This window comes from Natator depressus, chromosome 7 (assembly GCF_965152275.1).
Source record: "Natator depressus isolate rNatDep1 chromosome 7, rNatDep2.hap1, whole genome shotgun sequence".
Classification (NCBI taxonomy): Eukaryota; Metazoa; Chordata; order Testudines; family Cheloniidae; genus Natator; species Natator depressus.
This window is the reverse complement of record NC_134240.1, coordinates 76,580,854-76,725,032: the sequence shown is the minus strand read 5'-3', so window position 1 is coordinate 76,725,032 and position 144,179 is coordinate 76,580,854. Positions and strand designations below refer to the sequence as shown.

General features: G+C 41.0%; 1 protein-coding gene across 2 annotated transcripts; it reads right to left on the bottom strand.

Annotated features, from left to right (window-relative positions):
* Positions 1 to 34,773: 34,773 nt before the first annotated feature.
* Positions 34,774 to 99,327, bottom strand: CABCOCO1 (ciliary associated calcium binding coiled-coil 1). Of its 2 annotated transcripts, none has more exons than XM_074959955.1 (8): positions 99,246 to 99,327; positions 92,374 to 92,479; positions 87,889 to 88,058; positions 85,299 to 85,443; positions 77,863 to 77,935; positions 38,977 to 39,099; positions 38,393 to 38,533; positions 34,774 to 35,596 (listed from the first exon to the last, which is right to left on the bottom strand). In XM_074959955.1, exons 2-8 carry the CDS (start codon positions 92,442 to 92,444, stop codon positions 35,528 to 35,530), a joined length of 792 nt encoding a protein of 263 aa, XP_074816056.1. In that variant the 5' UTR covers positions 92,445 to 92,479; positions 99,246 to 99,327; the 3' UTR covers positions 34,774 to 35,527. The 2 variants fall into 2 exon arrangements, with proteins under 2 accessions (XP_074816056.1, XP_074816055.1); XM_074959954.1 differs by having other exon boundaries at positions 92,374 to 92,483; positions 99,246 to 99,323.
* Between the last annotated feature and the right edge of the window lie 44,852 nt (positions 99,328 to 144,179).

Here is a 144,179-nt window from a genome sequence, read left to right as displayed (position 1 = left end):
AGGGAAAGGAACTTTGTTTTATTTTACACCAGTCCCATTGATTCAGTGACGTTTCCTTTAATTAAATATTAGCAATTTTCACTGTCATTAATGGCATTGAATGAGATCTCTAATTGTGGTAAGGTGCTTGCCTGGGTTTTTTGTACTCCTTCTTCTAAAAGCAGCAACTGTAATCCTTCCCCCCAAATGAAATATGCAACTGCATGCTGGGGGGATGCTGAAGCAGGAACAAAACAGAGCTACAGGCAGGGCGGTCTGTTCAGCAGGAGGGCATCTTTATAAATACAACCCACAACAAGGTAGCATCAGCAGGAGAAGCATTACTGCATTCTGGGGATCATCCCACGGTTGAGCAGGGAGCCACTGTCCCCAAACACTCCTCTTATATCCCTTGCCCTGAATGCCTCCCTGTAAAGGGGTAGGGGCTAGGCAAGATGGACTTCACTCTTTGTGTACTGCTGAGCAGGCAGTTCCTCTGCACTCTGTCACCATGTGTCTTGCCTTTTCTGGTCTCCTGCAGGGCGCAGAAGGGAGCTGCTTGCCTGGCATGGTTGGGCTCAAAGAATATTTGAATTTTTCCCATTCTGAGGGGCTATGAATTTGCAGAACTTCCAGACTCAGCAGCCCCAACTTGCCACCAACGTTTCCTTGCTTATAAACAAGAAGTAGGTTTGATATAGGGTACTGGCAGGAAAATGACATGCCAGCTGTTGAAGGCAGATGCTTTTATACTCATACTTGCCTACAGGAAATCAGTTCTTGGATGAAGAGCAGCTGGTTCAAGAATAACTCAGCAAGATCAAAGCAATACTGGTCAGAATGAAGAACTGGGCCTGAGGTTGTGGCCATTTTCTTTTGAAAGTGTACAGCACAGTGGTGTGAAACCTGGGGGTCCCGTTTGACTCCTCAACTCAGCTTGGATGACCAGGTAGCTTCTGTTTCCCAAAATAACTTGTTCATGTCCAGCTTTCTCGGAAACATTGTCCCTTCCTCATGGATGAGGACCTGGTCACAGTGAGCCATGCCTTTATCACCTCCAGGCCGGTGGAATAAGGCCCAGAGGGTCCTGGTGCAAGAATAGGTTTCCGATTCCGAAATCAGAAATGTTGCTTGCCCTCAACATCCCTCGTTCACCCTCTACCCTTCTTCCCCCCCTCCCAAAACACTCCCCACTCACCCATAGCCCACCTGCAGCTTGCCCCGCAGCTCCTGGCCCATTGGCCCCAGGACCTTCCTGGCCACTCATTGGCACCTTCACCCCTTGGCTCAGTGCTCCACTCCTGTCCTGGGTTATGGTGGCTCCTTCCAATCCCAGTTGCCTAGTGGCTCTTCTTGGTCCCATCATCCCATACACTCAAGTGGAATGGGCCAAATTTGAATGGTGAGTAGAGTTGTGACCTGGTGCATGGAGTCACAGCGCCACTCGGCTTTGGCCTGCCCAGCCACCCTCCTTCATAATGGAGGGGTGATGGGGCCCCTAGTGGCACTGTGACCCCATGCACCAAGTTGCAATGTCACTCACTCAGATTTGGCCTGGCCACCCCCCAGTCATGATGAAAGGGTGACAGGGCCAAATTTGAGTGAGTAGCATAGCAAGCCCATGCACCAGGTGAAGTGCCAGAGTACCACTCTGTTTGGTTGGACCCCAATAACTTTATGGGCCCTGGCATGACTTCAGTGCTTGGACCATGGTAGCTTGTCACTGCTCCAGGCTGGGTAACTTATTGTATCTGAAGCTGAGTGTGAAAATGATGCACGGGCTCCAGCATTACAGAATACACCTGCCTCCCTTCTCCATGGCTTAGGCGGCCATGAACACAGGAAGCCCATGCTAAAGTCCCATCACTGATTACCAAGGCCCGTGTAAGGCCTTGATCATATTTCTCAAATCAATTAATGGATCACACCCCAGCTACATCAAAGACTGAATTATGATCTATGAACCACCAGGACAGCTGTGCGTCTCAGGGACAATGCGCATCACTAAGCCCAGGACAAAGCATGTAACAGAGAACTCTTTGTCCCCAGCTATCAAGTAACTATGGAACAATCTTCCAGAAGAGAGCAGGCAAATCCTGAATCTGGCCCTCATTAGGAAACTATGCCAAAACTTCTTCTTTGAGAAGGGCTTTCCACCATAAGTGATGCTTACAATAAGACCATCCCTTCTATTCCCAACCCCCTCACTCCCCAAAAATGGCCCTCCACCCCAAGCAGAGTTTTCACCCCACACAGGGAGAAGGGTCAGAGACTTCAGGAAGTCCACTCGGGACTTCGCTTTTGCTGCTGATTTTATGTGGCAGATGCTAAGTCATTACTGTGATGGGTGATCCTATAAAACCCCAAGATATGCAACTGTTCAGTGTCTGTGTGTATGCCTAGGGCCAAATTTTCAACTCATTCCTAACCAGGCCCCTATTTTTGTGGTGCAAAGAAATGCAAATGTGATTTTTTTTTAAATCGATAATCATTTGTGCCCTCAGAATAGGTCACTGGGTTACTCAACTCAGGAACTTTGCTTTCTAACTGACTTAAATTGCATGCAGAATTGCAGGTGCAAAATTAGACCCAGTCATCCAAAACTTGTTTGATGATGATCAATGTATATTTTTATTGACACATAACGTTCCTTTGTTGACTGCATGCTGTGTTTTGTGGAGAAATTAAAGAGAACAGTAGCAAATCCACACACAAGGTTTTTATTTAGTTTGTATATCCAGGAATTTCTAATGCACCATCACCAAAGACTCTAAGAGCCAAACACATCGTTTTAAAAGCTCAGGTTGTCTCTGAAAGGTTCTCACTTTTGACTCCTCCTTTACTACACTGCTTAAAGAGAATTGCTCTCGATCATTTATCTCTGGAAGGAATGTCAAGTTTAACCTTAATTTATGGCCTTATGGAAAGATAGCAGTAATAATGAATGAGCAATAAATGACACAGTTGTATCTTTCCGGATACAGATCTAAGTGAGATCTTCAGATAGCGCAAAATCGCTCTAGTGTCATTAACTTATTCATATAAAAAAAAGTCTTGTTATTGTGTCTGACTTTACAACAACACACAGTAAGGTACAGTATCCAAATAAATGGGTGGAGATTTTCACACTGACCAGATGGTATGTGCACAGTTTACTAAGTTGGGGGTGGAGGTGTGGGCAGAGAAAACTCAGTCACAGAGAGGCTGCTTATAGTTAGGTATAATGCAAAATACTTGCAAGGACCTGGCACAAAATCTGTGCACTAACTGAAGCTTTCTGAAGCATTTGCAAGATGTGAAAGTTTGTCCAAAGGTGAACAGGCAGTGCCAATGACATATCAGATGCATATGTTTCTGAGAATGCCAACTGTCAACCTGGCATCCGGTTTAGGGTTGGAAGTTGTACTGAGCACACACATACACAAAAGACAGCCCTCAGAGTTTTGTTGTTTCAGCATCTGTTGCTAATTTTATTAATTGCTATATATACTGTTTAGTTCTGTTTCAGGTTTTTAATTAAATACTGGTATGCTTTTGCAGAATCAACCTTTGGAACTCTGGGAAAAGGTTGAAACACAGCGAAGGACAATCCCCCGGCTAACAGTGGCTGCTACAACCTTATGGGGTCACCATGGCAGATTTTCTCCAGATTTAGAGGTGTGTCTCATTAAGATGGGGTAGCTAGTAGTTGTGTTGAAACAAAGAACTAAGTACTCTCTAGATAAGGGAATTATCTAGCTAATAAAATCTGATGTGTGAATTGTGTAAAAACTTTTGTTTTCATTTATGTCACAGAGGTGTGAATGTTCTTCTCGGCTTGGCTGCAGGACTCCATGGCTATAGGACCAATGGAATTTCTTGAGAATTAACTTCTACTAGTAGGCTAGACATTGATTGAAGGTTCAGGCGATTAAAATCCAAAAGATCAAAATACATTTAGCTGATCAGAAGAAAACAACTGTTGATGTTGCTATGTTTATTATCATTTTGAATGATAATAAACATCAAGTAATACATTTGATAACTCTCTCCCTAGTATGTAGTATTCCAGCAAGCCTGAAATTCTTATACAAAAAGACTATCTGTTCAGAGCACTGAATTCTTTCTTTCAAATATCTGTAGCTCTTTAAATGCTTCATGCTATAATGGGCTCAGTCTCTCTGACTTCTTAAAGAAGGTTACCACCTGGCAAAATCTTAATAGTCTATGCATTCCAGAATCATGCAGTGGACTTGTGAAAACCTCATAATTAGAATAAAATATTTAAGGTGGGAAGAGTGGGTGAATATTATCAGGAAAAAATAGAATAGCAATATATGTGGGTGAGGCAGGGTAGACAGAAAGACTGGCAGGGTGGGGGTACGGAAGGAGAATCTGTTCCTTCTCAGGAGGCTTCCAATATCTAAGCAACATGTTTACACCAACAGTAAATCTTCCCTGCAGAAGAATTTTATGCTGCCATGCCCAGTGCCAGCAATGAGACATAATGATGGCCTTCACAGCACAGTGTTGGCCAAAGCAAGCTCAGTATGGAGGGACAAGGGCTAAAGGGCTGATCACACTCTAGTGGTGGCCCTTGATGACTTCTGTGCTGTTGATTCATCATTGGAATCACTGTGCCTGCCCAGATGTTGAGGTTAGTCTATCCCTCTTCAGCTAAACATGCAGCAGCAGTCAAAAAAGCTAACAACATTAGGAAAGGGATAGAAAATAAGACAGAAAAATATCCTAATGTCACTATATAAATCCATGGTGCACCCCACCTTGAATATTGTGTCCAGTTCTGGTCACCCCATCTCAAAAAGGATATAGTGGAACTGGAAAAGGTTCACAACAGGGCAACAAAGATGAGCAAGGGTATGAAATAGCTTCCATACGAGGACATATGGAAGATTAGGGCTGCTTAGAAAAGAGAGAAATAAGAGGGGATAGGACAGAGGTCTATAAATCATGAATGGTGTGGAAAAAGTGCATCGAGAAGTGTTATTTACCCTTTTCCATGACACAAAAACCAAGGGTCACCCTCTGTTTAATACAAAGAAGTACTTTTTCACACAGTGCACAATTAATATGTGGAACTCATTGCCAGGGGATGTTACGAAGACCAAAACTATAACTGAGTTGAAAAAGAACAAGATCAGTTCATGGAGGGTAAGTCCATCAATGGCTATTAGCAAAGATGAGCAGGGATACAACCCCATATTCAGGGTGACCCTTCTGACTCCCAGAAGCCAGGAGAGGAAGATGGGGTGGATCACTCCACTTGCCCTTCTTTGTACACTCCGCTGAAGCTCTGGTCCTGTCCACTGTCTCAAACAGGATACTGGGCAAGATGGACCACTAGTCTGACCCAGAATGGCAGTTCTTACGTTCACTCTCAGAGCTACCTTAAAACTGGGATTTTTATCTATGGACCTGGATGACCCCTTCTACTCCTGCTGTTGTGTTCTTCCATGAGCTTGGCTCCAGCTGTTAGGAAGGAAGCCTTTGTTCAGTACAAATGACTACCTTATGATGACATCATCCAACTGTGTGGAAAAAATGCAAAGCTACGAGTAGTCAGGCATGTGACAAAGTATAAATAGGAAGGACAGAACAATATTATAAACTGTATTGGTACAGCAGAGCTAAAAATAGCACATTGCTGATTCATCTGTGATAGGTGCTGTTGAGATGGTATTAAAATACTACTATTTTAGCAATTAACCTTTAAAACTAAAAGTTCATTACTTTTCTCCATGAATCTGTTTAAATGTCTCGTGCTTTTCAGATGTCACTTGCCCTTCAAATACTTGTTCTTTATGCTTCAGTCATCTATCATTGAACACAATATATAGGGCCTGGGTCACCTTTTGTGTGCACTACTCTGAACTATAACTCCATTGAAATCAGTGGATTGGCTCAGTATGACAGAAAGCAGAGAAGAGGCTCCAATGGGACGTTCCAACCCTCCACTGGGCCTGAAGGGGTTAGTGAGGGCCTGAATGTTCAGTTGGCCCTCCCCTCAATCCTGGAGAGAGGAGATCAAAGATGAGAAGCTCAGCTCAGTGGGGCCTGACTGAGAGAGGGAGTAAACCTGTCGAGCTAGCCCTATGAAGGAAGGCCTGCCTTGAAGCAGCCTGGAATAAAGGATCAGCTGTGATCCTTTAGAGCCTAACTAGGGACTCTTAAGAGTCAGAGCCTCCTTGAGGCAAGTAGACCTGGTGCAGAACCTTTTTAGTTCCTCAACTAGTTTGGATCCCCTTTGTTTTGGGTCCTGCAGAAGAGTCAGACTAGGAAGAGACTGTGAGAAAAGCCTAGCTGCAGGCCACCGTAGGAAGCAGCCCATGGATACAGCAGAGGTTCTGAACAAACAAATCTCATCTGCTTCATACAAGGTCCCTGAGCTGGAACCCAAAGTAGGGCACAGGCCTGGGTTTCTCTGTCTGTCCCCCAGAGCCAAAGGCTAGTAGACCCAAAAGCCTGATATTGAGCTGAACCTCCAGTGTGATGCTGCCAGACCGGTAGCATATTGACCTTGTGTTTCCCCACAAGAGGCAGGATTAAATGTGACTTGTCTGGAGGGCTGAGTTGCAAGGTGAGAGGTTTTTCGCAGGAGTGGGTAAGTGAGATTCTGTGGCCTGCGTTGTGCAGGAGGTCGGACTAGATGATCATAATGGTCCCTTCTGACCTTAGTATCTATGAATCTATAAGAAGGCTGGACTGGCTGTCAGCAGGGGGTGCTAAAGGAGCAGAGGCCTCTGCACCATGCCCTGCAGCCAGAGGATCACAGGCCCTGAAAGTTTTGGTAAACCCAAACCCTTCTGAAATGCAGAGTTATTTTCTACCAAGTTATTTCTCTGTTGGGTCTACTTTTATAAATCCTTTTAAAATAAGCGACTGATCATTACTTCAATAATACAGAGAAAGTGGAGCAATACCCTTAAAATATATGAATCAATATGATCTCTACCTCATTTTATATTCTATAGCTAGACACAGTCACAATAAAGAAATGCATGTGCTCTTGTACATTACAAAGGGACATTTTTAAGCCTTTGAATGGATGAAGTGCAGATCCCTCATCTCCACCAAGCCTAGAAACATATTTTAAAAAGTGAAGCAGAAATGAAAAGAGAACAAAAGGAAAAGATAAATAGAGTGACACAGCAGAAATAATGGTCTGAATTTCCAAAGTGTCATAGATAATCAAGAATTCACTCTTTTTGTTTGTTTGTTTTGTTTTTTTTAAGGTTTAAGGATCATAAGATCAGTCCTTTTGGTAACATGCTTTCCCTGCAAAGAAAGATTCACAAGGAAAGCGAAGTGTGAATAGCAAGGAGTTGGTGTGAGAGATACAAGCTTAGAGGCAGTTAGCTGGGGAAACAAAAACCCTGTTTACTTCCAGAGTACATAGTACAGTAAAACTCCATTCTACATAGACAAATCACCATGCTGTACAGTGTTTATTAGCCATACCCCCCAAATAAATGTGCAGCTTCAAGAATTCCCCTCCTGGGGTGAGTTTTCATACTTTGACAACATTCAGGGAATTATCCCCCACCAAGGGCAACATTTTTAGACATGTTTTAAAGAAGGGATCTTAAATGTTTACAACTTCAATGTACTGTCTTTTTAACACCACGTTCTTGTGACAAAAAACACCATTCAAAATAAATACAAATTTGTGAATAGGAAAAATCTCAAATGGAAGACTCTTCTGTGTGCTGGGGTTCATAAACTCCCAGGGTACTCAAACACCTTGGCTTGGGACTACTGAACTGAACCTGAAAGTTCTAGTGACCAGTGTGCTTCAGCTCCTGAAAGGGCTGTGGACTTCTCAATGCCTACTATCATCTGCAATGTGACTTCACAACCATTGCCAAAGGATGCAGAAACTATCTGATTTTAAATAAATAATCCATAGCTTTTAAAATATTTTCCTGGCAGACCCCCATAAATGGTGGGGAAGGGGGACCCTCTTTTAATTTCTTTGGTTTTACATTTCTCCAGAACTCCAGCCTACCATGTTAGTTATCTATTGCTTAAGACCCTCCTGAGTATTATAGGACCAAGAAGATATTCTGTTCTCCAAGAACATTATCTTCCATAGCAAGTCCTTTGTCCTGAAACACACTCCACTGAGGAACTACTTTATTGAAACAAATGCATTGGAACCCATAGAGCTACGCCAGTTTACATCAGTTGAGGATCTGATCTGATCTGTGAAAATTAACTAGAGTTGTGGAATTTTCCTATGTAATTTTTAAAAAACACGGTCCATGTAACAATCTGAATGTTTATGGTTGCAATTTCTTACTTACAAGTCAGTACACATGTAATGATATCCTGAAAAAAAGAAAAGAAAAGTGACAGACCTGGTGTAAAGACAACGTTAAGAGTAAGGCGGTGCAAAAAGATAACAAACAACAACAAAAGATCTTCAAGGAATTATGTGTATCTGGTTTTTAGTCCGTCCCCCTCACCCAATATTCTTAAAAGAGAACCAGTCAATGGTTTAGTGAACACAAAATCAATCACATTTGAAAAAACAACAACAACATTATTTGATGTCTTATTTGATCTTGATTTATTTTAATAGCTTTCCTCCTATTTCTTTCCTTGCCCATTGTAGATCTTGGCTGAGAGCCATCTCACAGGGCCCAGCACTGACAACTACTCCTTGTAGTTTCCATTTGCGTCAACATTCTTCTCTCGGCCTAGTTTGTCTTTGAGGAATGCCCTTCTGGATGTCATTGTGTTTTTGCTGAGCCTCTCAACAAATGTGACTTTATGGGTATGGCTACACAGCAGCTGGAAGTGTGCTTCCCTGCAGGACTAGACAGACACATGCTAGTTCTTCTTGAACTAGTGCACCAGAAATAGCAGGGTGGCTGCAGTGGAGGCTTGGGCTTGCTGCCCAAGTACATACCCAGGGGGTTGGCCAGGATTGTACTCAGGCAACTCACCCATGTCATGGCAGCCACACTACTATTCTTAGCATGCTAGCTCAAGCCGAGCTAGCACGTGTCTGTCTCCCCATGCTGAGAAGCACCTCCCAACGTAGACATACCCTATATGGAGTAAGGGGGTAAATTTGACGCTGTAGTGGAAGTATAGAGTAAGTTCAGTGGTCAATGGATGGATTAGTGACGAATTGGGACCATCTATTCCTCTAAATCTACTCTGAATGTCCCATAATTACTTACTCATTTGTATTTTTATTACATTACACTTTTTCCATGTTTCACAAAAAACATGCACCCACCTTACATCTCCTTTCAAAAGATGTCATTCTTCCAAATTGGTTAACATAAAAATAACTCTACTCTGTAAGTCATTTGCATGCCAATGTTTCATATTTTATAATAAACATCTCCCACATGTAATGAAGCTGAAAATACTGCAAGTTTTACTAGTTCCTCTTGAGTCATATCAATATTTACCTTGGACACAGTTTTGTATCTTTTGTTTGTAATACCAAAATTCTCCAAGACAAGCTTATCGTTCCTGGCTTGGCTTCTCTCTGTCACAGTTTAACACTTTCATTAACATATTACAGATAGCAAGGCAAATAATTTGGTGAGTTTGTCTCTGCGGTTGGATAATCCTAATCCAAATGACTAACACCATCACACCTACATCAGGAGAAAAATCTGCTCTCTGTACACTGATGTAAATTAGTCAATTTAATTGGGCTCACTGCAGTTACTCTGGATTTGGGCAGGTGACCAAAGCCCACAGGTAAGTCAAGAACATGGAGACCTGGGAGAAAGTTTGGAATTTGGGGGGAGCATGGATAAAGGAGACACAAGATGGAACTGGGGCAGGGGCGGGGGGGGGGGAATCAAATCAGTATCTTAGATGTCTGTATATAATGCAAGTAGTATGGGGAATAAGCAGGAAGAACTCAAAATGCTAGTAAATAAACACAACTATGACATAGTTGGTATCACAGAAACGTGGTAATACACATGACTGGAATATAGGTATAGAAGAGTACAGCTTGCTCAAGAAGGATCGGCAGAGAAAAAAGGGATGACGTGTTGCCTTATACATTAAAAAGGTATACACTTGGACTGAGATGGAAATAGGAGACAGACTTGTTGAAAGTCTCTGGGTAAAGATAAAAGGGTAAAAAACAAGGGTGATGTCATGGTAGGGGGTCTACTACAGAGCACCTAACCAGGAAGAAGAAGTGGATGAGGCTTTTTTTAAACAGCTAACAAAATCATTCAAAGCACAGGACTTGGTGGTGATGGGGGACTTCAACTACCCAGACATCTGTTGGGAAAATAACACAGGCAGGGCACAGGTTACCCAATAAGTTCCTGGAATGTATTGGAGACAATTTTTTATTTCAGAAGGTGCAGACAGCTACCAGGGAAGAGGCTGTTCTAGATTTGATTTTGACAAATAGGGAGGAACTGGTTGAGAATTTGAAAGTGGAAGGCAGCTTGCGTGAAAGATCATGAAATGATAGAGTTCATGATTCTAAGTAATGGTAGGTAACAGCAAAATAAAGACAATGGATTTCAAGAAGGCAGACTTTAACAAACTCAGGGAGTTGGTAGGTAAGATCCCATGGGAATCAAGTCTAAGGGGAAAAACAATAGAAGACAGTTGGCACTTTTTCAAAGAGACATTATTCAGGGCACAAGAGGAAACTATCCTACTGCGTAGGAAAGATAGGAAGTATGGCAAGAGACCATCCCGGCTTAACCAGGAGATCTTCAATGATCTAAAAATAAAAAAAGAGTCCGACAAAAAGTGGAAACTAGGTCCAATTACAAAGGATGAATATAAACACACAACACAAGCATGTAGGGACAAAATTAGAAAGGCCAAGGCACAAAATTAGATCAAACTAGATAGAGACATAAAGGGTAACAAGAGAACATTCTACAAATACATTAGAAGCAAGAGGAAGATCAAGGAAAGGACAGGCCCATTACTCAATGAGGGGGGAAAAATAGTAACAGAAAATGTGGAAATGGTAGAGCTGCGTAATGACTTCTTTGTTTCGGTTTTCACCAAGAAGGTTGGTGGTGATTGGACGTCTAACGTAGTGAATGTCAGTGAAAATGGGGTAGGATCAGAAGAGGCTAAAATAGGAAAAGAACAAGTTAAAAATTACTTGGACAAATTAGATGTCTTCAAGTCACCAGGGCCTGATGAAGTGCATCCTAGAATACTCACGGAGCTGACTGAGGAGATATCTGAGTCATCAGTGATTATCTTTGAGAAGCCATGGAAGACGGGAGAGATTCTAGAAGACTGGAAAAGGGCAAATATAGTGCCAGTCTATAAAAAGGGAAATGAGGACAACCCAGGGAATTACAGACCAGTCAACTTAACTTCTGTACCTGGAAAAATAATGGAGCAAACAATTAAGCAATCAGTTTGAAAACATCAAGAAGATAATAAGGTGATAAGTAACAGCCAGCATGGATTTGTCAAAAACAAATCATGTCAAAGCAACCTAATAGCTTTCTTTGACAGGATAACAAGGCTTGTGGATAGGGGGCAAGCAGTAGACGTGGTATATCTTGATTTTAGTAAAGCTTTTGATACTGTCCTGCATGACCTTCTCAGAAATAAACTAGGGAAATGCAACCGAGATGGAGCTACTATAAGGTTGGTGGAAAACTGTTCCCAGAAAGTAATCAGTGGTTCAGAGTAATGCTGGAAGTGTATAATGAGTTGGGTCCCGCAGGAATCAGTTCTGGGTCCAGTTCTGTTGAATATCTCCATCAATGATTTAGATAATGGCACACAGATTATAATTACAAAGTTTGAGGACGATACCAAGCTGGGAGGGGTTGCAACTGCTTTGGAGGATAGGATTAAAATTCAAAATGATCTGGACAAACTGGAGAAATGGTCTGAAGTAAATAGGATGAAATTCAATAAGGACAAATACAAAGTACTCCATTTAGGAAGGAACAATCCGCTGCACTCATAAAAAATGGGAAATGACTGCTTAGGAAGGAGTACTGCGGAAAGGGATCTGGGGGTCAGAGTGCACCACAAGCTAAATATGAGTCAACAGTGTAACGGTGTTGCAAAAAAAGTGAACATCATTCTGGGATGTATTAGCAGGAGTGTTGTAAGCAAGATATGAGAAGTAATTCTTCCACTTTACTCCGCCCTGATTAGGCCTCAACTGGAGTATTGTCCCCAGTTCTGGGCGCAACATTTCAGGAAGGATGTGGGCAAATTGGAGAGAGTCCAGAGAAGAACAAAAAAAAAAATGATTAAAGATCTAGAAAACATGACCTATGAGGGAAGATTGGAAAAGGGTTAGTTTAGACTGGAAAAGAGAAGACTCAGAGGGTACATTATAACAGTTTTCAAGTATATAAAAGGCTGTTACAAGGAGGAGGAAGAAAAATGTTTTTCATAACCTCTGAAGATAGGACAAGAAGCAATGGGCTTAAATTGCAGCAAGGGAGGTTAAGGGTGAGCATTAGGAAAACCTTCCTAACTGTCAGGGTGGTTAAGCACTGGAATAAATTGCCTAGGGAGGTTGTGGAATCTCCATCATTGGAGATTTTTAAGAGCAGGTTAGACAAACACCTGTCAGGTATGGTCTAGATAATTAGTCCTGCCACGAGTGCAGGGGACTGGACTAGATGACTTCTTGAGGTCCCTTCCAGTTCTATGATTCTATAATTTACTAAAGGCAGAATCTGTCCTTTCATTTTTGGTACCGTTAAAACATCAGTGGTAGCCTTTTCCATTTATCTTCTTAACTTCTGAGAGTGATGATCCGGAATCAGGAGGCTTTGCCATTTCCTGTTTCCCTTATCTTGTCTTTGACATTTTCTCTTTTGTCCACCTGCTATGTTGCATCATGAAAAGCCTCAAACCTTTCCTGGGGAAGCTTACTGCATTTATATACTCCATCACCCCCTTTCATACCCTTCCTGGAATCTCTGCTTTTTCATTCTTGCTGCAAGCTGATCCTGAGCCTGCATCTCTGATGTAGCAAGTATGCAAACAAATCTTTGAAGGTTTTCAAGCCGGTAATCCTTGGTTCAAATGCAAGTAAGGAGAGAATACAATACAGCATCTTGCAAAATGGTACCCCGCACCTGATTGGGACCTCTGGACACTACTGCAGTATATATGTTATAACAACTACAGGAAGCTTATGGGGACCAACAGTGTGCTGTGCAGGGACTCAGAAAATGCTTTCATGATGAATGCTGGAGTGTGATTAAGGGTCTCTAATGCCCTACTAGACTTTTTCAGTGAAGCATGGTGACATCTACAAATGGATAGACAAACTGACATGTTATTTATCGCACTTCATGCTGGGGGAAGAGGCTCCTTGCTTTTCTCTTTGAGGTTTGCACAGACCCTGGAAAAATAGAGTAGGCATTGCCTGCCCTGCCTGCTCTGGATCAGCTGCCTCTGGACTCACTGAAGACTTGTTATTACAGGACTTAGACAATCCACTTGCATTTCAATAACACAAAGGTACTATGATTTATTAAAAGCTACCTGAGTTGTTTCACAGAGAGTGGTATTCTCCTGGAATCTCTGAGACTTTTCAGAGTAAAAAGAGAAATTTAAATGGCATCAAAACCACAGCAGAGATATTCTTTTTGGGAGCTGGCTTCATTTACAGAATAAGTCTCTGATCATGCAGTTCAGTGCATTCAGGCAGACACCTGCACAGTGCCATCCCCAACGAATTGCAGGGATCGACACCTAAGATGTAAGGTCTATCAATGCAAAGAAAAGATGCAGATAGACCTATAATGTAAAGATTAAATCCTAGAGCAACCTGTCTGGAATGGGGACAGAAGGGCCCAGGTTGCAGGAGGCACCAGGAAGCCAGTCTGTGCACAGCTAGCTGCAATGCTAGCTGCAGTTGCAAAGAGACAGTTTAATTTTAGAAATAAGGAGACTTTCATGTTATTTGCACCCAGCAAACAGTATTTGAAACAGATCCTGCTATGTGCTAAGCATCTCATCCAAGGTGCCCTGAGCATCTGTAACTCCAGCTGTAGTCAGTGGGAACTGAGAGTACTCAGCACTTCCCAGGATCAGGCCCTTTATTTATAAATCCTAGTGCAGTAGGGATAAGTGTTGTAAATCCATTTGAGAAAAGGATATTCTAAATAAAGATGAGAAAACAGAGTTAAAAGTTTGGAAAAAAGCGATGTAATTTTCTGGACACTTGTGACTTGTTCAGTTCATGTTCTTGCTCGAAGTGTTAGCACTAAAATATAGCGCCAGGTTTGATATACATGTATTTGTATTGAAATAAAACATTCTGAAATTTATATTGGATTATGAAAGAATCAAGCTGGCAAAGTGCTCCAAAAATAAAAACAAAGGATTTTCATCTGGGTTTGTTTGAGGTCATTTTATCTGTTGCTCTTGACAGTTTTTAAACTACTTTTAGATTGACAGAAAAGGCATACATCACTCACTGAGACCTGCAATGCATAGGGGCATGCCGCTGGGCACAAACCACATGGAGACATCTGGGGAAAGAAACTCACAACTTTCTGAGCTCTTAAGAGATGCCCTCCCCACTCAGCCACATCTTCTAGGAGGTGACAGAATGACCTTTGGATAGTCTCCATCATCAGCCAACTTGTTTCTAGCTGGTTGAGAATGCTATTTTGTGCAAACTCCCCTTTATGAAGTGATTTTAGTAATAGGTCAAGGAGACCATATTTAGAGCTGGATCCAGATGTGAATAGGTTTAGGACTAAAGTTCACTGTTTGTCTGAGGCTGAATCGGGGCTTGCATTTGAGTGGCAGATAGACTGTGCTTAAATCTTGTAAGATGTTCTCATGTGATTTGGCCAAAATGGCTGTAATCCTCCCCTAAGAATAGCCATTTTTGCAAGATATTAGCCACATCCAGGTCAGAATCAGGCATCTTCCCATTTTGACCGAATCCAGAATCAAGAAAAGAGATGGGTTTGAATCTGGAGATTTAAATCCAAACCCTTTGAGATGCCCCGCACCAATAAAGCCAGGGGTTTGGATCTCAGGTTACAGTTCTGGACCATCTCTCATTGATGGTCATAGCTGTAAAACATTCCCCAGCACAGAAAAAGGGAGGGGATACGACACATGCACACACAGAGAAGATAAAAGGGAAGAGTTTAATAATAACGAGTTTGATGTAAATTTTCAATTACAGAGACCTAATACATGATACTGTGCAATATACTGTCAGGTTTTTTTCACTATCACTTTTGTTTTGCATTTGTCCTTAGAAAATTTTCCTCCATAGAGGATAATGTTCAAGTTTTAACATGTCAGTAACTCCCTGTGAAGCAATTGTTATATGGAGTGGCTCTCTCTTTTGTTTTAACGTGTTAGCTTATTATAATGGAATATAAAGGTGCTTTCATTTTGCAGCATTGCATACAACAGGGGTGCATGTGCAGGCACTGAAAAAACCAGGATGAATAAATCACAGAAATCATAGTGGGAAGCAATATTTTCTAAACAGAAGAGGTTTTAAAAATGTACGAAGTGCCTAAATTACCAATACTACAACCCAGGGGGAAGATCCTCAGCTCATATGAATGGTCATAGACTCTGTTGGGCAGTCCTTTCACCCCCTTGTGGCCTGATGCAGTCCTGCAGGAGCACCCCAGTCTCCCCTGATTGGCAGCAACAGATTCACTTTAACAGCTCAGGCCAAGAAGCTGCCAATGTACATTAACAAAACAGCACTTTAAAAAAAAAAAAAAAATAAAAAAGTAAGGCTCCCAGACAGAAGCAGTTACAAGAAATAGTTCATAAGGTGTGTCACAGTTTCACAGGTGGACACTCCCTGCCCTGGGTCATCACTGAAGGCACCACTTAAGGTTTTAGGGTTCCCAGCCACCACCTCTCTTGGACCAGAGACCTACGTCTCTCTCCCTGCAGACCAGGGGGCTTAGCCTTGCAGTCCTCCTGTATCTCACTGCAACTTCCCAGCTCATCTGACCAGGGTCCAGCACCTGTAGTTAACTCCTTCTCCAGAGGCTAGAACAGCGTACAGCAGTTATCAACCAACTTTCATAAGCAAACAGCTTTTGATCTTAGGGCAAAAGCATGACAAAGATAGACAGACGTATAAAAACCAGTAAGAGTTCACCTACATGTGCTAAAAGCTTACCAGAAGGCACCCCTCAGTTTTATGGGGCCCTATGATGAAAAGTCTTTCCAACCCTTCTGCAAGTGTGCCCCCCCCGGCCACTCCCTTGGACAGAGGGAGTCCCCATTTGCTGGACTAGCAGGAAGTCCATTAAAACAAAGCCTTTTTACACCAAAAGCCCCATGTCTCTTGGTCTATGGAAAACCCAGTTTGAACCAGTATGGGTTAGCTTCCCCACCGGGGCAGTACTTCTCTGGAGGGGTTTTCCACCTGGGCAGTTGACCTTTATGATCCCCTTCTCCCCATTTTTAGTTCTGGGGAGAGCTGGGGCAACTCTCCCCACCTACAGTTGCATACAATTCCTTGCCTACAGTGATCCATAAACCATTCATAAACTTAATATAACATGGTTCCCAGAGATATTGCAATATCTGTCACACAAGATCCTCACCTCAGGAGCATGGTACAGAGCTCCCATACCTGACACCAACTTTCTGAGTCTGATGAGGCTAGTCTCCTGGAACCTGAGAGGAAAATCACCACCTGCTACAGCCTGAATAAATTCTACTCCCCCTCTTCCTTGCTCAGTTTCCCCGCTTTCCTCTTCCTTTATATAGCCCAGCCCTAGAACTGGGTAGGGCCACCTTGACTGCACTCCAGGCTGTCCCTTAAAGAGGCAGTACACTCCTTCACAGATTCATTTACTGCTATGGAGCTAGGACAATTTACACAGCTAAGGATCTGCCCACAGGTTACTGATAGGTCTCGCTCTCTCAGGTATAGTTTACTGGCCACATTTCCATATGAATTTTCACACCTGATCTAGGGATGAAAGTTGCTATAAGTGCTAAGTAATGTTATTACCCGTATTATGCTTCACTGAATCCAGCTATCATTCCAATGGAGATCAAAGGCTTTATAGTTACACTTAGTATTTCTTTATATTCCATCTTGTTCACTCTCTGCTGATAGTCTGTTGTCGTCCTCCCCACTCCCAACCCTTGTACACAGTTAACTTTAGTAATAGAAAATTTACTAGCAATAAATCTTTAGACACAGTTTGTGTATTTAATGTAAAAATGAGCACCAGTGCCCGATTCAACCACTGGGGAGAAGTTATAAAGGAAAAAAACAACAACTGAAAAGAGACTGAAAATATGAGAAAGTAGCGAACAATATGGCAGGCAGCAAATCACATCACAGAAGCCCTATTCAAATTAAAATTCTAAATGAATGACTCTGGTGAAAAGGACAATATCCATCTGACAAGAAAACATAACGTATTATTTTTACTATTGCTATCATTCCCTCTTCTAATTTGTTCCAGCTGCGACCTTGATGAAGCTAGGAACATAGAGATGTTTGATATGGGAGGATATTTTAGTATGTTTCTTTTCACAGAAGACCTCAAGAGCACAGATAAGGGAATGCAACATTGCACCCACCGCACCTACACACCCTGTCCTTTCAATGCTTTACACGTAGTTTGTTGTGACTGCATGCAGTTTAAACTTAATTGCTTGAAACACAGATTGGAATTATGTGGTGTTAAATTACCAAACTAAAGGCCATACATACACTGCCTTTACAACCTTTCTTATGGTCAGACTCTGATATCCTTATGCATGTTAGGTTGCACCTTAATCCTGAAGTACTCCCATGAAACTATGTGTGGGGTAAGGTGCCACCCACCATGAGTGAGTGTACCAGAATTTGGCCTTAATGAGGAAACATTCACTGACTGGATTAACGAGGCAGGATAGTGTCGCTTTGCCTTTAATGCTTTAAATGGGGCCTGCATGGTGCATAGGCCCTCGTGTGAGCCCAATGCACTGGGGTAAATCCTATGCTCCAGAAATACCCACCAGGCCTTCTCTGTCCTCCCAAACACTGGGAAAGAAAAAGGGCCACTGACCTTGGGTATGGAGAAGGAGGGGAGGGATTAAGCAGAAGAAAGAGGATGGAGAAAAAGGAGGAACGAGAGATAGAGGGGAAAGATGACACTGAGGGGATGGAGTCTGAAAAACCCTAATGGAATGCTAACTGTTATAAATGCCTGAGAAGCTTTTCTCATCTTTTATTGAAACAAATGTAGATGATAATACAACCCCCCACCCACGAAGGGGCTAGCCTCATCTCAGAGCTCAAAGGAGTTACATATGGAATAGTCTCTCCTGGGTACCCCATGAGTTAAGCTGAGGAGCTAAAAGTACCAAAAGAGAGCTTAAACTAGTAACGGAAATCTGGAAAGTGCTAAGTGATTCCTTTGCTATGGGCACTGCAGGGATGAAGAGAAACTAAAACTGGGGCTTTTCTGTTGGAAGGACAGAGAAGGCCTGGTGCATATTTCCAGAGCGTGAAATTTACCCCAGTGCATTAGGCACACATAAATGCCTATATGCACCATGTGAGCTCTCCAGGACAGGGACTGTGGCTTCATGTGTGTAAACTTAGCACAGGGGTGGGCAACGTGCGGCACGCATGCCAAAGGTGGCACGTGAGCAGATTTTTACTGGCACACTGCTGCCAGCCGAGGTCCCGGCTGCCGGCCCCACTCAGCCCACTGCCTGCCTGGGTGAACGGAACACCTGGCCGGCAATGGGCTGAGCGGGGCCGGCGGCCGGGACCCCAGCTGGCAGGAGCCGGCAAACAGAGCTCCAGACGGGAGGCGTGCTGAGCTCACTTCTCAAAGGTTGCCGACCCCTGACTCAGCATATTGTTGGTGTTGCTCGAGCATAGTAATATCTTGTATAACACAAGAGCTTAAAGTCAGGGTCTCTTTCACTTATCTGCTAAGATGATTTCTAGGCTCTCAGGATATTAAGGGAGTCCTTTATATCTTCACTCCATCCATATATCCCTGTGAGGCGCCCTGTTGCTCTCTGAGGCCTTGATTCAGCAAAGCACTTAAGCAAAACCTAACTTGGCTTCTGTGGGACCTAAGCATTTAAGTGCTTAAAGTTAAGCATATGCTTAAGAGCTTTGCTGAATCAGAGACTGGCCCTCTTATTTTTGACTCTCTCCCTTTTACATTTTATCCTCTTTATTCACTTTATCCCACTTTATCCAAAAGATTTCAAGCTATTGAGAGTTTGTTTTCAGTAGCCAGGTTGCCCTCTTTTCCCTGAGGCGAGCTCAGGTGGTGGGAGCAGCACCTGTAACACCAATGGGCCTGTCTTATGATCTGTCTTCCTTTCTCTATTCTACCTATGCTATAGGCAGAGAGGAGAGCAGAGCGCCAATCACCAAGGGCAGAGCTGACCTGACATTTCAAAGAGAGGCTTCAGCTTCTACTTCACCCTCATCCTTAGCTACTCCTGATTTCTCCCACTCCCAACCCCTCCCCCAGCCTCACTTACCTCAGTGCTAGTCCCAAAAAGTAATGGTCCCCAAGGATATTAGACTATATATCCTCTGCTCCCCACTGCCCATCCTAGGAATACGTGGGTTTGCAGCAGCAGATCTGCTTCTTCCCCTTCAAAGGCTTGGATGGGGATCGTTTGCTGCATGGGATTGTCCTCTCTGATCAGCACCACCACTGCTCCTTCTGTTGTCAGCTACTCTTCATGCCTCCTTTCTCTGCCTCCCCACTGCATAGTACAGAGGAGGAAACACCTATCAGGGAGACCACAAAGAGTGGAAGATGCGGTGGGGAGAGAGCTGCCACCAACCATAGATGAGAATCAGTCAGAGGGCAAAACAGCAGAGAAACATGCCACTGCTCCCAGTGTTCCACACCACCCCACTGCTCCCAGTGTTCCAGGGCAGGGTTAGATACCATGGTGACAGAGCAACTAGAGGTCAAGGAGGCCAACAGGAGCTTGTTTCTCTTTTCTTCTCCCCACTTGGGTCGAGTGAGGAGGCCTACCGGAGCTCTTTCCTTTTCCCTCTCTCCCCCTCCTTGGGGCATGGAAACTCTGCAGTAGCCCTTGACCCCGCTCCTTTGTAGAGTAGACGGGGAGCCAAGCAGCAGCTACAGTTTCTCTTTCCTCCCTGCTCTACCCCTAAGAGATGGAAAGGCACTGCTTTAGCAGTGCATCACCTTCACTGCCGCCCTCCAGACCTGCCTCTGCAGCCAACGATGAATAAGAACATTCTCAGCAGCAAAAGAGTTAATTTAAGCCCAGATTTTCAGACACGCACTACAGACAGTTGCTACACTTGTAGGCTTGGAAGGATTTGCTTTTTATAGGTAAACGTTGATTCCACTGTACACGCACAAACTAACGAAAAAAATATTTCCATGCACAGTAATCAAAATTTGCAGATAAGCGAAGTAAGAAAAATGCTACTTGAGAACTGGAGTTTGTGTTAAGGATATTAATTTTGTATATTTTGATATGTGATGGTGATGATTTATGTTTTAGTGGTTATAAAGCTTTAACTTTTTGAATCTTGCCATTCACCCCCATTAAATAATTATTTTCTGACAGCCCCCTGAATTTCTGCAATTGTGAAAAGTTAAATTAATAGTTTCAAAATTCTTAAAAATAAATATGGATACTATTCAATACAATTATTCAAAAAACCAAATTCTGCCAAGCCTATCTATCACTGCACTTACATATCAACTGGTCATCTGCATGTGTGCTATCCACGGATGTGAAGGCTGGGATCTGGAAATCAGGTCTTTGAATTTCTCACTGAATAAAGACAGGTTTCAGAGTAACAGCCGTGTTAGTCTGTATTCGCAAAAAGAAAAGGAGTACTTGTGGCACCTTAGAGACTAACCAATTTATTTGAGCATAAGCTTTCGTGAGCTACAGCTCACTTCATCGGATGCATTCCAAGTTCTTCTCCAGCTCTTCTGACCCCACCTCAACTCACCTCTTGATCTCTCCTTTCCTCCCTGCTAACATCCCTTCCTAATCACCTTCAATCTTCAGCTCTTCCCTTCCCTGGCCTCCGGTCCTTTATTCTGGAGAAGGGGAAGGGTGGATTGAGTGTATTTGTGGACAGGGATCTGGCTAGATTACCCACATTCAAGAAGAGCATAGAAAAGAACTCTACAAGAGCCAGGAAGCAAAAGACTTCAGTTGTTGAATTATTGATTAAAAACATAACAAAAGCAAAAAAACCAATGGGTTTGATTTTAACATCACTCACTCCAGTGGAAATCCAGAGCAACTCCAATAAAGTCAACAGAGTTACACTGGTCTGAGGTCCCAATTAAGACTGCATGTTTCAAATCAAGATTGTGTGTAGCACTGAAAAAAATTATCACATACATCTCATCTCTGGCTTGTGAGTTATGTTGAAGGTTTACACAGCAGCTACTGTATTTGCAAGCATAGCAGAATTTCAGATTATGAACTCTGATTGCTCATGGTTTATTCAGTATCTTTAATAAAGTTTGAAAAGGTTCCATCAAAGAATGTCTCCTTTGATTAATCAATTGAATTTGATATTTTCTCTATGGGGAATGCAAGGCAGTATATCCCTTTGCCAGTTGTTTACAGGCAGCTTCGCAGCACACAATACAACAATTATTTTCTTAGTCAAAGAGCTGTGATTAGAAATGTTAATAAACCACTTAATAGCGTAGCATCTTTCTATTCCCTTAAAAACACATAATAGGGAAGTATCAAGTCATATTTGAATATAATCTGCATAATTTCAAAACAACATATTCAAGTGAACAGATCCTTTTAAATGCCCCTCTTTGCATTTACATCTGGAACAGCTGCAGTAGCAGGCAGCTCTGCTGGAGTTGACTTTATTCAGTGCTTCAGAATCAACATAAAATCTAGGCTGAAAATTAAGGTGAGTAAATTTACCTCTGACATTCAAAGAAATGGTTTTGGTCCCAGAGAGTATTTCTGACCACGACTCATTTCCAAAAGCAGCATTGAACTTGCTTTGTCATTTGTGCCTGGCCTAGCTCCAATAAATGCTTTTACGATTTGTTAAATTTTCTATAGAACCAGGAGACCATTTATTAGCCCGATGGTTACTGTACTGTGCTTCAGTTATATAATAATAGTCATTATTGTGCTGAATACTGATGCTTTGTAAGAAAGTTAACCTACTAGAAAGAAATTTAGAAGGTTCTCAAATAAATGATTTTGAGGAAGATCAAACTTCCGTTTTCTGCTAGTTGAAAGATGGAAAGGTCCCTTCTTGATATAAATCATGAATAATTTGAATAGCCTTTTTTCCTCTAAAGCAAAACTCCTTTTTCTTTTAAGGGCATTGATAGCTTGGGATTCAAGCAGAAGAGTATGAAAATGAAAGAATAGCTTATTCTAGAAGAGAACCTGACATGAAAACTCTGAGATTAGCAGGATTTTAATTTAATGCTAACTGGGAGAATATGTGTGTAAATGAGGATGGGGGAGGGAATCTTCCCCATACTCAGTTTTAGGGAGTGTCAAACATAGGAGAGAAACATTCGTATGGGGGCAGACCCTGAGGTGGTGTAAAAACTGCCATATTCCATTGGTGGAGCTATGATAATTTACAGCAGTTGATGATTTGCACTATATATAGTTTTCAGCTGACTGTCAACAGCCCAATCAGGCAAACTGCTGAGCACCTCATGTAAGATGCTGAGTGATTTCCACTTCTGCTGAGTTATGGTCGAACAGCAACTCATAGGATTAACTCAAATTAACAAGAGCCCCATTTCCTCCTTTCCCCCAGCAATACCTGCCAGAGGTTTCCATGCATCTTTCTCTTCCAGCCTAATTTCATAATTTCTCGTACTCTTTCTTTTTTAAAAGAATATATACATTGAAGTGAAAATTTAGCAGCTCTGAAACTGATTCCAACTAATTCAGTCCCTCAAACTTCACTGTATCTGGTGGGTGCTGCTGTCTTGAGCTCCTCCAGGAAGATTGAAGTGCATGTGAAATTTTCTCTGCACTCGTTCATCGCCATTCGGTACAGTGCCTCTGGCAAACAACATATAGGAGAAAAGTGTATTCAGCGATCTTACTGAGGTCTAGGAGACAAGAATATGGACCATTCTACAAATTATTGAGTCTGAGAGTAACAATACTTGAGTGTTTTCAGTAATAAGCAGGGGAAAGGGGTGGAAAGGAATTGCTTGTCAGGAGTGATAGGGTTCAGAAACACATACTGCAACACTTTCTTACCCTTTAACATGTATGGCTAAATTTACTCACAGATTGGTGTTTCAGTGGAGATTTTATGGATTTAAGCCCATTCAAATGAGAGCAGAATTCAGCCAACAGGCCTTTGTTGACTAACATTACACCATTTTATTAAAAAAAAAAAAAGTCAATTTGTAACACTGATGCCCCATCTACACTACAAAAAGAACCATGTTAAACAAACATGATGTGACCACAACCATGGTATAATGTATTTTTCCCCTGTTAACACAAGCAAAAATAAACTGTCATAACATGGGCTGGCCACAACCATGTTATCATTTGGTTATTTTTGTAGTGTCAAGAGGTTCTGATTGGATCAGCTATGCTTACTACGTGGATTTCATTTTTCTATTCCAAACAAATTTCCTATTTTTCACAGCAAGAATTCAGATACAATTTTTAACAATAAAATATGTATTTGAAGTAAAAGTGTTTGCATGTTACACACACAGGATCAAATGAAAAGTGTCAGATGCTGGTGTCTTGTGCCCCTATGTAAATGACGACTGACTACATGAAGGTCAATAGTTACAGCAGATCCACATGATTCAGAATGGAGTTTGACTCACACTTAGAAAGTGTTTCCTTCCCCGATAAAAGTACAACTGTGTTGCTTCATGAAAAGTTCTGTGTTGAGTTCTAATAGAGGCTTTCACCATCAATAGTGTTGAGCTCAAGATAATAATAAAACCAAAGGATAAACAAAGTAGATCATCTGTGCTCTAATAATCTACTTATATTTTTGAAAACAGCAATTCTGATATTTAATACTTACTGCCTTCATCTTGCAAACAACCAGCCTTCATCTTGCAAACAAAAGCCCCATTGAAATCAGTGGCAGTTTTGAGTGGGCAGCAATTAAATAATCAGGCCTTTACTTAGCAGTGAAAAAAAAATGGCCAAATTTTCCTGTCATCCGTGTTACTCAAACTCTAAAATGGATTTGAAAAGTAAAGTTAATCTCATCAGCAGAATGGGAGCAGATTTGTCCTCAGTCTAACATGCAGAGAATACCAATATAATTTTTAATTGATTTTCATACAGGTGTTCCTTTCAATATAAAATTAGCCCCTCTTCCCTCCATGAATGGTCAATGGTAAACTAAGCTATCACTTCTACCAGTAGAAAAATATTTACAGTCAAAAAGCCAGAAATCAAGCTAACATTCCAACCCTGGACACAATCAAATGCTAAATCAAATAAATGCACCTTGCATCATGCTCTGATACACACAATGCTGAATCTGGAAAAGAGAATGTTCAGCAGAGCTGTAAAATCAGTAGAGATGGGCAAACAGGGATTTTTTCAATGGTGTTTGTAATTTAGTCATTTCACAAAGACAGGTTCAGGTGTGCTGCTTTAAAACTGCTTATCTGGTCTGGGCTTGGAGAGACATTTGCTCTCTTTGATCAGCTAAGTATTGAATTTGAAGGGATTTAATAATTCTTTATGAGTTTCTCTCCAACCTTTCCCCTCTTTTCTCTGGAAGCCTGATTAAATGAGTATTATTTCTTCTTAAGTAATTTTACAGGTCATTTATCTTAGATTTACGGGTATCAATCTACGTTAGAAGGTATTAGATAGCTTTAACGTTTAACACATTCTCTAAATCATTTACTGTGCTTTCCATTTGCACTAGACGATCAGTACTCTTTTCAATATTAGATTTTATTGACAATGCACCATACAGAGTTCTAGTTCATTATATTATAATGATGCAAGATAGCTGAAAGATTAGGAATTAATAAATCCAAAGGTTTACTCCTGATTGTTGACACAAAGCACAGGAATAACATAAGTTCTTTCATATCAAAATGTTTATCACGGATACAAAACATGTACATTTCTAATCCTGAGTGTAAACAGAAACTTGGAAATAGTATACTAGAATTTCTGATTTAAGACTGATGGACCAAATCCTGAAGTTCTGTTTTTACTCAGTTAAAACTCATTGAATTCAACCATCAACCAAAAAAACCCTCTTCAGAATCTGGCCCATTAGTTTAAATTTGTATGATGATCAACAAAAACGTAAATAAAACATGTCTTCATATAACATTATCCGAAGGACCAGATCCTCAGTTAAGGTAAAACAGTGTTATCCATTGACTTCAATGGAAAATCTGTCCCTATATTTATATTATTAATGGAAAACTAGAGTTGATTGGAAGTGTGAAAGTTCACAGGGCCAGGTCCTGTTAATATGTCCATTGAGTTTTGTAGAACTATGACCCTTTATACCAGCTGAAGCATTTGTCCTCACAAGATATATTTTTAGTATTCTTTGCTGTTGTAATGTTTTGCTGCAAATTGAAACAACCTGTTGCCATTATAGCTGCTTGAAATGTTTCAGAATATAGATTTTTGGCAATATATTTTGTTGAAACCTCAACTAAAAAAAATACCAGGGTGAATTTTTGTTTTTTATAGCAAATCAAAAAAATATTGATTAAATGATCTTTGTGTGTGTGTGTGTGAGAAAAAGATTCTTATTTTTCCATCTAGCTGTAGCTCATGTTACAAAATGTAGGAATTGGCATACATTTGCGTAACTGCGAGTAGCAACAAAAATCAGAGTGGACTCACCGTTTCTCATGTTGCTAATTCAAAGAATCACTAGTTGTGACAAATGCCATTGACCCTGATTTAGTAGCAGAGGCTCTGGTCTTGCAAGATGCCTCGTACTTTCGACTCCCACTGAAATCAATATTGGGCCCCGGGTAAGGTAGTAAAGCAATGCTTCTAGGCTGCATTACTTCAGTAAAACATTGTGCAGACAATTAGCTAACATACAGTGAAATATTACAAACATCCCAAGTCCCATTTTTTTCCAAGTAAATGAACAAAATGCTTCTTTTCATGCAGGACCTAGATTATTTTAGCGCTAAATTGGGAAAATGTAGTAATTCTCTACGGGTCTTCCAATCACAAGTACAAATTCATTAACTACTGGGGGAGGGGTCAAGAAGGCTTGGGAAAATTTGTTAATATGATCCACAATGTGTATCTATCAGAGAAAGGAATTGAGGACATTTCTTTGGAAAGCAATCAAAGGGCAAAGTTCTGTTCTCGGAGCTGCCTGGTGATTCTTGATTTACTGCTGTACTCTGGGGAAGGTTGCAACTCTGAACAGTAGGGAGACCGGAATAGCTGGGCTGAGGTCTGCCTAATTGATCAGATAGTAGAATTTTTTCCCTTTGCTAGTAGAAATGTATGATTGTTTATACAGTACCACAGGTATGTATAGGAGTTTAGAGGTGATTACTAAATGACAACTTTTGCCCCAAAGATTATAATTTAAATGATATAGCACAACAAGGAATAATAAAAGATAAGGACAGGGCTAGGGTGTGGTATGATGCTAGTAAAAAACTAGATTCAATTTACCTGAGATGCCTAAGAAAGGATTTGTCTTACCTGCATGTTGATATGTATCTCATGCAGGTCAGTCATCTGTAACTTGAGGGATTTTTTTCCTTTGTCATACTTGAACAGGCATAGAAAATATCATACTGACACTTTATAAATCCATGGTATACCCACACCTTGAATACTGTGTGCAGTTCCGGTGCCCCATCTCAAAAAAAAAAAAAAAGATATATTAGAACTGGAAAAGGTACAGAGAGGGCAACAAAAATGATTGGGGGAAGGAAGAGCTTCCATATGAGGGGAAATTAAAAAGAATGGGACTGTTCAGCTTGGAAAAGAGAGGGTATGATAGAGGCCTATAAAATCATGAATGGTGTGGAGAAAAAGTGTCATTTACCCCTTCCCATAACACAAGAACCCAGGGTTACCCAATGAAATTAATAGGCAGCAGGTTTAAAACAAACAAAAGGAAGCATTTCTTCACACAACGCACATTCAACCTGTGGAACTCGTTGCCAGGGGATGTTGTGAAGGTCAAAAATATAACTTGGTTCAAAAAAGAATTGATAAGTTCATGGAGGATAGGTCCATCAATGGCAATTAGCCAAGATAGTCAGGGATGCAATCCCATGCTCTGGGGTCTAGTCTACATCACAGACTTAGATGGGCATAACATCATCACTCAGGGGTGTGAAAACTCCAGTCCCCCGAGTGAGTTATACCAACCGAACCCAGATAGACAACACTATGTCAGCAGCAAAGCTTCTGTCACTGACATAGCTACTGCCTTTCGGGGAGGTGGATTAACTACGCCGATGGGAGAGCTCTCCCATTGGCATAGAGCAGGGGTTCTCAAACTTCATTGCACTCCGACCCCCTTCTGACAACAAAAATTAATACATGACCACAGGAAGGGGGACCAAAGCTCGAGCCCTACCGCCCCCATGTGGAGACGGCCAAAATTGAAGTCCCAGTGCCTCAGCCCTAGACAGGGGACCTGCAACCTGAACCCCACTGCCCAGGGATGAAGCCCTCAGGCTTTGACTTTGGCCTCAGGCAGTGGGGCTTGGGCTTCGGCCCCAGGTGCTGGGACTCGGGTTTTCGCTTTGGCCCGGGCCCCAGCAAGTCTAAGCCAGCATTGGCGACCCCATTAAAATGGGGTTGTGACCCACTTTGGGTTCCTGACCCACAATTTGAGAACCGCTGGTATACAGTCCTCATTAAGGTGCTACAGTGGTGCAGCTGCATTGGTATAGCTGCGTTGATGTAGCATTTTAAGTGCAGATGTGCCCCGGGTGTCCTAAGCCTTTAACTGCCAGAAACTGGGAGTGGACAACAGCAGACAGCTTAATTTAGGAGAAATTAAGCCTGCCAATGCTTAATTAAAGGTTCCAGAAAGGATGCATGGAAGCACAGAATTCATGGGGTCCACAAGGCAGAGTAGGTTTGGATTGGTGCCCCACAACACTGTAAGTGACCCAAACGAAAGCTCATTGAGTTAAAAGATAAACCTCCTCCATTCAAAGAAGAATTTAAAATGTGTAGGTTCTGTCTTGCTGGGAAAAGAAAAACAGTACTCCTCAAGCCCAGAGGCTCCCGGGACAATGGAACTGGCATGGTTCTGCAGCACAAAGTGTGTGCGCCTTTTGGAATTGGCAGAATTCCAGGAGGCCTTACAGGATAAGGGCATATAAGGAGCCATGTAGCCTGCTACAACCACTGAACTGTTATAACTTTTAAGGAGAAGCTCCATAGCTGCTCTGGGAGTCCTCCTTCCAACTCCTGTTCCTCCAATCTGCCCTTCTACCTGGGCTGAGGATTTGTCCGTACATATATTTTTAAGTCTTCCCTGGACTATACGTTACATAGCAAGAAGTGATTCAAAAGGCAATGTTATAGTAACTCTTGCTCTGAAGCCACCTCAGTATGGGTTTTAGATTTGTTCCTGCTTACATTAAATTCCACAATAAACAAGACATTGCCACATTCATGCCAGGATGACATGCACATTCCTTACGTTATATAAATAACTTTCAGGGCGGAAGGACTTTACCTTGTAGTCTCCAACAATCTGACTGTTTACTCTTCAGCACTCCGTTCACTCCACCTTGAAAGGATGTTTGTTACAACTGACATTTTTTTTAAATCGACTGTGTACATATGTAAAACAAATACAGCTATCAGCTGTCATAGCCAACAGTGCAGGTGTAAAGCTTTACGTCAATACAAAAATATTCTTAATGGAGTTATTATGCAAACTTTCAAACAACAGGCCTCTGCTCTACAGTGTGACAAGCATAGTACCCTCAAAGTTGTCTGCCCGCTGGAAATATTTCACATCCTGTTCTTCCTAGTGTGGATATTATGAATTCAAGTAGGACTATATAAATTTATTGGGAAAATTTAATGATTCACTGAGTATAGTTTGATTTTAACTGCCGTATGTGTTGTCTGGTTACCCAGCTTCTATAATTTGAAGCTTGCTATATACAATGAACACCTGAAGAGACACCACCAAATAATCAGAAGTTAAATAACTTTCATTTTTGACTTTGCTCATTTACAAACATCAAGTGTTTCATTTGCATGTTTCATGTTCTTTATTAGAGCTCCACTCATTCCTCAAAACCAGGGCAAATTTAGGTATTTAGTCAAAGCAAGGAGTAGGACGGAGCTGCTCTGCCCCAAAGGAAGTTTTAGACAGGGATTTTACCTCAAAGAGAGTCGCTGCCTCAGCTGCCCCATGTACAGGGGGACTGTGCAGGTTGTACTACCCTTTCTGGGACTAATTGTGGACTCCTTGCTGATGTTGATGATCACTTAACTGACATGAGAACCCTTCAGGTAGCTCTAATTTATGTCAGGGGACAGGCTAGGCACATAGCCGAACCAGGAACAGGGCAGTAACAAATGTAATGCAAAGGTGGGCCAAACCCATATTTGCACCCTCTCTCCTGAGCAGCCCTCTGTGTTTCTGGGCTCCAGCTAAGGATCACAGTTGTAGCGGGTAGAATAACAATAGTGGCATCAGGAGCACTGGGGGTTCAGAAATAGTGCTATCTGCAAATCTCACAGGAACGAAAGAGAGGATCACATAGGCCGCTCCTGGGTGTAATTCCAAGTAACTTTAAAATGGCAAATGGGCAGAAACAGAGACTCGAAGTTCTACATATCCTGCTGATTTTCAGATTGAGAAAGTGTGACTAATAATTTCTGAAAATCACAACACAAACGGCTAATATATTATGGGGTGTTTGTAGGCAATCCCATTACACAATTAGTACAACCTGTGCACAACCCCCACCCTCCCCCCAAGCCCTGTGCAATGAAAATAATATATTACACTTGGGGTAAAAGTCAGCAGTGTGGGGGCACTTGGAAAAACCTGCCATAGCACACACAACTTGGGGCTCAACTTTTGTACAGCTGTTCTTATCTGCATCAACATATGCTGATTTTGAGGGCATAATGGGTGTGTGGATTTTTAGCAGGTACACTGATGTCAATTTGGGGAAATTTTAATTTCACATCTGTGAAAAGTAGCTTATAAGTAACTATTCTGAAAAGGTAGCCAACAATTTTAAAGAGGAAACCTAATTATTTGATGTGTTCCAAATTCAAGTGCAGTCTTGGTGCAGAGGGACAGAAGGATGATTCAATGAGAGAAGCTGATCAAGATATTAATAGATGAAAGAAACCATTCTCTCTTTGTCTCCTCCTCCCGCTCCACCTTTTCTAAGCTCAATCTCCCTCTCCTTCAAATTGCTCCTTGCTTAATCTTCCATGTTTGCTTAACCTTCCATGTCTTCCCACACTAAGGCTATGTCATCACTGCAAAACAGATGTTTTTTTAAACAGCAGGATCACTAATGCATATGAACTATCCTGCTGTAAAATCCTACTGGCAATAAGCACTTGATTATACCACAAGGTAGCCAGGCAAGGTCAACACTGCACCTCTACCTGTGGTTGACCTCACCTAGCTACCTTGCAGTAAACCCCAAGTGCCTTCTTGTTGCCAGTAGGATTTTATAGCAGGGTAGCTAAGGCACATAAGTTATCCTGCAGTAAAAACACACCCTTTTTTTTTTTGGCAGCGTGGACAAAGTCAACCACCTTTTCCTGTCTTTATATTGAGTCTGTCCAACTTCTATCAAAAGCTCTTCAGGGCAAGAACCTGGTTAAACAATTTAAATTATGTTCATGGGAAAGCACTGTGTCCATTATTAGTATAACAAAAGTAATAAATAATAAAGACTAAGTATACTAAAAGTTGAAAACAGTCCCATTTGTTTGCACAAGGAATTACAATGTAAGCTACTTTTAGACCAGGGGCGGGCAAACTTTTTGGCGTGAGGGCCGTATCGGGTTTCTGAAGTTGTATGGAGGGCCTGTTAGGGGAGGCTGTGCCTCACCAAACAGCCAGGCATGACTTGGCCCCCGCCCCCTATCTGACCCCCCGCTTCTTGCCCCAGCAGCCTCCCCTGGACTCCTGCCCCATCCAACTCCCCCTGTTCCCTGATGGCCTCCTGGGGACCCATCCAACTCCCCTCTCCTTTCTGACTGCCCCCCCGGGACCCCTGCCACATCCAACCACCCCTTCTCCCTGTCCCCTGACTGCCCCTGGAACCTCTGCCCCTGATTGCCCCCCGCCACCCCATCCAACTCCTCCTCTCCTTCCTGACTGACCCCCCCCGGGACTCCTGCCCCCATTCAACCCCCCTGTCCCCTATCCACACCCCCCCATCAAACTCTCCTGCCCTCTATCCAACCCCCCTGCTCCCTGCTTCCTTACCGTGCTGCCTGGAGCACTGGTGGCTGGCGGCATGGCTGCACCAGGACAGGCAGCCGTGCCGTGCAGCACAGAGCACCGGGTCAGACTGGGCTTGCAGCCCTGCCGCCCAGAGCATTGCGCCAGCGGCAGAGTGAGCTGAGGCTGCGAGGGAGGGGGGAAGAGCAGGGGAGGGGCTGGGGGCTAGCCTCCCGGGCCAGGAGCTCAGGGGCTGGGCAGGATGGTCCCGCGGGCCGCAGTTGCCTCACCTCTGTTTTAGACGGACACTTACACAGGAATGCAATATGACACGGGATCTTAAAAACAGTAAGACTGATTTTTACCAATAAGAGCCAGGAAACCATAATTCATCATATTGTACCTACATATTGTATTAATATCAGTACATTCACATCCTAAGCATGACCTGTTGCATTTCATGTTAGCATTTTAAAACATAAAATTATTTTCCATTTTAAGATTAGGGCTGTCAAGCGATTAAAAAAAAGTAATCGCGTGATTAATTGCACTGTCAAACAATAATAGAATACCATTTATTTAAATATTTTTGGATGTTTTCTTCATTTTCACATATATTAATTTCAATTACAACATAGAATACAAAGTGTACAGTGCTCACTTTATAGTTAGTTTTATTACAAATATGTTCACTGTAAAAAACAAAATAAATTATATTTTCCAATTCCCCCATTACAAGTGCTGTAGTGCAATCTCTTTATCATGAAAGTTGAACTTACAAATGTAGAATTATGTATAAAAATAACTGCATTAAAAAACAAAACAATGTAAAACTGTAGCGCCTACAAGTCCACTCAGTCCTACTTCTTGTTCAGCCAATCGCTCAGACAAACAAGTGTGTTCACATTTCTGGGAGATAATGCTGCCCGCTTTTTGTTTACAATGTCACCTGAAAGTCTGAACAGGTGTTCGCATGGCACTGTTGTAGCCAGAGTCACAAGACATTTACGTGCCAGATGCACTAAAGATTCATATGTTCCTTTATGCTTCAACCACCATTCCAGAGGACATGCGTCCATGCTGACGATGGGTTCTGCTCAATAACAATCCAAAGCAGTACTGACTGACGCATGTTCATTTTCATCATCTGAGTCAGACGCCACCAGCAGATGGTTGATTTTCTTTTTTGGTGGCTTGGGTTCTGTAGTTTTTGCATCAGAGTATTGCTCTTTTAAGACTTCTGAAAGCATGCTCCACACCTAATGCCTCTCAGATTTTGGAAAGCACTTCAGATTCTTAAACCTTGGGTCGAGTGCTGTATCTTTAGAAATTTCACTTTGGTAACTTATTTGCATTTTGTTAAATCTGCAGTGAAAGTATTCTTAGAACAACGGGTGCTGGGTCACCATCCGAGACTGCTATAACATGAAATATATGGCAGAATGCTGGTAAAATAGCAGGAGACATACTATTCTCCCCCAAGGAATTCAGTCACAAATTTAATTAACGCATTATTTTTTCAACAAGTGTCATCAGCATTGAAGCATGTCCTCTGCAATGGTGGCCGAAGCATGAAGGAGCATACGAATGTTTAGTGTATCTGGCATATAAATACCTTGCAACACTGGGTACAAAAGTGCCATGTGAATGCCTGTTCTCACTTTCAGGTGACATTGTAATTAAGAAAAGTGGGCAGCATTATCTCCCATAAATGTAAACAAACTGGTTTGTCTGAGCAATTGGCTGCACAAGAAGTCAGACTGAATGGACTTGTATGCTCCAAAGTTTTACATTGTTTTGGTTTTAAGTGCAGTTATGTAACAAAAAAAAAAATCTACATTTGTAAGTTGCACTTTCATGATAAAGAGAATGCACTACAGTACTTTTTGAGGTGAACTGAAAAATACTATTTCTTTCATCATTTTTACAGTGCAGGCATTTGTAATAAAAATAATATAAAGTGAGCACTGTACACTTTGTATTCTGTGTTGTAATTAAAATCAATATATTTGAAAATTTAGAAAAACATCCAAAATATTTAATAAATTTCAATTGGTATTCTATTGTTTAACGCTGAGATTAATCGTGATTAATTTTTTTGAGTTAATCACATGAGTTAACTGTGATTAATCGACAGCCCTATTTTAAATCAGTTCTTACATTTTGAGAATCATATGGTATGTCAGATCATTCATCCTGGTGTCTCCTTACAGAACCCCAGGGTGAAAACCTGGCCCTACTTAAGTCAATGGGAATTTTGCCATTGGCACTGTTAATTTACTTCAATTGGACTTTTTGTACAAGTTTGGCCTGTGGGATTTGAACTAAGTTTAGGAATTTTAGTAGATTCCTCAGCTGTTCTACGTATATACTAAGTCTGCATGTTAAATCAGTGTAACAATACTTTGCACTCATATAGTACTATTATTCATCTACCAAGTGCTTTATAAATCTCCCAGAGCTGGCTACACAGCTATTAAACATTTGTGGCTGTGTCAGATGACTAGAGCTCACGGGGCTAAGGGCTGAAGCCCGATCTCAGGGACCCTCCCTCCTCACTGGGTCCCAGAGCTCAGGCTCCAGCCTGAGTCTGAAGTCTATGCCACAGTTTTATAGCCCTGCAGCCTGAGTCCTGCGAGCCTGAGTCAGCTGACCTGGGCCAGCAGAAGGTATTTTTGGGGGGTAATTTTGGGGGTAACTTTCATACACAACTCCTTGTGATCTATTTGTGTGCTCAAACTAGAAACTGTTGGCTTTTATAGCTGGATGTGAGCCCTCAGGAGTTTGCTGACCAATGCTATATGAACAGAGACCAAAAGTGACAAAATCAGAAACATTAGCATAAATAAACCATTATGAGTTGTCAGAAAGCTAACCTTTTCCGGACTAAAAATATTCTGCCCATGCAAAATTCTAAACAGTTGCTATACAAGGTCATGATGTCCACATCTGAAATATTGTCTCAAGTACACATTCACAGCCCATTCCCATCCAGATGTGCTACTGGATGTTATTTATTTTTTAAATTACTTTTGATGCATGATGTGCAGCCACTGCCCCCTTCTGGTTTTAGTCTCAGTTCTGTACACACCAAGTATATGCCTATGCAAGTGAAAGAGTGGCAAACAAGACTCTTTAGGTAACTCATTCTCTTTCCTAATCAGGTTTAGACAGGTTTTTCATTAATGTTTATTTTCACCATCATAAAATGTGGATGGAATGGAAATAATTTCTTTAACATGTTATGAGAAACAAATATGTAATTTTACTGCTTAAAATGTTTTCAAATATTCCATTTACTATTTAGCCTAACCTTAGAAGCATGATTCATATTTAACCAAGTGCTTTCAAAGAGTCAGAGCTCTGTAATGTAAAAATGAATGGGTTTCACAGTTCTAGAACATATTACACAGTTAGTCTCTCATTTATTTGTTAGGTTTTATTTTGAGCTAACCAACATTTATACAATATGTGCTAAATATGGAACAATGCTAATGTATATTGAAGTAACAAATACAGTCAGAATAAAGTGTTACGAATTTCCAAACAAAACTCCTATTGAAGTCAGAAGCAGCTATGTCTGAGAAAGAAGTATAGGATCCAGTCCTATGTTTATGTAATTTCAATATGGTGGACAGAAAGTGTTAAATGATACCTGAGTTTTTAACAAGTTCAGCAAAAAATTTAATCTGAATTTAAGAAAATAATTGTAGATCAAAAATATATAATTACATGTTAATGACATTCTCTCCTTAATATAGCTGCAACGTCTTCATATGGTGTTCTCTATTGTAAGCCAACAATATGCATCTCCATCAGTGAAAATTTACGAAAATATTGTAAATGGGGGTGGGGTGGGAGGGGTGGAATGCTAGAATCAGATCTAAAAGTACTTTACAATAGGAGGAACACAAAGGAGTGGAATTACTAAGAAGTTTAAAATTTTATCAGAAACTGCTATTTAGAAGTAGACTTCACTTTTATATTTTTGAACCACATATTCTTCTAATCCTTTTAGCTTACTAAGTATAGAGTAAATATAAATGATATTAGGACACAGTAAAGTTGTGAAATTTGGATGAATATTTTTTCAATAAACATTAGCTCAAAAGTTTCCTTTGTAAAAAAATAATTAAATTCATGCCAACTGTGTTCTTTTGTTTTCGTAGATTTCTCTAAAACTCAGCACCACTTCTTGTCTAGCTACTAGGTCTATTTTAATTTGTCTATTCTCACAGAATAAGCCTCTTCCTGCATTTGCAGTTTTTCGTTTATCTCAGTCTGTGAAGACAATCAGAAAAAAAAGTGGTTACGATGGAGCTATTTTGTGCTGCACATTGTCTTTGTGGTTTTGACATATTATAGTGCCTTAAAGACAGACATTATCCTGCACACACCTTCCTGTTTTGCAGACATTATGATGTTCCAGCCTGTACTTATGTGATAACACTTTATCATATTACTGTGTACAATCCCAATGTAGTAGGTCTGCCATGAACAGGAAGTGATATTGGGACAGCCATTTTTCATATAACCTTAAATTAGGAGATAGGCTAATTTGTCTGTATTCTCAGACAGATTTCACCACTAACCACCAAATCAGAAAAATTGCTCTGGGGTTTGGTTATTGCAGTGTTTTCTTTTGCTGCAGATATTAGGTCTCTAGTGTAATACATTTTACTGACCCACTACTGGAACTTAGAAGGCATATTGGAAATGAACAATAAAAAAAACAAGGTTCATGAGATGTTGCTTGTCTGTCTTGATCATATACATAATAATGAATATATATTATACATAGGAACTCCAGAATTCTGAAGCATTTCAGTGCTTAAATGTCAATGTAATATTTGCAATGAAGGTACACAGGATGAGACACATTTTAGCAAATTCTTTGGCAGTGATAATATGAAGCTGTCTGCAGTTCTGCTGCCTGTAGAAATCTGGGCACACTGGATCTAATTCCATGAATATCAGAGGCCTTGGAATTTATGTAACCTTTTCAGTATGCATAGATGTATATGTCCGTGGAAACAGATGGTGTTTCATAACAAAAATAGATCAGAAATGGAAAGAACACAAGATAAGGTCCTTTCAAGTGTTTTAAGTTTTCTATGGAAGTTTGGAGAGGGTAAAAATATACTTCACTGTCTCCACACAAAATGATCATAGATTTAGGGCCAAATTCTCTATTAACTTCATATTCATTTCAATAGAGCTATGTAATTTATACCAGTAGAAAAATTGGTCATTAAAATCAAGTGCTGAATTCCATCTAAGAAAGTTTGTAGTAGGTTACCTTTTCAGTTAAACTTTAGGCCTTTAGCCTTAAAATCCCTATTACTGCCATACTCCAACATATCAAGCAGTGATGGCGAAATCTCAAAATATTCTGAAATTCTGAAAAGTTTGGATAAAGCACCAAAAAATCTGAATTCTTATTTGAACTATATCCAGATCTTATTTGAACTTGACTCAGATCTTATCTTATCTTATCTACCTTGTTCACTATGTTTGGACCACTGTCAAGTATAAACAAACAAGTCCATATCCCATTGATCCGTGTCTTCTAGGTGCGTACTTAATCACTTTCCTGAGGAGAACTGAATCTCCAAGTTAATTCTCTCACTCACAACCTAGCTGCCCTTCTGTTCCCATTCTTATATCCTTCTCTGATAAATGTCTTTAATGAAAATCAGCTGTCCCTGTGGCAGCTCCTGCTTCAGTCCACTACCATTACCGTCACACCTACTTTGAGCCAGTACTGTGATCCGACACTTAATGGTATTTCCTTGATTCAACCAGCACCAGAGGATGTATTACATCCATTGGAGAAACAATGCAGAGTATAAGATCACAGTTCAATGTCTAAGAATGTAGTGGAAGGATTTTGAACATGGATCAGACAGAATCTAATGATAAGAGCAACTGGGGGAGGGGGGTGTTAAAGAGCTGAGGAATCAGTTGCAGAAGACGCTGTGGAGGACAGTTACTATAATAAAGAGGATATTATTCTCTGGGTAAGTAACCAGAGCTTGATAGATGGAAAAAATGAATTTCTCACTTGATCCTGCAGTTCTTTTTCATGCAAAACTCTCAATGACTTCACTGGGAGTTTTGCCAAGGTAAGGTCTGCAAGGTCAAGAGAAAAATGTGTATTTAATTTCTTAGAAAAGATGCAGGTTCTATTTGCATGTATAGGAAATTCACAATTCAGGCTCAGACTTTCACCTACTTCTAATGACAAGTTGAATCGGAATATGGAGTCAAACCTGGAAGGCACTGCACTGGGGTCAATTTTCCAGCTGATGTTTCCCATTCATGCATAATCCGTACAACTACAGTTTCTCAATATCAAACAATTTTCAGATAATGTGATATTGTTAGTAATAAACTTTCTCATTCAAATACGTACAGCACTGTGAGCAAATGTGCACCATATAAGATTTTAATGGTATGTTCTGTTTACAACAGCTAATACAGAGTGATAGGTGCAGTGAAGACAATAATAATGGATATTGAACAAGGTTTTGGCTGTTTCTCTTCAGTATGTTCAGATGCTTGATGGAGCAGGATGCAATATGAGATGGTCAAATAGTCTATTCCATTGGGGCAACTCTTATGTAACTACATACAAAGAAACTAAAGTATAGACTAGGCTTACATATGTTTGTAATACAGAACCTACATAATAATTGAGTGTGTGTATTCGTTTCAAAGGCTGCATGTTTCTGAAAATTCATATTGAGCATATTCAATATGGCATGTGTACTCTCACTGCATCAGATCCTACACTACTGAAAAGGAATTTTTCCATTGATATGAAAAAGAGCAGGATTTAGCCCATACTTTCTAAATAACACAGCAATTGTGAAGATGTGTTTATACGTTACTGAATCTATTTTTGGCTCTTATTACATGTGAGGTGACTAATTTGCAAGTTATGTATACCTGTTAAACCACATTCCTACAGCAGATGAATGTGTTGTTTGTCAGCATAGTGTGGGTACAGTTTACAGTCATTAATTAATTAATTAACTACAGTTAGAATTAGTGAACATATTTCTAAAATAGTACCTGAAGGCTGCCAATAATTTCATTTGTGATCTGACCCAATACTGACTTAACATCTTCAATAGTGAACCCAGCCATAGGATCTATATCCAAGGATTCTGTTTCTGGTTGGAGCCCTTCGGGATGACATTCTTGATCGATTTCCTAATAAATTAAAAGTAAATGCCACGAGAAATGTTTCAGTTTGAACATTCCACTATTATATACAATATCAAAGTGTTGCCAGCCCAAAGGCACAACAGTAATGTGCTGTGCTGGCACGTGAGAGATTCTAATTTGGGAGAGATCTTCAGAGTTCTTTTCATTGGCCAATACAAAGAAGGCACACTGCTGAGACATTGTGATTGTTTCCTGAGGAATGGTGGGAGAGGCTGACTGAATACATGACATACATGCTCCCTTGCTGACCAATTAGTGCAACAACAGCAACTTCATTCAGTCTTAAAACTGAGTGCACATTATACCCTGGTAGCATAAGATGGACAGAGGAATCAAACTGGTGACTTTCACTGTGCTCCTATGGGAAAACGTGTGTGTGGGGGCGGTGGGTGGCTCATAGTAGAAAAGAAGAAAAAAGAAACCCTTACCTCAGTTTCCACCTCTGATTCTGGGGCTAATGCAATAAATGATGAATACATATCGTAAGATATACCTTCTTCGAGCGGAGCAGGGAAAAGTGTATCCATTGGTTTGACAAGTTCAACCACATTCTGTTTGGATTAAAAAAACCTCATTGTAATATTGGATTTAATTTTTGCTCACAGCTTTGTGAAGACTTTTTGAAAGGAAACAAAATGCTTGTCTCACAACAAACATAGTACGTTTTTGTTACCATCCAAGTGCTTGATATTGGAAACCTTACTGACAACTATTACAGGTCACTGTTTACCTTCTGACATGTGCTTCCAGGGGCCCTCATTTAAAACTGAACAATGTACCTGGAAAGAGCTGTTGATTTCCATAGGTTCCATAGCACTGCAGTTCCATACCCACATGGATAATAAAGTTTGGAAACTAAAGTGTTGGACATACCTTAAGGGTTATTATAAAATATAAATTTGTCACTCCTGAATAAGAATGTTTGTTATATCTTAGAGTCAAAGGTCCCAGTTCATCACTGCATTATTTTAATAATTCTAAAGGACTTATACTAGGGTTACACAGTGCCAAGTCAGGCCCCAAGATCATATCATGTAATAATCTTCAAGTATATTACTATAATTTAATACTGTTCATAAGTGATCATCTAACTATTGCTTCTAAATCAGAGAGTAAAAGAAACCAGTATAAACAATAAAAACTAAATTAGCTTTTTAAAATAAATTCAGATTTAATCATCGAATGTGTTTTTTGAAACATAGATAAGGTTTTTGTTTTTGTTAATTTGTTTATTTGGGGTGTTTTACCTTACAGTTTCCCTTTAAACAGAGTCATAGTTAAAGGCATGGAGGGACCACAAGTTCATGACCTCCTATATATCACAGGCCACCAACACCATCCAACACCTGCCCATTTAAACCCAACAACCAAAATGAGACCAAAGTAAATGAGACTCACAGGAGACTAAATTATTACGTGGTATAGACAAAGAATAAGAGGGACCGAATTGCACCAGTGCTTGAGGCCCCTGCAATGGGAGAGAAATGATTAAGAGAGATATACCCAGATAATCCTGGCAAATGACCTGCAACCACATGCTGCAGATAAAGGTGAACCCCCCCCAAAGGTCGCTGCCAGTCTGATCTGGGGGAAAATCTACAACCTATCCTGAAGGATGACCCAACACACTCACAAATCTTGGGAGACAGGCCAGTCCTTGCCTACAGACAGCCCCCCAACCTGAAGCAAATACTCACCAACAACCACATACCACACAACAGAACCACTAACCCAGGAACCTATCCTTGCAACAAAGCCCGTTGCCAACTGTGCCCACATATCTATTCAGGGGACACCATCACAGGGCCTAATAACATCAGCCACACTATCAGAGGCTCGTTCACCTGCACATCCACCAATGTGATATATGCCATCATGTGCCAGCAATGCCCCTTTGCCATGTACATTGGTCAAACTGGACAGTCTCTACGTAAAAGAATAAATGGACACAAATCAGATGTCAAGAATTATAACATTCATAAACCAGTCGGAGAACACTTCAATCTCTCTGGTCACGCAATCACAGACATGAAGGTCGCTATCTTACAACAAAAAAACTTCAAATCCAGACTCCAGCGAGAAACTGCTGAATTGGAATTCATTTGCAAATTGGATACTATTAATTTAGGCTTAAATAGAGACTGGGAATGGCTAAGTCATTATGCAAGGTACCCTATTTCCCCTTGTTCCCCCCCGCCCCCCCGACGTTCTGGTTAAACTTGAATTTATGCTGGAAATGGCCCACCTTGATTTTCATGAACGTTGTAAGGAGAGTGGTCACTTTGGATAGGCTATTACCAGCAGGAGAGTGAGTTTGTGTGTGTGGTTTTTGGAGGGGGGTGAGAGAACCTGGATTTGTGCAGGAAATGGCCCACCTTGATTATCATACACATTGTGAAGAGAGTGGTCACTTTGGATGGGCTATTACCAGCAGGAGAGTGAGTTTGTGGGGGGGGGGGGGGGCGGAGGGTGAGAAAACCTGGATTTGTGCTGGAAATGGCCCAACTTGATGATCACTTTAGATAAGCTATTACCAGCAGGAGAGTGGGGTGGGAGGAGGTATTGTTTCATGGTCTCTGTGTATATAATGTCTTCTGCAGTTTCCACAGTATGCATCCGATGAAGTGAGCTGTAGCTCACGAAAGCTCATGCTCAAATAAATTGGTTAGTCTCTAAGGTGCCACAAGTACTCCTTTTCTTTTCCTGACCCCAGGGACTCTTCCCTCCTTTTCTGTTCTGAGTCTTATAACATCCTTGAATTGTCAGATTATAACTAAATTACAACACAACTAGTTTCTTTTATAAACCATAACAGTCACAAATTCAAACAAAAGATATTAAAAAGTGCCTGACATGGCAAGGTAGACTATGAAATATCTTGTTTAGTAATAACAGGTTTATGAGCAGTACTATACTTCGAAGCCAAAATGCAGTGAAAGGGCCATTATGAATTGTCCCTTCCTATATGTTGCATTCTTAATAAGTCCAGAGGAAAATTAGAATGAATGAATTGTGGTGAAAGCCCAGAGCCAACGACTGCATTTAAATGAATCCTTCTAATGTAATACTTTCCTTTAAAAACTACAATTAAGTCTTTGTATTTCCTTAGAACAAAGCCTCATGTTTAACACCAGAAATGGTTCTGTAGTAAAATCTATTTAAAAACACAGAAGGAGACAGGGTCAGTATTATACTCCTGCTTATAAACAGTTACAATTTCCCTAAAAGAAACTTATAACTTTCTGAAGTCTGTGAATAGATTTAAGACAAATTACACTGATCTATATTAAAATATTTGTGCTGCTTATTGAAAAATTCTGAAGTTTTTTTTATTTTCAGAGTTATTTACTCATGACAAAATTGTGTTGTTCAAAATATCTTCTTAAATCACTAATTCTTGACCTGTGAGAAACAGTTTGATGGGGGAAAAGCTGACAAAATATTATGTTAATGGATTATGCAATCTATTTGTGCTAATACGGTGTTGCACTTGCCACAGAAATTAGTCAGATCTTCACCGACTGCTATAAGTCCAGTGGTGCAAAGGAATCTTAAACCACCCTTAAAGTGGCTGATGAGGATTCCCCCATATTGGAGGAATCCTGGGCTGGCCTCACCAGTGCAGAGGGTGTCTTGATCAGCTGGGGACAAGGGAAGATGTGATAGAGACAGAGGAAGTGGAACTAAATCACAATATGCTTTGCCAGTCTCCGGGTGGTGCAGTGCTCCCTGGGGAACCATGCTAACCATAACAAGTTACAGCTGCCCAGCCGCTGCTCTAACTTGCACTGGAGGTCAGTTTGGTGAAGGTGGTTTAGAGCCAGCTTTGGATCCCCCTTCAGCTGCACCAAGTATGACCTTGGTACAGCTGAGGATTGCACTTACTTTTTTCAATGTTACTCTAAACCTATAACCGTATACAATTACTTTTCATTTAATTCTTTTCTAGTGGAGGTTTGCATAAAAATGGAAAAGTCTTAAAAAGTAGTCATGTTGTTCCCTGTGTATGCCATTTGTATTTTTTGTTGAGAACTAGCAGACTGCCTTTTTAGAAATGTGGGCATAGCACAGATAATAAAATAGTATAAAGAAATATTTCTAAACAGAACAATAGCAGGATTAGTAAGAAATTCTAATAAATGAGTTCTACAGATGTGGTGGTGGTTATAAAATTAACTTTGCATAAGTTATGAATATAGAATTACATTTCCCCCAGATGTTATCTGTTACTTAAATTAATGTTGCTTAAGTTACCATTGTAATACATTTTATCCAACACTGTATTATATTATTTAAGTTTCTATTGCATAAAAACAAGCAATGACATAACTTTTAATAGTGTATTTAAAGAGTTTTTAATATTCTATAAATGACTGTTTGGTATATCTTAATAGTCATAGCACAAATGTCCACTCTCAAAATATTATGGAGATTAAAACCAGCTATTGACTTATGCAGTAATTCAAGTCATTGGAAAAATCTGCAGTATTTACATATGCAGTATGAAGTGAACCACTCTATTCACGGAATAAATGTTAGAGTTTGAAAATCAGCAAAAGCTAATATTAAGGTCAGTTTGGATTTACTAATATGTTTGCAGAAAATCAGAATCTACATTTGTTGCTTGTTTGTTTCTTCTTGAATGAGAAAATGTAATATTTTGGCCCAAAGCTCTATTTGCTTCAAGCTTTTTGTATCCTAAAGAAACTTTAAACTATTTTTCCCATCCTACAAAACATCTACATTACTGTACTCTCCTCCACATGATTAAAACTTTATTTCTTTGTAGTAAATCTTAACCAAAAGGAAGAAGTGCACGTTATATAAAGGATGAAAAGTATTCCCAAAATTCTGCCTTATGGACCTGATCTAAAACCCAGTGATGTACCGGTGAATCTTTCCACTGATTTCAATACACTTTGAATCAGGCCATATATGAATGATAGCAAAATTAGAAACTATTCCTTGTTTCTTCTGTATAAATCCACACACCATACTTGTGGATTTTTAAATGGTATGCCTTAGGGCCACATGATACCTGCAGAGCCACACAGGCTTATCTCTAAAAAGTGACTTAAGTGAGATTTCTTGTGACCAAAACACTTAATGCAGGATCTGCAGGATTTTACAGCTACTCTAAACATGCTTAACTCCAGATCTGCAAATCTTCTGAGCTTCAGACATTGGGATGAAAGTCTGTGGTTTATATGGTAGAATACTTGGAATGAATAAACTAATGAATAGAGCTCTAAACTCACACTTTTGGCCAAACCACCAGTTTAGCCCCATCTTCAAGCACATATGCATACAATTTGCCTACTGTAGCTGCTTAAAAGGCATTAAGCGGAACACCAAAATTCTAAAAGAGCACCAATTTTATGGGGAGGCTGCTGCTGCTAGCACCTCAGATACATTGCTTATACTACTTAGCTGCAATGTGGTGTGCACATTTGAGGACATGAGCAAGCCCAAAGAGTGAAGGCTGTTATCGGCCAAACAATCATTCCAAATATAGGACCTATGAAGTCTGAATAGGATGGCAGAACTGAATTCTACACTAATCAGGGGCTAAATTTTTCCTCAACTTTCTTTACTTGCATGGGAGTTGTGTATGCACATTCAAAGGCAGAATTTGGACCACATGAAGACAACTACAATTACATAAAAGAAACAGAATAATAAATCACATTTCTTCTTTATTTTCCTTTTCTTTATCTTAGCATTTATGTTAATCCATTTTAGAAGTGGGTTTCTCAGCTATAGGAACTGAGCAATAAGCAAATACTTGAACTGTGAAACTCAACTTCACCAGGAATGAATCTGGCCCAAAATAGCTATTTTAAATAATTTGGTGCTATAACTAAATTCACAAAACAGGATATTTCCCCCCACAAAGCCGTAAATCAGTCAGTGACTTCTGGCCTCAAGGACATCAGTGTCATCTGAAATGTGGTAATTTATATTAATGAACATCAATATTAATTTTTAAATAAAAATAATTTGCTGCAACCATTATGTTTACATATGGGATATTATTTATCAGTTGTGTTCCTCCTTTCCTACATTTTGCCCATAAATTATTGTAAGGAGAAACAGAGTCATAGTTATAAATATTTTCCCCCTGAGTTTAATCTTGTAAATATCCTCTTACTGTTTCAGTGCAAAAGGTACTCCCCTGTTAGCCAACAGGCAGGATTTTCTTGCTACTCCAGCAACTGCTGCCAATTTAAATGCTTGGGCAACTAGAAAAGGGTGCTCCTACAGAAAGCAACCAAACCCTTCCTTTCTAGAGGCCCCTCTGTGGAAAACACCTCTTAATGTCACATTCAGGGGCTGCCACAGTTTCAGGGACCAAAGAAAAGGAATAATGCCTCCACTTTACTGGATTGCAACATGCTTTCTTTGTTTTTAACCAGGCTTTCAATTAATATTGCCAATTCTTAATACATTACAGACATCATGGACGGGACAGTGAAAATATTTCCAGTGTGCTTCCACACGGAAGGCATCAACGCAGTACTGATTCACCTTGGAACAGTAGCTGTAAATTCATATTGTGTTCACAGTAATGCTAACCTTCATGGAAACATGGGATTGCATGAGAATTTCAGCTTTCATTTAAAAAAAAAAAAGTTAGTGTCTAGCCCTTGTGGTTGTTGAGAAAAGATTGCAAATATAAATCATTGAGGCTCAAAAACCAGAAGGCAAATAAAAGAAACCGAACATTTATTATTTTTAAGTCAATACCATGACTTCTTGGGGCTTGACTCATGATTTTCAAATGCTTGGAGTTGGCAAAACTGAGGTAGTACCTCTTTAAGTCATGTACAGTGTTGTAGGAGTTTGGGGTTGTATGTTGGTTTTTTTTTTTTTTTTTAAAACACCAGAAAGCATGGCTCCTGTGTGTTTGAACCCTGCAAACTACTTACTGCCATCCTCCCCTTCTCTCTCATGGAAGTTCTGCCAGCAAATAAAGCACAGAAGCTGGCTCCAATGTAGGTTGCAGGATTTTGTTAATACAGACACACGCTCTCCCTGAAGATGAAGACTCACAGAGCATGTGTGGTTGGCACAACTTTTACAAACCGGCAGGCCAGCCTTGACATTCTTGGTTTGAAATCAGAGTTGTTCATTATATACAGAGATAGAGAGATCTGAAATAAAAATCCAGGGACATTTGGACACCAAATGTCCATCTTAGTTGTCCAAACATTTTAAAACTTAGATGTTTTACCAGTCATAGGATACAATTTAGAAGACATTAAATTTGTACATGGCATGTGTAGTTACACCTAGGTGATGGAAAATAACCTTTCAAAACAACTGTTGCCTATAAAGCCTCCAGGTGAGCCGCAAAAGCAAGCAGTCAGAAAGGTGACAAAACCAGCCTTAGATGAGCTGTATGAATTGAACAACTGCCCTCAGCTTGCCAAAAAGAAAATATATGCAGTCGCATGGACAAGAAACAAAAGCAAGGAATATGGAAGAAACACACCATTTGTAAAGATGTGGGGGCAGACTGCTTGTGATGAGAAACACAATATGTAACTATGAGAATACTATGTGAATCTAGTTAATGCAAACTCTTTATATGTTACACTAAACCAGTGCCAATTGATAATTATGGATATTGATGATCTGTCAGAGGCAGTGGTCAAAGACACACTGCTGAAGATGGCACCCGGAAAAGCAGCAAGTCCAGACATATTCATGGTGGAAATTATCAAAGCCTTGAGAGAGGTTGGTCACACTGCATGTAACTCTTAGAGCTGTGGTTCTCAAACTTTTTTTTTCCCACAGATCTCTTGAAAATTGCTGAGGGTCTTTCCAAATGTTGTTTGTACAGTTAGCTAAGTATTGTAAAGCGCTTTGGATAAAAGCACTATATAAAAAAAACCCCTTAATTAACAACATTTTTTGTTCTACAAATAAAAGCACACAACTTATATTCTAATATCAGTAGTACCACCTTTCTAGTGTGATGGATGTGCCCTCTCTCCCCTGCTGTGGCAGCCCCCGAGCTGTGGCTGGGAAGGAGGGCTGTCTCTCCCCAGCAGCCGCAGCCCTGGAGCTGGGGAAAGTCGCCTCTTTCTCTGGCTGCAGCAGCCCTGCATGTCCCAAATTCCCCTCACCCCCTCTTCTCACCTCACTGCCCCCTCCCACATACCTCCTATTCCCCCCAAGGCCACCAACTCACCTTAAGCGTGTCTTCTCAGGGGCCAGGCACCTAATTAGTGGAGCCACGCCTGCATGGCTCCACTAATTAGGTGGGTGACCCTTCATTTGTTTGTGTGCAGCCACCCAGGCCCGCACCTTAGAGGGAACTATCCGTGGACCACCTGAATGGAGGTCGCGGACCACTGGTGGTCCATGGACCACAGTTTGAGAACCTCTTTCTTAGAGGGAATCTCTTAGATGTGATTAGAAAAAAGAAAAGGAGTACTTGTGGCACCTTAGAGACTAACCAGTTTATTTGAGCATGAGCTTTCGTGAGCTACAGCTCACTTCATCGGATGCATAGCATATCGTGGAAACTGCAGAAGACATTATATACACACAGAGACCATGAAACAAAACTTCCTCCCACCCCACTCTCCCTGTTAGATGTGATTGTCACATCTGCAGAATAGTGGAGCCCATTTGAAGATAGGAGCAGTTTGGTTGTAGAAAAGGTAAAAGGAAGACAAATGTTATGTTCATTGTTAGACAGCTGGTAGAAAAGAAGCTGGAAAGGAAAAGAGCATGGTTGGGCTTTCCTTGAATTGGAGAAAGCATTCAACAAACTACCAAGTTGACTGCCGGTGCCTTTGATGTGATTCTATGAGGTACTGGAGGATCTTGTCCAGATAATGTTGATGTATGATGGTTCTAAGAGAAAAGTGCAGATGCCCTTGGCCTTTGGTATAGTGGAAGATTTCAAGGTGAAGGCTGGATTCCAGCAGGGATCAGCATTTAGTTCATTACTATTCATAACTGATGGATTTCATAATTAAGCAAATTCAAAGAGAAGGTGGGACAAAGTTGATCTATGCAAACAATATTGCACGAATGGCTAATAGTGAGGAAGATTTCATCCAGGTGATTCACACCTGGAACAGGGAACTAACACATTTTGTCTCAAAATGAGTAAAAAAAAAAGACTGAAGTCCGGCGTGTGACTCACACGGAACCAAGACAGATGAATATCATCAATGAGGGCCTGCTCCTACATCAGGTTTCTGAGTTTAAGTACCTTAGGGGATGGGTTAGTAGCAAATGGAGAACACGACAGAGAACTGCAAGCAAGATGCCTGATCGCACGGGAAGTCTGGTGCAAGGTAAGTGCAGGATTTAAGATATATATATTGATTATATCTTACAAGTTAGTCAGTGAGGTAAGAGGAGGGATTTTGCCTTTAGTGAAGACTCCCTTCACTTCTATCTGCTTGAAAGGGAAGATGGCAAACAGATTTGCACGCGTACCTGCTGAGTTTAGCTGTACAATGGCCTACCAACGTTTTGAATACTTCGGTGTAAAAAATGTGGTGGCACTACATTTGTCTCCTGTGGGCCCACCATAGTAGCAGATACTAGAACCGTGCCAGGAGCTGCAGGTTACTCACTCTCGGTTCACTGGGGCAGTTGCAGCTTCTCAGACTTCATCTGAATATAAGGGAGGTGTTAGTGACCCTCATCCAGAGCTAACAAGCTACAAGTGTGAGGGAAGAACCCTGAGAGGCATAGGCTGAAGTTCATGTCGTGTTATTTTGGAATTGGCTTTCTGCTAATAAAACCAAACTGTAGAAGGGGGACTTTTTGATTCTGTGATTAGTGGCTAGCTATTGCCTGAAGCTAGATAGAGATTCCACCAGCTCACCTATTCTGTGAAATGTCAAGGCCTTGCCTGTCATACAAATGTATAGTACATTCTTCGCTTCTTATCTTATGCCTCTGATTAGAGCACTCTCTGCATTCAAGAGTGGTCATACACAACTCCTCCTGCCCCAAAACGAAACAAAACAAAACCACTACCCAAACCAAACAAACTATGCATTGTGTGCAGCCTCCAACTGTCAAATGTCCAGGAAACAAATTGTCTAAATTCCTCTCAGCCCATGGGTGGATCCAGTATCATTACGCTACCCTCCTCAATTAATTCTCAGCTGATGTATAAGTAAAATAGTTGTTTAATTTTTAAAAAGTTGGCATTAAAAAAACCCCTAAACATAATATTGATTTTAAGCTAGTAGGATGTACAAATTGCTCATGTGATTTAAAGAGTGCAATATGGTGTTTCTTTTTAATATGTTGCACTATAAAAATGTTCTGATATAGGGTGATATAAGGACAGTAATGTTGCATCCTGTGCTATTATACATAAAATATAAAGAGCATTGGCTTAAGTCTTTGCCTTGGAATGTGTAAGTTTCTGTTAAAACAACAAATTGTCCTGTGGACTATAAATTCAGTTTCTGTTTTTATTGGAATCACATTTTGCTTTGGAAACAAGCATGCAGAAAAACAACCAGTAAATATTTTAAAAACATCTCAAAACAGGCCCGGTTGTGAGATCAGTTGCTATTATTCTTCCTCTGTGAACTGTAATGTGTTTTAAATCCATTTCCATATTTTTAATTAACACCTAGTTCAAACAAAAACTTACCGTAGGTCATTTTAATCACAAATGGAAAAACAAGTTTATTTTATCAGAAAATTGACTAGAGACTGTTTTAGTGACTTATTTTCATGTTTGTATCATTAAAATTAAGTTATTAACATGCATTTCTGGATTCACGGACGTATACCCTGAAACAGTTTTCCTCTAAAATTTCTAAGTTACAGATTTTAAGTTGCACCTCTGCATGTGACACTAATTTGAGGTATTACCAGTTTCCATCTTCAGACTACAATATTTGATCAACACTCATCAATTTAACAAAATAAAATACATAGCTTAAAAATACGAATCTTAAAATGATTGTCAAGGTATCAGTATTTCATGACAGTTGGGCTGCTGTATAAATTCTAAGTCAAGAACTCCAGCCATATATTTTTTTGATCTGAAAGAGACCATTGCTTCAGTATACCATATAAAAAGTTGACCTACTTTACATCCCACTATAAGCAAGCCAATACTAACTGGCTCTCTCCTTTTACAGTATATGTTCATCAGTTTATTTATGTTGGGTCAGAAAGTAAGTTGAGTATTTGGGGGTTGATTAAGCTGTATTGTATGTTCCTGCAATTTATGTTAAATAGAACTGTAGTTATGGACCGGGCTATGTTTTTGTAGTATGACCACTTACCAAAAAAAAACTAATTTAAATTTGGGTTAAATCTGCCCTGGTGGATGATTGGAAATAAACTTCCTCTTGGTAAGCTGCCAAAGCTAGCCGCACCTTGGATGCTGTGAGTCTGGTTGGATTGGAGATTGTTATTGAGAGGGTATGAATCTCCTATCAGAAGGTTTTTCTTCCCTCCAACAAGGGTTGGAAAATTTTGGAGAAGACATTTTCCAGTTCTGTTGGGTTGTAATGGTTTCTGATGGAAGAAACCATTTCCAACAGAATAATTTTTCCTTGAACTGAGTTTAAAAATAACAGTCACTTAAGTCTGTATCCCCCACCAACTGTAATTTAATCTCCATTCTTAAAAAAAAAAAAAACAGCTGAATTTGTTTGCACAAGATCTTCATAATCATGTAGAATTTTATCTCAACCTGGGATTCATGGCAAAGATTTTGAGCTTTAAAATTATACTAAATTTAATCTTTAGTAGCTGCAGAGAATGTGGCATTTAAAATGGCTGTATTTGTAGATATTTTCTGTTTGTTGGCCTCTTTGGATTTCTAAGTGACTATAAGTGAAAGATTTTGTTATTGACATCCTTGTTTGTAACTGAATGTTCAAATGATTTGATTTATCACTGTACGCCCGTTACATGTAATCTCAAGCATTAACATTTCAGTTTCAGTTCTATGTCAAAAATTATGAAGATTTAAGGTTCAACGAAGCATCACCATAGCACTGAGGCAGAAGCCTTGACTCTTGAGATTAGTGACTGGATAGATAAAGTAAATGTTGTACTCTAAAGGGAAAAAAGCCCTTGATATATACAAATTGTACCTTGTTCTAGATGCATATTTTACAACTCTATGTTTAACACTTTAAAGGGACTTTGTATTTTTTACATTTATAAATTAATATACCCAGTAATCATATAAAGGTGAGAAATATTTTCATAAGATCATGTAAGTGGATAAGGTTACAAGATTAAATCTGAATCTTGATGTTCCCCTCCCACCCCCCACAATCAAATGCATGTCAGTATCCTTGCGGGTAGATGGACTGGCAGAGAAAATGATTATGAGGGGTGTGAAGACAGTTGTGTCTACAATTAGGGCAGTATCTCCATCATGGTCAGTTTTGGAGGAAAAATGTCAGAAGAATTTATTATTTACTCATTCTGAGAGCACCTATTACCATGGCAGCAATGCTCTTCAGTTCCAGATAAATGAAACATAAAACAAACACAGTTAATCCAATGTAAATCAAAAGAAATGTACTTTGCATCATTACCTGAATGATACTAGGCTATGGCTATGAGAAGACAGCCAAGGGGATTGAATGCTAAAGCTCTGCACCCCTGACAAAGCCTAGCACCAGAGCTGTTGGGTTTCAACCTGACCATCAAAACGGGAACCACATCAGGAACACCAGTCATGTCAAGACTGCAGGCCAGAGAAGTTGAGGAGGGAACAGATTTGGAGCTGGAGGCAGGCAAAAGTTGGGGGGGGAGGGGGAGGAGTGACAGCAAAGGAAAGGTGGGAAAAGCACAATACAAAATCAGCCTTGTGGAGGGGAAAAGGCTTGTGCGGTGGCTCAATGAGATGAATGAGGGAGAAATGGGAAGCAGCTAATGAGAAGAGGTGGGATGGCTACTGGAGTGGCCAGGGGGTGAATGAAAGTGAACATATTCCTCTTTACAGATCCACCTATATACTTTATTCTTGAGCTGAAACACCCCTGCTATTGGAATCCTGTATTTGTCTTAAGCATTAACTGCCCAGAGTGCCAATCTGTGTCAGGTGAGTAAGTGTCTTGAAAGAAACCATCAACATTAATTTCAGTTGTGATGCAAGTCAAAATTTAAACTAAATTCTCCAGAGGTAAAACAACAGCCCCTTAACCAATGCCAATGACTCCATTCAAAAAAGTGGTTTGAGAAGCATCATATTCCTCTGGCTTACCCAGCCACCCTTTTACATAATCCTCTATCAACCTGGACAGGCTAGCATACATTTTATTTATATAAAATTAATAATTTTATGAAGCACTTTGTCAATGCCCCTTTCCCTTATGTGGTTTTCCTGCTCTAGCCCTTTCCCCATCTAACATTGGCAGAGTATGAAATTATTGATATACTTATATTATTCTAGTGCCACAGGATATGTCCGCACTGCAACTAGACACCCACAGTTGGCCCGTGCCTGCTGACTCAGGCTCATGGGGCTTGGGCTAAGGCTTGGCCTACACTACAAACATATGTCAGTATAACTACATCATTCAGGGGTGCGGAAACTCCCGGTGTAGACAGTGCTATGCTGATGGGGGGGCTTCTCCCATCAGCATAGCTTCTGCCTCTCAGAGGTGGTGTACCCACATCGACGGGAGAAGCTCTCCAGTTGGCAGAGGTAGCATCTTTAATAAGTGCTACAGCTGCACCTGTGCAGCTGCAGCGCTGTAAGTGTAGACAAGCCTTAAGGGGCTGGTTAATTGTGGTGTAGACATTTGGGTTTGGGTTGCAGCCTGAGCTGTGGGACCTTCCCGCCACAGAGGGTTCAAGAGCCCGGGCTCCAGCCCGAGCCTGAACATCTACACCATAATTAAACAGTCTCTTAACCTGACCTCCATGAACCTAAGTCAGCTGGCACGGGTCAGGTGTGGGTTTTTAATTGCTGTGTGGACATACCCAAAGAGCGCCACCAAAGGCCATCATCCCACTGTGCAAACTCCCATCATTGGCATTGGGCTGGTCTTTTACATCAGCTAGAAATACTCATTCCTGCATCAACAGACATACTCTCTCTCCAACGCACAGAATGTATCCATCCCAGGGTGCACCTATGCAGCTGCTATTTATCATATTAGACTAAGGCATTTTAAAGCTTGACTAAATAACACAAGCTAAGAAACAACTATGCCAAATATAAAGGCCAAATTTTTAGGTCATGGCTTCTAATTTTACACATAGTATCATTTGCAGCATTTACACATGCAAGTATTGCTTCCAGGAGCTCATTATATCATTTATACATGCTAATAAATTATATCTCCAGCAGAACTCCATATGGAAAAACTACAGATTGACAAGAGGCCCCATTTAGGAAATAAGGCTCCAAAACCACAAATAAATTTGTTGATGATGTGAAATATCCTAAGTGCATGTTTTTGTCCATCTACAGCAAATTAGTCTCAAGACTCCACCCTAGTAGAAGCTCTTTCAATGGAAGGAGGTTATATATACCACAATAACATCATATGCAGCTCCTCAGCTCATATTGGAATGAAGTCAGCAGCTGATTTAAAAGTTTTAACAATTTTTTTAGCAACTAAACTTGTTCTTTAAATTATTAAAATTGTTTGTCTTCTTTAAATATATATGTCAATTGGTGTTTTACTAGCTCCCATCCCCATCCCAACCCCCTCCCCCCCATTTTAATTTTCTCATTTGCAGCTTTTCCTGGCAGAGCACAGAAGAGAAAGCACAAACCTTTGTCTGGAAAGTAATCAGCAATCTGATTTTTTTTTATAAATTAGAAGTTGCTGATGGGGAAGCAGACAGAAGCATGCTTTGATCATGATACACATCTTGATCTCTTTTATCATTTTTAAAAAACAATAATATTACAACCAAAAAATCATCATACAAGTTTTTCGATCAAAGTGTGTCACTGTCTGCTTCCCAGTCAACATACTGCCAGAAAGTTGGCAAGCTACCCAGAAAGAGCAGGCAGCAGCTGGTGGATTTGATGATCATCTATGAACTCTCTAATGTACAAGATTAACTGTTATGTCTCCATCTAGCGGTCTAATGCATTTGGCAGGAAATTCGAAGTCAAGGAGATTTTTGCCATTGACATCCTGTGAGCAGGATTTGGCACAAGATTTTTACCATTTTGGAAATCTGTAGGTAACAAGAAAGGCAGAGAGACAGATACTTAGGCCCCATGTACCATACATAAGTGTGGTAAGTAACCATATTAGAGATTATTTAAACAGAGTTCTAGATAAAATGTTTCTGACGTCTTTTGGCCAGCAGGTGTGTACCGAGCCAGACTTTGCAGAGTTTTATGTTTACTGTGTCAATGATTTTCTGATCAAATTTACTCCATTTCCAAGTAACAAGTTCCCCCCTGACCCCCCAAATGCAAGGTAAGCTTGGGATCTGAAAAGCAACCTATGTTTTTAATGGTTTGCACATCTTCACCAGTTAACACATCTCAGTTGCATCTGGGTAACAGAGGTAGTTAATGAACAATTGTGGTATACACCTCTGCACGCTCTGTGGATGATATACGTGTGTGTGTGTGTGTGTGTCGCAGATACAGCAGTTTCCTGCAATATCCTTGAAATTCTTATTGAATTAAGTATCTTCGGTTCCATTCTACTATATGCAAAGTTTATATAATACTGTGGGCCAGAATCGTATGCAACCTCTGTAGGGGGGAGATGTGGTGTAAGGCCTAGATGATCAAAGGACTACACTGAACAACATGCCATACAAGAATGGACTTTTTGGGACAACAACACGTGAAGAGGATTTCCTGGGAAATATCTAGGGGGACAGGAGTGCAAATTCCAGAGCTCTGGTTCTGCAAAACCCCAACCTTTTGAAGCTATGCCCTGAGGAGTGTCTCTTTCTCTGGCTGATCACCTGTTACCTGAGGCCAAGATCAAAGGCCTGAGCTGCATAAGGGGGAAAAAATGAACTATTTACGTTGGTCTGGCTTTGAATCTAAGACAGTTATGAACTTGTAACCCTGAGGAAAACCCATTTGTCTGTTTTGAAGGACTGACATCTACTAGGCAGACATCTACTGGATTTGGGGTGACCTCTGGGAAGCTTTTTAAGCGTATGTATACATTCTTTTATTGTTTTTAAATGTCTACTCTCCAATGCTTTCACCTTAAGAATAAATGTGCTTGCTCAGAAAGAGTTGTGTGGTAACCTGTAACTGCTGGCACCTACAGTTGTTTATAGCCTCTGAAGAGAAAGCACTGCAGGTCAGTGATGGGGCCAGAACTAGAACCCAGGTCTGGAGTCCTAGATTAATCAGACCACACTGCCTCTCTGGTTTTTCGTCTCCTCTAACAGCAGCACAGTGACCACTAGCACAACATTTGGACATGTGTTCATGATAGCAATTCAGAGGAAAGTAGCACAATGAAAAATCACCAACACCAAAATCCAGGCTGCTGTAGAATCTGGACTTCTCCCATCCAAATACAGATCAGGTCCAAACCTCCTTAACTTGAGAAACCTGTTGAGGTCACAACCCAACAGAGTACAGTTGCACTTAATGTAAGGACTGCAGTGGAAACAGGTGATCTTTTATTTTGCTAGGTATTCTTTTTAATAAGATGTGTGCTCCAAGGCCAGTGTTTTGATTTGGCACATATAAAATGTATTAATGTAACTCATGCATACCTTTATGAGATCCATTTTCTATTGTATTCTACAATTTCGTGCACTGAAATTAAGTTTATTACTCTATAAGGAATTAATCTAACGGGACTCCAGTATAAAAGCAACTGATATATACGCAATATGACCTAAACCAGCACACTAGCAAATGTCAAATGTAATCAGATATCTTCCATTGTTGTTTGCAATGCTGTTATAGCTGTGTTGGTCCTAGGATATTAGAGAAACAAGGCAGATGAGGTAATCTATCTTTTATTGGACCAACAACTGTTGGTAAAGGAGATAAGCTTACGAGCTCTTCTTCAGCTCTTGAAGGTGCAACAGACTTTTTCTCTTTCACCAACAGAAGTTGGTCCAACAATAGATTTCCCTCATCCACCTTGTCTCTCTAAATTTAATCCAGAAGCAGATCTACCTTATAAAGATCACCTTATCAGAAAAAGTGTTATCTTTCAAGAAACTTAGCTGTGTGAACTAAAATAAATCTGATATCTACCACAACTGTTGTGCTAATTTATTATTGTTTTTATTTGTGCAGGTCAGAGATGAGTTATTTCAACCTAAATTTAATTCTCTCTATTTCAAAAAGAAATAGGAACCCAGGATATTCCATAAACTCTTTGTTGTGATAGAGGTTTTATATTTTTATTAGGTAAGCACTCACCATTTTTGATTTCTCAGTGTGCAGCATTTGTGAACATAACAAAGACTAAACAAGTATGCTTTAGAATATTAGGAAACAGAAACTGCTGACTGCATGGTGAAGAAATAATGATTTATAATATATGGATAGAGGCAATAACTGGATAGCAAGCTGTACTCAAAAAAGCCTTAACTCACAGATCTGACATCAGAAAGTCATAACCCATCGATCTGAAATCAGAATGATGGATTATGACTAAGAATATGAAGGCATGTCAGTTTCATGAGCATTCCGGGAATTGTAGTTCAAATTGTTTTACTGAGCTCATTTGAACAATTTCAGCCTTTTCCAATATAGCTGATGCACTAATATTTTTAAAAGTAAAAGTTTTGTTGGACCCATATATTATTTTTAAAAACCCAGAAAACACAAATACTATAGGCCACTGTGAGTTGCACTGAATTTTTGTAAATTACAGCTGGCCATCTATTGTTCTCTTTTCATAACAACACTAAAAATCTAGTCAATTTTCAACACATACCTTTTATGTCAACAAGAATTTTTGCATTATTAAAATTTGGAGGTGAAAAATTCATGCTGCAAAGTGAAGGATTAATTGCAGTGATTTGAGCCAGGCATAATGTGGAATGGCACTGTGCAACCAAGCTATTGCCAATGCTATAAGGCTTGTCTCCAAGAAACAGCAATGCACACTACAGGGGTGTTATTTCTAAAGCGCACTAATGTGTTGCACTAACTGGGGCTGTGTAGACCCTGTTAGTAGTATGCACTAAAAGCTCCTTAATGCGTTTTAGTGTATTACTGTTTGAAACCAGTTTTAATGCACACCAGCATGGTCAAAACAGAGCAATTAATGCACAACACATTAGGGCTCCTCAATCACACCTCTGTAAGTGTGCATTACCCCACCATGTAGACAAGCCCTTAATTTTGATCCCTAGTATTTCCACAGCTTCAGCCCTGGGCACTTCTTAAGCAGAGACTGCTTAGAAATGCAAAGAAAGCATTTGAGCGGTATTGACATATTCACAAAATAGAGCTGGGGTCTAGTATAGACCAAACTCATTTTCTTTTTGTAACAGACAATAGCTAGACCTGGAAGTCTACTCTCAAGTGGTAATAGGTTAATATATTAACCCAATATGCCATCTAGTCCCCTCAAAAGAGGTCTTTTGAACTACACCTTCTTAATGAAAGCAAGCATGAATAGGGCCATTACACCAAAATTCAGAAAGTTCAAAGATGCTTATATTGGGCTTAGTGTACTTAGCTACATATCAGCATTTGACAGCAAGATCTGCTAAAAATTTCCCCATTATAAATCAATGCAATCATCTATAAGTGATCTAATGCTTCAGGGGAATTCAATAGCTCCAGATAGCCTTTTGTCACAAAGTTTGTTCTTCCCTCAATAATTACCAAAAGCCAAAGGAAAACCCCTCTTGAAATATAAATATATGGCCAAATATTTTCAGTTTGTGGATACATTAAAATGTAATTATTTATCTTCTAATAAACATTATCTTGCAGAAGAATTTCATCTGGTCACAAGGGCTGTAGTCAGGAGTTACAGGGCCCAGGACATAAAACGAGCCCCCCGTCCCCTATCCATTTCTGTATTTTTGCACAAATTCCCTCCCACCCCCGCATTCACATTGCTTTTCTCCCCATCCATTTTCTCCTCACCTAACCCCATTTCCTGCAATGTTTTTTAAAAACTTTTAACAGCTCTCTAACCAGTATAATTGTGCTAATTTTCTTCTGCATTCATATTTATCTTACTAAATGTTCCCAAGTGAGGTCACTCAGGAAGGGGCCACACTGCAGTCAGGTAACTGAGCTAGCAGATCTTTATAATGGATCAAACCCTGGTTCTATCAGCGTCAACATGAATTTTACCATTGACATCACTAGGGCCAAGATTTCACCCAAGGAACCCTAGGTACCATGCTCAACCTAGTTTAAGGACAGTATACAGCCTGTGGGGCAATAGCTATTTTCATTTAAATCATTTAGGGCAAAAACAAGATGTTGTTAATAAATTGTACAGAAACAAATTATTTTGGACAGCTAAATATAAAGTGGCTAATAATAATAACTGACATGTTACATAGTGCCTTTCATCCAGAGATCCCAAATCTTTCACAAGCTTTATGAAAAGAAATCACATCACTGGAATGCAGTCACCTCTTGAAATGAAGCCTTTAAACACCAGTCACAGTCAGCACTACACAGCAGATTCATATTTATAGATTCTAAGGTGACCATATAGTCTGACCTCCTGTATAACACAGGCCATAGAACTGCCACAAAATAATCCCTAGAGTACATCTTTTTAGAAAAATATTCAATCTTGATTTATAAAAGGTCAGTGATGGAGAATCCACTATGACCTTGGTAATTTGTTCCAATGATTAAATACCCTCACTGTTAAAAAATTATTTGATTTTCAGTCTGAGTTTGTCTAGCTTCAATTTAAGAACATAAGAATGGCCATACTGTATCAGACCAATGGCCCTTGTAACCCAGTATTGTGTCTCTGACTGTAGCCAGTGCCAGATGTGTCAGAGGGAATGAACAGAACAGGGCAATTTCGAGTGATTCATTCCCTGACATTCAGTCCAGCTTCTGGAAATTGGAGGTTTAGGGAAACCTGGAGCATGGGTTTGTATTTTGGCTAAGTTCCAGCCATTGGATCATGTCATACCTCTCTCAGATAGACTGAAGAGCCCACTATCAAATATTTGTTTCCCATGCAGGTACTTACAAACTGTAATCAAGTCTTCCCTTAACCTTTTCTTTGTTACATTAGCTCCTTGAATCTATCGCTGTAAGGCATGATTTCTAATTCTTTAATCATTCTCATGGCTCTTCTGTGAACCCTCTCCAATATATCAACATCCTTCTTGAATCATGGACACCAGAAGTGGACACAGAATTCCAGCAGCAGTCACACCAATGCCAAATATAACAACTTTTCTACTCTGACTTCAAATTCCCATTTATGCATCCAAGGATTGCATTAACTATGTTAGCCACAGCATCACACCAAGAGCTCATGTTCAGCTGATTATCCACCTTATGCTCTAATAAATTTGTTAGTCTCTAAGGTGCCACATGTACTCCTGTTCTTTTTTTGATTATCCACCAGACACCCAAACCTTTTTTCAGAGTCACTGCTTCCCAGGACACACTCCCCAATTCTGTAATTATGGCCTATATTTAAGGATAAGATTTTGTCATGGATATTTTTAGTAAAAGTCACTGATAGGTCATGGGCAATAAAAAAAAAATCCCACCACCTGTGGGGGCTCGGAGCTCCAGGGTCCCCTGCCTCAGAGCTCCAGGGTGCCCCTGCCACCCACAGCAGCTCGGAATTCTGGCCCTCCCACCACCTGTGGCAGCCAGGAGCTCTGACAGTGCCACCTGTGGCAGCTTGGAGCTGCGGGGAGCCCCTGCTGCCTGAAGCTGCCTGTGGCCCACCACCCACAGCAGCCAGGAGCTGCGGCAGCTGAGAACTCTGGGGGGCCCCCAGTACCAGTAGCCATGGGGAGCTGCAGGGTCCCCCTGGCGGCAGGGTACCCTACAGCTCCCGGCCGACAAGGCTGAATTCACGGAGGTCGCTAGAAGTCACGAATTCCATGACTTCTGTGACCTCCATGAAAAAATCATAACCTTACCTATATTCTTTGTTCCTAGATGTATATATTTACCCATATTAAAGTGTATCAATTACCTGTCCCCTTCATTATTTACCACTCTTCCAAATTTTTGTGCCATCTTCAAACTATCAGTGACGATTTTTTCTTTCTTCATTGGCAAAAATGTTGAAATCGGGTAGGGCCAAGAACCAATCTCTGCAGTACCCCACTAGAAGCACACCTGCTCAGTGAGGATTCCCTGTTTAATTACATTTTGAGACCTATAAGTTAGCCAGTTTTTATCCATTTAATATGAGCCATGTTAATTTTATCAAGAGAGATGAAGAGAGAGTGAATACCTACCTCAACCAGTTGAATTTACAGAGGAATTACTGTAGGAAGGCTGTAATTACTCATTTGGAATATAGCAGGATGACACTGTGGTTAACACTTACTGTTGTGATTTGTCTCCTTGAGCTAATGATAAGTGGTCAGGCCATCAGTTTTATATCTTCTCGAACAGATCCTGCCATGCAATGCCTACCACCACCAAATCATGGCATTGGTTCACTATTTATTTTGTTACCAATCATTTTCTACAACACCTGAGGGGGGGGGGGGGGTTGGAATATTTCCAACCAAGTATTGACCCAACTTAATCTTACCTAGCTATGAAATCTGATGAGACCATATCTAAAAAGAGTATAGCCACTTAGGATTTCAAGGTGAGGGGACAGAGAAAGATATTAGGCTTCCATCTCTCTGTTCCGCCTCCTTTCTGTTACTAGACTGGTTGTATCTTTTACCCATCTTGACTGACACCACACATTCATTTTGCATAGGTTGCCAAACAGCTTCAGACTTCAATAACTTTCAATCACTACTCATCTGGGCTTGAACCAGTGACTTGAGGTGAAAGGCTCTAGATCAATATTAATCCCCTGAGTAATCCAGTCCCCTATACTGGTCCAGTTTTATATACATCTCATGTATTATATAAACACTTATGCAAAACTACTGTACTCTTTATTTTGTCATGGCAGCACACTGCAGTGATAAAAGCTGAATTATAAAAATTGTGTGTTAGTGAAATATAAATCAAGCAAATGTTAAACCATTTCATCTATTTCAAAAGTTTTGACATATTAGTACAAAGGATTTAAATTGTACTTCTAGCCCTAAGGCTTGCAATGTGGAAGCCTGCCTGATTAATGTAATTAAAAGGACCACTTAACTCAAAATTCATTAAAAAATTAAATAAATTTGGCCTTATTGTTTGCTTCCAACTGGCAGTGTGGTTTGTAGCTAAAAATGTCCACTGCTTTATACATATCATATTGTTTTAGCACATCCCTTTTCCCTGCTGTGCATATGATTAAAGGAACAGAGGTTAAACAGCCATAAAGAATTTGGTGAATTCTATTTTTGTTAACACTGGCATCCAGCTCCCCTGTCTCAGTTTTACAACAGTCTGGAAATATAGTATCTTCACTATGAAATTAGTTAAAAACCTACTTCTATTGCAAAAGTTATTTAAACATCTCAAAGTTTCCTGCTGTACTAATTTTGCACTGTCCTTGATCCAGTGCACCAACCAGCAGTCCCTCCCAGAATATAAGGAGTGGGGGGAAGGGGGGGGCAGAGGAAAAGAATGAAAACAAGTTGGCAAATGTACACAGACAAATATTTCATTCTGGCACTGTTCTGTTTTAGAAAATATTGCAATAGCTGTATACGCCTGCTCCCTTGATCATGGATAATTAAAGCCAGTAAAAATAAGGGGGCGGGGAAAGAAAAAATCAGGTCTAAAATATTTTCAAAGGCATGAAAGTCTTTAATTACGGCTCTGTTATTTAAATTTACTTGCCATTACTTGAAATTTACTTTAGTCTATCCAAGAAGAATTTAAATGCTACATATGTATACTAACAAATATAGTTTCTACTATAAATGCTACTGCAACATTCTTTTAATGTTGAAAACTAAATATCACTGTTACCTTAATTTAATGTTGATGTAATGGGGTTACTGTTTACTGAGCACCGCCGCATGGCCAGAGGTCACTCAGCAGCATCCTGCCCCTGTTTCTCCCCACTTCAGGTTTCCTTAAGAACTGCAGAAAGGCTTGTCTCTCGGTTACTACCACACCCGCCAGTGGCTGGCTTAATAACAAAAACAGAACTTAATCTTCAGGGTCCCACAAGAAAATCCATAACCACCAAAAAGTCAATATTTAGTTCTGGTGTCTTCTTCCGTTTCAGTGTGCTCTCACAGCCCATCCTCCCAGCTCTTCCTAGGTGGAGCTCAGCCTTCTGGTACTGGCCTCCAGGCCCAAACCCAGTCAGGTTTCTCACAGCAGCCTTCTGCCCTCTGAGCTCCAGCCCCCAAATCCCCTTGGTTTTCAGGGTTTTCCTGTAGGAGCCTCTCTCACTCCCCACAGTATCCTATGCTTCCCCCTCTCCATGCAGCTTCCTGCTGATATTTATGGGAAAATTGTCTCCTCTCTCCCAGATGTGCCTCCTTAGTAATCAGTGCTCGCTGGCCCTAGGCCTCCAAAACTTAAGGGGCAAGCCACTCTGTCACAGCTGTAAATAAACAATAAAAATTGGTAAAAAATGTCTGGAATATGAGGTCTTCTTCAGGACTGATCTATAAAGATAAACTACACTACCACTTTCTCCTATCCAGAGCAAAAAGCTGCACTAGCATTTTGAGAGACTATAAACTAGGGATCTTTGCATTCTTGTGAGATCATCCTTGCGTTTAAATTATCTGTAAGGATTCTAAAGTGGGGCCTGATTTTGCTACCTTTACTCACAATGTTAGTACAGTAATTTACTCTGCAAACAGCCACTGACATTGTTGGGACTACTCATGGGGTAAGATACTGGTCAATGGGAACGAGGGGGAATACTCAACAGTTTTCCCAAATAGCTATAATAGTGGGTGAAATTCATCCCTCCCCATACAAATCCTGTGTAATTTGGGCTTTGTGCAGCATGCTAAACCAGGCAGAGCAAGATAGAATTCACCCAAACCCTGCACAGCCACTCTTCCTTCCGGTCTATGAGGAACAGCATGCAGGGTTTGGGCCCACGGGGTCCCAGGAGACCCTCCAGAGTCCGGTTCCTCTCTCTCTCTCTCTCTCTCCCCTCCCCCCCCAACTATGGGACCCTTAGTGGAACTGCTACAGAGACACCCTTAACTGATGCCCAGAAGGTGCAGCAGTCCTTTCCCCATCCCCTGCATAGTCTTATGTGGGTCCTGTGCACGTGGTAAATGTCACACCGTATGAGGTGTTTTGTTAATATTCACACTAACCCTTCTGTGCTCCCACCCACATCATGTGGGAAGAGTACAGAGGGAATTAGGGAAAAAAAATTCACTTGTCCTGTACAGACTGATCTTGGAGGCACCATCATGATCAAGTAATTCCTGTGTTTCCAAATTTCATTATTCGTTAGCAAATTGGTCAGAGCAGGATTTTTTTTTAAATGACCTTTGTTTATTAGAAAGTAGGTAGAAACCAACACATTTCACATAGTCTGCTGAACAATTACTCCATATTCAAAATGGTGACTAAGCAGAGAAAGACCCTATAATCTCATCATTAATTCCCTGAGCAATCCAGTTTCCCCCATTTTATTATATTTGATATGCTAGGTCTTAGGGGCTGTATTTCTTGTACCACCCTTCTGAAATCTTTTCTCCAAATAAGTTACATTATTCCAGACTTTTAAATTTTATTCTAATGTGTATGTTTCATATGTATTAGTTTATTTAATGTACACTGTACTATGAAGGAGAAAAATAATCTACAAAAAGACGAAGTCTCATTTTCTCTTGCACTAGTCAAACACCAAGACTCTTAATCTGTCAGACTGCTAAGCTTGTCTAATGTCTGTCATCTGTGTTTGAAATTAATAAAGTCTATCCATGGTATATGATTTTTCTGCTGCTCTGATATTCAATATATACAATAATTCGTAATTTAAATTCACAGAAAGATGTGCTAAAGTAGCTATGTGTTTTCATTGTCAGTTCTAAAGGCTATGAACTTGATGACTGACACCAAAGCCCTGTTTTGTCCCCCAACCCATTACATAGCTCTAGCAATGCTTGGGCTGACCAGTTACTTCTAGTAATTTGATTGTGTACCCTTTTCCCTTTATTACTTACCATTTAATTTGGGTTTGATCAGAACAAGGAGAGACTATTAAATACTGGACAATACAAATACCATTAATAACAGCAGGAATTTGAGTTACACCAGCAGAAGCTAGGAAATGCAGAGATAAGACTAAGATTCTGTTTTTAACCTCTCTCATTGGGTTTTGCTATTTCAGGGCTCCAATGAAAAGGGGATTATTTTACATTTCAGTAGTAATTCAGATAGTTTTGTTTGTAAGTGCAGCAGAAAAGGACAAAAGGTAAATTCCTTTTGGGAACTATTCTCATGAGTAGTGTGAACAGGATTTGCCTCAGAGCTCCCATTCTCAGAGAGACTGGAATGTAATTTTGTTTTTAGAACTCCCACATGAGGGCACTACAGTGCACCTCTGGTAAGAGATTCCAAAAAAAAAAAAAAAAAAAAAAAAGAGCAACCTCGCCTCCAGCCATCAGTTCCTTTTAACCTGGGCCAGCAGGGACAATAATAATACTAAAAAATAATACATATATATAATCTCCAATAACGAGAATGGGTCAGAGTAGAACTACATTAAATACTTCCTTTGAAGTTACATAATTACAGGTAATTTAGCATTTTTCCAAAGGTAAACCTTCAACTAATTCTTAACTCGTGGAGAACACAAAAGCTAGCAAAATGTCTTTGTTAGAACAAAGAAGAATCATTAATGGGCCTGAATATGTAACAGATAAAGATTAAAATGATAAATGGACATCATGAATACTAAAAGAATTCTATGTGAGAAAAAATGTGAGAGTATTCAGCAGATATTCACAGAACTATAATAAGAATTAAGAAGAAAAGGAGTACTTGTGGCACCTTAGAGATTGTTAGTCTTTTTGCGGATACAGACTAACACAGCTGCTACTCTGAAAAGAATTAAGAAGTGACCCTTTCACACCAACTCCCCCCTTTTTTTTAAATGAAACAAGAGGCAACACCTAATTAATATAGAGTCTAAGTACATTTTCAATGGTGCACATGTTAACACCTCCAAACCTGTATGCACAACACATAAAATACATTAAATGACTTAAAGTCTATGAGACACAGTCATGAATTCCAACTGCCCAGTGTCCAAAACTGCTGGAAGTTTTGCCAATCCAAAACTCAGCGTAGAATACTTTCAAAAGTCTAAAACCACATTTGGATTGTCTTACCTCAGAGGAAGTAGAATACTCTGTAATCTATACATCTATCACTTAAGAATTATGCTATTATGCCTTATACTGTGTAGTTCAAAAAGAAATTCCCATTCTATATTTGCAACCCGCATTCCAATAGACCACTGACCCACTACCATGGTATACAGCAGGCAGTGCACTTTCAGCAGAATAGAAAGCCAATGAAACTCTTGACACCTACAGGATATCTGAAGTGGTGGAAATAGGATACTTGTATAAATAAAGAGTTTAAAAAATGTGGGCCCTAAAAAGTGTGTTGTAAAAGTGTCAACATTATACCTATGGCATATTTTCTCAATATTATAGGGGGGGTGGGGTTAGTGCAGAATCTGCCACAAAGGTCAGCAGGACCAGCATGCAACACAACACTGAATATTACAGGATAAATGTTACTAGAATTTAAATGGGCACATTCAGGACAGGGTGTAGTCCAATCTTTGGCCAACACCATCTATGGCATGGAGTCTCCAGAAGCTGTGCAGGCTATCTAGGCTCTGCAGTCACAAATAAAGCAGATCTTGAGTGCAAAAGCAGCATCAAGGAGGCCACATAATGCTTACACAGCCACTCAACACCTCCCCATCCCAGGGTCAGAGTAAAAGATTGTACCCATCGCTGCATACAAGGGCATCAAGTACCAGGGAATGGTGTAAGGGGAGACACTGAATGACATTCCAGTGGGTAAGAAGATTCCTCCCTAGTGAGTTATAAGTCAGTCCAGGAGAAACTGAATAGGGTTCCTCAGCTGAACAACTGTATATGCCCACAGCACAATGGGAAACTGAAAAAGGGTAAATCAGGAAAATAATCTCCTTGCTACTTTAAGTATATTCTGACAACACTGGAGTTCAAGGATTCAAGAGCTGTCTTCTTTTCAGCCTGCCTTCAAAGACCCGACTCTCATCCTCCTTTTATCTATTACATGCCACTTTCATGAGCATGGTACCTATGACCACACTAGAAGCTCTGAGATTTTGCAGGCAGTCCTGTAAATGTAAGAGAAATGGCCAAAGCCGGAAATTAGGCATGTTTGCTGACAGTTCTGAAATGGACCTCAACTAAGACCAAGCCAGGGCCAATGGGCTGATATAACCCAACCTCCATGACAATGGCGGAGAGGTATGGGCCAAGAATAGAGAGTCCAAAAGCCAAAGTTCACTATCACCACCACCCTGAAAAATCAATTTTTTCTCAATAATGAAAGAATATAAGAATATGGACCCAGTCCTTTCCCCTCCAATCAAAAGAGCTACTCTTGGGTTACTATAGCTCTAAGGATACTTCCCATGTTCTTCTTGGCCAATCACTCTGTTTGGGGATGTGCATAGGGCAGAGAGCTCATGCATATGAATTTCCCTCCTTGGGAAGCCTGACAGCTCCCTGTTGTATTAATGGTACAGGTTCCCTCTTCTTTGCACACTGGGTGCACAGTGCATTCAGACTGCCTATCTGGACTTATGTGCCTCGACCTTTTGATACATGGGGCCTGTGACCGAGCACTATTGGTGAAAGTCCCTCTCATGCAGACAGTCCATACAAAAATTATGCACTATTTATGTCCCATTTTTAAACCATTTAGTTTAAATGGTTAAGCGAGACTCAAATGGTGTATAAACAACATTGCACAGGTATATTTTGGCAGGTTGACTAATTTAATTAAAAACACAGAAAGTGAAAATATTTGAAGTTCAAAGGTCCAGATAAAGCATTGCTTTCTTTATTTTCCATATACATAATTAGACCTTTAAAAAGTCTGCATATCTGTAAATTGGTAAAAAATGCAATCCAACACGAAAAATTGCCATTTTCAAGCTTAGCTAAAATATCAATTAAGTTCTTATCTCTAAACAAAATTACATGAAATAATTTGAAAAGTTCATAATTAGAATACCATCAAAAATGCCCTCTGAACAAACAGAATACATAAATTATAACAAAGATGGAAAAGTCAGTCCCTATTCAGAGCTCACTGCCCTATCTATAAAATTCATCTCCCCAGTGAGAGAAAGAATAAATGCATCCCTCTAAAGCAAAATTTTAAACAGGGTTAAGTGAAGTGGATTTGAAATTTGTTCAGGATTCTTGCATTGTAAAAAAAAGTTTCCTTTGTCTTTTTATGTTTTGATTAGTGAGTTTAAAGACTTGCCAACAATCTAGATTGTTAACAGACCACAACTGTTTAACTTTGAAGGCTCTTATTTTTAAGATAAATGCATAGGTTCACATTAATATTCTATATCCTCATTATACTTATCTTTTTATTGAAATTTAAAACTATTTTCATTGCTGAGGTTTATGTATAAATACAAGTTACTCAGTGGTGAGCTGGAGCCAGTTTGCACCGGTTCGCTAGAACCGGTTGTTGAATTTAGAAGCTCTTTTAGAACTGGTTGTTCCGCGAGGGACAACAGGTTCTAAAAGGGCTTATAAATTTAACCGGCCCAAAGTGGTGCCTTAGGCGCCAACTCCATGGGTGGTCCAGGGCTGGAGCACCCAAGGGAAAAATTTGGTGGGGGCAGAGCACCCACCGGCAGCTCCCCGCCCCACGCCCAGCCCCAGCTTACCTCTGCTCTGCCTCCTCCCCTGAACGCACCAGCCCGCTCTGCTTCTCCGCCGCCACCCCCACCCCAGCTTCCAGCAAATCAGCTGTTCACGCGGGAAGCCAGGGCGGGCTGAGAAGCAGGTGGCGGCTTCACACACAGGCCCAGGGAGGCGAAAGTGAGCTGGGGCACGGGGTGTGTGTGTGAGGAGGGCCGCCCATGCCGCAGCAGGTAACCGGGGAGGGCGCACAGGGGAACCGCTCCCCGCCCCAGCTCACCTCCACCACCCTCGGCCTGAGCAGGAAGCCGCCGCCTGCTTCTCAGCCCTCCCAGGCTTCCCACTGAACAGCTGATTCGCGGGAAGCCGGGGGGGTGCGTTCAGGGGCAGAGATGGAGCGGAGGTGAGCTGGGGCCGGGTGCAGGGCGGGGAGCTGCCGGTGGGTGCTCTGCACCCTCCAAATTTTCCCTGTGGGTGCTCCAGCCCCGGAGCACCCACGGAGTCAGCGCCTAAGGCACCATTTTTATGTGATCAGTGGGGGGAGTGGGTGCTCCCCCTGCTCCCCCCATAGCTATGCTCCCCCACCCCTAGGAGCCAGAAGGACCTGCCGGATGCTTCCTGGGAGCTGCCCCAGGTAAGCACCGCCGGACTCCCCACCTCGCCCCCTGGCAGGTCCCTCTGGTTCTTAGGGGTGGGGTGGGCACCCACTACGGTGGCCCACGAGACCCTCCTGCCCGGTTCTGGGGGCAGTCAGGGGATGGGGGGGGGGTGGATGGGGCAGAGGTCCTGCGGGGGGGAATATAAAGGAATGCAGGGGGTTGGATGGGGCAGGAGTCCCAGAGGGCGGGGGTGGGCAACGACCCCTCGTGGGGTGAAGAGGGAACCAGTTGTTAAGATTTTGGCAGCTCATCACTGAAGTTACTACATATATCAACTGAACATACCATACAAAATTCAAGTATGATAACTATTTAAATAATGTTATGAGTTTTGATTAGTTTACAAACAGGAGATAGGCAATCAAAACAACATTATCAATTAAATGCTTAAAGATTGTAGATCCAATGTTAGGTACAGATACTCTCCATTGTAACAAATGACCACATATACATATTAAGGTGAAATTTAGAGGACATGCTGAACTTTCTGGAGGATTTTAAGAGGGCAGCAAAAACTATCTTCATTACCGAGATCTTATTAGTACTTTAAATATGAAATTAACTGTTAACTCTTCTTAATAGCTAAGTGGGTAAAGGTTGTCAGAGATGACAATATATCCACAGCTAAAAATCACTTATAGTTAAAAAAACCAATATTGTCTTAGTGAATAAGGTCAAGCTCTCTATTCACAACTAACTCACAATGAGATTTCAAGATGGCTGTGTAAACATGTCATATGGATATTCACATGTGAAGATGCTTTTGCATGAGTAACCACAACACTTTACAGTTCCAGAAACATTTTTGTGAACACAATTTTTGTTGCACAAATTCACATGAAAAGCAAGTAAATAGCAGTCACAAAAGCAGTTACGCAAATTCATGACTTCCGTTACAACAAATGTTCATTAATCTTTGTGTGCAATAATTGCCTAGGTCTAATTGCCAATTAGCAACAACTGTGGTGGTGATAACTGCAATGTAAACACTTGGCCTTGCAGACTGGACTGTAACCATCAAATGATATCACACTGGATGCCAAATAGCCAGCAGATGGTATCAACTGTCAATCACTAAACAACTTGGGCAAAATTTGAACTGGTGACCTAAATGTGAAAGACTGTTCAAGAGGATATAATTTGTTCATCCACACTGTCCTTGCCGAGGCATTTTAACCGAATACTGATGTCTTATTCTACATTAAGGACACTGAATTATTCAAATAAGATGTTTCTGGTCTTTTTGACAGATTCCTCACTATTTCCTTTTATTTTTTTATTTTTTTTTTTAGAGCTGGTTGGAAAAATGTTGACAAAACATTTTTGTCAGAATTTGCTGATTCATCCAAAGTGAAATGTTTCACAGGAATGGTTCAATTTTCATGACATTCTGCTAGAAACCAGGCGGATTTTGAAACCTGTCTGGTTTCCTCATAGCTCATCTGCTTACCTCTTCAGCAGGCAGGCTAGTGGGGAGCCAATAACCTGGAAGCCTTGTCTCCCACCTCCTCCTGAATGGGTCTGTCAAGGTTCCTTCCCCACTCTGAACTCTAGGGTACAGATGTGGGGACCTGCATGAAAGACCCCCTAAGCTTATTCTTACCAGCTTAGGTTAAACACTGCCACCACCAAAGTGTTACACAAAGAACAGGGGAAGTGCCCACTTGGAAACGTCTCCCCCCCAGAAAATATCCCCCAAGCACTACACCCCCTTTCCTGGGGAAGGCTTGATAAAAATCCTCACCAATTTGCATAGGTGAACACAGATCCAAACCCTTGGATCTTAAGAACAATGAAAAGCAATCAGGTTCTTAAAAGAAGAATTTTAATTGAAGAAAAATTAAAAGAATCACCTCTGTAAAATCAGGATGGTAAATACCTTACAGGGTAATCAGATTCAAAACATAGAGAATCCCTCTAGGCAAAACCTTAAGTTACAAAAAGATACAAAAACAGGAATATACATTCCATTCAGCACAACTTATTTTATCAGCCATTTAAACAAAACAGAATCTAACTAGATTGCTTACTGACTTTTTACAGGAGTTCTGACCTGCATTCCTGCTCTGGTCCCGGCAAAAGCATCACACAGACAGAGCGAACCCTTTGTTTATCCCCGCCTCCAGCTTTGAAAGTATCTTGTCTCCCATTGGTCATTTTGGTCAGGTGCCAGTGAGGTTATCTTAGCTTCTTAACCCTTTACAGGTGAAAGGGTTTTTCCTCTGACCAGGAGGGATTTAAAGGTGTTTACCCTTCCCTTTATATTTATGACAGGGTCACTCTGTATTTTTTAGGAGTTTTTGTTGTTTTACTTGACTAGTATATGAAAAATAATTAGCAGTGGGTGGAGCACCTCCGCAAAAGGTAATTACAGTCCCCTGCACAGCTCTATTTAATTACAGAACTAGTCAAGAAAGCCATTAAGAATGCCCAAAGGATACAGACAAAGTAACCTATTCAGAAACACTAGAGAAGCAAACAAAATTCATACCCAATCACTTTACCCCGAGCTACTTGGCTTCACCATTGGAGAGGTCTCCTGGTCAACAAAGTACTGCCAAGCTTGTGAAGGGCTTACACTAAACTCAACAGTATTTCTCTGTCAGTAACTCAATAACTTTTAAATGCCTCATTTGATCAATTCCAAAATTTCAGGGAACGTTTTAGGCATCAATGGCCAGAACCCATACTGATTTGGAGAAAAATCAGAAAACTGGAAAAAAGAGACAGTGGCCACATGAAGCCCCTGTTAGCTCTTTAACACAGCCATAGCCTCAAGCACCTCTGCAATTATATATAGATCAATTAACCAGTTGATGCCAGCCATTAACACCTTCCAGCATAACACTACCCTTATATCAATCACTGCTTCTCCTTCCAATAGAGGTTAACATGCAGACACATGGAATGATTTCTCTCTCAGACAGAAAAAATAATAATGGGGGGAGGGGGCAGAGAAGAGGAAATGGTGAGAAGGAGAAAAGGGGTGCGTGCACACAGCCCCAGCATGGGGGTGAGGGAGAATGGGAAACCCTGGAATAGGGGGAAGGGGGCACAAAGAACCCTTGGTATGGGAGACAGAATGGAGACCATAGTGATGGAGGCAGGTGGGAACACAGAATCCCTGGCATGGCAGGGAAGGAGGGAATGTGGGGCACACCGTACCTCTGTCTGGGGGAGAGATTGGGATATCCTGATATGGGAAGAAGGAGGGAAGGTTGGGGAAAAGAGGAATGGGATGCATACAGATCCCCTGCCATGATGGAGGGGGAACATATAACCTCCTCGTGAGGGGAGATTGGAGCAACCTGATAACAGGGAAGGGGGAGGCACACAGAGCCCCTACCCGGGAGGGAAGAGGGGGTAGAGGAGCACACACAGATCCTGCCATGGAAGGGAATGGAGGGTTGGGGAAAGGTGGGATGAGTGTGTATCCAGAGCTGCTGGTATGGGGAGAAGAGGAGACCCTGATACGCGAGACCCTGGATGGGGGGCACACAGAGACCATAGCAGAGAGGAGGTTAACTGGAGTTGCAGGGAGTACTTAAAACAGGGGGTTGCAAACAGGGTGTCTGTGGTGGAGAAAGGAGGAATGCAAGGACACGCAGAACGTACAATAAGCTCAGCTTACACTAGCTACAAAGTGTGCAACCTAGTTTTAAACAATCATAGTAGTACAGTAAAACTACTGAATGTACTTTCTTCAATTTGCTTTGATGTTTTGGCTGAAGTGATACCTACAAAACAAAGCCAAGTAAAGACATGAACATTTAAAGAAAGACAGCAAGCTTTGAAAAGTGTGCACTTAACTAGCTAATCACTGTGCCTCTAAGTGTGAGCCTAAGGGCAGGTCAACGCTGTCTGGTTGGTTCAGACTACGGAGGTGTGAATAACAGTCTGCTTCCAAGTGCTGTGCTGTAACTCCCCTGTGTGGATGCTGCTGGTGCAAACTTAAAGGTTCCTACTGCACATTGATGTAGTCCTGTTTGAAGGGGACTACATTAATGCAAACTAGGAACCCTTTCATTCACACCCACAGCATCCATGCAGGGGAGTTAGAGTGCAGCACTTTGGTGTGCACTGCTATTCAAAGTCCAGTACTCCAAACTGTTGGGAAGTGCAGACATGTTCCATGTGCTTAAGGAAATTGTCTAATATACAGGTTTAGCATGTAAATGTGTGCAACTATTCAGTTCAAAATATCAGAATTCATTAATCAAAACCATTTTTCATCCCAACCAAGAGGCACCAGTTCTATGATGATTATGTCAATATCAAGTTTCATACTTCAGCTCTTTTAGAGTACCCTGGTCTAAAAAATTTGTAGTAGAAGTTTTTACAATATAAATAGTATATTCCCCTTCTTTGTCCCCAAACTCAAACATAGAAAAGATACTGTTCAAACTTTAAAAAAAAAAAATCACATTTGGGTAGAGAGCAACCTTAGATAAATTCAGCCCCAGAAGCTTAATGTTTCTGCAAGCTAGGAACACACAGAGAAAGGACATTATCATGGAAATTGTTCTGAAACTCTAACTGTACTGGGTGATATCTAGCAACTGCTATAATATTAAATGTGCACTGCCATTAAATTTAATTTTAAATATTGTTATTGCAACCTGATCCACTATGACATCTTTAAAGAAAATGATATCATATAGTACTACTTCAAGACGTGAAACTTAGTCAGTCATCTGGACCATAAAATAGCAGATTACTCCATCATGCTGGCTAGAGCAGCTAGGAATAAAACTAGATTTACCAACCACATTATTTTTATTCGGAAATGTTTCAAAACAGACATCATCCAAAAGACTTTAGACTCATTCCATCCAAATATACAGTACCGAGACCAGCAAAAACACGTACTGTGTAACATACAATTTGTAAATGTTGTGGAAAATTACAAAACATTCTGTAATATATCATCCTATCAAAGTAAAATAAATTAACTGAAGACAGAAATAGAAAATAATAAAAACTTCTATGCAATTCATGTATTAACAATTTAAATCTTTATGAGATTTGACATGTGTTAATGGGAACTGTTCCTCTGAATCCCTTTACATCAAAATTTAGTCTGGTACCCCACTTGCTCTCTCTGAATTTGCAGTCTAATATAAGTACATTAAATCACAAACTAGATAGTGAAATCTCTGGACTTGGTACGGGGAAAACAATAACAATGAAAATCTTGAAGTTAAAGGTGGTAGATTAGTTCAGAGTGTAAGTTTTGTATTTGCACACCTAGGCTCTGATACTGCAATGAGCTCTGTAGGGCACAACAATCTGCACCATAAGTTCTCACTGCAGCATTGGGAAACTACTTTGCAAATAATTTATGCAGCAATTGTACACACAAATTAAACTCATATTTACATGCCGAAATCTTTTAAATATCAAGTCCAGAAAATTCATAGTGCTGCCATTTTGAGTTTGTTGATATCAATGGAGCTATGCTGATTTTCCTCAGTCAAGGATTTGACCCATTTTCTTATTAGAGCCTCTTTCTATACCCAAAGGGGGAAGCTACCTTACAACAAGAATACTGTTTATAAGGGGAACATACATATACTGGTTAAAAACAAAAATGGAAGGGATTTACACAACTATCCTGTACATTTATATCCCTCTGTAATTCTTGTACTGTCATGTTTATCAAAAGATATACATGTACATCCAATTTTTCAGTCCTTGTAGAGCTGGAGTGAAGGAGAAGTAATGGGGTTGACAACTGGACAGGCAAGTTTAAAGTCACCAAATGTGGTTAGATGCATGCTGTGTGTTTTATTACCTTACCAAACATACCATTCGTCTCTCTTTCAGTTTTGACCTTTTATTCCTATGCAACATAAGCATCTCAGCCAATATTATTCAAAATACTTTAGCTGAAGTGAAAATATAGAACAAAAACATATTATAATCAGTGTTTTTTAAAATAAACCACCAAATGTAGTCTGCCCTTTAAAGAGTTAAAGTGTTAGTTCTATTACGCTTTTTTATAAAACTACAGTATATTATAATATTAGTCGGACCATGTGGGACCACTGATTATGAGTTGTATTTATGTAACTGAAATTATGTTAATTGGCATGACCAGTGATAATGTATGAATAATCTAACCATCTTGATTCATTTTCCATTTCTAGCTTGATGGGTTCTACACAAGTAGTAACATGGTCATTTAGCAATAACTGCAGTGAAAGATCAGAAATGCAATCTGACTGAGAATACTGTACAGTTGTTTGCATTAGAGAAAAATAAACTTCAGTAGTCCAATTTCCCTAAAAGGATCTCTGTTATAAAATTCTCCCCGTTCTGATCTGTTGTAATGATGTCTCTTTTGAGGAAGCATGTGTTGGGGTTAGAACACTAGACTTTTAGTCAGGCAATATAGGTACTGTTCCCAACTCTGACATGGCGTGTGATGTGAAGCAAGTCACTTAACTGATTTATCTCAGTTTCTACATTTGTAAAATGGGGATAACGGTAACTAATCCATATGCCCCTAGCCGTGTCATGGTTATCAGCATTGTGCACACCATCGCCATTCAGAACCTCGCAGCAGCTCCGAAGACAGAACCTAGATCCTCTAGCTCCAAAAGAAGAGGCTCTTCCATCAGCTGCTAGCAGCAGAGGGCTTATAAAAGAAAACTGAGACCACCTGATTCTATCCAGTTGAGGGTAGTGGTGCATACGTTTTAGTGATTCCCCCATTTTGGAGAGAACATTTATGTGGATGGGAGAGCTTCAGACTGCTTGCCCTTTTCCACATTTGTTCAGTAAGGAAATTGTTTTAGCCCCAAATACCAAACTCAAGTTCAGACTAGCATTGCTGGAGACAGAGCTCATTACGGGGCACCTCCACCAGGAGGGCTTATACGCTTTTTACGGGGGATGAGCTTTGAGTGGGGCTCTTATTGTTAGAGCCCAATAGGCTTGAGGCATGACTGTGCCTGTTGGCAATATTAATGGAGGCAGACAGCCCAGTTGGTTGTTTAAGGGACTGCAGGGACATGGGGCACTAGGTAATGCTTTGCTTGCCAGATAAAATCTGGAAATGAAATCTTGTTGAAAGCAGAGACCTTCAGTCATATAATGGGTCTGATTCCCATCACAGGGCATGTGCATGCAAATTCTTAGATATTTGCTTTTAGAGAAAATTACTTTATTGAATATCTGGAAAGCTTTAAATTATAGCTTATTAGAGTGAGCGTAAGAAAGCAAAGAAAACAATATATAACTATCAATATTTATTAAGCACTGAAGTGTGGTCGGAGCTGTACAATACAAAGAAGATCAGATAAGTACTGCGACAGTGCCTTACCATCTAAAAGAGACAGACAGGCGGGTGCATAATACACCAGATGATTGGAGGAAGTTCCAAGTTCAAAACTGGTGCAAATTTTTGTTGTGGTGGAATTTTTGTAAATTAGATTTGTTGCTATGGAGGATCACCACTGGAATGTTTCAAATCATAAGTTTATTTTAAGGAGGGATTTGAATGTCACAGGATAAGTGTGTCCTGATGCTAGATAAATGCCAGGGCAAATTGGGTGACACTCATTCATGACAGTGTTCTTTTCCAGTGTTTTCATCCCTAGTGCACCAAATGATTAATAAGGAAGATGGTGTCATTTTGGCTGGTAGACATTGGTTTAGTTGACATTTATTTACTGTTCCATTACTGAAAAGCTGCATTCTGACTCAGATAATTGATTTTAGCCATTCAGAAATGAGCTTTACATAAAAACAATTTTAAAAGATTTTCAATTAATTTATAATACACTAAAAATGTAATATACCTCATAAATTACAAAATGTATGGATGAAACGATTTCTTAACTGAAGCTTCACTTTTTAAAAATAATTTTGCCAGTATGCAAGTGTTAGCCAACCATTCATCTGATTAGCTAACACTGAAAAAATAAAACAACATAAAGACTGAGGGTGAAATCCTGATTCTATTGAAGTTAATGGGAGTTTTGCCGTGACTTCAGAGGAGCCAGGATTCACCTCAATCAATGAATGATAACATGCCCTGCTGCATTGTTACAGGTAAAATGTAGTATTTTCTAAAATGTTAATGACTGCTTCAAGAAACAAACCTTTCATATGTTTTATTAAGCCAGTCAGAAGAAACATGGAAGAAATTGGATAGTACCATTTGTAAACACAAACTGCCAGCTTCAAGCGTAAAGGAAAAATACTGAATATTTTTTTCCCTTTAATTTATTTCCATTAATATTTATAAGCTAAAATTCAACCTTTTTTTTTTTAGCAAAACAACTGATTGCCTCCTCTCATAAAGTAAAAGCATAAAACCTTTTCAATCTATTGTGAAATATATCCTCAATTAGTAGAGTCAAGCAGAAAAACAGATGAACCTGAACATTTGATTAAAGGCTAAATCTTGAGTCAATGCATTTTTGATCAATGTATCCGTGCACACGCATAAAAATTAAGATATATGTGACAAAGTTTATCAACACAATTACCCATTGTTACCTGAGTGCCTTAGAAGTCTTGCATGTCTAATTAAAATGTTCCTATATAATCAATATAATTATCTGTTGACAGCTGCCATTAAAAATAATGGGCCTAGGTATTCTAGAACCGTGGTCATCGTGGAGTTACTGCACGTAACCTTTTCTGAATTGAGTACTGATTTTAAAGTGGAGTCATGCATTCTCTAATTAAAATCCTGAAGATCATTATTATAAATACTGTACATGAAAAGAAAAGGAGTACTTGTGGCACCTTAGAGACTAACCAATTTATTTGAGCATAAGCTTTCGTGAGCTACAGCTCACTTCATCGGATGCATACTGTGGAAAGTGTAGAAAATCTTTTTATACACACAAAGCATGAAAAAATACCTCCCCCCACCCCACTCTCCTGCTGGTAATAGCTTATCTAAAGTGATCACTCTCCTTACAATGTGTATGATAACCAAGTTGGGCCATTTCCAGCACAAATCCAGGGTTTAACAAGAACGTCGGGGGGGGGGGGGGGGGACAAGGGGAAATAGGTTACCTTGCATAATGACTTAGCCACGCCCAGTCTCTATTCAAGCCTAAGTTAATTGTATCCAATTTGCAAATGAATTCCAATTCAGCAGTTATTAGCACTGTAGTGTCCAAGAAGTGGATCTCTTGTGTGGACTGGACCAGGCTGAGGTTGATGGTGGGATGGAAATTGTTGACGTTCTTGTTAAACCCTGGATTTGTGCTGGAAATGGCCCACCTTGATTATCATACACATTGTAAGGAGAGTGGTCACTTTAGATAAGCTATTACCAGGAGGAGAATGGGGTGGAGGGAGGTATTTTTTCATGTTTTGTGTGTATAAAAAGATCTTCTACACTTTCCACAGTATGCATCCGATGAAGTGAGCTGTAGCTCACGAAAGCTTATGCTCAAATAAATTGGTTAGTCTTTAAGGTGCCACAAGTACTCCTTTTCTTTTTGCGAATACAAACTAACACGGCTGCTACTCTGAAAACTGTACATGAAGATATTTTTAACTCAACAGATTTAACATTGTAACCAAGAAAACCACATTTTTCTAAACCCATAACTCATTTTGGAGACATATATCTTTGCATCTAACTTTTATTCTTTAATCTGCTATTCTGTATTGTTAGCACTTGAGCAATTTTGACAAAGTTGCTTTGAGCTTTATAAAACAGATGTCACAGGGCACGCATTAAATAATTCTGCTTAATCAGTTCTATTCATATAAATTACTTACCTCATCGCCTATTACAAGTTCTTCCCTGGGATTGTGGAAAAGATATTCATATAGTTTATAGTGTTGAAATAAACTGAAAAAGAAAAGAAAACCTAGCTTCAGCACAGCCACAAATCTTTCGAAAGGAAGTATTCTAAACACATTTGTTACCCTAGGACTTATTCCCTAGGTCAAGGTGACAGATACCTCAGCACTAATAAGAAGAGACACTTGTTGAGCTCTAATTCTAGCTACAATATGTAAGCCATTTCAGGTATTAAAAGATTCATATCAGTTATAATAAACTCAATATGACAATTGAGATATCAGCCCTACCATTGTGAAATTGAGTTTTGGGGCTTAATATTCTGCTCTGAAAAATAACTCAGAAGTTAATTGTTACAAGGGCATAATTTGACCTGCAGGATCTTTATTATTGGTGACGGTACGGGAGTAGAAAATGAACCTAATTGGACTTTCAGATCCCAGGCTGATAGTATACCAAGAAGGACTGAACTGGAAAACTTGAGACACAACAAAGATAGAAGCAAATGAAGCCCTTTTTACATAGGTTTCAGAGTAGCAGCCGTGTTAGTCTGCATCCACAGAAAGAAAAGGAGTACTTGTGGCACCTTAGAGACTAACAAATTCATTTGAGCATAAGCTTTTGTGAGCTACAGCTCACTTCATCGGATGCATTCAGTGGAAAATACAGTGGGGAGATGTATATCCACAGAGAACATGAAACAATGGGTGTTACCATACACACTGTAACGAGAGTGATCAGGTAAGGTGAGCTATTACCAGCAGGAGAGAAAAAAAACAAAAAAACCCCACCTTTTGTAGTGATAATCAAGGTGGGCCATTTCCAGCAGTTGACAAGAACATCTGAGGAATAACAGAACATCACTAGCCATCACCTTCAGCCCCCAACTAAAACCTCTTCAACGCATCATCAAAGATCTACAACCTATCCTGAAGGATGACCCATCACTCTCTCAGATCTTGGGAGACAGGCCAGTCCTTGCTTACAGACAGCCCCCCAACCTGAAGCAAATACTCACCAGCAACTACACACCACACAACAGAACCACTAACCCAGGAAACTATCCTTGCAACAAAGCCCGTTGCCAACTGTGCCCACATATCTATTCAGGGGACACCATCACAGGGCCTAATCACATCAGCCACACTATCAGAGGCTCGTTCACCTGCACATCTACCAATGTGATATATGCCATCATGTGCCAGCAATGCCCCTTTGCCATGTACATTGGTCAAACTGGACAGTCTCTACGTAAAAGAATAAATAGACACAAATCAGACGTCAAGAATTATAACATTCAAAAACCAGTTGGAGTACACTTCAATCTCTCTGGTCACTCGATTAGAGACCTAAAAGTTGCAATTCTTCAACAAAAAAAACTTCAGAAACAGACCCCAACAAGAGACTGCTGAATTGGAATTAATTTGCAAACTGGATACAATTAACTTTGACTTGAATAAAGACTGGGAGTGGATGGGTCATTACACAAAGTACAACTATTTCCCCATGTTTATTCCCCCCCCACCCCCACTGTTCCTCAGATGCTCTTGTCAACTGCTGAAAATGGCCCACCTTGATTATCACTACAAAAGGTTTTTTCTCCACCCCCCAACCCACTCTCCTGCTGGTAATAGCTCACCTTACCTGATCACTCTTCTTACAGTGTGTATGGTAACAACCATGGTTTCATGTTCTCCATGTGTACAAATCTCCCCATTGTATTTTCCACTGAATGAATCCGATGAAGTGAGCTGAAGCTCACGAAAACTTATGCTCAAATAAATTTGTTAGTCTCTAAGGTGCCACAAGCACTCCTTTCCTTTTTACAAGTCACTTTTCATCTTAGAATTGCATTTTAAACTCCAAAATAAATATTTTTTCCAGATTAAAATTTACCTTATATTTACGCTATACATACAGTAGGAAAAACTTGGTAAAAAATAAGTTAGGGGTTTTTTTCTTGTGTGGCAGAACACAAGAAATGGTACATTTCATTGTTACCTCTTTGTTTAGGTTTGTTTTCCCCAAACAAATGGAGAACACAGTATATCAATAATTTTAATTCAGATGACATACTCCCAGAGACCAGGGATTGACACTGGAGTTTTGAATATTACAACAAAAATAACTTAAAAGGGACTTTCACATTGGACTAAAATATTTAAATATATATCTTCCTTAATATATAAATACACTCATCTATCACATGTTTTAAATAATTTTCCTTGCTCCTTTTCCAAAAATGATCAAAGACACAGTACTTATTTAATCAAAGGTGGACTTTATCACAACTCCATGTGTTTTCATCTACAGTACTTGTTCCTGTGAAGTTGTAATGCTGCATTTCTGACATCCCTCACAATACTGTGACACACTGATGGCAAACACAGAATTATGACTTCACAGCAAGTTCAAGCAAAAGTAGAAGTCAACTTCAGTGCAGGCCAAAAACACAACACCCTCTCTTCCAAGAGTTCGTCCCATTCACACAAGTAGTACTCATGGAAGCAAAGACAGTAATCAGATAAATTATCTGTGACTCTGACTCCAGCCCTTCCTGGTTTGTAAGGAAGAGTTGATAACACTCGGGACCTTTACTTACAGATTGTCAACAGGAAATCTACCACCCATCCTTAAAAATGCAATTGTCTAACCAATACTAAGGAAGCTATCACTTTGTGTAGAGCACAAATTACTACCCAGCATCTCAACCTCCCACTCCATTCCCAAGCCAGGAATGAAAAAGTTAGCAAAGACAGTCTCTTAAGGCCACGTTTCAATTGTTAATAGCTTAGTTTTCTCTCCTTCAGGCTTTAGGCCAAGGCAATGGTATTGAGAGAGCATTTGTGCTGATGGATAGCCACCCTCCTGTCCATAGACAAGGGGTGTACACTCAGACTCATCCTGTTGGATCACACCTGCAGCATTAGGTATCACTGATCACCAAACACTCCTGTCCTGGCTCCAAGAAACTGCAGTTGTAAACGGAAACACCTTGAAATGGCTGGGTCTTTATTCACAGAAGGCACTTCACCTCCTAAACACTCACCTGCAGAGACCCACAGGGCTCAGTCTTCTCCCCTATGTTATACAAGATATACATGTATAGTATAGTAAATGTCTGAAAAAATACATTGCCTTCAATAATACAATTCTCCGGACCAGATTGTTAAAGGTCCCCCTACTCCTCCCCCCCCACCCCCCCCAAAAAAAAATCACCAGAAGCAATCCTATCTCTCAATACAGAAACAGCTGACAGGTGAAAAGCAGAAATTCCCAATGTTAACACCACAAAAATTTTACAAACAATTCTTAATAATATGGAAGAATTTAGAGTAACTAGTTTAGAAGGAAAAATGTTTAATCGTGCTTAAGTATTCTTTCACAGAATTCTAGAGAGCAGAGAATTCTTGTTCCTCTCCACAGGCATGCAATAGTAAGGCATTGGAAATGCCAGAAACACAGTTAGCATTTAATCTGCAAAATTCCCCCACTGCAGGAACCGAGCAAGACAGCCAGCCATAAAAGTTGCTTCCCCAGGACCCACTCATGAGTTCAGGCATACGGGAAGGTCAGGGGTGAAGCCATAGCACTGAGGGTCACAAGAGAAGAATGAGGGGGGATTTGATAGCTGCTTTCAACTACCTGAAAGGGGGTTCCAAAGAGGATGGATCTAGACTGTTCTCAGTGGTAGCAGATGACAGAACAAGGAGTAATGGTCTCAAGTTGCAGTGGGTGAGGTTTAGGTTGCATATTAGGAAAATCTTTTTCACAAGGAAGGTGGTGAAGCACTGGAATACATTACCTAGGGAGGTGGTGGAATCTCCTTCCTTTGAGGTTTTTAAGGCCCGGCTTGACAAAGCCCTGGCTGGGATGATTTAGTTGGGGATTGGTCCTGCTTTGAGCAGGGGGTTGGACTAGATGACCTCCTGAGGTCCCTTCCAACCTCGATATTCTATGGTTCTATGATTCTAAGCAGTGCTGCAGCCCATAGAGCAGCCCAGATCAGCTGCTATAATTAGACAAGATCCCAAGGCAGTCCAAGTTATGCTGGTGGCCTCTCCAGACCTGGGAACTGCCCAGAATCAGGAGGGCACAGAGGTGGTTTTGCCTGTGCCTTTTGGATAATGATAATAATTTTCCTACAGACTTGCCCGAATGCATTTGCACAACTTTCAAATGTATGTTTATGTGTGCGCAAACAATTTTGTGCATGTAAGTAGATGAATTCTCAAGTTCTGTGGGCAACTTTATGGTGGCGACTTAAATGTATTTACTGAGCAGGCTCCACAAAATGTAACTGCAGAATGTAACTATTTCAGCCACTCAATTTAATTTGTTGACAAAACAAACTGAGATTACAAAACAAAACAAGAAATTCAGCTGTGTCAAACTCCAAATTTTCTTCACCAGACACAGATTACACAGACAACTAATTTGTTCTACAGTATCTGCCATTCCATTTACAGTACATTTTGTCTGCAATACTTCAGCTCTGATTCCTGCCATGTCCTGGTAGTGAGATATAAGCCTGTGTTTACACAGGCCTCATAATTTATCTGGAACTAATTTAGATAATTTTGACCTTCAGATGACTCTGACCCTCCCAACCTCCTTTGCCATTTTTGGTAACATTTTAGTGTGGATCATTTGTAAATGCCAAAAGACATGTTACTAATAAGTCAAATACCTTGTTTGTCTTATTAGCCATTAGTTTTAGACCATTTTATGTATTTACTGAAAAGGCCCAGAAAGGAGCCAGACTGACAGTGCTGAACAATCAAATCCTCTCTTTATACCCACAAAATATTTCATGGTATATTGTAGTGGATTGTGTCTTATGTATATGACATTTTACTTATTCATGATGATGATGATTTTGGAAGTTCTGAATTCATTCTTTAATGGAACTATTTTTAACCTAGCACCCATAATCCTATGTTAAGGACAAAAATTCTCTTTCTTCTAAGATATATAAATTTAATGTGCTTGCTCTTTGTTTCTGTTGTTACCGATGGTGATTTTTTTGGTGACCAATGCTACTAACAATTGCACACATGATTAATTTTACTCTTGTAACTATTTAAAGGATCGGACCTTTTATGATGTCATGTAAGCAAGTGAAGGTGATTAAGACTGACATTTTCCTAGATCAACTGTTTCCTGAAAGAAACTGGCAAAAGATAAGTTGATGTGTATTTGCGAAGGGAAACAAAACAAAAAAGAGGATAACTGTCATCTTTCACTAAACCTGAAAGCTGCTGAACAGTTTGTGCCAATATAGTTAAGCATTCATTCCTCTTTCCTTTATACATCTCAGGGGTTCATAACTCAACTGTAAAAATTTGATCTGAACTGAAACATAGCATATTCACTTTAAGAGCGACAGACCTATCATTTAAAAATTAAACAAGTAAAAGAAAGATGGGAAAATACATTAATTAAAAATGTAACAAAAATTAGTTATTTTTATATTTGTATAATTTGAAAATGACTTCAAAGCTTAAATATACCAATTTATTTTTTATTTATTAAAAAATATGTAAGCGGCTGAAATAATGGCTTTTATATATGGTGTACTTTAGTGTATGTATATATATATTTTGCTCAGCAATTTGGGAAGGATTTTTAATATTCATGCACACCCTTGATTAACATCCAGATTAGTTGTTAGCCAGATTAACATTCCACTGGGAAAGTTACAGGGCCTGATCCTACACGCACTGAAGTTAAGATTTCAATAGAAGTAAGACTAGGTCTATGGTCTCATAGGTCAAAACACTACAAACTACATGGACCTGATCAGTCTAAATACATAGTTACCCAAGAGCACTGTGGTCTTTCAATGAAAGAACCTTTGTTCCATAAAAACATATGAAAGTTTTAGAAGGAAAAAAAGACAAAAAAAGTTAAGATGACATTCATAAATACCACGACAACTTTTACTTTAGGGCTAAATCATGACATTTTGATCTAGCCCAAAGCAAGGGGCAGTTCATTTTTGCACTGTGCCTCGAGCACTCTGGGAGTGAGATTTTCAGTGGATTTCCACCTCATCTCCCCACTGCTCAAGACAGAGTGTCTGCACAGGTGTATACCTAGTACGGTGTATGCTCCTCAATGTGCTGGAGGTATTATTCTTCACTACCTCTCATCCCTTTTTGCCCACCTGCAAAAGCAAGGGATACAGTGGCTCTGTGAAGCATGCCACCTGCCATGTGATGGAAACAAATGGCATGGTATACTGGGGTAAAGAGTGTCTTACATCCCCTTACTCCCTTGCACTGGTATGCAGGATGAGCCACTATCCAGCCTTACATTTGTTACATTTAAAAAATACATACTGCTGCTTGTTTGCAGCCACATCTCTTTTTGTGCTTACAACAGCAGTAGTTTGCAAGCTGGTGATGGACCTCTTTTGTACTGTGGTACAGGCTGCCTAGTAAAAGCAACACACTAATGATTTTTAGAATAGCGTTGTACATAAAACATGGATTTCCTATTCCATTCATGAGACCATCCCAAATTGGCTTTGAACGTAATCTATGTTCAAAATTCAAATAATTGTCATGTTTGCAGTATTGTTATAGTCGTGCTGGTCCCAGGATATTGAGAGACAAGATGGGTGAGGCAATATTTTGTATTGGACAAACTTCTGCTGGTGAGATAGAGAAGCTTTCAAGTTACACAAAGCTCTTCTTAAGATCAGACAGATGAAAGTCACCTGAAGAAGAGCTCTTTGTAGCTCAAAGCTTATCTTTCACCAACAGAAGTTGCTCCAATAAAAGATATTACCTCACCCACCTTGTCTCTCAAATAATGTTCATGATTAGTATTTATTCATTATGGCCTTGAGCCAGTACAATACTTAAGTACATAACTTTAACCATGTGAGTAATCCCACTGAAATCAATCGGACTACTCACTGGTTTGAAGTTACATACATGATCTAGTGCTTTGCTGGACTAAGGCCTAAAACTATGCCATTTATAACTGAATCATTAAGATAATGCTCTACCCTTTCCCTCCTCTCTCCATTCCTCACCACAAAAAAAAAACCAAAAAAACGGGGGGGGGGGGGGGGGAGGAATAACTTGCTGTTGCCCAGTTGAAGAATAGAGAATCTTCACCATCAAGACCATGAAATAGGATAGAGTGTTAGTCTAAACTTTGAAGTCATTGGGTTGTATCATTTGAGGCCAGAGCCTTGTTATTTAAGTAAATGGTTTTGGGTTGTTGGGTTGTTGTTTTTTTGGGGGCGGGGGAGGAGGGGGTGTTAGTGTAATGTTCAGGAGTTTCTGGCAAAGTTTGATCATGTTAAACTAAATAACTCTCTCATTTTATTGGCAGATACTTTACAGTGCTGAATTATTAGAATATAAACATAACTGATATTGGAAAAAAAGAATACCTGATCTTCAAGTAATTGATTATAGCCTTGGCTTGATCAACACTGAAGAAATCCAAGCCACCACTTTTTTCTGAATGAGACTCCCCTATTCCAGCCATTGCTCTCCCAAGCTCTTTTATGTTGTCTTCAAGCGTCATGTGTTTGGCTGCAATTCAATCCAGAACAAAAACTAAACATAGATGTGACAGATGTTTTCTTGGCACAATACTGAGAGACTTTTTTAATGTTTGAAAAGTTCCATTTGAGGCCATGTAGAATATTTTTTTAAAAATTGGACAAATTTTATTGCTTATTTCCATTATTCTTAAAAAAAAAAAACAGTAGTCTTAACATTCCCTCACAACACCATCGATGGTCACTTTGTCCTGTAGGGACAAAAGTAGATGACACACAAACTACTTAGTTGATAGCTTATTTACTCAGATATTGTCATCATAATTACATGAACAGAGAATCAGGGATAGATTCTATTTCAGATGCTGAACACAGAGGTATCAAAGAATAACCACGGTGGGAAGAGAGGAGAGTAATCTTAGATACACAAAATAGGGTGTGAACAGGAAAGAAGCCACAGGAAGTGGGAAGCCTGAATAATAGAATTGGGAATGCCAACAAATGGGGAGTCCCCGAGAATTAAAGCAAAAAAGGAGTGAAGTTGTGGGGTTAGAGCAACACATGAAGAAGGGACAGAAGTCACACCTGGAAGGGAACTGGAGGCCCTGCGCACTCCTGCGAGGTGCTAGGCACCATAAACTCCTACCGACTTCAGTAGCAGTTGAAGGTGCTCAGGGATCTGAAGGGATCAAATCTGGGCACCAAATGCTGTCCACGGCTGTATTTTCTACAGCCTTCAATCTTCAAGCTAGATTGCAGTCGGAGACTAGCCCTTCTTTGAATTAGCACTCTTCCAACTGAGGCACAACTAACAGATGACTAATCCAAAGTAGTATTACTTATGCTGCCTCAGGCCCTGTTTCAGCATTTATTTATGCATGTGCTTAACTTTAAGCACTTGCTTAAGTCCAACCACATGCAGCAAAGAATTTTAGCACAAGATGAACATTAAAGACATGCCGAAGTGCTCACTGACTTCAACAGGAATTCAGCACACGCTTAAACTTAAACCCACATGCCAATCTCTCTCCTCCAGCTTCTCATTCTGTCTTAGAGTTCACCTCCCCACTCATCTCTTTGCCCCAGTCTCTTTGTCCTATCAGTTACAGTTCTCTCCTCCCACCTCCCCACACTGGTTCTCAGTCCCAGTCTCCTTGCACAGTGAGTCCCAGTCTTCCAACTAGCTTCCAATACCTGTCTCCTGGCTAACCAGTCTCAATCTCACCCTCCACCCCAACTTCCAATTCTAGTTCCCTTACCCCTCCAACCAGTTTCCAGTTCCAGTCTCCCAATCCCAATCTTCTCTCCCAGGTCCAGCTCATGTCCCCATTGCATATGAAAAGGCAACTTTCTTCTCCATGCTCATTCAAGGGGGGCGGGGGGGGGTAGGAATACTGAGATCACAGGAGACAGACTCCCTTGTTCTCAGACAAGATGTCTGAACCCAGCATAGCTCGTAGCAGAACAGCACCTGCAGGGAAAGTTCTGCTCAGCCCCAGGATGGAGCATGCTCAGTAGAGACAAAATCTTCAGTGAGTTAGCTGCTAAAATCTAAAAAAAAAAATATCTACTGAGCATATGTAAATAGTGATTTTTTCCCCAAAAGCTTATAACTTCACCAAATTTGGGCAGATTTTCACAAGGACAGAGAAAGACACATCCCTGATACACAGGTCACCCTCCTCCCAAATTTCAAGTCCCTGCTCCAAAGCATGAGATGCTTAAAAGAGAGAAAAAAAAAAAAAAAGGTCACCAGGGTATTTTAACATGGGCAAAACAATGTATTCTTCCACACTCTCATTGAAATAGCGGAAGCGTTTTAGCTGAAATTTTCCAAAAAAAATTCAGCCTGAGGCAGACACCTGGCATGGAAAATTTCAGCCCAAATGGTTAAAGTTTGGCAAAGTCTTAAGCAACTGAAAATAGGGTTTTATAATGTGAAATGTCAGGCAAACCTAACCACAGCCAGCACTACCAGTCCTGCCTATAATATTATATATACACATACACGAACACAGATACACCCAGGAAAACTCATTTCTGATATGCTTCCATTCTTCTCAATAGTTTCATTAGTACAGTTAATCCATATTAAGGTATTCGTGTAGTGAAGACTCTACAGCAAGACAACTGGAATTCCTAACAATTATTTTCCTAACCATGAAGCATATGTACATTCTGGCAAAATTCCTAACTAATTCTATTCAAGGACCTTTTGCAAGGTAATAATACGGTAAAAAGTTATGTGTTTAATTTTTTTAAAATTCACCTATTCTTTTCTGAAGGAATAAAAGTTTAACTGCAGCCAAGAGTTATATCCAAAATACAGTGCACACACCATGCTGATATTCAGGGAGAAAATGAATAATTTAATATTTATTTCTAATTAAAATATTAACTACTTACATTAAAAACAAGTAATTGAGAGAACATGCTAAGTTTCTGTTCAAGTGAATATTTTAAGAATTATACTTACTGCTGAGGTTCTCCAACAGAAAGTTTAAGATGGCCATGAATCCTGAGAGCTGTACATGAGTGAAGTCCATCTCTTTAGCCCACCAAAATCCAGACACATAATAATCTAGTAAAACAGCTTCCTTCAAAGATGTCTTAATTTGTCTGAAATTGAGAAACTCTTCCAGTTTTCTGTGGTGGAAAGGTGAAGTATAAAATCAAGTGAGAGGTTCCACAAGTTTGATTTAGTCTGCCTGCAATCATGTGTGTATTCCAGGCAACTGATTCAGCTATATCATTTAATACATTAATACTGTTCACAGGACAAATCAGTAATTAGCACCATGAACCCAATTCTTCATGTTTCCTCAAGCACTGTTTAGGTATATTAAAATACGAGTTATGATGATACTACATTTAAGTGTAAGTTATGAAGAAAAAATGGTATGATGACTTCATCTGTATATCAGTGGGTGCACTTGACACATTTTGACTGATCAAAGGTATCCCTTCTTGTATCTTTCGGGTAAGATGTGCAACCACAAAGTCAAAAGTCTTCTATGTAACAAACATGTAACAGATATAAAGGAGATCTAAAATTCACAAATTATTGAGTGAGATGAAGCTGAAAATCCAAGAGAAAATCAGCTTTTATTTTCTTGGGAAGTTTTAGGGTGAAATGAGACTAGAAAGGAAAAATACTGTGAACCCTGTCTTCACATACACTTCTAAAAGTAAGCTTCATTGCAACTCCACTTTCTACAAAAAGGTCCTAGCTGCAGCTCCATCTGGGAGCAAAGTTGAGGTTGCTGTCACAACACTATGACTCAAACAGCATGATAACGTGACACCTGCCTTTATAATAATAATAATGGACATAATACTCACTGGTGACGATAATTGATTCTACTATGTTATACTAAGAAATCTGTCTGGAACACTCAAACACAAATGGGTCAGGTATGCAGCGTTAAGATGTAAATTAGGTTTAGGCTAAAGATTTGGGTTTGAGGCCAAATCAAGGCTAGGGTTTAGGCTCAGAATGGATGGTGACAAAATCCCATAAGTCATTCTTGTACAATTTCAGCATCAAATGGCAGAATTCTCATACCAGCATTTATTGTTGCAATATTTCCTAGGGTATCTGCAGTAAGCTACAGCCATTCATGCACAGGCCCATACCCTAAATACTGACCCCTGCCATGTCCTGACAATGCAATTTTAATGAAGCCATGCTCCTAGGGCCTCCCCTTGACTGCAACAGCCCCTACGACCCATCAGATGACATAGAACAGAGAAAACTTTCTAGGCTGTATTTTTTGTCAATATAATGTCATTTTCAGAATTCTTTTTCTTAGTATGTTTAATATAACCAATCATCCTATTTGCCTTTTAACTGCAGCTGTACTGAGTAGGCATCGTTACTCCTCTTAAGTCTCTTTTCTCAGTGGTTCCTGCAAATTCATCACCATAAAATTTCTTCACCCATGCTTACATTTTTTCAAAATTTAGTGTTATCTGCAATGAAGTTGTCTAATATTCAACATGTTTAAATCCATCTGGAGTTTGTCACAATTCTCCAAATCTTTACTAATCAACTGCATAGTGCTATACTCAACCTTCACCAACTCAGCGTACACTTCCTCAGTCAGCCTATTATTGATTCCTGGGGACCTCCTTACTCTTTATCTCTCTCATTACGACTCTTTATTTCTCACAGCTACACAAGTTTTTAATTGATAATAAGACTTTGCTCTTTATCTCAGGCTATTCATGTTCTTTAATGTTCCCTTAAGAACAAACCTTACATTATATCTGAAAATTCAACTAAATAATATTGGGTAAAATTATCAAAAGTGCCTAAGTAATTTCATAGCATAAGTTTCATTTTCAAAAGTGATTTGGGCACTTAGGGGCCTAAGTCTCCTTGAAAGTCAAGTCACTTAGGTGCTTTTGAAAAAGTCTCAATCTTTATTTTTTTCTAAATAACGAAGTTTAGAAAGGAGAAATTTCTCCTTAGAAAAGCCATGCTTTTTTTTGACCATATTCATTTATGCCTATTGCGTTCAGAATTAGTACTATCCTTTTTTATTTTTCTGCATTAATGCAATGGATTAGAGAGGGACAGGGCTGGGGACTTCAGTTTGCAATTCCGCCAATATACCTCAACTGTGTTTTAGAGAAAATAGTTTAGATTCCATGTTCTCTCGGTCCTTGGCCAGTTAAGATAGCCAATAAAGGTGCCAACTGTAATAATTGTTTTTACTTCCCAAAAAATCTGAATCTTTTTTCTCTGCTTCTTATCCCCTCCTAAAAAGACAAAGTACTATCAGACCTACGAATAGGCAACTAACTGTTCACGGTGTTCACAAAGCCAGAAAGTTATACTGTTGAAGGATACAAAAAAAAAAAAGATGTGTTTTATTAATCAAACTAGTGAACAATATAAAGGCTCACTAGTGAACAATATAAAGAACATAATTCATTAAGTTTTGTTTAAAGCATTACCTCTGTTCTACATGATGAATTTGTGCAGCTGTACATATACAAGTTGGTTAAAAACACTGAGTCATGTACTGAAATGGAAGTGGAGTGTGGCCAACTGTGAACTTTCCAAAGTTTGAAACAGTCCATATCCTCTGTCTTATAAGCTTTTGCCAACATTATGCTTTCACAGTCGTTATTTCAAGGGAATTAGGGTTTTCTGATATTCATTTTTTCAATATTCTGCAATGTATGTGATTGACACAATGAGATTCTTTATATATCTTCTATTATTACTATTGCTATTTTTTTCATGGAAGATGCTCAGGTACTATGGTGGTGGGCAGCCGTAAAATCTTTAGATCAATAGACAAAACAAGGAAATTGCTATAACACATCAGACACATAATCCATCGAGCACAACAGTGGCCAGGAAACTTTACAGTATATAAAAACGATGCCCTATGGTGAGAGACAGATGTTTCAATACTGGTACTAAATTGTTTGTTCTACCTAAAATGCCCTTGAAGCATCCTCTTTTCAGTCAAATGCAGTACATGTCATAATTTAAGATCCATCTGTGAAAGTGTATATATATATCAGCTGAGATGAAGAGAAACACAAAGGTCTCTCAGTATTTTCCTTTCTAATCTTAGATGAGAGATTTTGACAAGAAATTGTGTTACAGGGTGATAATGAAATTTGGTCTCAATTGACGTGAATGTTTCATTCTCTAATGCCACAAGTAGGAGATCTATTGTGCAGGGTAAAAGACTAAATGGGGGAAAAATCTTTTTAATATTAGATGGGGAAAAATGTCTTTCCAATTTCTCTATGGAATCCCACTAGGTCAACAATAAGTGATCTTTTTCCTAACAACAAAGAGAAAGAGTATTTCAAGGTAATGAATCATATCTTTTTAATCTTACCTAAAACATTTGTATTTATCCACCAACGGCAGAATTTTCAAAAGTACCTAAGTAACGTTAGAGCATAAGTTCCATTGACTTTACCTTGCTAAGAACTTACTACTAGGTGACTTTCAATGGGACGTGAGCGCCTCAGTCACACAGGCACTTTTGAAAATGTCACCCCTGAAATTTAACACCAACACATTCAGTTGTGGCTGCCTAAAGTTTGACTCCTAAATCCTTAAGAACGTAGATATCTTCATATGAAGCTTTTTGCCACTTTCCTAAGGGTCAGTTTTTATTATATCCAAACTCCTCTATTTTTTCAGCTTTAGACATTAATCTGAAACCTAAAAATGAGGTCTAAGACACAGGAGGAGGCAGTTTAAAGTGCTCAATTTTGCCCTACTCTACTCACATTGAAGTCAATAGGAGCTTTACCATTATCTACAATGGAAGCAGTTAGCCCAACTCACTGAGCACTTTCGAAACAAATCACACCTGTATATATTTAAAAACATCAAATATCCAAAACCATATCATCTTGCAATATCCATACAAAGAAAGTGAGCAAAGGAGAAAGAAAAATAAAAAGATGGAGAGAATATAGGAGAAGAGTACATTCTGAGACCAACATTATTTTCTTATTTACCCCATTACTGCCATTGTCCACAAGTGTCCCAAAAATTGGATTAAATCATCATTCACTTAGCATACAAGTCTTCAAAAAATGCCATTTGCCACATATATAAATCAATATTGCAGTGCTGGTGGAGTTAATTTAACCAGCTATATTAAAATAATTGTCTTGCACAGAGTACTAGTGTTATTCATTTCTTTTGCAAATGAGATTTTTTATTTCAATAAAGTCATGAATTAGTATCATAGTGAAAGATCAAGGTAGTGGCAAGTTCACTACTTTCCACCACCTCCAGAATTTGATTTAACGTAAGTCTTTTATGAAGGCAAGATCACACTAAATGATCAATATCAAAGTTATCACTCCTGATATCTTCAACAAAAATAGTCAACTGATAAATCACACAAGTTCTCTTTTACCAAGACACAAGCACCAGCATTATCTATATCCGTTATATATTACTGTTACTTACTTTTGAACCCCTTCTACATTTTGTTCTGACAAAGCACTAATTTGGGGAAGAGAAAGAAACGTCCATGCCATAATCTCTCTACCTACAGTATCTTGTTCTTGGCCTTCTTCCTATACAAAAACAGTAGATTGTATTTAAAAAATCATCTAATTTACATAACACTTTTTTTCTCAAAGAACTTTACAGAACGTTCATACAAAGATAATTCATCCAACACCAAAATAGAAATGCAGGAGAAATTTTCTGCCAGCAACACAAGACAGCAACAGTGTTTAGGGATGTTTAGGGAGGTGAAGTTAGGTGGATACATGAAAAATAACTTGTTCACCCACCTTAAACTAAAGGGGAACTTTTACTTTTAAAAGACAGAAACTGCTCTACCATTCTGTTTTCTCTGTACCGAGAAAAACAAATGCTTGACTTTTCCCTATTCATCTCAGTGGCGTGTTAACCACTAAACCCATTTTTGACAATTTAATTCTGTGCAATTAAAAATAAATAGATGATTTTCTAATAGTCTAACAAAAAAAATAGAAAATGTATACTGTGATCTAAATTATGTAACTACTTTTCCGAAGAAAATGCATACTCATATTGCTGAGAATAATTATTCCCCTGTGGTGCGTATAAGAAATACTCATTCAGAAATATTACAAAGCAGGATATGTGGTTGATAGTGGATGATAAACTGAACATGAATTAACAATGCAATGGTCTTCTAAAATCAATGGAAATACTTGACTGGATTATATAGTTGACTTCAGTGGGAAAATTTAGAAAGTCAATCAGTAGGCAAATAAAAATTTGTTATTAGTTTAGTTAAGTAATGAAACAAGATGGCAAGAAAAGTTATGAAATCACTGTCAGTGTCTGACACTTATCTATTGGCTAGTCTACACTACTAAAATGTCCTGTTGCTGATAATGAATGGCAGCAATTGGTGCAGATGAATTTGTGATGAACACAGTTCATACACAAGCTTAGACAAGGTCAAACTGTGTTCAGCACCATTTCACTAACAGTGATTCAACCTTGCTGTGAGGATTCAAAGCACTATAAAATGGAAGCTATATCATTACAAAGTTTTAAAATGGAATTGTTGTGCAAAATGAATATTTATCTACTAATAGTTTTGGGATATTTCTGTACCGAAGCAAAAGAAAGTGCTAGTAGCACTAAGACATCATGAATTGTACACATTTTTATACTCATAGGATTCAATACCACTGAAGTCTATAAGGATTTTTTCATTTACTTGAATGCGGCGGGATTAAGCTCCTGGAATAAGGTTTGTGCTCAGCTACACACACAAAGAAATGGAAGAGGGCCTCCAAAGTTGGCTCAGCTTCAGCATCACTGACATTCACACTTCAAGGCAGTATGAGTACTGGTAAGGTGGGAGTACAATTTTGGACTGGTGCTCTGCTAATTCTACCCATAGCCAGAGAAAGACACACTGAAGAGTACCCCTTCTGCTGCTGCAGAGTTGTAGCATGACTTCCACAACCTTGGAGATGGCATAACTGGGCAGCTGATTATGGCTGCAAAAAACAGGACTGCAAGAAGCAATGAGTACCAAAGATCTACTGGACACACTAATATTTGCTGGTTAAGCATTAGTCTATTTTCATATGTACTATAGTTGATAATATTCACTCTTCTTAGCTTTTCATTATATACTGTCTCCAGCGGTAACAATATTGACCTAAAGTACAATGTTTCAAGACAGTTCAACAGCATGAAAGTAATGAGGAAAATAAAAACTTCCCTCTGACACAAGTAATGGTAATAAAGCATTTATTATGAAAAAACTACTCCTATGTTAGTAATGTTATACAAGTGATTCCCAAACTTGTTCCGCTGCTTGTGCACAGAAAGCCCCTCACGGGCCAGGCCAGTTTGTTTACCGGCTGCGTCTGCAGGTTTGGCCGATCACGGCTCCCAGTGGCCGCGGTTCGCTGCTCCAGGCCAATGGGAGCTGCTGGAAGTGGCGGCCAGTACGTCCCTCGGCCTGCGCTGCTTCCAATGTACATGGCAGAGGGGCATTGCTGGCACATGATGGCATATATCACATCGGTAAATGTGCAGGTGAATGAGCCCCTGATGGCGTGGCTAATGGGATTAGGTCCTATGATGGTGTCACTTGAATAAATATGTGGACAGAGTTGGCATCAGGCTTTGTTGCAAGGATAGGTTCCTGAGTTAGTGTTTTTTTGTGTGGTATGTGGTTGCTGGTGAATATTTGCTTCAGGTTGGGGGGCTGTCTGTAAGTGAGGACTGGTCTGTCTCCCAAGATCTGTGAGAGTGAGGGATCATTTTTCAGGATAGGTTGTAAATCTCTGATGATGCTCCACCCTCTTGTCAACTGTCTAAATGGGACATCTTGATTACCACTACAAAAGTTTTTTTTTCTCCTGCTGATAATAGCTCATCTTAACTAATTAGCCTCTCACAGTTTGTAAGGTAACTTCCAACTTATCTGTGTGTATATATCTATATATCTATCTATCTTACTATATGTTCCATTCTACGCATCCAATGAAGTGAGCTGTAGCTCACGAAAGCTTATGCTCTAATAAATTTGTTAGTCTCTAAGGTGCCACAAGTACTCCTGTTCTTTTTTCAAAGAAAAATGTTTGCAGGACAGTCATAAGGTTAAACATCAGATATTGAAAAGCTCCAGCTCTTAAGTGAAAAACAAATAAGCTAATGGTGGCTTAAAAAAGTATACTATCAGTAATACCAGAGAGGGTCTTTCGACAGACTGGTGTATCCATGAGGCACATCTGTGAAAATTACCGCTGATATGATATCCTGGAAGAAAACTGAACTATGTCCCTCAAAAGAGTCAGAGAAAAATGAATGTAAGAGTCTCTGTACCTCTCAAAGATATTTATTTATTCACATGTATATGAAACTACAATATAAAGTACTCATCTAATGGTTTGGGCACCCATGAAAATCTTTTAAAAAATACACTAATAAATAAACAGACCCATCAAATACCTCAGATCAAATCAAGTAACTCAAGCGTGTAGAAACCTGAGCACCTCCTCCAAAACAGTGCCACAGAACGGCGGGGGCTATGACTGTGGACAAAATGGAGGCCAAACAACTGTCATATAAAAGGTTGCAGCCCACTTATTACTACCTTATAAGGCATTTCATTATTAAATTAACTTTCAAATATTTTAAATCCAAAATCTGTCTACATGAAACAATGAAGATACAATTCTTAAATAACAATTTAAGAGAGCCTCCACTGTCCACTCCAACACTGGAAAATTAAAATCAACAGCCACTATTTTTAACTACTGTACTTCTCTTGCTGTCATATAAATAAGGAAGAAAACAAAAATAGCCACGTTAATTTCAATTCCATTCAAAAGAGAAAAACAGATGTGTCACATGCAAATGACAAAGCCTATAAACTAAGGAATGGAAGTTTGTTCTCGTATGTTTGGTGTATATTTAAAGCAATAAAAAGTAGAAATCAACAAAACAGAAAATATCAGAAGCACTTGTGTCCTTTTAATAACAAAATACTGTATTTTTCTGAGATGCCACAATTCAGATTTCAAGAAGATTTTGGATCAGCATATATTTGTTCTGAAATTAAACTTTTACTATTACTAGACAATCTGCAGCTCTGAAAATAATGAAGGATATCTCAGTAATAAAAATACCAAATGAAGAAATAAGACCCTGTTTATATTGTATGTTGCGATATTTATGATTCAGATGTTGTGTTTTCTGCAAACAGTAATATATAATTGCGTGTTTCTTAGAAGGTCAAACAATTAAGACTGTTTAATCAATCTAAAACAAAACTGTGTCCTGCAGATGATAAAAAGAGTAAAAATAATAGCACAATGTACCCTGTATTATGTAGCGCACATAACAAGTAACATTAGATTCAGCCAAAACCTGAAACTTAAGTAATTTAATGCAGAATGCATGACATCACCAAGTTCGTAATCAAACAAATTCTTGAGACAATAGTATACACTATAAACTTAATTTAAAATACATTAAATGAACTAAGAAATGTGAGTAAAAGATTATAAAACCTAACAAAAAATAGACTATATGAATAAATTTACTCTGAACTCTTTATAGGAATTGTTATAAAGTTGTAGAAAAAGAAAATACTTCTGTGATATATTTCAAATACAATATATTTTCTACAAGTTGCCTTCTTCTGTATAGTATACATATTTTAAACCACAATTTAGTTGATTGAATCGTACCAATTTTTTGCTTTTTTCCCGACCAACCTGTTTACAGATACTAATATAAAATAAAAGTAATATTTTGGAAAGTATGTAAATCTCTCCTAAAACACTAGAATATTTAGTAATACATTTTACAGAAGAAGAGGATTTCCTTCAACACGGGCTTTTTAAATTCCCACTATCAAAGAGAAAAAGAATCGTAGAGTTTTGTATATCAACCCAGCACCAGTGTCTGAGTGCCTAAAGATGTCAAGGTATCATTATAAATTCAAGCCTAATTTAATGGTGTCCAGTTTGCAGATTAATTCCAGTTCTACTGTTTCTCGCTGGAGTCTGTTTTTGAAGTTTTTTTGTTGAATAATTGCGACCTTTAGGTCTGTAATTGAGTGTCCAAGGAGGTTGAAGTGTTCTCCAACTGGTTTTTTAATGTTATACTTTGATGTCTGATTTGTGTCCATTAGGCTTGAATAAAGACTGGGAGTGGATGCGTCATTACATTAACTAAAAACTATTTCCCCATGAAAAGAAAAGGAGTACTTGTGGCACCTTAGAGACTAACAAATTTATGCTAAATTTTCCCCCTACTGTTACTCACACCTTCTTGTCAACTGTTTGAAATGGGCCATCCTGATTATCACTACAAAAGTTTTTTTTTTCTCCTGCTGATAACAAGACCAATCAATTAAGGTGGGCTATTAAGAGTTGGTATGGCAACCCCCATTTTTTAATGTTCTCTCTCTCTCTATCTTCCTATTGTATTTTCCACTGAATATATCTGATGCAGTGGGCTTTAGCCCACGAAAGCTTACGCTCAAATAAAGTTGTTAGTTTCTAAGGTGCCACAAGTACTCCTCCTTCTTTCTGCTGATACAGACTAACACAGCTACCACTCTGAAACCTGTCAGTGAAATAGGTCAAGCTGACACGTCATAAAGTATTGTCAGCACTTACCTTTCCATAGGCTAAATCTTCTGTCTGCTCCACTTCGCAATTTTGAGGAATTTAACTTTATTTATGCATTTAAACATCTGAAACCAGCACCTCTGACTGAAATGAAGATCAGGTTTATTTTCTATGCTCTACAGAGGGCATGGAATCTGCACATTAAGGCATTTGGGGTGAAATAAGCCCCCAGAATGGACAGAATTAGCAAAATAACACTATCTCATGATACCATCTGAAATACATGGATTTGGAGGTAGAAAGTTTGAACTTAAGCAAATGTCGACCTAAAGAAGAATAACTTGTACTCTTGAGCTTCCTCTGAAATGCAGTCCATAGAGAGTTGTGTGTCTACCTGTGAAATCACACATCTATAAGCCAAATCCGAGATCTAGTGTAGAAAAAAAGAGCATTCAGGAGGAATCTTGTGAGGACTTGTGAAACTCCCTAGAAGGCTTTAGGTACATAAATCAATGAAGGGATTACATGGAGACAAAAATATAATATCATCTGTGATAAATCTAATCTTGTTCCCATACTGTTCACGTCACAAAATAAAACTGCATGCATTTCCCTCAGACCAACAACGAAATTTTAAAAATTAAGATGCTCTCTCAGCATGAATAAACCAAGAAAAATCTGTATATTGAGAAGGGTCTATAAAGGACACAGCATATTTCAAGTACAATAAACATATATCACAAAAACTTCATTTAAAAACCAATGAAAGGTGCTGAGAAACAACAATAGACTTACCTATCACATAATTTACAAATTCACAAGCACTTAAAAGCAACTATAGTTAAGGACATTATAAATTTTACAGTCCACACAGAAGAAATAATTAGTTCATATTAAGTATGAAGTAAAGTTACTTTATCACAGCACAACCTTAACGTTGATAACATTAGCTAGTCATTTCCTCGCTTTTAATGAGACAATCGGTAAATTAAAAGAGTTGTCAGTTAGCAACCTCAACTGGTTTTAGAAAAGTTTTTGGTATGGGAATTTCCCACCTTGTGTATGTGTGTGTGTGTTCTTCTTAAACTCTCTTTATTGTAAATATTACAAGTCTATACCATGCATAAAACTTTCATTTCATTTTCACCAACATTTTTAATGCATACACTCTTCTTTTTCCCTTTTGTACAGCTAACTGGAGAACTAGTAACATCTCAAAGGTTTAAATAAACAGGATGTGACTTGCCAACAGATTATTAAACAAAAGGAGTGAGCACTGCTGGCCAACCTCATAACAAGAGTCCTGCCTCCTGCAAAGCACACCTGGGGCAAGCTCCTCACAGGCAGGAGGCAGCTGAGCTAGCAAGGCCTGGCTGCATCCCTTCCCTTCTCCCTGAACGCGGGGCTAAGGCCTTGCACATTCAGGGTCAGACCCAAGCCTGGGACCGCCCCCAGCTCTGGCACCCAGCGCGCGGGGATCTCTGCACCTCGGCAGACTTGCCGCGGCAAACCCGCCCGGGGAGCCGGCGCGGGGGTCAGCCCCGCGGAGCTGGTGCCGGGGAGCGGGAGGCTGCCGTGACGCCCCCACCCCGGCCCACAGGCGCTGCCTCCAGGCGGGGTAACGGGGGCAGCCCTCGACCCGCCACGCGCCGCCCTCGAGCGGGGGCCCCGGGGCCGGCGGAGGGGGCTGGGGGCTGCGGACACTCGCTAAGGGGCGGGGAGCGGAGCCGGTACCTGCCTGGTCTCCTGCCCCTTCGCCTTAGCCGCCATGCCGGGCGGGCCGCGCGTCTCTGCGTTGCCCTGGGAGGCGGCGGGGGCGACGTTAGCGCAGGGGAGGCGGCCGGGACAGCAGCGGCCCCGCGGGGCGCTTCCCGGGAGCGCGATCCGCCCTAGCACCCCTCTGTGATCCCCACAGCACCCATCCCCTGCGTGACCCCCCCCACCGCCACAGCACCCATCCCCTGCGTGACCCCCCAACCCCCACAGCACCCATCCCCTGCGTGACTCCCCCACAGCTCCCATCCTCTGCGTGACCCCCCCCACCACAGCACCCATCCCCTGCGAGAACCCCCCACCGCCACAGCACCCATCCCCTGCATGACCCCCCCACAGCTCCCATCCCCTGCGTGACCCCCACCTCCACAGCACCCATCCCCTGCGTGACACCTCCACCGCCACAGCTCCCATCCCCTGCGTGATCCCCCCACCGCCATAGCACGCATCCCCTGCGTGACCCCCCCACAGCACCCATCCCCTGCGTGACCCCCACCTCCACAGCTCCCATCCCCTGCGTGACCCCCACCTCCACAGCACCCATCCCCTGCGTGACACCTCCACCGCCACAGCTCCCATCCCCTGCGTGATCCCCCCACCGCCATAGCACCCATCCCCTGCGTGACCCCCCCACAGCTCCCATCCCCTGCGTGACCCCCACCTCCACAGCACCCATCCCCTGCATGACCCCCCCACAGCTCCCATCCCCTGCGTGACCCCCACCTCCACAGCACCCATCCCCTGCGTGACACCTCCACCGCCACAGCTCCCATCCTCTGCGCGACCCCCCCACAGCACCCATCCCCTGTGTGACACCTCCACCGCCACAGCTCCCATCCTCTGCGCGACCCCCCCACAGCACCCATCCCCTGCGTGACCCCCACCTCCACAGCACCCATCCCCTGCGTGACCCCCCCACAGCACCCATCCCTTGCGTGACCCCCCCACCGCCACAGCACCCATCCCCTGCGTGACCCCCGCCTCAGCACCCATCCCCTGCGTGACCCCCCCACCGCCACAGCACCCATCCCCTGCGTGACCCCCCCATAACACCCATCCGCTGTGTGACCCCCCATAACAACCATCCTCTGCGCGACCCCATAGCACCCATCCTCTGCGCAACCCCCCCCACAGCTTCCATCCCCTGCGTGACCCCCACACCGCCACAGCACCCATCCTCTGTGTGACCCCCCCACCTCCACAGCACCCATCCTCTGCGTGACACCTCCACCGCCACAGCACCCATCCCCTGCGTGACCCCCCAACCCCTACAGCACCCATCCCCTGCGTGACCCCCCACAGCTCCCATCCTCTCCGTGACACCCCTACCCCCCAGCACCCATCCCCTGTGTGATCCCACATAACACCCATTCTCTGTGTGACCCCCCACAGAACCTATCCCAAGTGACCCCACATAACAGCCATCCTCTGCGTGACCCCCCCACACCCAAAGCACCCATGCTCTGCGTGACCCCCCACAGCACCCATCTGCTGTGTGACCCCCATAACACCCATCCTCTGTGTGACCCCATAGCACCCATCCTCTGCTCGTCCCCCCCACCTCCACAGCACCCATCCCCTGCATGAACCCCCAACCGCCACAGCACCTATCCCCAGCGTGACCCCCACAGCTCCCATCCCCTGCGTGACCCCCCCATCGTCACAGCACCCATCCCCTGCGTGATCCCCCCACAGCTCCCATCCTCTGCGTGACCCTCCCACCGCCATAGCACCCATCCCCTGCGTGACCCCCCCACAGCTCCCATCCCCTGCGTGACCCCCACCTCCACAGCACCCATCCCCTGCGTGACCCCCCAACCCCCACAGCACCCATCCCCTGCGTGACCCCCCACAGCTCCCATCCCCTGCGTGACCCCCACCTCCACAGCACCCATCCCCTGCGTGACCCCCCAACCCCCACAGCACCCATCCCCTGCGTGACCCCCCCCACAGCTCCCATCCTCTGCGTGACCCCCCCACCGCCACAGCACCCATCCCCTGCGTGACCCCCCCACAGCTCCCATCCCCTGCATGACCCCACCACCACCAGAGCTCCCATCGCCTGCATGACCCCCACCTCCACAGCTCCCATCCCGTGTGACCCCCCAACCCCACAGCACCCATCCCCTGCGTGACCCCCCCACAGCTCCCATCCTCTGCGTGACCCCCACCTCCACAGCACCCATCCCCTGCGTGACCCCCCAACCTCCACAGCACCCATCCCCTGCGTGACTCCCCCACAGCTCCCATCCCCTGCGTGACCCCCCAACCTCCACAGCACCCATCCCCTGCGTGACTCCCCCACAGCTCCCATCCTCTGCGTGACCCCCCCACCGCCACAGCACCCATCCCCTGCGTGACCCCCCCACAGCTCCCATCCACTGCATGACCCCACCATCACCAGAGCTCCCATCGCCTGCATGACCCCCACCTCCACAGCTCCCATCCCCTGTGTGACCCCCCAACCCCACAGCTCCCATCCCTTGCGTGACCCCCACCTCCACAGCACCCATCCCCTGCGTGACCCCCCAACCCCACAGCACCCATCCCCTGCGTGACCCCCCCACAGCTCCCATCCTCTGCATGAACCCACCCCCCAGCACCCATCCCGTGTGATCCCACATAACACCCATCCTCTGTGTGACCCCCCACAGCACCTGTCCCCGTGTGACCCAACATAACACCCATCCTCTGCGTGAACCCCCCACAACTCCCATCCTCTGTGTGACATCCCCACCCCCACAGCACCCATCCTCTGTGTGACCCCACACAACACCCATCCTCTGCGTGACCACTCCAGAGCAGCCATCCTCTGTGTGACAACCCCACAGCACCCATCCCCTGTGTGACCCCCACCCCCATAACACCCACCCTCTGTGCGACACCCCCACCCCCACAGCAAATATCCCCAGTGTGTCACCCCCACCCCCATAACACCCATCCCCTGTGTGACACTCCCACCCACACAGCACCCATCCCCTGCGTGGCCCCCCCCACAGCTCCCATCCACTGCATGACCCCTCCACCACCAGAGCTCCCATCGCCTGCATGACCCCCACCTCCACAGCTCCCATCCCCTGTGTGACCCCCCCAACCCCACAGCACCCATCCTCTGCTTGACCCCCACCTCCACAGCACCCATCCCCTGCGTGACCCCCCCAACCCCCACAGCACCCATCCCCTGCGTGACCCCCCCACAGTTCCCATCCTCTGCGTGACCCCCACCGCACAGCACCCATCCCCTGTGTGAGCCCCCATAACACCCATCCCCTGTGTGACATGCACACTCCCACAGTACCCAACCTCTGTGTGACACCCCACAGCACCCATCCCCTGTGACATCCCCACCCCCACAGCACCATCCCGTATGACCCCATCACCCCCACAGCACCCATCCCCTGCGTGACCCCCCCACAGCACCCATCCCCTGTGTGACACCCGCACACCCACGACCACAGCACCTATCTGCAGTGTGACACCCCCACCCACACAGCACCCATGCCCTGTGTGACCCCCCATAACAACCACCCCGTGTGAGCCCCCCACTCCCAGAGCACCCATCCTCTGTGTGACCTCCTCACTCCCACAGCACCCATCCCCTGTATGACACCCCCACCCACACGGCATCCCCTGTGTGACACCCCACAGCACCCATCTCCTGTGTGAGCCCCCATAACACCCATCCCGTGTGACACCCCCACCCACACAGCACCCATCCTTTGTGTGACCCCCTCAGCCCCACAGCACCCATCTTCTGTGTGACCTCCTTACCCCCACAGCACCCTTCCCCTCTGTGACCCCCCATAGCACCCATCCCCTGTGTGACTCCCATAACACCCATCCCATGTGAGCCCCCCACCCCCGCAGCACCCATGCCCTGCGTAACCCCCCACAGCACCCATCCCGTGTGTGACACCCGCATGAGCACAGCACCTATCCCCAATGTGACACCCCATGTCTATCTCCCTGTGTGAGCCCCCTACCCGCACAGCATCCATCCTGTGTGTGACCCCCTCACCCACGCAGCACACATCCCTTGTGTGACACCCCACAGCACTCATCCCGTGTGACATCCCCCACCCCCACAGCACCCATCTCCTGTGTGACACTTCCCACCCCCACAGCACCCATCCTCTGTGTGACCCCCATAACATCCATCCCGTGTGAGCCCCCACCCCCTCAGCACCCATCCCCTGTGTGACCCCCTCACCTCCATAACACCCATTCCCTGTGTGACACCCCCACTCCTACAGCACCCATCCTCTGTGTGACCTCCTCACCCTCACAGCACACATCCTCTTCATGACCCCCCCACAGCACCCATCCCTTGTGTGACCTCCACCGATGCAGCACCCATCCCCTGTGTGACACCCTCATCCCCACAGCACCCATCCCGTGTGTGACACCCCACCCTCACAGCACCCATCCCCTGTGTGACACCCTCATCCCCACAGCACCCATCCCGTGTGTGACACCCCACCCTCACAGCACCCATCCCCTGTGTGACACCCCCCGCTCCCATAACATCCATCCCCTATGTGAGCTCCCCGCTCCCACACCCATCCCCTGTGACACCCCCACTCCCACAGCACCCATCCCTTGTGACATCCCCCACCCCATAACACCTATCCCATATAAGCCCCACACAGTATCCATCCCCTGTGTGACCCCCTACCCCCCCCAGCACCTATCCCCTGTGTGACACCCCCCCCGCAGCACTCATCCCCTGTGTGACCGCCATAGCAGCCATCCCAGGAGTGTGATCCTCCCCATTGCACCCATCCCCTGGGTGACTCCCCCAGCCCCAAAGCACCCATCCCCGGGTGACCCCCCTGCCCCCACAGCAACCATCCCGTGTGACCCTCCCCCCACTCCCATAGCACCCATCCTCTGTGTGACACCCCCCCACACTCCCACAGCACCAATCCTGGGAGTATGACCTCCATCGACCCCCATAGCACCCCTCTTCTGTGTGATCCCCACCCACTCCCATAGCACCCATCCTCTCTGTGACCCCCTCCCCCACTCCAAAAGCACTTATCCTGGGAGCATGACAGCACCCATCCCGTGTATGACCCCCACCCACCCCCATAGCACCCGTCCCAGGAGTATGACCTCCACTCATCCCCTGTGTGAACCACACCCACAGCACCATAGGGTTACCAACTTTCTAACTGCACAAAACTGAACACCCTTGCCCTGACCCCTGCCCCGTCCCTTCCCTGAGGCCCCGCCTCTGCTCAGAGGCCCCTCCCTGAGCTCAATCCATCCCCCCTCCTTCTGTTGCTCACTCACCCCCACCCTCACTCACTCATTTTCACCGGACACCTGGCAACCCTAACAGTACCTATCCCCTGTGTGACCCCCACCAACCCCCATAACACCCATCCAGGAATGTGTGACCCCACACACCCATAGCACCCCATCCACAAGGGTGTGACACCCCCACCCACCCCATAGCTCCCATCCAGGAATGTGTGACTCCCCCCTCACACACCCATAGCACCCCATCCTGGAGTGTATGACAACCCCCACACCTCATCCACTAGTATGTGACACACCCCTTCTCCCCACATCAGAACACTTTCCCTGTTGCTGGAGTCTTTCCCTGTAGCAGGGAAGGGCTCTGGCAGCTCCCTGCAATGGGGAAGGTCTCCAGCAGCTGGGAGACAGTGAGACTCTGCACTGCTAAAAACAACAGTATAGACATGGGAGGCACTGCTTGGGCATGCAGCCAGCCACGGTGGGGACATATCCACAGGGTTCAGTGAGCCTTTACTAGCCTAAGTACGGTCTATCTACACTGCTTCTTATACCTGTGCTAGTTGGGGGGAAGAGGTTCTACACACCACTGAAAGAAGGTTGCAGCGTAGACAGCTTCGATGACTCAGTTTCCCCTCAGTAAAATACGGGTAATACTACTTCCCCAAATAGGAAAGATTGTGAGGATAAATTCATTAATATTTTGTGTGATGCTAAAATGGTCTCAATCCAGCAAACCACTTTAAGCACCCGTTGACTCATTGACCCAGCATTTACTATTCCATAGTACAATAAAAAATCAAGTAAATATCAAATAGCTTTGGAAGCAATCGGCACAGTCTCAGAAGCAAACTATTTACAAATTTATACAAGCAAAGTAAATTTTAAAACAGACTCCAACGAAAGACTGCTGAATTGGAATTAATTTGCAAACTGGATACAATTAACTTAGGCTTGAATAAAGACTGGGAGTTTATGGGTCATTACACAAAGTAAAACTGTTTCCCCATGTTTATTCCCCCCCCCCCACCTCACCCCCACACACACACTGTTCCTCAGATGTTCTTGTCAACTGCTGGAAATGGCCCACCTTGATTATCACTACAAAAGGTGGGGGTTTTTTGTTTTTTTTTTCTCTCCTGCTGGTAATAGCTCACCTTACCTGATCACTCTCGTTACAGTGTGTATGGTAACACCCATTGTTTCATGTTCTCTGTGGATATACATCTCCCCACTGTATTTTCCACTGAATGCATCCGATGAAGTGAGCTGTAGCTCACAAAAGCTTATGCTCAAATGAATTTGTTAGTCTCTAAGGTGCCACAAGTACTCCTTTTCTTTTAACATGTGTGCAACTTCAGGCACACGAGTAATACATTGACTCCAGGGGGCCTCCTCACTTACTTAAAGTTACATATACGTGTAAGTGCTTTGCTTGATTGGGGCCCAAATGTTCAGTAGAACTTCAGAGTTACGAACACCAGAGTTACGAACTGACCAGTCAACCACACACCTCATTTGGAACCGGAAGTACGCAATCAGGCAGCAGCAGAGACAAAAAAAAAAAAAAAGCAAGTACAGTATAATACTGTGTTAAACAAATTACTGAAAAAATAAAGAGAAAGTTTAAAAAAGATTTGACAAGGTAAGGAAACTGTTTCTGGACTTCTTTCATTTAAATTAAGATGGTTAAAAGCAGCATTTTTCTTCTGCATAGCAAAGTTTCAAAGCTGTATTAAGTCAGTGAAAGAACAAACAACATTTTGTTCAGAGGAATGAACATTTCAGAGTTACAAACAACCTCCATTCCCGAGGTGTTCGTAACTCTGAGATTCTACTGTACTTTTTTAAAATAATGAGTTGGAAAACCCCAATACCCAAACTAACTTCCATCTCAGGTAATTAGTCTCCCTACTGAAGATCCCCCTGTAATTTCAACTGGACATATTCTTTTATTAACTTCCTGTCCTAAATTGTTCTATGTTGTTTTAAAAGCTGGTTAAGATCATATGGAGAAGGTGGCAAAAACCGATAGAGTTTCACAACAAAGACCTGAAAGAGATAAAATATAATGCCTCTTATAGAAGTGGTGTACCTATTCAAGGGCAAAAGGGCAGGGACAATGGAATCAGTGAATTTATACCTTTTCCCACAGACTTTACATGTTCTTAAGATATAATAATAGTTTCTTATCTTTGCTTTGTATAGCACTGCATTGCTATCTCCTTTGGTCTGCAGGCAAAATGAAACAATAATGTTAACTGAAAAGCCTAGTTTTGACTATTTAAATATACTTTTAAGATACTTTTTTTCAAAGCAGAAATGTCTGACCTTCAGCATGAAGCATAATTATTATAGCATGTTCAAGGGTGTCACAAATAATGACAGTCCTTTCCCTAAAGAGTTTAAAATCTAAAAGATAGACAGATAGAAAATGGGATATTCAGACCAAGGGGAAAAGTTTTTTTTATGTAATATTTTAAATACATATTTTTAAAACTATATTTATAACACTTTTAACATTGTTTATCTCCAGCTTTGTGATTATAATACTACTTGTTGTACAGTTTGGGACACTAGTTCATTCTTCTGTATTGTATCAAATATAAGCTGCTTGTCTTCACTTTCAAGGCCCTTCACAGTCAATCCGCACTCTACCTACCTACCTACCGTACTCATCTCTCATTCACTCTCTGGTTGATGATGCTCACCTCTGATAAGCCTTCTCTACCCACATGTTAAATCTTCACCCAAATACCTTTGTGCTTTCTCAGCTGCTGCCCTTCCAACTTGGGAGGCTCTCCCTGTAAATATCACAAAGCTACTTCATTGTTTTCCTTCAGTCCCTCCTTACTTGAGAATGGTTAGACTGCTGGTATGCTGTTATCAGTGCCTGTCACCTGTCTCATTGTTTCCTTGTACTGTCCTGTCTGTCTGTATCTATCTGTTGTCCCTTGTCTCATGCTTAGACTGTAAGCTCCTTGGGGTAGGAGCTGTCTTTTTGTTCTGTATTTGTAGAGCTCCCAGCACAATGAGTCTATGACTAGGGCTCCTAGGTACTACGGTAATACAAATAATAACAACAGCAGCAGCACTCACCTGGGATGTAGGAGATCTAACTTCAAATCCTTGCAATGACTATTCAAATATTTATACAAAGTAGAACAGTTTCAACAGGAGAGATTGAGAGGCCCACCCCTGAATATCCCATAGCTCAGTGATTAGAGCACTTTTCTGATCCTCATCCAGCAGAGAGGGAATTGAACCTGAGTCTTCTATATCCACACACTCCTAGCATTGATAGGCACATACCTGGTCTTAACTCCTTTTGAGAAATGGTGCTTAGGCCACTGTCACATTCTGGGATGCAACCTACACCACTGAGGGGTTGTGTCACCACCTGCCCTGTAACCTGGGTACCTTAAATGCTCTGCTGCTGCGGCTCAAAGCCGGACACCAACAGCCAGCAGACAAGCATGCATGGAGTGTCTGTGAGTTAAGCAGCTCTGGCTCAGCACTCTGATTCCAGCAGCCTGCTTGTCACACCCCTGCCACACTCAGCTATCTACCAGCCTTGGTTACTACCAGCCAAGTGACTCCAACACTGTCCCAGTCCCGAATTTTCCCCAAACCGTGTGGTCTGCAATGTCCAGCCCCTTCCTGGACCATTCACAGGAATAATGATGTTTGTTTGCTTCTTTAAAGAGTCAATACCTAGCAGCTTGCCACATTAACTGGAGTTAACAATCACTTCAATTCAAATACAGCACTGGTTTGGTTTAGACTAAAATAAAACAAGTTTACTAACATAGATTAAGAAATGCCAAGTAAAAAAAATAAAGGTTGGAGATAGTTACAAGCTAATAACAGTGAAAAAACACTCACCTAAAAGTCTAAAACTTAATCTAGTCTTTTGTACAGCCTTTGTTTAAGAAGGTTTCTCTCACCAACACTTTTAGGTCAGCATAGCTGACTGTCGGTCAGTCAAGACGTTCCCTAAAAGTATAGGGAGCTGGTTCCCCTTTGTCTTCCTAGGTGAAAGATAACTCAGGGTTCTTTGCCCCCCTCTTTTATAGCCCAGTGAAGAAGGTTACCCCCCACCCCAAAATGAAGTTCATTCAAGCTGTGAGGAAGGAGACATGGAGTCTGGTGGTAAAACAAGTTCCATGCTGGTTTCTTCCCCTGCTGGTGTTTGCTAAAATGCAAATTGATTTGTTCTTCCCTCTCCAATGCAAATGAATGGCCTCTTGACACATGGTTGGTAATTTATTCTGATGATACTTGGCTGGAGGCATTAGCTTGTCCGTTGCCTGGGAGAAACCTGTTTACCCAATCCCCAGATTTGTCTGGTAAACACATTTGTGTTCCACATTTCCTACATATTTGTATGGTCCCTTGGGTGTTTACCATGCACACACCTCACCAGAATATTAATGATGAGTGCATTATTAATTTTCCAATGATACCTTACAAGACACATGTGCGATATAGTTTATGACATTAATGAATTGGGGTAGCTGAACTGGTCAAGCTAGATGAAACTCACTACCAAGTACCAATAAGTCCCTGGCCCTCTTGCACTGGGATGTAGGGTCACAGCCACATACACTTTTCTTGGCATTACCTACCGGCTAGCCTAAAAGGCTCCCTGCTAAGTTTGCTGGCTTTTGTGGATCTCATTCTTAGGTGCCTAACTCCCCTAGCACCATATAGGAAGCCCGGATGCCTAATTTGGGACAGTGGATTCCATTAGGTGGCAGGGTGCCTAACAGTAGGCATTGCAATGATGAGCCTAAGTCCCCTTGTGTATTTAATACCTAGGGTGAAATCCTGACCCCACAGGAGTTTTCCAATTGACTTCACTGGGGCCAAGATTTCACCTCTTTTTGCGAATATTCCCAAAGATGTATAGTCAACCCTTGCTAAATTATTATTCAGTGCCACTAATGTACTTAGTGCTGCACAGGACACAGAAAAAGGAACTCCTGTCCAGAGGAGCTTACGGCCTTATTTAACACTTAACATTGTTCTTGTTTTCCCCGTATCAAATTTGTGAATCTTGACAGTGCATTCCTTTATAAAGGTTTTCTGGGAGATTCACTAAGAACTATTTTTATACAACTCTTGACTATCTAGCATGTAGATCTTCTGAGACACCTGTCAGCTAAGTTATCCACATTTCTTTATTTTGTGCATCAGGTCTCCAGGTTTAGACTCTTAAAATCAATTATACTTAGTGATGACAGAACCCTAAGAACTCTTAGTTCATGTTGATGGCACACTGCAGTACTACATGCACATTTACATTACTCCTAAAATTTATTACATTGTCAGGATTAATATGAACTATTGATACTAAATAAATTCAGTGTTGGCAGGAAAAAGCACAGGTCCCAGGAGATGGATTACATGTTCTTAATGGTCTTTTCCATCTAATTTCTAAAAATTCTATTAACCTAAATTCAATCCTTGGAACTAACTATTTAAATCTTTTGGCGGAGATCAAGAATAGTATACATTTATTATTTGCTTCTATCTTCTTGAGGGACTACTCCTTGCAAGGACAAGATGATGGAATCACTGATACAACTCATGTTTTCCTTCTTTCACTTCTATGAACTATGTTATTTTAATACTTGGCAGTTTGTGATTCACTGAAATTAACACACTACATAGATAGAGCACTGGACTAGGGCTGAGTTCTCTCCCCAGCTCTGCCACTGGCCTGCGGGGTGATGTTGGACGACTCATGTCACCTATCTGTGCCTCAGTTTCCCCATCTGTAAAATGGGCATAATGATACAGACATCCTATGTAAAGAACTTTGAGGTCTACTGATGAAAAGCACTATAACAGCTAGGTAATAATAAATTATATTTATTATTAATTATTATTATTAATTAGGAATCCTGATATTCCTGCTCCCCAAAAATCCCTATTGATATTAATGGAAGCTTTGTGTGAATAAGTTCTGAGTGAAAATTAAGGGGAAGATTCTGGGTTGCACTTCTTGAAGACATGGCACAGAAGATACAGCCAAGGGTTGGGTGTACAGGATTGGAGTGGAGGGGAAAAATCTCTCCCTAAGTAATTTGGGATTTTGTCCACTTTGTATAGTATGTTGGGATGGTCATATCCTTGAAATTGTGTGTGATTTGAATTGGCTTTTTCTAGAGCAGGGGTCGGCAACCTGCTGATTTTTACTGGCACGCTGCTGCCAGCCGGGGTCCTGGCCGCCGGCCCCGCTCAGCCCGCTGCTTGCCTGGGTGAACGGAACCCCCGGCTGGCAGCGAGCTGAGCGGGGCCTGCGGCTGGGATCCCAGCTGGCAGGAGCTAGCAGAACCCCAGACCGGCAGCGGGTGAGTCGCTGCTGGTCTGGGTTCTGTCCGCCACCCACCTCAGCCCACTGCCAGTCTGGGGTTCCGGCTGCTGGCCCCTTGCCAGCCAGGGTCCCAGCTATCGGCCCCACTCACCTCGCTGCTGGTCTGGGGTTCCAACCGCCCGAGGTCCGGGCCTCCGGCCCTGGTCATCCCTCCTGCCAGGTTGGGGTACCGGCAGCCAGCCCAGGGCTCTGCTCCTGGCCTGGGCCCAGCACTCTGCAGCCCTTATCAAAAATCACACTACAATTAGCTTAAAAACTTAAAAACTTTGTATATTACAGTAATCATTAAAAATGTATAATGTTAATAAATACATAGGTTTGATTAAACAAAGTAGTTGTACTTATGTGCCTGTGCTTAATTTGTGTTTTCGATGATTTACCTTCTAAAAAAATCTTGCATGTCTTGCACCCCCAGAAAGGGCATCTCGCACCCCCAGGGGGTGCATGTACCCCAGGTTGAGAACCACTGCGCTAAACTGATAAGATCTGCATTTTAATTTAATTTTAAATGAAGCTACTTAAACATTTTAAAAACCTTGTTTTCTTTACATACAACAATAGTTTAGTTATATAATATAGATTTATAGAGAGAGACCTTCTAAAAGCGTTAAAATGTATTACCGGCATGCGAAACCTTAAATTAGAGTGAATAAATGAAGACTCGGCACACCACTTCTGAAAGGTTGCTGACCCCTGCTCTAGAAGGTCAGACATAGCTTTGTTCATGTTGTAAAAAACAATGACAACCTGGAGTTTGTGTTTCTTTTTCTTAAAAATAACCATGCATTGACTCTCTGAAGCTTATAGAAAAGAAGGGAAATATAAAACTGGACCACTTTACTGAGGGGAAATAATTGTCACTGGATAGAACAGCGTACTATGATGTACATTAAAAAGGAGGAGTCGGGGAGGATGATTAATTGCTATGTTAATACTCTTAAGTATGATGATACAAGATCTGCTATTAAAAGCCACATAGCACTGATTTAGTGCTGCTGTCACAGAGGGAAGATTAGTTATTGAGGGAATGAAACCTGCTGTGTTGTGCAAGTTCCTAATCGTGATACAGATTTTCCTGAAACCTAACCCACAGGGCACGGATTTAACCAATTTGTTGTCATGAGTGGACAGCGAAAGGGATCTGTGCATCCATGTGGTTGTAACAAGCAGAATTTCATTAAGAATTTCCACCTGCTTTTCATCCTGAGTTTACATACCTATGATTATTAACATGATTTATGATGCTTAACCAAAGGTGAATGGAAAAGCTTTTGGAAGTAAAAATCTGCTTAAGGACTCTATCAATAGTAGGTTGTGTGTGGATATACTTGAGGTGACAAATACATTTACATTTTATAATAAAACTTGTGAAAATCAGTCCCTCAGTTTTTTAGTGCCACGCTAAGAAATTGTGGAGTGTTTAAGTTGGATCTGTCAAATTTGTTTCCACCTCTGTGGAACCTGCACATCCTGCATTTACAAAAGTCAGTCTGGTAATTATATAGTAAATGGCTCCATATATATATATACACACTTAAATTCTCATTTGTGTGCACAAATGTGGATTCTGTTAACATAAGGGGTCCATGAAACAATTATGAAAGAACATCTTAGTTGCCTGCTTTTGAGAATCTATCCATTTATATCTACACATATATTTTAACACTGACTTACTATCTTGAATTAAAAATAAAAGAGCCTATGGCGCTCACCATTAAAACTGCAGATTGAACTCCAGTCTTCCGCTCAATAGGAGTTTTGCTTGAAGAAGAATCCAGTGTTGGGCCCTTAATATTAAATAAGAAAAATGGAATTACTTAACCTTAAAGAGCTTGAACCTCCATTTCTTGCACATTGAAAATGTTCACTGAAGCCAATGGGCATTTTTGTTGCAAAAGGAATGGAGGATCAGGCCCCAAATCTACTCATTACCTACCAAATTATCATAAGGAATATGGAGAATGTTATATTGCATCCAAAAGTCACATTTAATGCCACATATTTTCTTTACACCTTATTTCATGCAGTGTTCGTAATTCTGAACAATGTCTTTATGTGGTTGGATTAATATACACAGTAAAAGAGGAAGCAATTGCAGCTATACTACTGTCAGATACAGAGCATTGTACAAATTGTAAGAATTCACAGTGTGCGCGCTACAGAGCCAAACCAATTCTGTAAAATACTATGAATAATTCTACAAAACACCACGGGATCCACCTCCCTGAACCTCATTCTAACAGATTTCTGATTTTTTTTTGGACAGTTATTGGTATACATATGTCAGGGAAGGTCAGAATTTCTGAGCAGCAAGAAGCAGTTATACACATGTTGATTCTCAAACTATAAATCACAAGCTTAGTGGGTAATGGGCAGTTTCCAGTTTGTTGTGACCCAACTACGGCCCATGTTTTGTACTGAGCATTTTTGCACATTATAGAACATATAATGACAACCTTCAAAAAGTGGCAAACTGCTCAGACATAATGGCAAGCATTGAAACAGCTGCAAGAACCCCAGGAAGTCTAGCCAGCATGTGGGGCATGGCAAAGAAATAATTTTATCATACAAGGTCTCTGAACACATCAGTGAACTTTGCAAAATAAGTTAGTTTTCCTCCTTCCTCCCACTACTGTATAGTGAGTTGTTCTCCCACAAAACACTTGTAATGGTAGTGGATCCTACAGGCAATGTGATACAGACCTGACAGAATATGCAACACAGACCTGACAGAAAAAGTACTTTAGTCCATCTTATAGTTTATTAAACTATAGGTAAACTATAGTAAACTAAGGTAAAAGAATAGGACAAGGGAGTTGAGAAAAGGGGAACATAAACATTCTCTATACTACTGTAATCCTAATGCAAAAATAGCTTAGGCTATACATTTTCTCCCACTTGTTACAATTTGTAAATTTTCACCAAATCCCAGGTCAGACAAATAGCTGTGACCAGACCCTCAGCTGGAGTAAATTGAAAACACTGATTTGTGTCGTCAGACTCCACCGGTGTGGTGCTCTGCTCTGTTCATTGATGACAACAGTTGTCTGTGTGCCTTTGTTCCCTCTGTGTGCTGCCCCGGCTCTGCGCAGATAGTTGGTACAGCAGACCCCGAGAGAACCCCCAATGACCACAGACTCTGATAAGGTATGAAGGCACCCAGCCAGGTTTATTGTCAAACAAAGCACAGTAACAGTTCCCCGCATGGACATACTACGAATATATGCCCCCTGACAATGGACCGGCTCAGTCAGTGGTGGGACTTTCCACTGCCCCCTAGGCCAGACAAAGACATCCACTCAGGGATGCATTCTTATACACAGGTACAAACAGGTTCCACATCGCTCCTGACGTATTGAGGTACCACCCCTCTACGCATTAGGATGCTGCCTCTCCAACAGGTTGGTTCGAACGAACAGGTTGGTTCGAACAAACAAGTCTATCTATCATATTGTTCTTCTGACCCTGTCTTTAAGATGGCTCTGCCTGTTCCTTGTTATCTCTGTGGAATGTTTTCATACCGGGATGTTCTGGTGCCATCTTGGCACACATTCATCTTATTAGTGCTTATATGTGTACGCGTGCTTTTACCAGCCTTCTTCTTGCCAACTTCTGTGAGCAGGGCCTTCCTCTGGCTCACAGCTTAACTTTGTTTTATGTTAGCAGAGTCTTATCCATTACTTTAGTTCAGGCCTCAGGCCTCATACCAGGCCTCTGATACCAAGGGTTTATGTTTCAGAGACTCATCTTACTACAGTTTGCACTAGATGAGGCTGACCAATAGTTCCTTGTGTTGACATTCTCAGTATTTCAGTTACTTATTTCTAATATGCTCTCTTAAAAATCTGCAAATGTTGAGAAATCTGAATGCTTGTTACAGTAATTGCAGGAATAATGGCTTCATGCTACAACCCATATTCACAGGAGTAACCCTTACTCACACAAGTAGTCCCACTGAAGTTACTGGGACTACTCCTGGTACAATGAGTACAATTATTTGTTTTAATATCTAAACATAAAAGGTCATTCTGTGATCACTGGGCAATGTGATTAGAATTATGACAAGGCTATGTAGTCTTACCCTTCCCCTTTTCTTCCCTGATTCATTTGAGGTTAAGGACAGATCTTGGCAGAGTACATTAAAGTAAAAGGGTTTTTAACTCAGTAATCAGTCTTGGGAGCACTTTCCTTCTTGGATACTGAGTTTGAAATATATGCCGTGCAAGCAGATGTTTATAAAGAGCTGCAAGGAGGAGTTAATGTCCATATTCACTCCAAAAAGATTATGTGCTTGCATGTAAAACATGAATTTGCAGAGCTCTGGAGAGCTTAAGTATATCACTGCTAGTAAAAAATAAAACTAGTTGAGCAGAGGACCTAAGGCCAGCACATATATTTATATAGAGAATATAAGAACTCCTTTTTTTAACTGTACAAACACTCTGCTGTGATGTTATAAGGAACATTCATAGATTTATTCTAAAAGTAGGATCAAATCTTTTCTTTAGATCTGCCTGCTGTAGAACCAAGGTAGGGGTTGACATTAACCTTTTTGAGGAAACTACAGTCCACCCAAATTCTAGTATTCTTCAAAAAATACATGCCTCTATATCTACATCCATGTTCAAAATGGGGGAGGAGAGGGGAAGGATGGCACCCCTTCCATCCACTGTTTTCCCTTTTGTATAATAGCACCACCCAGAGTCAGTTTGGGCACCAATTCACACATCGTCTATATCTAAGTAACCAAGGGATTTTCTGATCGGTAATGGATATTCTGATCAGAATTGCCAAAATGCTGGAGTTATTTTATGATAATATAGTTCATAAGAGGATTTACATACACCATGCAAGTTACAGCAACTTTTGATGGAACAAACTTTTGTTTTTTGAGAATCCTGAGATCTTTAACCAGGAGCACTGTGTGAATGCAATGGGATCTGATTCTCCTCTCACTTACACCAGTGTAAATCTGAAGTAAATCCTTTTAAGTCAATAGAGCTACATTAGTGTAAATCAGCATGGTTTTAGTATCTGATGTAACTTCCCTTCTTCCCCACGTCCAAAACATGTATATATGAGGATGGTATTTTGTCATGTCTTTGCATATAATGCCCATTAGCAATGCTTCATGTAACAGGTATTATTTATCACTTATTCTTATTATTAATAAGGCACCTATTACTCTGGTACGTAGGTACACTTTACATAGTTTAAATCACGAGGAAACACTAATTTCCCCCCTAAAATAGTGAATATATATATACTCTGTGATATTCAGTTTATGGTATACTGTAACAGCCAAGGTATAATTTATTCACATCTGACTGGATTACACTACTCCAATAATTTTGTAGTTTCATCTGAGAAAGACCACATATTGATTCTCTAGTCTTCCCTTCCCATATTTTTTTTTAAAAACAATCTATGGAAAAAACACTTCTAATCAGAAATTGCTTATGGAGAGGGTATGTAAGGAAGCATGGTCAGAGGTAACAAGGCAGATTGAGAAGTTTATCCTCATTTTGGTAACATTATTTCCATGAAAAACCATGAATCTTTGTATTAAAGTGTTTTTTCCAACTGTGTAACTTGTGCAGGCTATGCCTGAATTTACTCTTTGATGACCTTACAATAGAACATGTCCTTCTGATCAGGAGACTTTGTTACTGTAATTCCTCTTTAGTAGTAGTACTTCCAGCAGTTCTTCTCTGCCACTTTCAGTTTGTGCAAGCTCCTGCATTACATCTTGTCATTGGATTGAGTAACCATTACCATATTAGTTTTCTGCGAAGCTAGGTTAAATAGGGCAGCAGCATATCAGTTTACATAGAAGCATATAGGAGCTTTGTTTCTATAAGGACTGAAGTATTGAGCCCTTAATTGTTTTTTTAAAATGAAACTTTAGAGTTTGCAGAATGCACCAAAAAACGCCCTAAGTTGCAGAATCTTACAGTTTTCTTACACCCCCTGTACCTACAGCTCTTTTCAGGCCCAATGCTGCTCCTGTTGAAGTCAATTACAAAATTCCCCTTAATGCCAAAGGGAATAGGATCAGGTTCTTAAAGAAGATTTTGCTTCATGAGATACTTATAGTCTCTCATACACAAAACTGAAACTGAGTGCAGCATCTCCTGGGCCTCTAAGGCAAAAAGAACATGTAGTTCTTCCACCTCCCATGTGATATCACAAAGTGGGGGAAGGGCTCACTGAAAATGATCATAAATTATTTTTCAGTAATTATCCTCCCCTCCCCCATGCCTAACAAAGGCACTACTTCTGATTAAGGACAATTTAACCTTCCATCTTCAACAAATTTTTGCTAGAGCCATGCTTTAAAAGTATTGCTAGAATTCTTTTTTATAATATAAGAGAGTTTTTGCCAGCACCATAGGCCAAAATGGCATTAAAATGTCTCTAAATTCTCAACAAAACAAACAAAACAACTCAAAAGGGCACTTCTGGGCTGCCATCAAACATGGAAAGTTTCAGCCCCAAGACAGAACATTATAAAAAATTATCAGTGTCTGCAATCTGGCGGTTATAGTGGAAATAATTTAAAAAGTCATTGCAATAGCTTTTGCAACTATCAAAAGCTATGCATTCATTTCCATTTGTATAATAAAGGTAAGTAGTCATATTTCTTTCTGTACTAATCCAAACAAGTTCTAACTACCGTATCATTGTTAATAAAATGTAAAATATTATATTAAGTTGAAAATATTTGGCTCTTTTGGAACAATGTAACCAATCTCCATCCCCTCTACATTATAATTAAAAAAATCTGAACAATATGTTGGGCCAAACTTTCATCACAGTATGTACTGTTAATAGGTATTGTATACCTCATTTCACACATACACTATACTGAAATGTAATAGTGTAATTCTTTGTAAGTTTGATTTGCTCATTACTTTTTGCCTTTAAAATAAGTAAATTGTAATTAAGAGCCACTTTCTTGGATTTTATCTACTGGTTGTACAGTTTCTACTTTAGATTTAAAATAGTGATTTAGACAATAATGCATAACAGCAGAGTAGTTATTTATAATAGCTGTGCACCTGTGGTTGATTGACAGTAGTAAAGCAAAGCTTAATGCTTTAAATTCTCTTGTGTATTATAATAGGAGTGGTAGTGACCACTGTACGTGCAATAGTTTAGGATGTAATGACACTTTCACTAGAGCCTTACTTTTCTGATTGCTTGGGACTTTTCAAATATATTTCTTTTGGATAGAAATTCTCCATAATTAGTACCAGCCCAGAGGTGTGTAGATTTTTTGTTTGTTTTTGTAAGCTCAGGCAAAATCCATTTACCCATTTGTTAGTTGGATATGTGTAAATGAAATAAAATAAATGAAAAAAAATCACAATTGTCCCATAAATGCCAAATCAGATATTTTGCACATGCATAACTCAAAAAATGTTTGTCTGGATTTTGTTTAAATGCGACTGCTTCCAATGCTCTCACTTAGATCTGTAGTTTTAAAGTAATACATTGAATGTTTTTCTCACATAAATATACAGTAGGATCTTCCATTAGAGTTTTTTTGCTGTATCCGTGACTTCGAATGCTGAGGGTATACACATGCAGTGTACTTTGCTATTTAGTTTTCTGTTGATTCTAACAGAACTTTGAACTATCTGAAAGGTGACCAGACAGGTCAATTCTGTGAGTGGTGAAGCATGGATTCACAGTAAGAGAACTATTGCTATCATTTAGTTACAGCAGAAGAGGAATGTGTCCACACTGCCACTACATGGATATAACTCCCATCAGTGTGAAGTTACTTTGGATGGGAACTGGAATTACTTCCATTGATAGATGTTTGAAGAACAAATTTGTGTATGGATGCATGGAAGGTCATTTCCACCAATATAAGGATACTTCTTACCTGGCTGGAGTTTTCATGTGTCGACAGAACCTTAGTTTCCCTTGTCTGTGAAATAGGTCTAAAAATATTTACCTATCTTACACCGGTCTTATGAGGTATAATTAGTTAAGGTTTGTAATGTGCTTTGAGATCTTCGAATGAAAGATGCTATCTGATGAAAGTGCAATGGGTTATTACTATTGTATTGTTAATAAAGCTATGTTAGTTTCTAGCACCATTAAAATATAAAGGGAAATGGAATTGTTTGCCAAACTGAAAAGGAAAGTAATTTTCAAAGGATCTGAGGATCTAAACAATGAAAAAAGAAAATATTTCAGAAAGGAAAGTACTGACCTTTGAAGAAAATAACTGTAAATGAGACAAGAAGCAATCAGCTTACTCTGGACTGGGATGATGTCATTATCAATTAGTGAAAGTACTTTCTTTTATCACAGCCATCTATCTGGTCTATGTCCTGATTTAGTGTACTGCCACAGGGCCAAAGTCGACTGTGGAGTAACTCCACTGGGATCAATGGAGTTACACCAGGAATTAGCTTGACTAGTGATACAATGTTTGTATGTGACAGAAATACTTAGAGAAACTTTGTCAGAAAAGAGCAATACGGAAAGATTCATTCCTGCCATAAATCTCTTCAACTTCATGTTAATGTTATTTATTCACTTGAGATAGAGAGGACACCATATAATATATGTATATTGTGTAATACAGTATAGTGGTTTTGTAATGTAAACTGTCCATTAGTAATGCAAAGCAACTTATTTTCATCATCTAGATCATTACTGCCAGTTTTTCTTCTAGGTTTCCACATGCAATAAATCCTGGTGAAGTCACCATCTTGTTCTCCTTCCCTTATATGTCAGCTCAAATCATTCTGCCCTAAAATGTGTTTAAACTGGCCCTGGCATCTTACAGAGCTGTTTAGTTTTAAGAAAGCCTGTCCTTCCCCCAAGTTCTGCATCTGAAATCCTGGTCCCATGGGGGTCAATGGGAATTTTGCCATTGACTTCAAAGGGAACATGATTTCACCCTTTTAATGCTGTCTGGAGTGGCTCACGACCATGAGTGCCTACTTCAGGGCAAACGGTCAAAAAGCCAGACAGATATCCCAAACTGGTGGTATGGTCTATAATTAGATTTCACCAACCTAGTAACAAATGTGAACTCCCAAAGTACTACAAGTACAATAGTCTTGTGATGGAGTCACAGACACTTAGGCACTCCAGTCTATCTAGCCACCCAGGAAAGCTGGACTTATTGATAAATGGTCACTTATACTAAAAATCACAAATATTCCAGGTTACACCCAGTCCCAAGAGACCAGTCACTCACCCAGGCTGATTTGCATCCTAGATCTCATCCCAAAGACAACACTGGTAGCCAATTGTATATAGTAAACTAACTAAATGTTTACTAGCTAAGAAAAATAAATGAGAGTTATTGAGAGGTTAAAGCAGGTAAAATATATGTACAGGTGAGTCACAGTCTATCATTCCAAATGGTAGCAGAGATGTAATAATCTGCCAGTTTCCCGAAAGTCTCTCAGGGCTACCGACAACAACTCTGGAGATCTCCATCTTCTTGTTCAGTTATTCTGCCCTGTTAGAATCCAAACAGTCCAGAGATGAAGAATTTTTCCTTGTGCCCATAGCTTCTATTTACAGCAAAACAATCTGACACCGTCACTACCCACCTGGACTCTTTCTCTGAGGGTGGAGAGGAATGCGTTTAGAGACTTTGATCTCCGATCATCACACACAATGACCACTTGCTTTCAAATGTGCAAGAATTAGTACTTGGTACAATGTAAGGTACAGAGCCCATGTAATGGCTCCAATGCAATACCCTTTCCCTGTGACCAGAGTACTGGGCATGGTTGGTGTTCCCCAGCATGCTAGCAGTTCCTAACTGCTGTATGAGTTTCTCTGGGCCATTGCCAATCCTATAAGGTAGCGTAGCCTTCAATTGCTTGGTGTGTGGCTGGTCCAGGATCTAGGGAGCACTGTGATGACTTTAAAACACCTTTACATTCCCTTCTTGAGCTGTGCCGTTATGAATGTAGCAGTAGGTTATATGTATTGCTGTTTTCAGCTCTCTGCCAGCTGACGACACCACTCCAAATCTAGAGGCTGCTACTACATAATTAAAATCTTCTAAAACAGTTGACACTTGTTAGTGTTTCACTTTGACAGGGTCAGGCCAGATGGAGAGTGATAAAAGGCAGATATATTAGCCCCAAGTTAAGTCAGTCCCTTTTCCCTGGGTAAGGTAACAGGGAAGGTTCCAGAACAATCAGGAACTTTCTAGAATCAATTAAGGTGAATCTTGCCCACATGCTCAGTGTTCAGCTGATCACCATATTTGGGGTCAGGAAGGGATTTTCCTCCAGGGCAGATTGGAAGAGGCCTTGGGGGTTTTTCGCCTTCCTCAGTAGCATGGGGCACAGGTCACTTGCTGGAGGATTCTCTGCACCTTGAAGTCTTTAAACCATGATTTGAGGACTTCAATAACTCAGACATAGGTGAGAGGTTTATTGCAGGAGTGGGTGGGTGAGATTCTGTGGCCTGCATTGTGCAGGAGGTCAGACTAGATGATCATAATGGTCCCTTCTGACCTTTATATCTATAAGTCTATGAGTTTATAAGGCAGGCTAATCAGGACACCTGGGTTTAAAAAGGAGCTCACTTCAGTTTGTGGTGTGTGTGTGAGGAGCTGGGAGCAAGAGGCACTAGAGGCTGAGAGTGAGAACGTGGACTGTTGGAGGACGGAGGAGTACAAGCATTATCAGACACCAGGAGGAAGGTCCTATGGTGAGGATAAAGAAGGGGTTGGGAGGAGGCCATGGGGAAGTAGCCCAGGGAGTTGTAGCTCTCGCACAGCTGTTCCAGGAGGCACTCTAGACAGCTGCATTCCACAGGGCTCTGGGCTGGAACCTGGAGTAGAGGGCGGGCCTGGGTTCCCCCCAAACTTCCCAACTCCTGATCAGACACAGGAGGAGTTGACCTGGACTGTGGGGTCACGAAAACGGCCAAACTGAGGGCTACCGTGAATCTCCAAGGCGAGCAAATCCGCCAATAAGCGCAAGACACACCAAGGTAGAGGAAGAACTTTGTCACATTCACATATAAGCTTTTCTACAGATCAGTACATAACATTTATTTCACATGGTCTCTTTTTGTCTTTCGAGTAGATGGGTAGTCTACCATGGAGGGTAGTAGCACCTAGTGGTCTGCCCACCCTGCCATGATGCTTTAAGACAGAGGTCCCCAAACTTTGGGGTGCACCCCACCAGGGGGGCACAGCGGACCCTTTGGGGGAGTGTGGCGGGGCCTGGGCCAGCCCCCACAGGGGGCAGGCAGGGAGCACCATCCAGCCCCTCCCCATCCTCGGTTCTGCTCCAGTCCTTTCCGCAGCCACATCCCCAACTCCTGGCCCTGTGCCTGGCCTCATCCCCAGGCTCAGTGTGGCTCTGCTCCCAGCCTTACCCCCAGCCTTGGCCCCTGGCTGCGGCTTGATCCCCGGCCCATCTCCTGGCCCCAGACCTATCCCCAGCTGCGGCCCCAGCCTTGGCCCCCTTACCTCTGTCTGGGTCTTCCCCCACCCCCTGAGCCAGGCCCCATTCTCAGCCCTGGCTCTGGGATGGGGGAGTGCTGACAAGGGTTGGGGGTGGTGACCCTCAAAAGTTTGGGGTCCACTGTTTTAGGGCATCTTTTCTATTCCTCTTCCCATTCAGGAGCAACAGTGCAGTTCTGAAAAGTCAAAATGGCCAGTTTAGCCAAAGATGACTAAACCATGGACAGAGAATTATAAACATTCTATCTAGTTACTTATACGATCCCCCTGACTGTAGTATCTGAATACCTCCTTATTACTGAATAACCAAAGTCCAAGAGCACTTAAATCAGTATCACCTCATCTAATACCATCACAAGTATTTCCTCAGACTGAGTGTTTTCATTCTCAGTGTCCAGTCTGCATTGTCAGATTTTCTGGAAACACTTGAGTTGAACACACAGCTCAATTTGCAGCTCACAATTTTGATTGGTCAGACTGATTTGAACATCCCCAAGAGTGTAACATATACACCTCTGTTTTGCACCTCAGAACTGAACTCAGCTAACAGTGTGTTCCCAGTAAACAGGACAAAATTGCTCATGGCAAATATAGGTCAGCCATGGCAACACAATCTTAGAGCAAGGGCCTGGGAATGAAGGTTCCTGTTCCCACTTCTGTCACTTATTTAATTTGTGTCTTTGGTCAAGTCATTTAGGGCCAAATGACTTTGTAAAGATATTTAGGCACATAAACATGCAGAAATGCACCTAGAGAAATTTTCCAAAGCACCTAGGTGCTATTTGTACATTTTGGTTTCTAAATACCTTTGAAAAATTTGCCTTTTAGCTTCTATAGGTCTCTGTTTCTCCAGCTGTAAAATGGGTATAAGTAGTATGTACTTAGCTCCAGAAGGATCTGAGAACTGCTTAATTCATATTTATAAAGCACTATGAAGTTGTAAATCCCTATATAACTATGAAGTATCACAATTTTATTGTTAAATATATTTATTGGTTGGAGGGTCAAAGTTTAATAATATATACTCAGTGGGAAACCAGAAAAGTAAATACAATAAAGATTTAAGTACTGTACTAAATTATTTGGGAAGAGGTACCTTGGGAAATCTGAAATATTGGTTTATGAAGAATTATTTAGGAAATAATCAAACCTATGAAGATTTTTCCTGGTGTAAAGAACAATCTCATCTGTGCTGAGGGCCCAGTTTTCACCTCATGGGAGAGTCAACCTTGGAATTACGATTCTTTCTCCATTATAAGTTTTCCTGCATGTCTTTGAGCCACTTTTCTATCTATCAGGGAATATGTCTAATTGACCAGTAAGGACAGAACCTTCAATTGTACTATGCTTTTTTTAAGTGGCTTGACCAATGATATGCTAATAAAAATATTAATGCATTATACACTTTTCCTTTTTTGCCTTTCATCCCAAAGGATCCCCAAGCACTTCACAAACTACATACATGCAGTATTGGCAGAATGCAGCCACCTCTGGAGCAGTAGGAGGCATCCAAGAGTATGTCTAAACTAGACTGTTTTGCTTCTGTTTTAACTCAAGTATTCTGCTTGCCACTTTCTATGATTGTAAATGCTTGTCTATACATGCCCCAAAGTTTGTGGCTTTCCTTCGGGTCCAGCCTAAAGCCCAATTCTGTTCCCACTTTACACTTCCAGAGAAGAGAGGTATAATGGGGCCTCAGGGTAAACAAATCAAACACAAACTCCCCAAAACCACCAGCTGCACCACCATGTACCTCCACCACATGGCCACACATAGGTCTTTGTGTTGTAATGGTTATCTGTACCACTGTTCCTTGGCAGTATTCAGAGACATACCACAGCAAGATAGCTAGTTAAACATGAACAATTCAAAGTTATCTGACAGGTTTTCTATTACCATGAGTTGCAGTTATGGATGATGTAGCTAACGAGCATGTAATTTCTACCTTGCTGCTAGATGAGGTGGTGGCCCAACACCTTGCAATTTCTCCATGACTTTAGTTGGGTGGAAATCGTCTCCTTCTCTGCCAGATCTGTTGCTGGTGGTTTCATTCATGAGGCTGGACCATCTCTTGTACATGTCAAAGTATTATGTAGTTGCTGCAGCACAATCTTGTTTCCTGATAGGCTTTTTGGTGGTATTCCTCCCACCAAAGAGTCCATTTCCCACATACAATCGTGTGTCAGAAGTCACAGGCACTTGCCCGGTTTGACAGTGTGCAAGCTGACTCGTTGTTACATGGTGTTGTCACAGCCTTGTTAATTTTAACAGGCTGAACAATGTGAGCACGGGGGTTACATCTCAGGATGGGAGATGAATATTTTGTGCATTGTGATCTATTATATTCCATATTTTGTAACAGGCATAGAAAGCCATAAAATACTTCACAGATGTAGAGCTGAAATCTTAGATCTGACTGATTCTTTTAATTATATTTATATATATTTTGGATCCCACGGGGACTCTAGAAAATGTATATATAAATTTTCTAGAGTCCCTGTGGGATCCAAAAGATGTCTGAATTGAGAAGGCTGTTGGAAGTAGTACATGCATAGCAACATTTATGGCTGTACCACCTAGTTCATTGTTTTTAGTTTACTGACTGGATTTGTTCCTCATTTCTACAGCTGTATGATCCCCTTGTAGAGATGGATGAGTGGGCAGAATGGGGTTGATTATAATTGGTTGAGTAGCCCAAAAGTATTTTTTTCCATTGTTTGTTCAGCATTTTACTAAACATGTGGCGTAATTACAGCTACATTGGCTTGTCAAAACAATGATCTTTTGTCTTATTTTCAATCTGGTATTGCTTTTTTTGTTGAGCTGCACTGATTTAAGCAAAATATTAATTGAAATAGAAAACAGATTTTCCTAACATCCGTGAAAACACCAGTAATTCATATTTGGTGTTCGGTGCATTTAATTTCTCTTGGAAATCACTGTTCGCAGCTCCATTTGGTACCTCACAAACCCTCTCTTTTTTGTGCCAGTAGTAGCATATGCGCCACATGCTGCAGTAATGGGTCAGACACACTCTAGCGTTTCCACCAAAGGAATTCCTTTGGGTTCTGCATTCAGTCCGAAAAATCTGCTGCGGTAGCTGCTCAGTTGCAGTGTGATTGCAACAACTGTAGGCAACTGTCTCATTAAAAACAATTCAACTTTATATAGCCATAAATAAGCTACTGTGCAGTTGTAATTTGTTCCCAGGCTATTCAGTAGTATAATACAGATACCTTTTGAAAGGGTAGGTAATAAAAAAATCTACCAACGATATGTGTAGGTACCCTGTTTTCTTTTCAGAGTCATGTTTATATTTAATATCTGTAGTGAATTATTTGACCCAAATGTAAACTGAAAATGTGCATTTAGAGAAAATATACCAAGATATCCAGGACGAATGTCTCTATCTCATTGTCTCTTCATGATTTTAATTCAATGCACTGAATTTCAGTCTTTCATAAACTAAATATATTGTACAATCAGCTTTATGACCAGATATACAGTATGCTGAATTAAATGATTTTGCACAGAAACACATGAAATCTGTCCACTATCTTTAGGAAACAGTGGGAAACTTGCAACCTTCACTACCCACTAATATGATTCAGACATCAACTGTGAAATAATCCAAATGTTTTCTGGGTAACAGCTTCTGCAGTTATCACAGCAAGGTTTTAAAAACAACAATTGTATGTTAGAAACATTGTACAATGGAGTCTATTCTCTAAAGGATGCTTGGAGGTCTCCCACCACTTAAATCTCAGAGGAAGGTTTGCAATGAAATGCAAAACTCCAAATTTCGGGTTTCCCTACAACCTTGAAATGAGGTTCCAAAGTCTTGGTAAGGTTCTTCTACGTGATCCTGAGCCAATTTATAACTTTGCATCAAAAGCATGTAGTTTCTTATGGCTTGACACAAAAGCAGGTCACAGAAGCCAAAGGAAAAACAGGATGTGAAGGAAGCAGGAGTGATCCACAGTATCAAATGAAGCAGAAAGGGCAAGGAGGATAAGAATGGAGTACTGGCCTTGAGACACAGTGAGGAAGAAGTTGTTTAAGATTTTGGTGAGAGCTGTTTCAGAGGAATGGAGAAAGCAGAAATTGGACTAAAGTGGATCTAAGAGCAATCTTAAGGTGACGAAGATAACACAATGATTGTGGACCACCCAATCAGTGAGCATAGATGAGGGAGATAGCGTGATAGTTGGAGAGACTAGTAGAGTCAAGAATAGACGCTTGGTTCTCATTGACTTCGCTTTGGTAGCAAAGTGGCCTTAAAGTGGGTCCATGTAACTTTCACTTTGGTATAAATGAAAACGAGGCCATAGGTTTTTAACGATGGGAGAAGCCAGAGGAAGTGGACAGGTTCACAGTGAGGGAAAGAAAGGAGGGTTGTGGTTCGGACAAGAGAGGTTAATAGCTGAGAGGAAGAAGGGTGAAGGACAGGTGGAAGGATCACAAATGGGAAGTCAGTGAGAGATCTCACAGTCATTAACAGGTGAGAAGTATGGGAGGTGAGGTGAGGAAGAAAGAAGTTGAGGGAAAGGGAAAGTTATGACAGATCTTGTCAGTCTTCTCCTTAAAGCTATCTAGTATGGGAAATAGTTGTGGCAATTGTATGGTATTGTCAAATGTTCACTTTTTAATGACAACCACTATACATTTTCTGATACCCTAATTAAAAAATACTTTTGGAGAGAAAAGGGATAGAAGTAAATAAAAGTACATACTGTACTTCTCAATGCTTGACTATCTTCAATGGTAATTTTAGTAGAAATCTGGAGGGAAGTGAATCCAGAATTGTAGGATGGTTGAAAGAACCCTGGAGGCTAATTATGGGTTCCTCATCTGTTTTGTAACCACTGAGCCTTATGGTTTGGGGTTTGAAGCTGCATAAAAAAACCCAACAGACCTTGACATCTAAATGTGCTCCATGTTTTATTATACATCATGAGCTATATTTAAACTATTTTTCTGTTTATTTCTAAATGTATAGTAATTACAATGCAACTATAGTCATGAATGCACTGTGCTGCTCCTTCTGAAATCATAAATGCCATTTTAAACAAATAGATAATTTCCTAGAGTTTAAAGTGAATTTTTATGTCCTTATAAACTTCTCAGTGGCAATACTCCTGCTGTGAAACCAGCAGCTGAAGGAGGGTAGATTAAATTATTTTGGCCAGATACTGTTCCTTGTTGTTTTTATTAGAAAAACTCCTACTGATTTTAATAGGAGAAGGATCAGATTCTGACTTTAATGATATGTAAGTCTCAGATATATATATATATGTATACACACTAATTTTAATGTCAGCATTCCTTCATCAAGATTTACATACACAGAAAATGCTGATCATTTGACATATGCTCACTATTTTAAAATGAGTATGTTGTGATATTTTCAAAATATCATTTGGGATGGGGAAAAAGGCCAATGTACATATTCTAATGATATTTAGACTCTTAGGTGTTAATATTTGGATGATATTGAGACTCCTGTGTATTGAACTCTGAACCTGATTGTATTCAACTCCTCCTCCAGTAGACCTTAAAATGCATATTAAGAGGGTTTATTTGGGAAGGTGTGTTGGTGGTTATTCAGTAGCCAGCAAACACTTCTTTCATACAGTCCCCATCATTTCAGAATTTTCAGAGGGTCCTGAGCAACCTAGTAAACTAACTATCTTCTTCACCTAATCTTGGAAAGGTATTCTGGAGGACAGGAGTGAAGAGGGCAAAATCATCCACTCCCCTACACTGCAGCAGTGAAATTAGGACATATTAACAGACTAGGGTCACTGGCTTCACTAATGGCTGTAAATATTTGTGGGAATTATAAAATTAATGTGTTTTTTTCTCCTGAATATCTCCAAGTCATTCAATGCTTCAGTGTTTGGACCTCTTCATGTGGACACTGTCTGATGTTCAGCTTCTTGACTGGATACAAATTGCTGGCTTCCATATTCAGAGACAAATTTTTAAAGGGACCTCACTGGGGCAAATATATTTGCTTCTGAAAATTGAAACCAATAGGAGTTACAGATACATAGTAGTCTTCAGAATTAGGCTCCGATTTTGCAAACTCCAAAAGCCTATATAGTATAGCATGTGAACTTCGGGGTATTTATCCAAAACAAATCTTCCAGCTCCCTGAGGCTTCATCCATGACTATTAATAACCCATCTTTGTTTCACCTTTTGGAAGAGAAATGTTGCACTAAAATGACAACTTAATTTCCTGTGCAGAGGTTGTTTCTCTGTGTGACTCATCTATGTATTGTATTCCAGAGCACAAGTATGAATCACAGACCACTGATAAAGGAATACAAATGAATCTATTAAGGTATATTTCCTTCCTCACTTTAGTTTTTTACTTTAAAAAAAGAACACTTTTTTTCCCCTAGCTATGAAACTTTCCAGAATAAAATGCCTCTGGGATGAAAGCAAAGTGAGCTAGCTGGCAGCGTTATGGAATACTGCAAGAGATCTTAGTATTATAGAACGATGCAAGACCCAGTTTTTCTTGTGATTGAACCTAGCCAGAGACAGAGTTCTAAGGCAAATTATTCAGCGGCATTTCTTCTGTGCTAACTTTCATATAAAAGGGAAAAAACTAATGTCTTGGGCTGTGATCATCACAATATTCAATATCTCTCCTATTAGGTATCACAGTAATGGGCACTCTATAAGAACTTAGACAAATTAAACATTGTTCCCAAGATTAATAGCTGATGTGTAATAAATAAATACATCTCATGAGAGTCATTGCTGATAAATTTTTAAAGAGAATATCTGGCATTCATTAAAGTTGGTATGAGCATGGCTATTGACTTTAATGGGTGCAGGATCAGGCTTGTGATTGTAATGAAAGGTGCCAGAGTAACAATACTGAATATAGAAACTAAGGCCTCCTATTTTCTTTATTGGAATAGTACCATAGCTTACCTTGCTGCCCACTGTACATTAACCAATTGAAACTATGTGGATATTTAACTTTCTTATTTAGTCTTAATCCATTTTTAGTCTTGAGTCTACTCTATTATGTGTGTATGTGTCACCAGTGTGCTGTGTTTAAAGGGGGATTGCCCCATTTAGCATCACGATGTCGTACCAGACACTCCACCTGAATATGCTCTTTTTGCAGAGTTGTCAAGTCTCATCCCAAAAAGTCCTCAGCCGCACCCTTGCTAGCTGGGTAGTACTATCCCTAGCTCCAGCCCTAGAGGTGGGACAGAGCAAACAAATAGTCTGCAGCTCCTAGCAAGGCCTGACAATAGCAGCCTGGGACTCTGGCCCGCTGGGCAGGGCGAGGCAATCAACAGCCCATAGCCTTCTGGCTAAGGTGAACAATAGCAGGTGGGCCCTGATCTTTTGGGTGGGGCGGAGCAAAACAACACTCTATAGCAATGACCCCCAGTGGTAATGCCTAGTGGCAAGCATAGGATCAAGGTAGGGGAACCTAGCTTCTGACCCAGGACCGGGTCAGAAGTGGGTAATCTCCTTAGTAAGGATTCTGGTGTCAGCTCCGAACACTTTCCCTGGGTTATGTCTTACCCTTGAGTCCCCTGTGGGCTTGTTCTCCCTGGGCAGTGGCTTGGCGTCTCCATCAATCTCTGCAGTCACGGGATCCTCCATAGTGTAGGCTGGGGTACCCGCCTGTGCAGTCTGGAGAGCTGATGTTTCTTCCACAGGAGCTGGCAGTGTCCATTCATCCTCTAGCCCCAACTGAACTTACTAGTTGCCTTTTATCTGTTCCTTCCCCCAGAAGCATGTGCAGCAGGGGTGAGGGGGTGTGGCCTCCTCTGCCAAAAGTGATTGGTTAACCCTACCTGACCAGTGTGGGGTTTATATACAATTTCAACATTTTTTTACAGCAGGCCCTGATGATAGTCATTCCTTTTGATTAAATTAAACTGACAGAGCCATCTTAATATTCACTTATAGATAGATATTAGGGTAGTTTGTATTTCAAAGTATTGAGTTGAAGTGAATGTCTTCCCACCACACCATTTTTCTTCTGAGACGAATATTTCATGCTACGTTTGATTCTTTACTTGTGGAAAGAGTTTTAAAAAGTAATTGCAAACTATAAGAGAACTTTAAAAATGAAAGACTAGTGCTAATATTTACTTTGTGCTGTTTCTTTGCAGCATAATTATGTATTCAAGACATGAAAAATAATACATAAGCCTTCAAAAACCTCAATCTATAATTAACAACATCTGACAAGATTATTTGTCCAGCTGACAAAAAAATGTTACTTTTAAAGGAGTATTACACAGATTGATAAAAACAGGCAAAGGGGGCAAAAATTGTTTTGTTTGTCTTCACTGGTACAATATGCGCAGGGTTTTTTTTTTTTTTTTCTTTTTATAAATACTTAGAGTGACTACATTGACTTGGCATGCAGATCAAAAGACTGACAGACTTTATTAGTGTTTCTGTGCTCTGCAACGTGACATATACAAGCCAATCTGTGCACCTTTCAGCCCATAATTGAAGGTAGTGCAAACAGACTTTAAAAATGAGTAGTGTACAACTCAATTGTTAGTAATAGCTAACAGACGCTATTGCTATTTCATTGAGTTTCTTACACCTCTACCTCTCATTTTTAACAAGCATCTTTGACATCCTGCCAGTGGACAGGAACAGTCATTAACTGTACAAATATATAAATTCAAAGACTGTACAAGAATATGAAGTACTCTGATTTCTTGTAGTTTGCTTATGTAGAAATGGAAAGTTAATATCACTAGATTGAGATCTGTTGCATTCTATCACATATATTGGTCGTTAAATGAAGTTGCATCTGCAAATGAATAAAAATGGCCTTGTTCATTTACAGGCAACACATTTCTTCTGTATCTGGCTGAGTTGGAAATTAGCTATAGTATTTCTCTTTAGTAATTTGTGTTGTTGGTGTATTATTTCGAACGTCATAGTACAAGCAATTCTATTTTTAAATACAATACTCTTTTGACTAGTACTGAAAAAAATGAATAAGAAATCACTAACATGGCAAATTATGCTAGGTCAACATATAATGCCTTCATTTTCCAGATGTCTGAATTCAAGGCATTTCCTCTAAAGATGCTCATAAGTATTCCAAGTTAATGCATTTTCCTGTTTTGTCTATCAAACTGTCACTATATCCATGTTGAAGTCAGAGGCGATATATGGATTTAAAAACAGTATATCCAGAAACCTTCCTTTCCTTAGCATTTCTTTTCAAGATCTGTAGCAGATCAGTTAGATTAGTCCTTTATTCAAAAAAATTTGTCTTCCATTTATGGCTACAGATAGTCTCAAAAGTAAGTTTAGTTACGTCCTCATCCCCTTCATGATGCTATTCCAAATTTGTCCTAATTTTAAATTGTTTGGATCAGTTGTGCCCACATAAGAACAGTGTGTTTGCCTATTTACATGAAATTGAACACCTCACTAAATGGGAATAAAAAAATTACATCTTCCTAGAATTTAAATCTACATCCCAGACTTAGAGTGAAAGCCACTGAAGAAACACAGATCATAGAATCATAGAATCATAGAATATCAGATGGTAATGGTGGTCAAATTTTTGTCTAATCTGTTTTTGATGGCAAATTGGGGGGGGGTTGATTAAGCCAAAGGAGGGAAAGTGTCTGCTTTCCATATAAAATTTAAACTTCATTGAAAAACCTGGAAACCCAAAGAGTTTTCACTTTTCACTGAAATATTTTGATTTGGATATACTACCACATTGCCTCATATCACCATTCTTCGCCAGCTGGATTTCATCTTGCCTGGTGCACTTTGGCCATGCATTTCCCATGATGCGCTGTTACAGTTCAGAGAGGGAAAACCAGGTGCATCATGGCGGACACACATGGCCTGAATAGGGAGTCCAACCTACAGAGGAGTATGAGAGCATGAGCAGGGCTGGCCTTACCATGAGGCGAACTGAGGCGGCTGCCTCAGGTGCCAGACTGGGGGCGGGGGGGGGGGGTGCCACTAGGACCCAGAGTGTAGAAAATTGTGTCTGCTGCTAGTGCATATGTATTCGCTCTGCTCTAGATGCCCAGAAATGGTGGAGTGCTGTGCAGGAGGAAGGAGGGCACAAGAGACATAACAGGCAGGCAGGAGAAAAGGTGAGAGGGAATAACAGAAAGCAGCAGGCGCTGCTGGGAGAGAGAGGAGGAGGAGCCTCTTATGTACCTCTCTAGCACCCCCAGGAGCCTGGACTGATTAACACCCGCTTCTCAGGGAGCTTCCTGTTTCCTGCTGCTTCTCTGAACCCACCTGAGGAGAACAGGCAGTCAACTGAAGTAGTAGGAGCCAGTTAGGCCCTTAAGACGCTGATATCTTCCCTCACTCAGGCCTGCTTATTTGTCCCCTTCAACTGAGTGTTGAGAGCCACTCTAGCTGGCACAGCACAGCAGTCATGAGTGAAAGAAGAAAACGCCCCTCTGGGGCGGCATTCAGAAAAAGAAGAAAAGTTTCCTTTGCTTTATCTAAGCAGGAAGGAGCTCTCCTGAGATACATAGACACACATGTTCACAGTGAGCCTTCCAGCCCCAGTGAGGATGTGAGTGATGAGGAGATGCCTGATCTTCCAGTTAGTCAGAGTGCAGGTGACCTGGCAGCTACTGCAGCATCCATATCTCCATCTCAAATGGATGTAACCATGCACATTCCTGAAGAAAAGTGTAGATCAGAGAAGAGTTTGGTGGAGGTGCAAGAAACAACTGCTTCTGAGTTTAGTTCCTTAAGTCTAGATGATCCAGGACTGTGGACCCACTTGAGCAATAGACTGAGGGACTTTCTTGTACTGCATGGGCCACAACAAGTGAAAAACTTCATGTTCCCCAAAGACAATGAAAATAGAAGTTTCCATCCAACACATTACTGGCGTGAAATCCTCAATGGTGACAAAGTGGAGAGGCCATAGCTTACGTACTCAAAAACCCAGAATGCTGCATACTGTTTTTGTTGCAAACTCTTCCAGTCTAATGTTCCAGCCACATTGGGTTCTACAGGAACAAAAGGACTGGAAAAATCTGGCTAGAAATCTGGCATGCCATAAGAAGGCAGCAAATCACCAGAGAGCATTCCATAGATGGAAAGAGCTTGAGATGACACTAAAGTTAAAGGCCATCATAGATGATCAACATCAAGAGAAGATTGTATCAGAGTCTCTTTACTGGCAAAATGTTCTGAAAATGTTCTGCCATTGTGAGAATACTTGCTACCCAAAACCTAGCACTGTGTGGTACTTCAGATCAGCTATATGTGCCAAACAATGGAAACTTCCTTAAAATTGTGGAGCTGATGGCTGAGTGTGATGCTGTACTCCAGGAGCATCTAAGAAGAGTCACCACCCACAAAATGTACACACACCACTACCTTGGAAAAACAACTCAAAATGAGATCACACAGTTATTGGCAATAAAAGTCAAACAGAAGATTGTGGCAGATCTGAAGTCAGCAAGATATTACTCTGTTATTCTGGACTGCACACCTGACATCAGCCACACGGAACAAATTACTTTAATGGTGCGTTTTGTAACAACAGAACCTAGTGAAAATGTCCCTGCAATGGTGACTGTCAGAGAGCATTTTCTACAATGTATTGGCATTGATGATACTACTGGAGCTGATATGACAAATGTGCTTCTTAAAAAGCTGGAAGATACGGGAATTGCGATAACTGACATGAGAGGTCAGGGCTACGATAATGGTGCCAACATGAGAGGAAAGGACAGAGAAGTGCAGACATGGATCCGAGTGTTAAACCCTCAAACTTTTTTTGTCCCATGCAGTTCTCATTCATTGAACTTGGTGGTCAGTGATGCAGCATCAGCTTCTAGTGAGGCTGTCATAAATATAAAGGGAAGGGTAAACCCCTTTAAAATCCCTCCTGGCCAGAAGAAAAATCCTCTCACCTGTAAAGGGTTAAGAAGCTAAAGGTAACCTCGCTGGCACCTGAGTAAAATGACCAATGAGGAGACAAGATACTTTCAAAAGCTGGGAGGAGGGAGAGAAACAAAGGGTCTGTGTCTGTCGGTATGCTGCTTTTGCCGGGGATAGAACAGGAATGGAGTCTTAGAACTTTTAGTAAGCAATCTAGCTATGTGTTAGATTATGATTTCTTTAAATGGCTGAGAAAAGAACTGTGCTGAATAGAATGACTATTTGTGTCTGTGTGTCTTTTTTGTAACTTAAGGTTTTGCCTAGAGGGATTCTCTATGTTTTGAATCTAATTACCATGTAAGGTATCTACCATCCTGATTTTACAGAGGTGATTCCTTTACTTCTATTTACTTCTATTTCCATTAAAAGTCTTCTTGTAAGAAAACTGAATGCTTTTTCATTGTTCTCAGATCCAAGGGTTTGGGTCTGTGGTCACCTATGCAAATTGGTGAGGATTTTTACAAACCTTTCCCAGGAAGTGGGGTGCAAGGGTTGGGAGGATTTTGGGGGGAAAGACGTGTCCAAACTACGTTTCCCAGTAAACCCAGTTAGAGTTTGGTGGTGGCAGTGGATATTCCAAGGACAAAGGATAAAATTAATTTGTACCTTGGGGAAGTTTTAATCTAAGCTGGTAAAAGTAAGCTTAGGAGATTTTCATGCAGGTCCCCACATCTGTACCCTAGAGTTCAGAGTGGGGGAGGAACCTTGACAGAGGCTGCTAAATTTAATGTAATTCAAAGCATCTATGTATTTTTCTCTGCATCAACTCATCGATAGCAAATTTTGAAGCAACATCTGGGAACATCCTCTCTGACACTGAAACCACTGAGTGAGACACGATGGGAAACTAGAGTGGAGGCGATAAAGCCTATCGAATACTAAATTGGGAAGATAGATGATGCCATAGTTGCCATTATGCAGGATAATGCTATGACAGGAACGGTTCGTGGGAGAACGGTGGCAGAGGGAAATGGAATCACCAGAAACACTTCAAATTTCTGTGTGGCTTAGTGTTGTGGCATGACATACTGTTTGAAATAAATGTTGTAAGCAAGAGACTCCAAGGTGTTGACCTTGATATATCTGGAGCAATTGAACAACTGGACAAAGCAAAGTCCTACTTACAGTCTTACCGGTCAGACAAGGGATTTCAAAATGTTCTGAAGAGTGCACAGAAGTTGGCAGAGGAACTTCACACTGAAGCTATTTTCCCACCCATTCAAGAATACAAGAGTCACCGACGAAGATGACATTTTGATTACGAGGCACAGGATAATCCCATGAGACCCCAAAAAACAATTCAAAGTTGAATTATTTAACCAGGTGCTAGATTGTGCAATACAGTCAGTTGAACGTTTCATTCAGCTCAAGGAACACAGCAGTATATTTCGGATGTTGTATGATATTCCAAAACTCCTCACTATACCCAAAGAAGACCTACATCAGCAATGCAGGGCACTAGAGACAGTGTTGACACATGATGACATGCGTGATATTGATGCGACTGATTTAGGTGATGAACTGAGAGCCCTTTCAAGATACGTTTCAACAGGATCAACTCCAAAGGCTGTTCTGGAATATATGTGCACAAATCAGATGACCACCCTCTTTCCAAATGCTTTTGTTGCTCTGCACATACTTCTAACACTTCCTGTAACAGTTGCCAGTGGAGAACGCAGCTTCTCCAAGCTGAAGTTAGTAAAAACACATCTACGCTCCACAATGACACAGGAGAGGCTGGTTGGCCTTGCAACCATCTCAACAGAGCATGAGCTGGCCCAGACTGTGGAACTTCAGCAGGAAGCAGTTCAAATCTTTGCAACCAAGAAAACATGGAAAGCACCACTGATTATTCAAACAGATAAAAATAACAGTGTTTACTATGCAGACAAGAAAAGTTAACTTTCAAATGCCTGAACAGCAAATGTAACTGTTTACTTAAAATTTTTGAACAAGGCATTTTAAGTTGTTAGTTCTCCTTTATTGGGGTAGGTAGCAGAGCAGTACCATGAGAGGAATAGAACAGGAAGTAGGCAGAATTGAGACCTTTCAAAGTTTTGGCCCAAGTGAGGGGGTATGGGGTCATCATTTGAACCCCACGCCTCAGATGCCAAAATGTTGTAGGCCGGCCCTGAGCATGAGGCACCACAGGAGCATTTCTGAATTGAAACATTGTTACTTGGGCAAAATATTTCATTTTTCAGTCAAATTTTGGTTTAGATTTTTTATTTTTACTGAAAAAGCACAATTTTCTATGGCAATTTTTTTCAAACAGTTGCCATGGAAATAAGATGAAATAAGTCTCCTGGTTTGGAGACTGCAGAAATTTTAACGGATGTAGAACTGAGTCATATAGTCCATCCAGGAAGGCACTGCATTATAGTTTGGAAACAAAGGATAAATCACCATGTTGGCATTTGACCAAGACAGTAGGGGACAAAGTCTAGAAATATTATTGAAACGGCAGAATATTGTAACCACATGCTGTTAAAAAAACCCCACAAAACTGGTCTGAGTATTATTTAATTTTCTAATTTCTTAGATTATAAATTCTTTGTGGCTCTGAGCAATGTTGGGGCTACATAATATAAAAAAATAAATAATGTAACAAGTTTCCACTTGAAACATCTGGATTGTCTCTATCTTCAATTTCTGAGCTGTTTTGCTGTTCATTTCTGTGTCTATGTATTTGATTGTCCCTTTGTGTTTATGATTCCAAATCTTCTTAGTGTTACCTCTTAATTCTCTTTTGACTGGTTTGGTGTCATTGTGGAAAATTCAGAAATTTAATGTTAAATTTATTTCAAACATCAGATGTTGATAATTCAGCTCTTCATAATTGGAATTTCTGGACCAAATTTACTCCTGCTGTACGTATCTCAGCCAGGCTCCTCATGATATTGAGAATCCTATCATCTGCAGATTTAAATCCAGATAAGTCTAAAAATAATGCCCTACTGTTGGTTACATGTTGTGCATCACTACTCATCTTGGAAAAAATGTGAACATGCTTTGCTCGTGTGAACATAATACATATGCTGCACATCAGATAGCAGAAGGCAGGATTGGAAGTGACTAAGTAGTTAGAGAATGATCCTGCAACACAATATTAACTCTGAGGTGACTCAGAAATGAATCAAAGACAGAAAAGCTTAAGACGCTGATGAGAAAAGGGTACATACATTGGGCAAAGAAAACATGCAATTAAATATCTGATGTGAAAAAGGAGCAAAGGACTAATAGATTACACCCTTTTTATGTTAGCCAAAGGATGGCAGTGATAGACTAGTTTAATCTTGCATTTGGTAAGAGGTAAAATTCAGTGGAATTGTCTTGACTATTCCTGCCCCATCCCTTTGGGAACAGTTGGGCACTGAAGTCTCCTCCTTTTCCTTTTCTTCTCTGCATATAACTCTAAGATGGCAAGAGAGCAAAGGATAGAATAACTTCCTCTGTCTGCTTCAATAAATAATGTTGAACTGCCAGACTCTGGGTGGAAGGAAGTGTTTCTGACACAGTTGAGTGATGGACAAACAAGGATTTTAAAAAAAGGAAGCTTGATCTTCTAGGTTTCACCTTTTCATACTATACAAGGGAACCATGACTTTAAGATATTTTAATTGCTAACAGCATCTTACAAATGTACAATGAAAAACTGTTTTCACTTTGAAACTGAATTTGTCTTTCACCATTTCTGTAGCATCTCTATCAATTTCCCCTTCCATTCCATTGTCTTTATTAACCTGCCAAATAACACACACTTACCTCTAGATCTGTATCTTCTAGCTAGCACTCAACAATGATATGCTGGCTAACTGACCATTTCTGGGATATGAGGATGGTGACCACCCTCCTTATTTTTATGGTCATTAGGAAGGGGATTGCTTTCTTCTGTTGCAAAATTGGATCACAGTATGAAGGAGAAGAACCACAGTTCTAGGAGTAATGAAAGTCACTCTGTTTATTTTCACTGAAAAAATAAAGGTCGAGTTAAAAAAAATGTAACCAGCATTTTCTACTTTGATGCAATTATTTCAGTACACTATGAAGTTACAAGTATGGATTTGAGATTGAGGGCAAAACTACCATTTGGGGTTTTTTCTCTTCTCTTTGGGCTTAGACCTCAGCTGCTCACACTTAGCATGATAAAAGAGGGGGGGAGACTAACCACCTCCCCTGGTCATAAAGCTGCCGGCTGCTGAGTCCATGAAGAGAGTTAAATCAACCTTGCATCAGCAGGAACTGTCACCAGCTGGGAATTCCTCCAGGAGCCATACCACCAGCTGGGGATGGCGGGAGCCAGCCAGATTTGGCCACACCCCTCCAGCCATGCTCCAAAATGTCTCCTTTGTGGAGGGGGCAAAGAGAAGATGAGCTGTGCTGGCTTTAGACAAACCCTCTGGTAGTGTATGAAAAGGGAATCCCCAGCTGTCCAAATCAGACAGCTTTTAGTCCCTTTTGTCACCTCTGGAATAGTGCAAAGGGACATAACCTGGTTAGGAATTTGACCCCTAATGTTTAAATTTGAGGATATAAATTTAAACACTAAATAAAATAAAAAACAGATTATAAACTCAACTACACCTGACCATACTGTCCTACTGATTATACATAACATGAAATTAGTCAAATTTCGTCACTATGATCTGAATTTAGTACCTGATTCTGATCTCACTGACACTAGTTTTATACAGGTAAAACTGCATTGACTTCAGTGGAGTTAATCCAGATATACAACAAGAAGAGATCAGAATTAGACCCTTATATATTTTTTTGCAACATGTTATAGAGGGAAGCTTGCCCATCTCCAACAGCTGCTTGTTTCCTATGTCTGTCTGACTTTTTTTTTTTAAATGCCAATTTTTCCAAGTTTCTGATGCTAACTGTGTAACAGAACATCATTCAGTTTTCCCTTTCGCAATCAGGTTTTAACAATCAAAGCCAGATGTTGTTTTCATTTACAACCTTGATCCCCATTCGATAAGATTTCAGTGTTTTACTATCAAAAGCAGTCTTCACTTTCCTTTCAATGTGGCAGGCTCTTAATGCTTCCATAATCTATTTCACCTTGGCATTCTGTATTGTCACAAATACAGCATGCCTGATCAACCCTGAATGTTTGCCTTAGTGTTCTTTTCACTCTCTTTTCCTATTTCTTCTATACAGCATCCTTTTTTAAAACCAGGTCAGCCCAATATACATTAGGGCATTTCTCTGTATTGAGATATTTAGAGATAATTAAGCACAGGGTGGGACTGTGGAAGGAGAGGTGGAAGCAGATGAAAATTTATCGATTTCAAGATCTGAACTTTAAAGAATTGCTTGATCCTTTTCTTTCAGAGATTCTGCTCATATTGAGGAAAGATACAATTGATGTATTCTGTACGGTCCGTGGGGACTTCTTTGTTTCATTTTGTGTGATAAAATACAGACAATTCTGCATTTACGGAAATGTTTCTGCAGAGGATGTAAAATGAAATCTTGTAAACAACAAAGTCTCCACATCCTATGCTGCTCACGGACACACAGTACAGCTACATCATTGTGTTAGTAAGATTAAAAATAATCTTATTCATGGGGGAAGTAGGAGCAGCGGGCCAGATTCTATTCCCGGTATCATTTTCTACATATGTCTCAGGGCATAATTTGGATCAAAGTGAGCCCCAGACCAGTCATTGTCAAAGACCAAGCATAATAAAATGTATTCAGATGAGTCTTCAGAATAGAGGGTAGTGTCTCTGTTTTGAATACATTCCACATTTGATTTCACCTGTTCTGAAACAACGAATGCTGAGGCCAACTAATAGCAATTGAACAACTATTCTTTCCCCCTGGTGGGGGGTCTCCTGAGCCACTGGAATATGGTTTAATAAAATAAGTATCAGATATAACACAATGGGGATTTCAAAGCCAATGCAGAATTCAGTGTAGTTACTGGACTCCTTCCAGAATGGTGCTATTGTATGGACAAATACACATTATTGATAGATCCTCTTTGCTGTCTAGCGTCTTTATTATTTAGGTCCCAATCTTGCAGTCTGATCCATGTGCGCAGTACCTTATGCCCAATGAGATCCTTCCACAATCCCACTGAGTCAATGATGCTTCACGTGGGCACAAGGGTTCATACATCAGTACCAGACTGCAGGATTGGGGCCCCAACAGTCCAACTGATTCGGTACAAGCCTTATATTCATGAAATGTAATTTAAACAGAAGGATGTACAGTCAAACTGACAGACAGTCAGTGATCAGCATTGACCTGAGCCTGTAGTGGTGTTAAGATCTAGCATGTGAATTGACAGGACATTTGACAATGATGAGACCTCATTTCTCATCAGGTATCATGCCAACTGCTGAAAGGAATACAGTACCTTACATCAGTTGTTAGACAAAACACTGGCTGTTGTGTGGATTATATTCTTTATGCCAGAGATTCCTTAGTTTATTTTTTTAAAGGTATTTGCAAATAAAAGATCATGAATGCAAGTTAGTGAACATGACTCTGCATATTTGAGTAATTTACCCAAATCTTGGTCTCAAAATTCCATTCCATTTTAACATCTACAATTTCTTTGCTAAGAAGGCTGACATTTAACAAGATTCTTTCGATTGTTGCTGTAATGTGATGTCCCTAATGAAAGTCAGCCCACCAACCACTTTATCTTTACAGGTAGCCTGCTATCTTTAGTTTGATTTTCTTTTTAGTTGGCAAAGCTTTTAAGTTGGAGATATAGATAGAGGCAGGTTGGGAAGTTGCTTAAATTAATCTGTCTTTAAGATGCCAAATGCTGTGTGTGTAGAAAAAAAATCTGTAAAAAAAATGTGAATTAAATTGTTGTTAATAAAATTGCTTAAATTGTATCAGCCATTTCTCATGGCTTTTGGGTGTCTGAGTTGGGTATAGAGACTAACACTGTTATTTTGTGTTACTACTCATCACACTTCTTGTTTAGAGAGGCTATCATCGAAAGGGTGAAGGATCTGATGTCAAATTGTTCCAGTCCATTGGCAGCGAGTGGAGCAAACTACTGTTAGTGAGCCGTATCCAGAACTGATCTGCTTAGAATCAAAGTCTAGCAGCCAAATGCTTCCCTACTGAAGACAAAAGTAGTGAAACTGAAAATTTCAGTGGGCTGCAGAACACATTATTTTTGCAAATGTGTCCTTGGGTGCAGTTCCCATGTCTGCATTTTTGCTGAGAGCAATCAGGGTTTAGCACTTACCGATGTCCATTTGAGTATTTTGTGTAATTGCCATGCAGCCAGAATGCATAATACTTGCTTAGTGGCTTTGAGGACTAAATCTTACCTATAGTGTCAGAAGTTCAGGATTCAAATGCCAGGAAAGACCTGATGGTGGATGTGAGAACTATAACACCTTACATTTGAGGGGGAGAAAGACTCCCCTAGTTTAAAAGGCTCTGGCTGTGACTCAGGAGAGCTGGTTTCAATTTCCTGTTTAGCCACAGGCTTCCTGTATAGCTTTGGACAAATCACCTGTACCCTCACTTCCCCATCTGTCCAGAAGGTTTAATAATTCCCTACCTCACAGTAGTATTGTGAGGATAAAATCTATTAGTAATGTTTTTGAGGTGCTCGGGTACTAGACTGATGAACAAAACCTAGGTACATAACTTTGTAGTTTAAATCAAATAATTTCTCATATAGAGTCCAGACAACTACTTCAGCTAAAATAAAGACATAGTATTAGATAATTTCCCCAAGTCTACTATCATAATTGTGAGTTACATTTAAAAAGTCAGGCAATACTACACCACAGCTGACAAGCAGTACACCATTTTCTGCATAAACAGTTTCCATTCTCTTGTATTCATTCTCTCTCCTTTGCAGTAAATAGGAAACTTGTCTGAGAAAGAATTGCAGGACTTGGCTCCTCATAACAAGAAATGATTAAGCAGAACACAGAGTAGCTTTTAATTTACAAGATGAACCTTCCCTACTCCCTGCTGGTCTAATTTAAATTAGAGGAGAATAAGGCTTTATATTAAAAATTGATATTAATTTCTAATGTAGTGAGACAATCCTGCTCTGGAAGAGCGGTGGTGGATGAAATAAATTGCAGTAGGAGGTCTTTTCCAACTCTAACTTCTATAATCCTGTGTTACTAGGTTTCAGTGGTAAATTAAGAACAGTGTAGTCCAGTCATTAATTTACAGACCTAAAGATCTCCAGAAACTGTCACAAATCTACATGATGTCCATGCTCCTGAGTGATAGATTTTGTATTTATGTCTCCAATGACATTAAAGATGCAGCCAGAAAGGTCCTATTGGCTACACATCTGAGGAGGGTCAAGAGTGTAAGTTATTCTAGCTAAACTTGGAAGTAATTTATGCTTAATAAATTGGCTCGAGCGCTGCTAAATATAACAGTTGTTGGCTAAACCACTTTGCACAGTGTCAGAGGCCAAATAAAAAAAAGGTACATCTTTTGAATTTTTAAACAGAAGCTAGTTCTACTAACATAGCTGACATGGTGGCTACATTTCCCAGCCTGCCAGAGAGAACTAAAGAGATTGATACCGAAACTAACTGGAACCACCAAGATCTAGGTGGATAATTCACCACAGAAAAGAGAGGGGAGTTTGAGCCCAATCGACTCATAGAACTCTTGGTTTTCACTCTAAAGCTGCTCATCAGCATGGGCTTCTTTCTCAGACCTAGACCATGTCCCCTCCACTCTGTGACAATGTTCACTGTCCATAGGTGTTGTTACAAATCTAAAATGAGGAAAATCTGCTTCATTAGGATTCCCCTCAGAAACCTCAAAGGGCCTACATCCCTACCCTCTTTACATAGAAGTATAAATCAATGTATTCCATGCAAAGCAGCAGGGAACCAGGCCCACAATGAGGCCCTTGGAGAATAAAATCTTCTGAGATAATCATTGTACATTCTTTTGGTCTTTTATTCCCTAACTAGTCAGAAGACAAATGAGGTCATTGTATCCTGGATGTACAAGATATAAACAAATACTCCTGTATAGGTAAGGGAGTCCATCTTCTTTAATGGTGTTAATGCACACTAACGGCGTTGGCACCCAGCTCTCGCGAGCACCCCCTCTCTGGTCAATACGTGCCCGGAAGCACTCAGTTTTGAACAGGGCGGCACTCACCTCTCACAAGCACCCCCTTTCTGGTCAGGTGTGAGCTTGCTTTTCCTTCAGTTTTGACAACTGGGTGGGATCCACCTCTCATGAGCGCCCCCCAACCAATGGTTGTTTGGTGGGTCTTCAGTGATTCAGCCCTCTGGCTGAGTCACACACACACTGTCCCCCTTTTCTGGGAGTCTCTAGTTCTTTCTCACTGCCCTGGTATAGGGCCGAAAATTCAAGGCTTCCTTTCCGGAGCCACTGTCTTCTTTAACAGCCCAAAAGGGACCCATCTCAGTACCCGCAGTTTATGTCCTTTAGGCAACCGTCCATGGGCTCAGTCTTCAACCAGACCAGCAGGACCCATCACAGGACCCTCACCTGGTCTGGCCAGGTCCTGGGCTCAGTCCCCCTGGGCTTCAGCCTGCCCACACTGACCTGTCCATGGTCCTGCTTCTACTCTATCCAGCTAGCCAGGCACCCAGTCTTCAGCAGACTTCCCTGAGCTCAGTCCTGCCTGCAGTGAACGTCCATGATCCTGCTGCTCTTCCAGCCAGCCAGACACCTGGTTCTCCCTCTTTGAGCTCCAGGCAGCAACTGACTGCTCTGCTTCTGCAGCTTCCTTTTATATGGTCCTTCTGGATCTTGACTGGTCGCTCCAGCAGCCCCTCTGATTAGCTGCTCCCCTGCAGCCACTCTGGGCTGCCTCAAAGACTTCT

Excerpts from the sequence above, each read along its gene's own strand:
- CABCOCO1 (XM_074959954.1), bottom strand. The coding sequence starts at position 99,281 with ATGGCGGCTAAGGCGAAGGGGCAGGAGACCAGGCAG. Across the intron at positions 88,059-92,373 it reads AATGTAGAAGGGGTTCAAAA|AAAACTGGAAGAGTTTCTCA; the intron begins GTAAGTAACAGT and ends TTTCCACCACAG. Across the intron at positions 38,534-38,976 it reads AATCAGAGGTGGAAACTGAG|GAAATCGATCAAGAATGTCA; the intron begins GTAAGGGTTTCT and ends TTAATTTATTAG.